Source organism: Abrus precatorius, unplaced genomic scaffold, assembly GCF_003935025.1.
Source record: "Abrus precatorius isolate BTA unplaced genomic scaffold, Abrus_2018 Scaffold8, whole genome shotgun sequence".
Taxonomy (NCBI): Eukaryota; Viridiplantae; Streptophyta; class Magnoliopsida; order Fabales; family Fabaceae; genus Abrus; species Abrus precatorius.
Window position 1 is genome coordinate 1,166,826 of NW_020874428.1, and position 144,179 is coordinate 1,311,004.

General features: G+C 28.0%; 12 protein-coding genes and 1 pseudogene across 22 annotated transcripts; 7 read left to right on the forward strand and 6 right to left on the reverse strand.

Annotated features, from left to right (window-relative positions):
* Positions 1-206: 206 nt before the first annotated feature.
* Positions 207-12,404, reverse strand: LOC113848248 (nuclear mitotic apparatus protein 1). 6 transcript variants are annotated; one of them, XM_027477683.1, is made up of 9 exons: positions 12,195-12,404; positions 11,751-11,892; positions 10,434-11,063; positions 4,319-10,249; positions 2,634-3,471; positions 1,843-2,528; positions 1,255-1,396; positions 1,070-1,151; positions 207-995 (listed from the first exon to the last, which is right to left on the reverse strand). In XM_027477683.1, the coding sequence occupies exons 2-9, from the start codon at positions 11,799-11,801 to the stop codon at positions 893-895; spliced, it is 8,463 nt and encodes a 2,820-aa protein (XP_027333484.1). In that variant the 5' UTR covers positions 11,802-11,892; positions 12,195-12,404; the 3' UTR covers positions 207-892. The 6 variants fall into 6 exon arrangements, with proteins under 6 accessions (XP_027333484.1, XP_027333481.1, XP_027333487.1 ...); XM_027477680.1 differs by having other exon boundaries at positions 4,319-10,260; positions 10,421-11,063; XM_027477681.1 differs by having other exon boundaries at positions 256-995; positions 2,634-3,468; positions 4,319-10,260; positions 10,421-11,063.
* Positions 12,405-22,743: 10,339 nt separating this feature from the next.
* On the forward strand, positions 22,744-24,894 carry LOC113845952 (probable WRKY transcription factor 17). The gene is made up of 3 exons (XM_027473704.1): positions 22,744-23,603; positions 24,490-24,615; positions 24,700-24,894. Exons 1-3 carry the CDS (start codon positions 22,960-22,962, stop codon positions 24,875-24,877), a joined length of 948 nt encoding a protein of 315 aa, XP_027329505.1. The 5' UTR covers positions 22,744-22,959; the 3' UTR covers positions 24,878-24,894.
* A 4,454-nt stretch (positions 24,895-29,348) lies between these two features.
* Positions 29,349-33,259, forward strand: LOC113845951 (exocyst complex component EXO70A1). The gene is made up of 2 exons (XM_027473703.1): positions 29,349-29,507; positions 29,642-33,259. The coding sequence occupies exon 2, from the start codon at positions 29,754-29,756 to the stop codon at positions 31,785-31,787; it is 2,034 nt and encodes a 677-aa protein (XP_027329504.1). The 5' UTR covers positions 29,349-29,507; positions 29,642-29,753; the 3' UTR covers positions 31,788-33,259.
* A 5,446-nt stretch (positions 33,260-38,705) lies between these two features.
* LOC113845953 (exosome complex component RRP43) lies at positions 38,706-43,100 on the reverse strand. 2 transcript variants are annotated; one of them, XM_027473705.1, is made up of 9 exons: positions 42,706-43,100; positions 42,349-42,523; positions 41,683-41,732; positions 41,524-41,593; positions 41,322-41,427; positions 40,720-40,786; positions 40,221-40,296; positions 39,572-39,867; positions 38,706-39,046 (listed from the first exon to the last, which is right to left on the reverse strand). In XM_027473705.1, the coding sequence occupies exons 2-9, from the start codon at positions 42,506-42,508 to the stop codon at positions 38,957-38,959; spliced, it is 915 nt and encodes a 304-aa protein (XP_027329506.1). In that variant the 5' UTR covers positions 42,509-42,523; positions 42,706-43,100; the 3' UTR covers positions 38,706-38,956. The 2 variants fall into 2 exon arrangements, with proteins under 2 accessions (XP_027329506.1, XP_027329507.1); XM_027473706.1 differs by lacking the exon at positions 42,706-43,100 and having other exon boundaries at positions 38,905-39,046; positions 42,361-42,517.
* Positions 43,101-49,002: 5,902 nt separating this feature from the next.
* Positions 49,003-50,315, forward strand: LOC113847593. Its single transcript, XM_027476791.1, has 2 exons — positions 49,003-49,471; positions 49,715-50,315. Exons 1-2 carry the CDS (start codon positions 49,020-49,022, stop codon positions 50,163-50,165), a joined length of 903 nt encoding a protein of 300 aa, XP_027332592.1. The 5' UTR covers positions 49,003-49,019; the 3' UTR covers positions 50,166-50,315.
* Positions 50,316-53,690: 3,375 nt separating this feature from the next.
* Positions 53,691-53,891, reverse strand: LOC113847735. Its single transcript, XM_027476991.1, has one exon. It carries the CDS (start codon positions 53,889-53,891, stop codon positions 53,691-53,693), a length of 201 nt encoding a protein of 66 aa, XP_027332792.1.
* A 1,536-nt stretch (positions 53,892-55,427) lies between these two features.
* On the forward strand, positions 55,428-66,775 carry LOC113847739 (pentatricopeptide repeat-containing protein At5g10690). The gene is made up of 13 exons (XM_027476996.1): positions 55,428-55,758; positions 55,873-56,055; positions 58,043-58,175; positions 58,364-58,461; positions 58,601-58,762; positions 58,854-58,922; positions 59,250-59,385; positions 60,575-60,807; positions 61,964-62,041; positions 62,422-62,490; positions 62,797-62,973; positions 63,954-64,193; positions 66,734-66,775. The coding sequence occupies exons 1-13, from the start codon at positions 55,552-55,554 to the stop codon at positions 66,773-66,775; spliced, it is 1,827 nt and encodes a 608-aa protein (XP_027332797.1). The 5' UTR covers positions 55,428-55,551.
* Positions 66,776-67,059: 284 nt separating this feature from the next.
* Positions 67,060-68,310, reverse strand: LOC113847749 (microtubule-associated protein RP/EB family member 1-like). The gene has a single exon (XM_027477012.1). It carries the CDS (start codon positions 68,308-68,310, stop codon positions 67,060-67,062), a length of 1,251 nt encoding a protein of 416 aa, XP_027332813.1.
* Positions 68,311-78,153: 9,843 nt separating this feature from the next.
* LOC113847149 (probable E3 ubiquitin-protein ligase RHG1A) lies at positions 78,154-83,647 on the forward strand. Of its 5 annotated transcripts, XM_027476054.1 has the most exons (7): positions 78,201-78,350; positions 79,421-79,528; positions 80,324-81,481; positions 81,590-81,640; positions 81,713-81,811; positions 82,138-82,302; positions 83,234-83,556. In XM_027476054.1, the coding sequence occupies exons 3-7, from the start codon at positions 80,345-80,347 to the stop codon at positions 83,384-83,386; spliced, it is 1,605 nt and encodes a 534-aa protein (XP_027331855.1). In that variant the 5' UTR covers positions 78,201-78,350; positions 79,421-79,528; positions 80,324-80,344; the 3' UTR covers positions 83,387-83,556. The 5 variants fall into 5 exon arrangements, with proteins under 5 accessions (XP_027331856.1, XP_027331857.1, XP_027331855.1 ...); XM_027476052.1 differs by lacking the exon at positions 79,421-79,528 and having other exon boundaries at positions 83,234-83,647; XM_027476053.1 differs by having other exon boundaries at positions 78,331-79,528.
* Positions 83,648-88,482: 4,835 nt separating this feature from the next.
* On the reverse strand, positions 88,483-91,273 carry LOC113847133. The gene is made up of 2 exons (XM_027476021.1): positions 91,014-91,273; positions 88,483-90,812 (listed from the first exon to the last, which is right to left on the reverse strand). The coding sequence occupies exon 2, from the start codon at positions 90,257-90,259 to the stop codon at positions 89,006-89,008; it is 1,254 nt and encodes a 417-aa protein (XP_027331822.1). The 5' UTR covers positions 90,260-90,812; positions 91,014-91,273; the 3' UTR covers positions 88,483-89,005.
* A 10,204-nt stretch (positions 91,274-101,477) lies between these two features.
* Positions 101,478-103,033, forward strand: LOC113847505 (peroxidase 45-like). Its single transcript, XM_027476659.1, has 4 exons — positions 101,478-101,690; positions 101,809-102,006; positions 102,300-102,465; positions 102,627-103,033. The coding sequence occupies exons 1-4, from the start codon at positions 101,478-101,480 to the stop codon at positions 103,031-103,033; spliced, it is 984 nt and encodes a 327-aa protein (XP_027332460.1).
* A 1,122-nt stretch (positions 103,034-104,155) lies between these two features.
* On the reverse strand, positions 104,156-113,075 carry LOC113845826 (plasma membrane ATPase 4-like). The gene is made up of 16 exons (XM_027473446.1): positions 112,694-113,075; positions 110,125-110,244; positions 109,804-110,040; positions 108,600-109,361; positions 108,363-108,485; positions 108,182-108,286; positions 107,946-108,090; positions 107,690-107,854; positions 107,007-107,245; positions 106,886-106,918; positions 106,700-106,781; positions 106,440-106,600; positions 106,169-106,342; positions 105,647-105,829; positions 105,371-105,552; positions 104,156-104,360 (listed from the first exon to the last, which is right to left on the reverse strand). The coding sequence occupies exons 1-16, from the start codon at positions 112,739-112,741 to the stop codon at positions 104,264-104,266; spliced, it is 2,856 nt and encodes a 951-aa protein (XP_027329247.1). The 5' UTR covers positions 112,742-113,075; the 3' UTR covers positions 104,156-104,263.
* Positions 113,076-122,420: 9,345 nt separating this feature from the next.
* On the forward strand, positions 122,421-123,980 carry LOC113847994 (annotated as a pseudogene).
* Positions 123,981-144,179: the final 20,199 nt, after the last annotated feature.

A 144,179-nucleotide genomic window follows, 5' to 3' on the forward strand; every position in this document is an offset into this window, starting at 1 on the left:
AGCGTTATGATGTAACATTTTATCTTTTATTTCTTTGGTCTATCAAGGTTATCGACCATCAATGCTTCTGGATCATTTATTTCGGTGCAGTAAATAGATTTTGGGTATACAGAATTTCTCTCTATAGAGATCAGTTTAATACCACTGATAAATGGTAAATTAAAAATATCAGCTAATGTCTGCACCAAAAAAAAAAAAAGCATCGGAGAAATCAATCGCCGATATACTATTTGGAAGCGATACACGCATGAATGGAAGTCAAAATCTAAATATATTGAGTTCACATGTATACATATATTTAATGCTTGACAAACTGCCAAAACAAAAATTCATAACGATGCTATGATTGATTTAAGAATACAAAGAATGGCAGCAGTGAAATTTCTTATGGCTAAACAGAAGGGGGAAAAAAAACCTTAATAAATGTTCAAAAGAATTACGTTTTCCTATACCTAATTGGTCATTTATCCTGCTCACCAGAATGTCCAACATTTTCAAAGTACAGGGACTAACCCCTCCAAAAGATAGTGTTGATCTTGTGGAAGGCATCAGGATCTTTGTAAAAACCACCATGGTGTTTGTTTATATGGCAGACTCTTCATCCATTGCTCTTCAAATATTGAGCAATCTGCTTTCTCATCTTTTCTACAATGCTGCTTGTTACTCTTTCTGGCAGCATTTTAAGTTTATTATAGTAGTAACTGCCTCACACTGCAACAAGAAGCAGCAAGCAGAAGGAAGATACTGTACAACTAAACTTAGTCCTTTTTTTCTAGTACCAGTGGAGGCAACCAAGTATCCCCGATCTATAAGGTGGCACTTCCTATGGCAAGGCTATGGATTTTATAAAGTACGCCAATAACTATACAGAGCGAAATCAGGGCCTCTCACCTCAAACAACAAAAAAGGCGAGAAGTGCATGCATTATGACCCAATAAATTATAATTCCAAGCCGCAAGACAGGTTGTCTCATTAGAGTCCGATCACAAGAAACCCTGCAAGAATATGAACGCAAGGTCAAATTACATGAAATTTAAAACCAAATAAATACAGGGAAAAATATACTCACCACAAGCCATCAATCAAGTCGGTCAAAGGTCTAGTAAATCTTGGGACAATTTTGGATGTTGTGAGTGACTTGAAACCATGGACTGCAACAAAAAGTGAGGAAACCAAAATTAAATAAAAGGAACCATCAAGCACTGCTGAAAGCAACAGAAGCCACAGTTCAAAGGTTAAGTAGTGCAGGAATACCTTTGTCATCCTCCTCATCTTCTATCCTACTAGTACTACCAGGGTCTACATCTACAGCAATGGCAACATGATCATTATTGCCTTTGCGTAAACTGCGAACTTGAGGCGTCACAAAAGCACCTGACGATGACCACTCATTCATCTATTAAAAAAAAAAAAAAACCAAATAAATTCAATCCCTTTATATTCAAATCAATCATAACTGTGTCAATGTAGTGCTGACCAAAAAGAAATACCTTTAATTTCATTTACCACAACCCATACATATAGTTTTATTCATTTATGTTTTTCAAAAGCAAGTATATCATATCTAATCAGAGTAAAAGGGTAGTGTCAGAAGAGAAAAAGTACACTCCCAAGATAAATCTTACCATGAAAACAAATTTTCAAACTGCTAGAATATATTTGTCAGTTCTATCTTAATGCGAATGTGTTGTTAATCATGACAAGGTAATGCACCATACAATATTACACGTTTTATTCCAATTGAAAATCTTGTTTGAGTAAGAATTTTATTTAAGCTGGACTTAATATAAGATTCTTGTACTAGTGCAAATCAACTATTAAATAAATAATCGATTTCCTCACCACTGGTTCTACCTCCACAATTTCTGAGCTTGTCCCAGCTCCCTTTCCAGTTTCTTCGACACCTTCAAGTAAATTCAACTGCAATTCTTTCTTGTGCAAGGACATCTCAAGAGTTTCTGTTTTGCGGTTCAACTCTTCTACCTTACTCCTTTCTACTTGCAACATTGCATCCTTGCTTTCTACAACTTCCATTAGATTCGCCAATTCTGACAATAAAGATGTCAGCTTCTTCTGAAGTATTTCTTTGCATTCATGAACCTGATTATTACTCTTCATATCAGGATGTATATCATGTATCCCATCACGAGATACAATCGTGTCAACCCACATCAAGAACTCAAAGATATCACCAGAACTTCTCTGGTTGTTCATTTGTGACGCAACAAGAACATCGTTAGTGCATCTAGTAACCTCTTGCCTCAAGAAAGAAATTTCAGTATCTCTTTCTTGCAATTGGGATTGGAGCTTTTCAACCTCAGAAAGGAGACTTGCAGAGAGATGGTGAAGCTCGTCAAACTTGCTAACAGTTATGGAAAGCTTTTTCATAACCTTACCACGAGAAGATTCAATGTTCTCAATCTCTTGATTCTTTTGTTGAACAACCTTTTCAAGATCCACAATCTTCTTTGTCAATTCTTCCATTTGCATCTCTTCCTCATCAAGTGCATGCATTAGTGCTTCAATTTCTGCAATAAACCATCAAGATCCAGAAATATTGTAAGCTTCTCATTTATAAAAGAAATATTAAAAGTTCACTTCGTAAAAGACACAAGGAATCACACAAAGCCCACCTTGGTCTTTGGCACCCAGTAAATCAGTCTGAGATCTCATTTTCTCCTCTAATTCAGCTGCAGTTTCTTGCCTATCCTGCAGTTCATTCACTCTCTGTTCCAGTATCTTCCTTTCTGCCTCAATTGCTTCCACCTGTTTCTTTAAATTATTTTCTTCAACCCTAAAAGCTTGAAGATCTTGAGAGTAACTGTTTGCAGCAGCTTCAGCATCCTTAATTTGTTTTACCAGTTCCGAGCAAATCCTATCTCTTTGGACATCCTTTTCCTGAAGCTCTCTCTGCAAATTTGCTATAGTAGTCTTCATTTCCTTTTGATTAGCATCTAAAAATTCAGTTTTTATACTAGCAAACCCTTTTGCAGCCAACAGCAGTCTATCTGTCACAATTTTAATACGTTCCTCAGATATACCATCATCAAACGAAGGTGTTTCCAAGTTAATTCCTAGATCTGAAGATTCAACGTTCTTGCCAACCAGTTCATTCTTTCCATTTTCAAGTACAATGACAGAATTAACGCATGCTTCATAAAGGTAGGCAATGTTCCCACGTAATGCAACTAGCTCCCCATCTCGTTCACTTACCTCTTTCTTCATGGCTTCACATGACTCTCTTTGGGAAGTCATTTCCATTTGCACACTTGCCATTAGTTTCGATAGAGTCTTGTCTTGCTCATGTGCCAAACTTGTGTGCATGTCTATTCTTTCCTTAAGAGAACCAACCTCCACCAAGAGCTCTTGCAGCTGATGCCCAAATACATGAAAAATTTCGACTATGGTATTATCCTCATGGTGGTCCATTGTGTCAAAATCTGACCAAGGATCTGCAGACGTAGAGCTCTTCTGGAGAACAAATATCACAAGGATTTAGGATGGAAACTAAATCATATTACACAAAATAATAAAAACAAGGAGTCCAAATAATCCTTACAAGAAAAGGCAATACAATGAGACAAACAAAGAGGAAGAGATTTTGAGTTGGAACATTCCGTATATAATAGAAAAATGTTTCACCTCTAATTACAGACTTAAATGCTCAATGCAACCAAAATTTTTCAATTACCCTTAATTTAGAATTAGAAAAACACGTTGTAATATATCTCCACTCACAGCTGCTCAATTTGTTCTAGTTTGAAAAGTCAGCATTCATTTACAAATATATATGACATTAAAATTAAACTGGGAGTTGAGGAAACTGAAACTAGAAGAAAACATAAAATAATCAGCCTAAAGATCTCAAAGATGCAATAAAGCTGTTCAATCCCTCTGTGCATCAGACAAGGAAATTCCCTAGAAATAATCATTCACAGAACATCAAATATGGGCTACAAACACAACCTTGTCCCATAACATCTGTAAGCACAAAAGAACAACCTTGAAAAAGATGCATTCTGCTGGAACCAGATACATCAGAGAACGGCAATCATCAAATATACAAAGCATATTAAAATAGCATGTAGAGCAGAAACCAAAAAGCACCCTCCCAACCCCATATTACAAAATAGTACAAGAAATTAAACAAACACATCACTGTCACATGCCAACCAACTGCATTGTCTGTTCTATTTGTCATTCTCATTATCATAACATACCTCATGAAAGACAGTTGATGTAGAATATTGAAAATGTCAAAACTTGGTGAAAAATATAATTTTAAACAACTGGTTGCATATCTGTGTGATATCAATACCTTAATAGCAGATGAACAGGGTAAAATGCCATCATGTTCTTTGGTGACAGACGAATCCACCATATTTGTGGCATTGTTTCCTTTCATACATAACTCAAGACCAGCCTCAAGTTTCCGATAGGATTCCAAATCCATTAAGAAAACATTAGCTAGTAAATTCTGAACCTCACCAAAACTTTTGCAAACTTGGTTCACACTAGATTTTAATTCCATTATGTCAGAAAAATGGCTCTTTTTTCCCTCCTCGTGCAAGGCTGATAACTTTTCAAGATGTGCAAGAGCCTCCAGTTTGGCAGCCTCAGCTGAATCCCTTTCTCTTCTGAGATCGACAAGTTCAGCAGCCACGTTTCCAAGCTCCTCCTGGAAACTATCATTCCTTTCTTGAACCTCATTCAACTCTGCCAAGAGGAGTTCTGAAGCTCTTTTTGATTTCCTGGATTCTTGTTCCAAAGAAGTCACAGCACTATTTAGATCACAGCAAAATTTCCCAATCCATTCCAACTTCTTCACTGGATCACTTGTATGACCTTCACCACCAACCTCAATCTCACCTAATTTGTTCAAAATCAGTTTCAAAGAGTATTCTTGCTCCAATGAATGGCGATCAGTTTCTTCCAAATGTTGCTTCAAAAGCAAATTCTCAGATTCAAGAGCTTCTAACCTATCTGGGTAGGTTGACAAATGTCTCAACTTCTGTTCATGCTCTGCAAGTGTCTGTTCTCGGTTGTTGATCTCAGATTTCAAATGCTCCATCTGACCACTCATCTCTTCAATGGTTTGTTTTAGACTGTCACGTTGTTGCACCAACGTCTTCCCTTTCCTGACTGCAACATTTAACTTCTCTCTAACAGAAGCTGATTTCTGCTCTTCCTGATTAAGAAGCACTTGCAACTCTTCAGTTCTCTTAGTCAGAGCTTCAACTTCACCAGATAAGGATATTTGCTTTTCCAAAGTTCGATCTCTATCCTCCTTCACATGCACCAATTCATTCAAAGACTCCTCCAGATCTCTTCTATATCTATCAATATCTACCTCCTCCATATCCTGCACATCTTTACTTCTTTCCTCATGAAGTGTAGCATCACTCTCTTGTGAAACATTTGCATGATTTTGTATAAGCTTTCTCAACAATTCTTCCAAGGAATCAATATTTTCACTATCAGAAACCAAATTTTCTGTTTCAGATTCTGACAAGGCATCACTGACTAAGTCTAGCAATTTTCTGATCTTGCCATCAATGGTGAAAAATTGTTCTTCCATTGCTGCTTTCTGCTCCAATTTATCTTTCAAACTAGTTATTTCATTATGCAGTTTTTCATTCAAAAGTTCAGCTTCCCTTGTCTGCACTGATAGTTTCTCTTCTAAGTTCAGCTTTTCTACAACCTTTCTCAGTAATTCTTCCAAGGAATCAATATTTGTACTACCAGAAACCAGGTTTTCTGATTCAGATTCTGACAAGGCATTAACAACCAAGTCTTGCAATTTTTTTATCTTGCCATCAATGGTGAAAATTTGTTCTTCAATTGCAACTTTTTCTTCCAATTTATGTTTCAAACTTGTTATTTCATTATGCAGCTTTTCATTCTCAAGTTCAGCTTCACTTGTCTGCAAGGATAGTTTCTCACATTCATGCATCAAAGCCTTCATTTTTTCAGAAAGGTGATCTCTCTCAGATGTAAGAGCTCCAAGGTCACCTTGAAGAGAAGATACTGTCCTTTGAGACTCTTCCAAATCAGCATTTAACAATCCACAATAACTATTGTATTTCTCAATCTTCATGTGCAGAGAATCTACATGATGATTAGCCTCAGCAAGTGCTCTTCCTATCCATTCAATCCTATCCTCCATCTCTGTGGATTGCAAATGTGAAGGCATATCAATTCTATTTACAAGCTCTTCCCATCTCTGAACTAAGCTGTTTCTTTCCATCAATGATTGCTCCAGCATTTCATTTTGCTCAGCCAACTCATAATACTTACTCTGCAACTCCTCAGTTTTTTTTCTAAAATCATCTCCTGAATCTGGTTGCAGCTGACTTTCATCTTTCCAGGACTCCGTGACAACATAACCAGCATCAGAGTATGAGCCTCCTCCCACAGAATCCCTCTGCTCCCAATCATTCATGGGCAATGAGTTTCCAGAAGCTGAACTAGCCAACCAATCAATCTTTTCAATTATATCTCCTGAATGAAACTGCTCTGGCAGATCTAGATCTTCCAATATCTCTTCTATCCTCTGAAGCATTGAATCTTTAAGAAGAAATGACTCTCTCAAAGCGTTAGCTGAATTACGGATATATGAAAGCTCGGACTCCAGAGCTTCCACACGCTCACCTGCCTCTGCATAGGTCTTAAGTTTTGTTTCAACCTCATTAAGTCTTGTATCTTTCAACTGTAACTCTTGCAAGCATCTCTCCAATTCACTGGATGTCTCTGCCAAGGACTGCTTGAGGCCATCCCGCTGTACAACCAACCCTTTTCCCTTGGCAACTGCTATGCTAAGTTTCTCCCGAATGGATGACACCCGCTGTTCTGAATGCTCAAGTTCATCTGCTTTCTTCTGTAATTCAGATCGAGCAGCAGTAAGGGCTTCCTCAGTCTGATGTAAGCTTTCCTTAAGAACAAGGATTTCATTTTCATTCTCAAGACGTAGTGTGTCTAGATAATGTGTCTTTCCCTTCAATTCAGCCAATTCCGTCCCCTTAGATTCATACCCTTCTTTAGTCATGTGACATTGGATTTCAGCCTCTCTAGTTTTCTGCACAAGACTAGACACTAATGAATCTAAGCAAGAGAGGGGAGATTTATTTATATCCATCTCTGAAATTTCCACATTCAGCAGGCTCGCAACATCTTCTATTAGCTTACTAACAGAATCTAAACCATTGCACTTCATCTTCAATTCTTCCAATTCAGTTTCCCTGTGCATCAATTCTGACTTCGTCTCTTTGGTAACAGACTCAAGTTCCAGCTTCTCGTTCAATATATTCACAAGATGTTTTAATATTGGCTGGTAGCTATCATAGTTCAGCAGATCAGGCAGTGCTTCAATTTGTACATCTACGTTATCGTCATCCATGGACCCACCATTACTGAGCACAAGTTTTCTTAGGTCACCATACATTGTATGCAATAGACCAACAGCCAAGTCATTTCTCCTAAGCAGATCATCACATTTTGAATTCATTTCTTTATATGACATACACATTATTTCATGTTCAGAATAAGTAGCTTCAAGCTTCTTCCGCAGATCAAAAATCGTTTCAGCAGCTGCATTAACAGAAACTTCTAACTGATTACTGATATCAAAGTTGCCATGGGAGTTAGAAGAGACAGTTGTGCACAAAGTTACACCAATTGATTCGTTCAGTTTCCCAATTAACTCAACAATCTCAGCAGTGGTCGTATTCCAGCCTTGCTCAAGTAGCATTGCCCTCTCAGTCACCACCTTATGCAAATCTTTCAGTTGACCGCCAATAATAGAAGCCATATCATTTGAACTCTGTTTCAGACCACACATTTCAGTATGCAAGTCATTAATTTTTGACTGACAATATCCAAGCCTTTCATAAAGTTCATTATTTTTGGCTTTGAGATGGATATCTTCTTGCTTTAAAGCATCACAAATTTCCTCAAGAAGACATTTTTTTTCTTGAATATTTCCCAGAATTTGCTTTGCAGTTTCACATTGAACTTGCAGTTCAATGTTGGATGCTTCCAAATCTGAACAATGTTGCTTCAATTCATCAAACTGGTCCTTGAGATCACTGTACTTTGCATCACCAGTTTTCCTACCATCGCGCTCCCCCTTGAACAATACACCAGCTATCTGAATATCCACCCTCCACTTTGAAAGCAATTTTTTCAAAGTTTCAATTTGCTCTTTGGTTAACATTATAAATGAGATTGATGATGACTGAACTTCACTAGAATCCCTTGTTTCTGCCTCATTCTCGTCTTCATGTACTTTTGATTCAAAAGCCTGTATCAATTTAGATACCCTAGGTGAAGAAACATTTTCACCCGACCTACCAGAGGATACTGAGTGAAAATGCAACAAATTAATTGCCTTTTCAAGCTTCACCAACATGTCCTCCACCTCATCCAAGCAAGCCTTCCATGAAACAAACCCAAGAGAATCATCAAAGACTTCATGTTCAAGTATATTCACCTGTGGTTCTCCAGGTGCAGCTTCATGTGGCTCTTGATCCATATGCAGCGAATCTTCAGTACTTGCAATTTCAAGGCCCTTATTTTGTTCACATGCAACATGAGTTTGATTCCCAAGGTCCCTAGGTTGAGATAGTGGTTGCCCTTGTTCCTTTCCAATTTCTTCTATCTTGGCTTTGTGCTCATCCAAAGTGCTATTGAGATACACATTTTCGTTGGAAATTTGTTCCAACCGCACCGTGGCTTCTTTAAGCTCACCTTCAAACATCATCCGTTCCCCCTTTTCTGAAGACAATTGCTCTTGTAGAGCAATGGTTTGAGAAGATAACATTTGATTCTCAAGAACAAGATGTTGATTCTCATATTCAAGATTTTTAATCTTATCAGTTGACAATGCAAGAGTCCCATTTATGTTGGAATTCTCTGCTCGTAGCCTTGCCACCAAATCTTTACTATCGACCAACTCTGATGACAACCTGTCAATTTCATGTGAGAGATGCTCAATTTCTGCTTTGATTATATTCCTCTCCTCAGTCACCTTAGAGATCCTGTCAATCAAGTTCGAATTGTCAACTTTCACTCCTTCCATTGAACTCTTGAAGTCAGATAATTCAGTTGCTAGATTCGTAATTTGACATAGATGGAATTCCCTCTCCTCCACAAGCTTATTTTTCTCAACAATCACCAAATCAATAGTTTCAATCATGCCCTTCTTTTCTACCTGTAAACTTGAGATCAAGCCTCTGCAGTCAGCCAACTCACTGGACAATTCCAATGAATCTTTTTGAGACACATTAAAACTACTCTGCAGCTCAACCACTCTGGTAGAAAGAGCTTCGACCTCTGCCCTGGCAGCATTAAACTGATTTTGAAGTTCTACATTCTTGCTAGAAATATCACGTAGTTCAACATGGCAATTAGCAAGTTCTTCAGCAAGGTGTCGATTCTCCTCATTAACTTTATTATGAGAAGCATGGAGCTGAGACATTTCATCAATTAACTGGTGATGCTTATTATCAGACTCCAGTAGTAGCTCCAGTTGTTCATCTAGTTGCATGTTGAATATATTTTTCATTAAATTTGTAATAAAAAATTCTTCTTTGAGACTCTGAAATGCTTCTGAAATGTCATGGTCTGATAGATCTGAACTACGGGCTAAAGGATTCAAATCAGGCCCTGCTCCTCTTGCCTTGAGCAGAAACTGATACTCTTCTTCCTTAAGCCCCCTCATAATTTCAGCCAGCTGCAAGAGGTTGACTGAGTTTTCATCAAAAACAGAGGAGGCATCCCATGGTCTGGCCGAATCAACCTCATGAGTTGGATCCTCAACTGCAAATCCAACAGAAGTAAATTTCTGACTAATACCCTCCTCCTGAAGCCCCCCATCCTGTCCAATAAGAACCCCTTTGCTAATCTGATCTTGATTAGACTGAAGGAGCATTTTGTCGTCAGATGAACCAGGTAATGTTTCTCTCTCCAGATTCCTCATAGAAGGCTCTGCAGTTGCAATATGATCTCCCTGGCCTTTATCAAAACCTGGAAGCTTATCTGACACAATGTCCTCAAGAGAGGAGAGTAATTCAACTGACTTGTCTAGTTGCTCAGCTTCAAGATATTCCTCCTCAATTTTAGTCTTCTCCAAAGCAATCCCCAAAGGACTCTGGTCACTCTTGCCAACATCGGACAAAGGAAGCTCCTTTTGACCATCAATCACTGCATCAATGCTTTGACAAGATTTCTTCATATCCAAACCATCAGCTTCCTGCATTGCCCCTACCCAGCAACAAATGAGAATATAAATTATAAATCAAATCCACATATCAGTTTTCCCAGCTGCCCAACTAATATCCTAGTTGCAAAACGTAACTGTATAATATATAACATTAAATTAAAGGAGTGGGGGTGGTGGGGAGAGAGAGAGAGAGAGCACAACCTAAATCTGTTACCTGATCTTCCCTTGCTTGCATCACAGATGTATTGGGAATATCCTCGGATAAAAGCAACAATTCTTCCCTCTTTTCACCCTCTCTTTCATGTGTTACAGACTCACCCACTGCAGTTGTAAGAGAAGCATGTGGGGACAAAATGGCAGCAGGTGCAGACACATGAACATGATCATATGTTGCTTCACCTTCAGGAACTGGGATGTCTGAAGTTCTCAAAGACTCATCCTCTGGCACATCAGCACCAATGTCTTGAGCAATTACCCCTTGATCTAGGGCAGATAACTCAGAATCATTCTCACGGACCCCATGAACCTGAAGTGCCAAGTTGGTGTTGGAATCCAATTCAGTTTCATCGCTTGCATCATTTGTAGTGACCAATGATGATGAATCAACAGATGGATCAATATTGTCAAAAGATAATGAGTTTTCCACAGAGTGTGACTCTGATGATTCTGTAACAACCCTATTGGAGTCACTGTCATGTCCATCATTAATTTGAGATGATTCCATTGAAATTGAAGCACTACTTGCAGCATCAGACTCAGGTAGCTGAGGTTTACCAGAATTTTTTGATGATTTTCCACGGTTACTACCACCTTTACTATCCTTCTTCTGACGAAATTGCTGAAGCTGAAAACGAAAACATGAAGAGTCAAAATTAAGAACTGCACACCCTATACATATGTCTAAACTGAATAGTAATTATATTCTTTCTGATCCTGTAAGAAACAAATCAAATCCAGTTTACAGTTTACACATAAACCTTCCAAAATGAAAACAGACAGGTGAAAGCCACAAAGTTCAGTTCTTGCACTATTTTCTTAAGTGAATTTGAATCCTCTTAAAAGTTTGGCACATTTTAAAGTGTAAAGCACACATGTTGATCATTGACAAATAAATCAAGGAGGTAGACTCTTGCATTATATAATTAAATTCTAAGCCGTTGATATTGTTGACAGACTCCTCAGTGGTTATCAAATCTGCATTTTACTCTCTCATGGAAGCTCTTTTCAGCTTATTTCAATAAGCATCTTGGTATAACTTATTAAAATAAGCTGTTTTCAGCTTATCCCAATAAGTTTCATCATTAGAGTCATCGTTTAAAAAGAGTTTTTTAAATAAGCACTTAAATAAGTTGTCATCCAAACACACCGTTCGATCCAACAACCCTAACTCTAATTAGAACCAAAACCCAGTTATGAAAAACTCACTCTCAAAACATAAGACGTATAGTTCATTCTCCTCCACACACACACACACACACACAATACACTTAGCAAAGCAAGAATTGAAATTCATTAGGCAAAAATCAGATACCTTTTTTCTGCCAGCTGCGAGTAGATCGGTACGGCTCTTGCTCCGGTCCATTCTCCGATCCACTCCGTTGTTGCTACCCACTGTAAGCGCAGCAATCACCACAAACACGCCGTGGCCATCATTCAGATCCTCCTCTTACACTGCAACCCAGATCAAACCAACAAATCGAATCAAATTCCACGCAGTTACAACAATTAACACACTCTTCACAATCAAAACAAAATAAACAAACCGAAATCAAAATTAAAATATCCATAGCTTATATCCGCCCAAAAAAAAAAAAAACACACATATCAACGTGCTGGTGTGGTGTTTGAAGGTTTTCAAAATTCATTTCCATTTCCGCATCCACCAAGCAGAGCATAACCATCTGATTCAAAAATTAGAAATAAATAAATAACAAAAAGTTCTGCGCATGGAGAGAAGAGGAACGAAAGAAGAACCTGATTGAGGGTTGGCGATAGGCGTGAAACGACGTCGTAACTTTCATTCGAGGTGAGGGCGTTGTGGCTATGAAATACAAATGGAATCGTTTTGTTCCTCTCTTTCCCTTTCTTTATCTTTTGTGTGTGTAAAGAAGGGTTGTGTTCGGTGATGGTAGCAGCGTTTCTCAGATCTAAACGCAACGCGACGCGAGCGTTATTTTCTCCGCTGGTGTAAGTGTCGAATCAAGCAACATCAATTTTTTATTTTTAAATAAATCTTTTTAACCTAAAAAAGACAAAATTAAAAAATTAAAATTAAAAATAGGTTTGTTCGGTTCTGGGTGACTCTGACGGTTATGTTTCGGTGTTTGCTTTTGCTCATTGATCACACCATCATCTGCATGTCCTTGTGGTAACTCGTCAAATTTTGAAATGTAATAATTTATCTGGATTCGCCTGCCACTTTTTTCTTTTTCTTTTTGATCTTGTATTTTATCTGAACTCATGTTTTCAAAATTATTTTATAAAATTTATTAAGTGCTATTAATTATTGAAATGAGATAACTTTGACCATCTCACAAAAATAATATAAAATAAATATTTTCTAATTAATATTAGAGTTTTATCTTAATAATTTGTAATAATATTAAATAGAATTTTTTTATTTAAAGAAAGCTATATTTTTAATTGATAAACAACACAAATAGCTTCTAGGAAATAGTGTATAAATGGTGAGAATAAATTATGATGATAGAAAGTAATTTAAGTTTATGATGATACAAATCTCAATAATTTTATTAAGTTTATTAGCTAATTTTTACTTTAGACTTCTTCCTACAATGATTAACTGCACTGTGAAAAGAATGAAAGGAAAGTGACAATGAAAAGGTGGGTAGGGTCATGGCTCTGGCCGTGGCTGCTGGTATAGACTTACCTTATAAGTAATGCAGTGGTTGAGTGGTAATGGAATCATGGAGCCATTGCTTCAATTGCATCTCCATGCCATCTCATTATTTATTTAAGCAAATTATTTAATTAAAAAATACATACGATAATTAAAATTTCTGAAAAATTTTAAAAATCAGTTTACAACCAATTTGTAAATATTTCATTATTTTTATTGTTCATCGAAAAAATTGAGCATTAATTAAAAATTTAATTTAATTTCACTTGCTTTTTAATATAAAAATGTTTTTATACTACCGACCATTAGAATATAGGACATGTATAATTATTGAAGAAATTTTTTTAATGTGATAATATATGATCAGATAATAATGAAAAATATACTAAAATATATTCTAATTAAATTCTTCAAAATTAAAGAAATTAAAAATATACAAACGAATAATTAAATAAGAAAAGTATATAATTTAATATGAAAAATTCCAAAATATATATTATAAATTGGAAAAAAAATGCAATGTGTTTATATAGGAGTAAATAAATATTGTCAAAAATATGATTTAAAATTGTATGGACAAGCCAAACTAATAGAGCTTAATCTTATATCTTATACAGTCTATTTTCTTTGTATAATGTTTTAAAAGTGACTAAAGGATATCATTTAAAAAGGAAAAAACTAAAAACTATCACTTAAGGAAATAGTGACTGAAAAAAAAAGAGAAATAATGAAACAATAATTGTAATGTTGCCTATTGTATAAAATCTTTGGAAGTCCAAGACGGATGTAAATAAGAGAAAAAGCAAAGAAAATTAAGATAAAAATAATTATCTTTTAATTATGCAGATGAATGAAAATATAAAGATGATAATAGAGAATTTTTTATTATTTAAATGTAAAAATATAATTAAATAAAAAACGAGAAAGTGGGGCTCATTTTGAAAAAAAACTAAAAACTCCACCAGAGACACGTGATTGTGGAAAATGTGAGTTTAATAATAATAAGTTTAATTTTTTTTAAGTTAAACTTAACCTTTTAATTAGTATAATTTATATATACATATATATATATATATATATATATATATATGTATACACAAATGAATGAAACAAAAAAGTTCCGCTTAATTTTTTCTATGAGTTAGTCTGTTTTTAGTTCTTTAAAATATATTTATTTTTTTTAACATTTTTAAAAATTATTATAACATGGCTAATTAGGATGTCGTCTGTGTTAACTTTTTGTCACATACAACCTTTTTGTGAAGTTACTTCGGACTAAAATAATAATTTAAAAAAAAATAAGAATTAAAAGAAAGATAATTGCATAAAATTAAAATTCAAAATATTATATAATCAATATTTGCATATTCATAAAATACATGTATTGCACTCATCATCATTATTAGAGAAGGGTTTTTTTCCAAATTTATATTACTGTCTTTTTGGGTTAAACCAATGATCCAATGTAATAAATCATTCGCTGCATGTTTAAAAATATATTAAAAAGTCACGATCGCATTAAAAAAATATGTAAATAAAATTTTAATATAAAAATACATTGTTATAATTTTTTAGACCATATATACTTAGTGACAATTTTATTCGAGTCACATAAAATTAAATTAATAAATTTAGATTAAATATAAATTCATAATCATTTGCAATATAAATCGAAACACGCACTAAAATCTAAGATAAAATTTAGTTTTTAGTTCTTAAGGCCTGATCGTATTTTAACTGAAATGAAGCTAAGGCTCAGTACCATTGAAGCTTTGGTTTTTTTATTTTTTTTTTGTTCAACAGGTAGCATTGAAGCTAGGCTGAGGATTTAAGGTGGGGCCTTTCTTTCTACACCACATGCACATTATATTTTCAAATATTTAATTTTTTTATTTTTTTTAAAAAATTAAATTTTAAATTTAATTTATATGTAAATTTTTAGTATTTAATTTTATAAATATATTATTTTTTATAAATTAAATTCCAAAAATAACTTATAATTACTTTCAAAATTTAATTTTTAAAAATAAAAGGTTAAAGGGGTACAAATGACTAATTGTCCTACCGTGACAGTAAACTGCAAACGAAAGAATACTAGTTAGTTATGCATCTCATATATGAGAAAAAGATAAAAAAAAATATATTAAAATATGATATTTTAAAAATTATTTCAAAAGTATGAAAATTTTTAAAAATTGTTAATGATAACTTTTTATTTTTTATATTTTTTAAAAAAATAATCGGTGACAATTTTTTAAATTTAGCAACTTTTTATTATTGGATAAGTATTTATATAAAAAATGGGTACTGACAATTTTAAAACTTTATATTTTTGTAATTTTTAAAAATATTACATTTTGGTATATATATTTTTCACATCTCATATTTTAAAAAAAAATATTATTTTCAATTAAGAGGTTGTTTGAGAAGGGAGATTTTAGAAGGAAAAAAAAAGGGAAGGTATAAATTTATATTTAAAATTAATATTTTTAAAAATTAAATAATATAAATTAATATATTAATAAAAATTTAATATATTTAGTATTATAAATAATATATAATTCTTTTAATTTAAAATTAAAAAATATGTTTTTTTCTCTTTTTTCTCTTTAAAAATCTCTTCACATACACATTTTATGACTTTATTTGAGAGTTTGGAGAAAATGGAAAAAAATAAGGAGAAGGAAGTTAAACTCTTTCGATATTTAGTATTGAGAGAAGAGTGTGATGAAAGATTTAATTATATAAATAATATTATATTTTATTTTACAAAAAAATTTAAAAAATTATTTCTTTAAAAATTAATATTTTTAAAATTACTTAAAAATTAAATTTTATTTTTTAAAAAAAGTTAGAATCATATTTATGAAAAGAGTAACGAATAGCAAGAAAGAAAAAATTTCCTAAAATAGAGAAACTCAAAAAATAAAGGTTAAAAGAATTAAAAAAAACTCTCAAAAAAAAATTTCTCCTAATTAAGCAACTTTCAAATAATGATTAATTACTTCCACTTTTTCCTTTTCCTCCTCTCCCTACACAACCTTCAAACATAGTCTGAAAAGGAGAAACTATTTTTTTTATCTAAAATTATAAAATTGTTGGGGTCATAAACAATTAAATAAAAAATAGGGAACTATTTAGAAAATTTAAAAAAAGATTGGAAGTGAGATCGGTTTACAAGTGTTGGAAAGTTAGAAAATCATAAAATTTGTTAGAATATGTAAGAAAATGCAAGTAAGGATATTTTAATGATTTGATTTCTTGTGGTGTGTATGCAATTAAATAACTTAAGTATGCAATTAAAAGTATAGATATGTATTAAAAATGCATTTATGTATTTATCAAAAAGCCTATAAACAGAGGCCTTAAATAAATTGTGGAATGAATTTATGAAAGAAATATAATGGAAATAAGAAAAATGAAAGTGGAAAGATAATTAAAATTTTAAAGAGAGATTTTTCTAAGATGTTATAACATAGATGACTGATAATTATTTGATAATTGTAAATACGCTGTAAACATGTATTTTAAAAATAACTGTTTAAAAATTAATAATATTCATTGATTTAATAAGCTGAATAAAAAATAATACAAGAGAATTTTATACTATTAGCATATTTGAATTAAAGGTTTTATTAATCTTAACTCTTATTTATAGATAAAAAAAATTATAAAAAAAACATAGTTATTATATTAAAGTTATAAAAATATAATAAATATTTGTTTTTTAATAAAATTTTATTATTATTAACGACTTATTTTTAACTATAAAAGTTAAAGTTAACAAAATCTTTTAATTATTTTTTTTTATATTTTTTCTTATATAGACAAAGAAAAAAATTATCGGGCATGATTCAAAGATTCTAGAAATTTAAGTGTAATATTATAAAAAAATTGTATTTTTAATTTTTTTAAATATTTATGTCAAAATTTATTGCATAAATTATTAAAAAAATTAATTAAAAATTATATTAAAATTATTTATAATACTTCCCCTGAAAAACGTGGAATCTTCATCATGGACTTGCAACTTGCAAAAGGTGCAATGCTCTTTTCTCCCTAATGCTCACCTCATAATGTTCCTCCTCAGCTAATTAAAATTCATTTGGGTCAGGTTCTTAATTAGAACAATTAATTCAAAATTATTAATTAGATAATTAACTCCAAATTATTAAATAAAACAATTAGTTCAAATTTTTTAATTAGAAAAATAATTTTTCAAAATATTCACAAGACATAACTTTTATGTTGACGGTGGAATATCCTACCAGTTGATTAAAACAATTTAAAATAACAATTAACTTAGACTTTGTGCCTAAGATTCTGATGTGATTTTTGAGAATCTTGAAAATGTAACAGGATAACTTAGAATTTGAATTAAAAAATAATGGGTCATCTTAAACACGAAAGAGAATACGATAATCATTTTTATCAACTAAATTATACGTCGTAAGTAGGAATCAAATCCTATCACCATAAAAAATTGAAATAAAATCCTCAGCCATGTCCTTTATAACGTTGGTTTTATTGTCATTAATTTACTGAATCATCAACCAAAGATCATAATCATTTTCTTTAATTTGAATTAAGCTTAAGGTGAATTTTACAGTACACTCAGTGTGCGTTTAAAGTATTGCAATTTTGATCAACATAAATTAATTTATTTATAATGATAATTTATAGTAAAAATAAATGATCAAGTTAATTATACCATATGATTAAAAACTTAAGATAATTTTAAAAAAAAGTTAAGCTCTTAACCCATAATTCGAAATTTCACTAGCTTAGTCAATGTCAAATTATCATTTAATAAATTATGGATGTAAATTAATTCAACTATTTCTGTGTCGTTTGTTTAATTAAATAAATAAATTTAAATTAAATTATATTCAATTATTTAAATATATTAAATTTAGATTGTATAAACTTGACCTTATTAGACTCACATTTACGTATATTTAGATCATTATAATTTTAATTGTTATCATCCTTTATAGTATGAAAAAGCATAATGAACCAAATCCAAAATGTCAAATTGTTAAATCAAATTTAAAGAAATCAAATTTAAATATATAAGTTTTATAAATCAAATTTAAACAGTCCTCACTGTAAATCATATCTTATATCTTGGACCATAAATTGTTAAATCAAATATTACACCCTAGGCTATTTTTCTTGTCTAATTTTGTATACAGAAAATAAAGCATAGAGAATAATCGTTCTCCAATGTCAACGTTTTAAAGCAACTACGTAAATTTCAAAATACGAAACATTGCATTGTAATAAAGAGAGGAACACAACAAAACTTTATTCCTCCCAAGAACCATTCACGGGTAGACACACTAATGTTGACTTGTGTTTGTTTATTTAGAGGATTTGAGTGCATATGATAAAGACCATAGAATATAAATATAATAAATATAAAGACTAATCCTTAAGATAATCTTCAATTATTTTATTTCCCTAAGCCCTTTAATATCGCGTGGTGTATATTTTTACACACAAAGATAATCTTGGTCGACTAATATATTGAGATTTGGAACAGGTGACACCGTTAAAATATCCCTACTTAATGATATACAGATCATCAAAGAGTTATTAGGGAGATTTGCAAGATTTGTTCTCACACCTATATATATATATATATTATTTTTTGAAACAAAAGTTTTAATTTAAATAATTAATCATAAAAATATAGTTAAAAGAATATGTTATAATATTTCTTGTATGCATGATAATAGCTCACATGTTCAAGTCAAAATGCATGTAGGTATTGTTATATATGTGCTCCTTATTTCAGGTTGACACAGTCACGGGTGGATTGGAAAATCTAAAAAAATATTACCACTTTAATTATTTTAGAAAATATTTAATTCTCAGTTTCTTCCATTTTATTAAACATTTACCCTCCACTGACTTATATATCACAGCATTTATATGTAACATTTATATAACTGTGTGATATAATTATTTATTATGGTAAATTTTGATTGGAGACTCTTTTTCAGTTGTGATTTTTTTAAAATGTATTTCGTAAAAAATTGTTGATATAAATTTGAAAGTTTGCAGTATTTTTCATTTTACTTTTTTTCATTTATTAAAGAAAGGGACACTAACATATAACATAAATATAAAAATTTATATTAAATTTTATTTTTTTACTATTTATTATTTAACGTTAATATGTGAGTAGCATTTTTTCAAGGAAAACCAAAATGTAGAAACCCCTTTTTTTTCCTAGCCTTCGGTAGATAAATTGATATTGTCCGAGAGCATTATGAAATAAAACATGATATAACATCATAATTGGATGAAATATGATACAATAATTAAATAATAAGCTTTTATTTTTTATGTAAATTAAAATAGTAAAATAGATAACGTTGTATTATTTTATTTAATATTTAAGATAAAAATTCATTAATAAAGCAAAAATATTTAGATATGGTGCATCAAGATAAAACCAGGAAAGTTTAGGTTTAGCTCCATGATTGTGGAGAGAAAGAGCTAGATAGTAGAACATATAGTTTCTAGCAAAGTTTTTAATGTATTATACTATAATAACTCCATCATTTCTCATGAAGAGAAAATATTTGAATCTTTTGACTGCAGTTATTGAGGAAGAGAAGCAACATAAGTGTTTTTTAGATTAATATCATTGTATCCATTAAGAAGACAGAAAATTTCTACCATGTTTTTCTAAATCACTTATCTTTAATGAACAACATCTCATATCAAAATATTAAATTATTTAACTTATTAAATTTTCAATAATATATATATATTATGATATTAATATTTAACATTAAATTATAATAATATTATTTTGTTGCAATTACAAAATTTGATCAAAATATAATTAAAATAAAAAATATTATTATATCTAATTTTTTTAAACTTATTAACTTCTTTAGATAACAATAGAAAAACCCATATTCAACAAAGACAAAAAATGAAATATAATATAATAAACAATTATATTCTATCATCCCGTCCTTACCACTAAACAGCCATAAAAGATTATATAATGTCAAGTTTAATAAGAATAAATTTGAACGAGATAAAGAAATTAATAATTTTTAATTATTGAATTTAATCACAAACAGCTAAACAATTGTATATTTTTAAAAATATTGTGTATACACGATTTTGCATACCACATGTTACTAAATGTTTGGTTCGTGATATACACTTTGAAAACTTAATTACCTAATCTAGAAGATACCAAAATGTATTAAAAAAACATTGCCAATTCATTTCAAACCCAAAATTCCTCTATTTTTTTTCTAGAAGAAACAAATAAGGACAGCGACACTAACTTGTTTACAACTTAATTTCTACTTTATGTTAAGTTATAATTGAATGAATGGTTTCCTTTATGACAGTGGCATCGAGAAGGCTATTAATAATTGAAATTGACTATTTATAATAACATAAAAGGCATGGTCATAAAACGTTATATATTTTATGTTTTTTAAAAGTGCACGAGGTTTCAAATAAACTCTGCAAATGTTTGAATTTTCTATCTTCATTATTTTAATTTTCAAGAAGAATAATTAAAGACATTTCAAATACGAAAAGTCAGCGTGGGAATCCCGTTCCTGCTCTAAATATTTATGATTAAATAATTTTAAATGTTTGAAAATTTAAATTTTAGTGAAATTCTGACAAATTTTTAATTGAATTTTGTTGCTTGGATAAATATATTTTTTAAAAATAATTAACGGAAACTCGTAATGGATTGAGGTAAGTCGTGCCATGGCTTTGTTAATGTGGAGATTTGCGTCATCCAAATTACTTTACTCAGCGAAGCTTTTAACCCAAATGTAACAAATGTCACGTCATGCAAAATAATAATATATTTTAATAAATTACATGTTAAATAAAAACTTATTCTTATAATTTAATTAAAAAATTGAAATTATTCATCTGTGTATTGAATAATAATAAAATTGATAAAAATATGAAAAATACAAAAAATAAATAATTTATCAAAATTACAAAAGAAAACAAGTAAAATTTCAACTAAATTTGTTTTATGCTGTTTTAAAAAATGGAACTTGTTAAATTATTACTGAAACTTTTTTATCCTATTTAAGTTTAAATTAGATTAAAGACAACATTATTCATTAAAGATTACTTATTATTGTTAAAAGTAATCAACATAAAATAAATACTGACAATATATTCTTTACCGATGGTTTAAATTTATTAAAAATTATACAAAATTTAAGTTTTTACTATTTTTTTTTCTTTTGAATTGATTTTTTCAGTTTTTAATAAATTTTAATTAATAAAAAGTGTGTTGTTAGTATTTTTTAGATAAAAAAAAATTAACGCTAACAGTAAAGACTCTGATAAAAGATGTAAAAATGTTAAAAGTAAATTAGTATAAATGAGCGAGGATCCCTCCCAAATCCATGCCTACCAAATCTCACAACATGCACATGTATTTTAGATATTAGTCCAATGCACCAATAATACATATCACCCAATATTATTTTATGTGAGATAATATATGAATTAGTAAAATTATTTGATTAAAAAGGAAGGTGTTTATAACTTTTAGAAAGAGTTTATAAATTTTAAATATTAATTTATAAAAAATGTTTAATAACACAAGTTTATCGCTTTTTTTTTCATGATATAATACGATAGTGTATAAAATTAGAAACTAAAATATAAAATTTATGAAACTAATACTGATGCTTATAATTTCAAAACCTAATTTAGAAGTTCACTATTTTTTAAAATACAAACAAAATTGACCTCAATGAGTCAATTACTAAGAAAGTTTAGAAAAACAAAGAAAAGAAAAGAAAGAATTGAAATGCCTTTTTATTTTTCAACGGTTTGCTTTAGACTTTTCAGGCGCAGTAATCCTTAGAGATAATTTTGTAATGGAAAAACCGAATATGAATCGAAGACCGATTCCATTTTCCATGTACCATTAGTAGGGTATTTGACCCACCATTACTCCACTGCTCATATATTATATAAATATATGAAATTAATTCACACATATTTTTGAGTAATTAAAAATTTACTATTTCTTAACTATTGTATTTTAAATTAACAAATATCGATACAATAATAGTTTTTTAAAAAACTTTAATAATAATAAATTAATTAAATATGATTATTTTCTTCATAAATAAATTATTTAAATAATTTGACTAACAGCCATCATAACAATTCCATTTTTTCACATCCGTTTACTTCCTTCAATCCGTTCAGCTATTTTTTTTTTTAATTCTCCAAAAAAATTTGAATTTTCCATTTTTATTTATTAAAATAATAAAATCACTATGAAAAAAATACATAATTTAAAAGTTTAAAAGCCATTACTATTATAATTTAAAATTCAATTACTAATAAATGCAGTTGTGTTAAAAACTTCAATTTTTTTTATCATTTGTAATAAACTTAAACAAATTTGCCTTAAGCAAATAATATTTAAAAAAAACATTATCATTATTATAAAATATATCACACTTACTTTTTATTTATTTTCCTGATATGAAATTATAACATTATTTATCATAAACACCTGCTACCTTAATTAAAAATACTGTATTTTTAACATAATAAACATTTGTAATATGATTATATTAGTAACAATAATAAAGTAAGAACACCAAAATCATGTTAGCCAACTCATCTCACCGCATAGACTTGAAAAACTCAGTTTGACTAAAACCAAAGAGACTCTCTCTCTCTTACAGAGTCACCATTTCTTGCATTATTGCATATATATATCCACCATCCCCAAAACCTTTCACCCTTCCAAACCCACTTCCCTTCCTTCTTCAATCTCTTATCTTTACATGGCAGTTTGAGTGTTCATTAATCTCTAAAACCCCTTATTTTCATTCACAGAATGGCAGTGGAACTCATGGGGTTCCCAAAACTTGAAGAACAGAAGGCCATACAAGAGGCTGCATCAGAAGGCCTCAAGGGCATGGAGCACCTGATCCGAACCCTCTCCAACCAACCCACCCACTTAAACACCCACCTCACCGACGTAACCGTTTCCAAGTTCAAAAAACTCATCTCCTTGCTCAACCGAACCGGCCACGCCCGTTTCAGACGCGCTCCGCTTCACGCGCCTTCCACATCCCAACCGGTTCAGCTCCCTCCCCCGCAAAACCCCACTCTTTCTTCGCCGCCGCAGTTCGCTTCTCCGGCGCCTGTCAACCACGCGCCGGCGAGCGTGACGCTCGATTTCACGAAGCCGCACAACACCGTTTTGAGCTCCCACGCAAAGTCCGTTGAGCTCGAGTTCTCCAAAGAGACCTTTAGCGTCTCCTCTAACTCATCGTTCATGTCCTCCGCCATCACCGGCGATGGTAGCGTTTCCAACGGAAAACAAGGATCGTCGATTTTTCTCACGCCCGCACCGGCACAGGCACCGCCAGCCACCTCCGCCGGAAAACCACCGCCGTTTAAGAAACGGTGCCACGATCACCGTGAACACTCCGACGACGTCTCTGGATCCAGCAAGTGCCACTGCATCAAGAGAAGGTACACAGCGTTTCACCGAGTCATAACTCCTCATGGTTGTTGACTATTGGACTATTATAATAATAAAATTTGTTTTTACGAATTTGTTAAAGGTGAATTTAAATATTTCAAAGTAATAAACATCCAGAACTACCACTCAAGATTTAATGTTTTTGATCCAAAAATTATAGTGAAATTAAAAGTTAAAGTTTTTTTTAATAATTTTTTAATGGTAAATTTTAACTAATAATTTAATTGAAATTAAAATAAGTTTATTAATTTTAATTTTTAAAGTTGAGTTTAGGAATTAAAAAAATAAAAAAACTCGTATTAAAAAGTTTTTATTATCTTAAGTAGATAAAAGTATGCTAGTAAGTATTTTTTTAATAAATATGATTATTATTAATTAATTGTTTGAACTACTACTATACGCTAAAACTCAAATTAACAAAATCAAAAGAGGAAGAGGATGAAGTGTTCTTTACTTATTCTTAACTAATAAACACGTGAGTGGGTCGCGTGGGTGGGACAAGGCCGCGTTTGGGAGTCAACGATTTCGGTAGTGGTGCAGTTAAATGCATTAAATAGGTACACCACGCGTGATAGTGACAAAACAACATAGGGTTCCTGTGGTTGTGTCTGGTACATCTTTTGTCAAGAAGCCAGATTTTAGAAATTGCTGTCTCAAGAAGAAGACAGAGAAATTCAAACCCCCCAAACTGAACCTTCCTTTTTCAATCCTCTGTCGTTTTTCACTTCTCTCCATTTAATTGGTTTGACTATTGACCCTTCCATTAATTTATGAAAAATACTTATGCAGTATTATAATTGGTTTTTCTGCTATTATTTAATCAAAATTCAATTTTAACTTTAATTAAATAATATTTTAAATTTTTTTTGTGTTCAGGAAAAATAGGGTGAAGAAGACGGTGAGAGTGCCGGCCATTAGTTCGAAGATCGCGGATATACCGCCGGACGAGTACTCGTGGCGGAAATATGGTCAAAAACCGATCAAGGGGTCACCGTACCCACGGTGAGGGATTTGTGTTCGTTGATTGTGTTGACTTTGTGGGTCAAAGACTCGTTATCTGACGATGATTTTTTTTATACATATCAGGGGTTATTATAAGTGCAGCACGGTGAGAGGGTGTCCAGCAAGAAAACACGTGGAGCGTGCACCAGACGATCCAGCGATGCTGATAGTGACGTATGAGGGGGAGCACAGGCACGCGGTTCAAGCCGCGATGCAGGAGAATGCAGCCGGGGTTGTGGGTTTGGTATTCCAGTCAACGTAAAGGGTTGAATAAAAAAAGAATAAAAAAGTGGGAAGTGGAGGACTTATTTTTTTAAAATGATTTTTTAGGGTAGGGAAGTGGTGGGGCTGCGTTGTAAATTTGTTTTTAATTATTATATTATAGAGTGGTGGAAATTCTAAATTGGAATCTGATGATAATTTCTATCTCCTCACGAAAGTCTTGGCTGTTATGATTATTTATGATTTCGTATCGGGAGGAGGTGGAATCCGAGGGAGGGTGACTTTAATATACTGATAAAGTAATAATTGGGTTAATAATTTTTATTTTATTTGTCTGACTTTATCAAGTGGTTGAAATTAAATGGCATGTTGACGTCTGGACATCTTAAATAATTTTCAAGGAATAATTGTTTGTTGATAAATTTTCTCAAGAAATCATTCAACTTTTCAATCTTCAAATAAATTTACCTAAATAGTTTGCTTTTTAAAATTACAAAATAAATAGTTTTTTTAAGCGAAGAGAAATGTAAAATAAAAATAAGACTTAATTCATCGTTAAAATATAACTATTTTTTAATTGACGATAAATACAATTTTATTTTTGTACTTTACATGCTTTCTTTTTCTTTTTCTTCTAAAACTAAATCCTTACTTTTTGACCCTACTTTTGCTTTCAACTTTTTTCCTCCTCCTTCGTAATTACGTACCTTCAAAGTTAGAACTTGCAGTTACGAGTCACCCAATTCATTAAATATAACAATTGGTAATGGGTAAAGTGAGTCACCCAAAACATGTTTGTAATCAGTGTTATTTAATATTTGAGGGAAAAAAAGTCACTTGTCACCCTCAAGACTTCTTCTTATTTCATACACAAGCTTAATCCTAGACTCTGTTTACAAGACTAAAGAAAGAATATTAAGAAATATCTCCTACGTGTTTCAGACTAGTATTTACAATATTGATTTTAAATAATTTTAATTTTATAAATTGGTTTTGATTAAATGTTAGTTTAAATTAAAAATAATCTATGTTTACTAACATTCAATATCAAATTAAGTTAATAACTAAAAGAGTCTAATCCAACGTGAAAAAAAAAAATATTTTTCCTTTTAACTTATTGTTAAATGCCCTAACCTGATTTTTGGTTTTTTTTTTTTTGTGTGTTTGGTAGTACTTTCTAGTTACTTAGAAGTTTATTTTATTAGAAAAAAGAAAAATGTTAAATTAATATAGTTAGGTTTGGTAAAATAATATATTTTAGTTGTTTGTACCTTTATTCAAATGATACTTTAAGTAACATTTTATCCTTTTAAATCTTAGATGAAAGTATTTTTTTAGATATTTTTACAAATTATTGCATACTCATTTATTTTTATAATTATCGAAATAGAAATACAAATTTATTTATATTATTTCATTTAGTTTGATAAAATATTTATAAATATTAATAGAAGTAAAATATATTATTTTAATTCTTATAATAATAAATTATTTGAAATAAATGAAAATATAAATAATTATAATTCTTCAAATTGAAATAAGATAATTATAACTAATTATCTTATTATATTTTGTTTTAAATTTATCATCTATTTTAGTTGCTAGTTTTATTAAATATACTCAATTCAACTACTTAACTTATTCACTCTTAATTTTCAATTTTTTAGTTTATTACTAATTTTTCAACTTCCATCTTTTAAATTTTAGGTTATTAATATTTTTTTTATCATTCACCTAGTTTATTTGTTTTTATCAAATACATTATTTATTGACATTGAAATTAGAGATAAAACAGGTCAAGCCGTTTAATAGAAACATATTGTCTAACCTTTTTAAACTCTGATGTGATTTAACCTATTTAATTAATAAATTTAATTTAAATTTTTTAAAAATTTAATTAATTAAATAAGTTAAACTTGACTTTAAGAAAAAAAACCTATTAAGTCTATTTAAATTTCATAAAATTTATAATAATATATTAAAAAATTTTATATAAAAATTATAATATAATAATATATTATGTTAATTAAATTTTAAAATAATAAAATCTTTAAATTAAAAACCTAATATTTTTTGTTATAATCAACAAATATCTCTAATACATATCTTCTAAGATTTAAGAGAGAGAGAAAAATATATTAAATCTTTCAATACGATATAATTATTTAAATAATTTAATAGCTTATTTATAAGAAAGCTTAATGACTTATTAAATGTCTCTCAATATAAAATAAGGTACTAAAAAGGTTAATAAATCAAATCATACTTTAAAAAAGATCAGACTTAGACTTTAAAACTTCTTTATGTAAAATTTAACTTAACCTATTTCTATCAATAATTGTAATATTTTGATTTTATAAATTTCTTGCATTATTTTCTACAAATTTAATATTTCAAAAATTATACTTTAATTTTTTTATTATTTCATATGTGTGAATATAATATAAAAAATATAAAAAAAACTATTTTTAATGATTCTCTGTATAAATGAGAGTAAATCATGTTTAATTTTTTTAAAAGTAGCATATTTTTAAAGTTACTGTATTAATTTTATATTTCTCAAATTTTAATAAATAAGGTACTTATTTTCAGTGAAGTTTTATTTTTATAAAAGACATTGATGACTTCACTGTGAACAATTATTTTCAATAAAATTTGAAGCTTGGCGCATCTCAACCAAGCAAGTAATCATGAAATCAATAATACTATCTTTTTATTTATTTATTTGTTTTAAAATATTTTTTCATTTATTCATATAAAAATTTAAAACTATTTTTAATTTGTATATATATTTTTAAAGTTAAATGAAAATAGAGATAATACTTTTGTATAAACTAACAAAAGTGGTTGACAATTCGTACGTCATCACAATATATAATCCACCGTTGAATAAATATATATCATATAGCCTTAAACTTTAAAAACGTGCATCAAACGTTATTCATTGACCTTCAAGCCTATCAGAATTTCAAATTGTTTAGTAATTTTATGCTATTTGGAACACATGCATAATGCATCCATAACAACCATATAATAAATTAATTGCCCATTTTCAGCAATAATAGCTCTTTAAACCCACTCTTCCTTCTAGATTTTCTCATCTATTGACTGTTAATTCAATTATCCTTGCATCATATGTTTACTTCATCATTTTGAGTTTTGACGAATTCAAAAGTGACTCACTGATTAGACCTTGATATTATATATTAATGCTTTGTATTTAGGAAAGTAATTTTAATGAAAAAGTAAAAAAATTAATGTTTTATGGTGATGATTTTCTGGAAAAAGCTTGCCAGAGTTTCAAAATGAAATTTGGTGAACGAAAATCAAAGCTATTTGCATTATATGCACAATGCATTAAAATCAACCTTGGATAGTTCTCCCAATAAATCCACTATTCTTAAAGTAATTTTGATGATTTTTTGACTATGGTTGTCCTTGCACCAAATTCACTCTACCTTCACAGTCAATATTTTTATATAATCCACCTTTCAAAACATTGTTATTAATACCTCAAGACTTGGACCAATTCAAAAGTCAATGATTAATTAGATCATGTTATCATACGCTGTTATTTTAAATTTGTTTTTAATTTTGCTATGCCTGACTAATATTATGAGCTTATAAAGTGACAATTTTTTGTGATGTGGATTCCAGAAGTCTATAATGGGCTTAATTTAAATATATGGGCCTTTTAGGCCTCTTCTAGTGATTATTGTGGTAATTTTTTTTATTTTTTAAATATTATTATAAAAAAAGCATATTGAAAAGTTTTTTTTTGTTTGAAATCATAATAAAAGGAATAAATATGATTATTACAGGTCATAAAATATTTTTTAAATATTTAATATAGCTGTATTTATTTATGGTTAAATTAATTTATTTTATTTTATTAAATCAACGAAAAAGTTTAACTTTTACCATCATACTTTTAAAATGATTTGTGTGTTGAATAATAATACTGTAAAAACACTTACATCATTGATACAACAAATTTAAATTCCTAGTTTAGAACAGATTGAAAAACTATATAATTTCTTCATTGAAATTGAATTGATGAATAATGTTTTGATTGCAGATTAGTGTGATTATTATTCTTCCCCACAGTGCAAGTGGAAGTTCACATTATAATGGGTTAAGAGGACCACAACTCTTCTTCTTAGACAGAAATGAATGACGAGTAGACAGAACAGTTCTTTGTACCTCGGAAATATCGAATGAATTATATAATTCATATAATTATTATTTTTATTTCAATAATTTTAAAATGAAACTCTAAGTTTAATTTAAACTAATACTTTCTTAAATTTTATTTCTATTTTTTATGTAGCTAATTCAATAAAATTATCCCATGCTCTTATTTTTCTTAACCTAGGTGATAATAGAAAAAAGAAGACTGCATAATGCTGAGAAAATTCAAACTAACCAAAAGAAGAGAGAGAAAAAAGAATAATTAATTAAACTATGATTTGAAGACACAGCAAAAGTAACAGTAACAAGCATTTTTGCATACTGTCATGCACTTCGCAATCGCAACACCCAAAAAAGGTGCCTCTCTCTCTCTTTGGCGCACACACACTTCACATTCTTCCTTAGGGTTTCTCTCTCATTGGAACACAGATTCAGATTCCCAGCTTCTCCATTTTCATTTCCCTTTTTACTCCAACTCGGTGAGTCCACTCACTCTCTTCGTGTCTTCTCCTTATTATCTCTCTCTCTCTCATACTTTGTCTCTTCAAAACCCTTTTTTCCCCTTTCTCTTAATATTCCTTAATCCTTCCATTTTCTTATTCAATCTTCGCAGTGATCTGTTCTACTTCCATGTTTTGTAAAGTTAGAAATGCAAATGTTACCACTTTTCGATGATTCCTATGTAAAACGGTTATAACAGAAAAACCGATCTTGAATCACTTCACATGGCAATGGAAGGTTCTAGAAGCGGTGATTCTAGAGTGGAGAATTTGATTTCTGCTAAAAGGTCATTGAAACTTAGTTTAGAGAAATCAAAATCGGTGGGTTTAGCGTTAGAGAAAGCAGGGCCACGGTTAGAGGAGATTAGGCTAAGGTTACCGTCGCTTGAATCGGCGGTTCGCCCTATTCGTGCCGATAAGGATGCACTTGCAGCCGTTGGCGGTCACATTAACCGTGCCGTTAGCCCTGCTGCCGCCGTGCTTAAGGTTTTTGATGCCGTTCATGGCCTTGAAAAGTCGATATTGTCGGATCCACGGAATGATCTTGCCGGTTACTTGTCGGTGTTGAAGCGCCTTGAGGAGGCGTTGAGGTTCTTGGGAGATAACTGTGGCTTGGCAATTCAGTGGTTGGAGGATATAGTTGAGTATTTGGAGGATAATTGTGTGGCGGATCAGGTGTATCTTGCAAATTTGAAGAAGGAATTGAAGAGTCTCCGGGAATTGCAGTACAGGGAGATTGATGGTGGATTGTTGGATGCTGCGTTGGATAAGTTGGAGAATGAGTTTAGGTTGTTGTTGACTGAAAACAGTGTGCCGTTGCCAATGTCATCGGCTGCGTCGCTTGGTGATCAAGCGTGCATTGCACCATCGCCTTTGCCGGTGTCTGTTGTTCACAAGTTGCAGGCGATTCTTGGGAGGTTGATTGCTAATGATAGGCTCGAGAAATGTATATCTATTTATGTTGAAGTGCGTAGTTCTAACGTGAGGGCGAGTTTGCGGGCTCTTAATTTGGATTACCTTGAGATATCTGTGTCTGAATTCAATGATGTGCAGATTATAGAGGGTTATATAGCTCAGTGGGGGAAGCATTTGGAGTTTGCGGTGAAGCATTTGTTTGAGGCTGAGTATAAGCTTTGCAATGATGTCTTTGAGAGGATTGGGTTGGATGTGTGGATGGGTTGCTTTTCAAAGATAGCTGCGCAGGCTGGTATTCTTGCATTTCTTCAATTTGGGAAGACTGTTACAGAGAGCAAGAAGGACCCAATTAAGCTTTTGAAGTTGTTGGATATTTTTGCATCTTTGAACAAGTTAAGACTGGATTTCAATAGGCTTTTTGGCGGTGCAGCGTGTGCTGAAATACAGAATTTAACAAGGGATCTTATTAAGAGAGTGATTGATGGAGCGGCAGAGATTTTCTGGGAACTTTTGGTTCAGGTAGAGTTGCAGAGGCAGAATCCACCTCCTCTGGATGGCAATGTTCCGAGACTTGTGAGCTTTATCACCGATTACTGTAACAAACTTCTAGGGGAGAACTATAAGCCAATATTGACTCAGGTTCTGATCATCCATCGAAGTTGGAAGCGCCAAAGCTTTCAGGAGAAACTTCTTGTTACTGAGATTTTGAACATAGTGAAAGCTGTGGAATTGAATGTGGAGACTTGGATCAAGGCTTATGATGATCCTATGCTGTCCAACTTTTTTGCCATGAACAATCACTGGCATCTGTGCAAACATTTGAAAGGGACAAAGCTTGGGGAGCTCTTGGGAGATTCTTGGTTAAGGGATCACGAACAGTATAGGGACTATTACTCTACAATATTCTTGAGGGACAGCTGGGGAAAGCTTCCTGGACATTTGAGTAGGGAAGGGCTGATTCTTTTCTCTGGAGGGCGTGCCACCGCTCGTGACCTGGTCAAGAAAAGGTTGAAAAAGTTCAATGAAGTTTTTGATGAGATGTTTGCAAAGCAGTCAAGCTGGATCATGCCAGAACGAGATCTGAGAGAGAAGACATGTCAGCTTATAGTGCAAGCTGTGGTGCCTGTTTACCGGAGTTACATGCAGAATTATGGTCCTTTGGTTGAGCAAGATGCTAACTCCACAAAATATGCAAAGTACACAGTACAGAAGCTGGAGGAAATGCTCTTGTGTCTTTATCGGCCAAAGCCTGTAAGGCACGGCAGCTTGAGAAGTCCACAGTTTGGTGGAAAATATGGCAATGGAGTTCCTGATCTTCGCAGAACAGCTTCTGCAGTTGTGTAATTTCCCAATTATTATAAATCTAAAGACCAAACAGCATTGAGAATCTCCCCCTCATCAGACGGATGGCAGCTGTATATAATTTTCCTCTGAGCTCTGCAGTGCATGAGATGGGCTTTGCTTAATTTCTGAGAAGGAAGCTTCTGAGCACTGCAATTCAAATAGCTGATGATGTATTTTCATGAAATGAAGTTTAGTTTCTCTTTTGAGATGAAAAAACAGATTACTATCTCCCTTGCTCAGAGGTTTCTGCAAAAGATATGCCATCTGTTAAAACAGTAAGTTATGAACTTTTGATTAATAAGAATGGACCTTGCTAATGAGGTTCATTTGGTCATACTGCCAGCTGAAGTAATTTTATTCAATCTTCATCTTCATCCATTCAGTTGTTCGTAGCAGCAGGATCATTTTAATTTGCCAATTTTATGTACAATTTTTAGTGTACATGGACTTAGAAGTTTAGAGTAACAATATTTTGTCATTAATATCTTTGGGGGTGAAGTTGTTAATTGTAAATGCAGAAACCCTTGTGAGTTCCTTGTTCCATGTACTTTTTTGAGGATGTCTTTTCCAAAATAAGACCTGTATTTTGGCAATGAATTCACGGGGAGGCTTGGGAAAATAGGCTGTTTTGAATCATTTTTCTGTTCCTCTATAAATTAAAATACTAGTTCCAATTATTATGAGTGTGTGTTGGCAGTTCCATTTTTCTACTTGATGCTTTATTTTTCATCCGTTATGGTTCTGCATTTCGTATGTTATGAAATTTGGGTTTTGGGAGCAATTTAACCATGTGAAACCAGCGGCCATAGTTACTGTTTTTTTTGTGTGTAAAAAAAATAAAAAATTTAGGTGACTTGGATCACTGAAGAGTGGTTACAGAGGGACTCATGAATCGCCTACCAACAACATCCTCATGTCAGTAGTGGGATTTGGACGAGTTTTTGTGAGTTACAAATGTAATTCTTATTAACTAGACCGACCTTCGTTGGCATATTTAAAAAACTCTTCAAGCCTAGCTAGTATAGTATGTCCTCTAGTTAGTTTGAGTTGCTGTTATGACAGTGATTATAGCATATTTTTGAGTCGTCTTATACCATTTTCCTTCTCAATTATCTCAAAGCATTAAGATTGGATACATAAAGGATCTTGTTTAACTAGTACAGATATAGTTCTTTGCATACAAATTGAAGTATCTCAAAGCAATTGGATTATGCAGGACAGATAAAGGCTAAAATACTGAATACATTATGAGTATTCTTTCTTAATATCAAATTCATATTTGGTCCACAAGAACATCGAAGCAATGCAGCATCAATCCATATCTACAACGTCAAGTTTATTTAACTGATGAAATGTACAACCTACATATTATCAAGAACGTGACAACGTTTTGGGTTTGATCATGTAAATAGCCTTTCATTCGTTCTGATGTTGGAACGGAGAAGCATTCCTTCAATTTTAAACTTACATATACCAAAAGATAATAAAATACAACTAAACTTTAATCTGAGACAAAGTAAATCCGTATGGTTAGAACTTTAATTAACAGGCTTGGACGAGACTATTTTTAAATATTATAATTTGACTGATAGCAAACAGTTGTTATATTACTATTTAGATGTGTTTGATAATTTATATTGTAATTCAAGATTCTAATATTAGCAAAGAAAATATGTTTTTATAAGAAAATTATGAAGATTATAATTAAAAGCTAATAGATTATTAAATTTTGTTTTTTCATGTTATCCCTAACAATTAATTAATTTAAATATAAAATTAACTAATACAAATAATGTATACTTTTTGTTAATCTTGTTATAAAAATATATCATTTTAGATAATTTAAATAAAAAATTATCATAACATTACTTTTCACCTAACATCTGAAAAAATATCTTATATAATTAAATGCAACAATAATTGATTATATCTACAACTGAATATTGAAATAATTTTAAAATAATCGAATGCAAAAAGGACATCAATAAAAAAATTGATTTTTTCTAAGTTTAAAATATTTTGTTTTACTTTGTCATTAAGAAATCATAGAATAGTTAAGTATTAAGTACAATTAACTTCAACTTTATTAGTTTTGTTTTGTTTAATTCAATCAAGTGATTTACTTATAAAAATACAGGGTGAATTTTATTGTACCATAAAATACGAGTGAGGTTAATCAAACATTTTCTGCTGGGTCATCAATATGCTTCCTTTTGTCTTTCTTTTATGCTATGAATGATTGCAAAATCACTATGATTTGAAGTTTCATTGTTTTCTTTGTCTTCTTTTGAACCTTTCACACATTGTGAATGTGCTATGCGCATCGCGATAGAAGATATTAGGTAAAACTTACAATTACTTGGACAAAATGGCACATCTGAATAATGAAAGATGATGATGACATTAGAGTTTATGGGGAGGAAAAAACAGTAGGGAGGGATATTATCCTTCTCGTCAACCTTAATGAGCACGAAATGAAAACCCAAGAAAAGAGATTAGGTTTCACTTGAGATAAAAGGTTAAAAGGGGAAAACAATGTATCACCTTTAACTAATCTATTATAGATGATGTATTTGATTGAAACGTACATGACCATTTATTATCATCACATGTCAATATATTAATGGTCAAACAAGGAGGGGTTGATTAACCATCTAATATTTTAGAGTACAATAGAATTCACCATATATAAAATGCGAAAACTATTACGTTATATGTTATGTTCATTGCATCACTTACACATGTTAAATATTAGACAATAATTATGATTAAGGGTATTACGTGATTAGACCGTGACGGAAGTGGGAGTTGTAAAGTCACAACAATGGTGACAATAATAAAAAGTGCTGTACAGTGAAAAAAGTTAAGTCACAGTAGAAATGAAGGTTCAGAGTGACAATATTGTTGTATGATATTAAGCAGTGATGACATTAGTGGAAATCTGACAAGAATATATAAAACTGACATTTATATGTTTTTATGCATAATTTTATATAAAATTAAAAATACCATTCATCATACGTAACACATATCATAACATTTTAATATAATTTTAATAATATATAATTATATAAATTGCGTTAAACATATGCTTATAAGAATTCATGATTCATAGTAATCTTTAAGTGAGTATGTATTACTCAACAACCTCTCACTTGAGACATAGAATGAACGAGTAATTCACACTATGAGTTCAATCACAAAATCTATATAACTGATAATAATTATACACATTTATTTTATGTCATAATTTATAATAATATATCTATAATAATTTAATAATATAAATTTATAAAATAATATAAATATTAATATTAGAAAATCTAATATTTTATAACCTTTTATTTCTCTTATTACTCACTTTTTTTTCTTTTATATTTGTCATTTTGAGACTTTACACAAAAAATGAGGAATAAGTTTAATATTCTCAATTTTTATTAAAATTACTATATAATTTGTTATCGTATCTTTTTATCTCTCTTATTAATTGATTATTAATTTATTTTAAGTTTATATATAGTTGATAAAAAAAAAACTAATGTTATCTTGAACTTTTAAAACATAAGTAAAAATAATTTGTTAAAAAAATATGATAAATAAAAAATACATAATTTATCCTAATCTGTCATCCAAATATCTTAATCTACCCTCCAACCCTAGGAATACACCTTGTCTATATTACATAGTTAAAAGTTTTATTATGAAAATATTTTGAATACACATGAATTTATGTATCGCTTTTAAATATTATTACACAATCTTTCAAAACTCACAACACAATTAATCTCTTTGAACTAAAACTCCTTAAGTTGACCATATTCTCCAAAGTGTGTAAAATAAAAGTAAGAAGACTTTATTTCTGTATGAAGATATACAATGTATGAATAATGATAAGTTTTGGATATTATTTCAATTGCACAAAGGGTAATAAAAATTAACCTAATATAACTCCCAACTTCACTGTCTCCTCTTTCATCTAGTTTAATCCTAGCTATTTTGATTCTCTAGGTGAAAGTACATAATATATGTTAGTATATGTTATGATTATGATTAACGTATGCCTATTTAGGGCAGTTGCAAGTTTTCAAATTTTTTAATTTAAATGTAATTTTTAAAACAAAATATGTTCAATAAAAATAGAGTCAAATTCATTTTGAAATAATTTTAGCTTAATTTTTAAATAAAAAAAGTAGTTCTTAGAGTCTTTTTTAGTTTTTCCTTTCCTTTTTTTATTTCTGATAATTTATTGCTTTTTTATTTATATGAAGCGAGAAAGGAAAGTTTTCTTCTAGTTGCATTTACAATTATACCTAATTGACTTTATCTTTTATAATTAACAACTATTATATTAAATTATTTAATTAGAATCAGCTGTAAGTTACATGAATCATTAAATAAATTATTAAAATAATCTAACAATCATTCTTATACTTAGCATCTATTATCATATTACTATTACTTTTGTCATAATAATTGTCATTTCTACTATTAAGAAGAGGATCAACTAAGCTTTATAAAACTATTGTGGTCATATTTATAGTTATGAGGTATATTAACACCCTTCTTCAAAAACTTAGAAGTAAACATTTGGCATATGAAATTTGCTTGATTAAACATTTGTGAGCAGCTAACATTTAAAATAGATGTAGTTTTTTATACCATATTAAAAAATTGAATGTAACTCATTTTTAAAAGTTAGCTTACAGAGAAAAATTATTATAGTCAGGTAAATAATCTTAGAAAAAAGCCTAAATATAGTAGTAAAAATTAAAAAGATATAACAATAGAAAATAATTGGTCATTAACATAATCTTAAATGAACAAAAAACTTAAGAATTAAAAATTTTGGTATATAAATTTCTGTGAGAATGTCTATATATATTACTAGATTTCTTCCGCTAAAAATGTTACATAACTTTTTTTTTACTATTTTTCTACTTTTAAACTCTTCCTGTAGAAAAAAATTATATTCCATCTTATAGTTTATTACTTTATTTAATTTTATGTTTTTTCATCTTTACGTTTCTTAACTTTTCTTTCTAACTCTTAGTTTTTCTTTTATTATTAAATATTTATATATTTTTAATAATGTATTTGATGTTAAGTATTATTAATATTATTAATAATATAATATAAATTACTAATAATATAAAATAATCTACACACGTTATTAAAAACCTGTCATTAGAAATGTTACATAACATCTTTTGTTTTTATTTTTTATTACATTACTTATTAAATTTTTATTATCTGTATTTATTTCAAATATATATTCCTTCTAACTTCTCTTTTATTATTAGATGTTTTATATTTATTTTAATGATTAAATGAATATAAGAAATAATTTAATATTTCTATTTTATTAAATTCTAATATTTTTTATTAAATATATTCTTAACATAAATAAAAATTATTACATATTGTAGATAAAATATAAATAATTAAAAATACAAAATGTTAGATATATTGTAAACTTATGGGTAAAAAAAATTAAAATTTCCCCAGAAGTTATCCCCAAAAAAAAAAAAATGCAGTGACAAAGATGGTTGCTTCAATTTATAATTTAATTTTATTTATTGACCAAAATAATTAGTGGCAAATTGACTAAAATAAAATATTAAATCAAAGACACAAATAGGTTACGATAATTTACTAAATGCTTGTTTCATAAGTGTTTCTTGTTTTAGAAAATATTTTTTTTATGGAAAAAAGTGATTTTTTTCTTTTTAAATTACCCTGAACCTGTTATATAAAGTATGGTTGATGCCCACTCGAATCTTTAGCAATGCACAAAGGAACAAATTAAAAGCTCATAATACATGGCATGGCAACTTTGGGTAGCACTCTTCCAAAGATGAAAATTTGAATTTGTTGTTTGCTGAGTTATGTGCACCAAACCTAACATCACCTTGGTGATGCCAGAATCCCACAAATTCTAGCCCTTTTTTTCCCAGAAGTTTAGTCTTTTCAGAGAGTGGAATTAACAAGGTTGGAAATAATGGATAGGTTCAGAGAGGCATATTAATCATATTCTTATAACTCTAACACTTGATTAAAAACGAATATGATAACTATTTTATCCTATTCACTTTTATTCTGACAATCAAATGATCTTTTATATATATATTTCTCTAACAATTATTTGAATGAAGTTCACGACGTTGATACCGGCTCATTTAACATGATTCTGCATAATGAGTATAAGATTCCCTTAAAATGAATTAAGTTTATGGGTATATTATTGCCTCATATTTAATACAGGTCCTCTTTTTGTTGGCTTTAGTACTTTGTAGAATTCTTGTGAATTTCATGCATGGTTGGAGATCCATTCATTTATTTTTGTCAAAGAAATCCATTGATTTGAAAACTGATATTAATTGTAGTAATGGCAACCATTTACTTGCACGTAGAAACGAATTTTGATCATGTCAACATGTGTTCTGGAATAAGCGAAACCCACTTTTCGCAAATCTATTTCTTGTTTACACACAATAGTGTATTTACCATTCAAGTGGTGTTTTTGTTTGATGGTTGTCAAAATTATTCCAAGAAATCAATAATTTATCCTAAATAGACTAATAACATTAAAATATTATATTAAAATTTATATTCTTTTTTTATATATATAAATAACTACATTAATTCACTTAAAATAAGATTACTTATTCTAAGATAAGTTGAACTCATCAATTTTGTGACACTTCGATCGAAGTTATAAGAATTAAATAATTTTACTTTTAAGCAAACTAGCCTCTCAAGGTGATTTACTTAATTTTTTAAATTGTGATTGATTAACCCAAGCATTTTTTATTTAATTTTTTTTTTAGTAAAACGACAATTCAATTTGATAAAAAAAACATTTTAAATTCATTTGTGAAGGCAAGTTAGACTCGTATAGAATTTAACACACGTCGTGTGCCATAACTATAAAAACAAGCTCTATACCAAAATAGATGAAGTAACAAATAAAAATAAGCTTCTTTATAGCTTAAAGAATACTGCAACTCGAAAACTACTAACCAAATAAATGAAATCAACCCAAAAATATCCAATAGATTGTATAAAATTCATGAAAGAATCTTTTATAACGGTGAATGCTGCAGTACCTGAAATCCAGAATGTACAAATATAAATTGTATAAACCACTCAAGACTAGAAATGAAGAATTTCTAATTCTCCTCAATCTCCATAGTAGAATTTTCTTTGTCTAAGAAACTCTTTAGTTCCTTTACTCTCTGCCTGGTTAAAGCGACACAATCCTGAAATCACAACAATTGTTACTAATTACAATCTATATAATTTCATCCATCATATGGCCCAAAATATAATTTTCACACCTTTTAGCATACGATTCATATCAGTATGATATCCAAGTTACTAACTATATGTTTTGAGATTATTAATGTACACTAACTGAATTTCCAGTATCAAATCAAACCACTTGTTATAATTTCAGTCATCATATTTAAAACTCAAATGAACATCAACAATGAATTATATAACATTTATAAATGCACACTAAATAATGAATCATTTCGGAAAAAGATTGAATCAGAAAATCCTAGACTTAGTACAAATTACAACATTGAAAGATAATTTTCAAGGACCTCAGATTTCTTATTCTTTAAATTTTGATGTACTGAAAAAGTTTTAGAAGTACTTATAGTGTTATTCACAAAATTGCTCACGATTGCATTAGCATGCCAACCCAAAATCAGTGTTAACTAATGCTAAAACTATCATATAATTCACCTTGTTAGTTCCATTGCAATGTGCCAACTAACCTGGATAGCAGAAGTGTAGGCAAGAACTGGCCCACCAGGCTTGTAAAGGGATATCAGCTGACCAGATGTATCCAAAACTATAGTCACACGAGTTTCCATAATGGATTCTTCTTCAGCAGTAGGATCTGCCATGATGTAATTCTTGTGAAGTATGCACGTTAATGAGAATGGAATGCTTCTTAAGGTAAGCTTCCTCCTCTCCTTGTTAACTGGCTCCTGTGCCTGCTTTTCTCCATCTTCATCAGACATGAGTACTATTTTGCCATCATCATTCATGGCAACAGCAGGAATTTGCACTGACAAAAAGAAAATTTACATATGAAAATATAATAATATCATAGCAATTTGAAAACAGCAATACACACCAAGAACATCATTACTCATTTGGACATAAAATCAGATAAGTCAATCATAAACTTTGAATTTAACCTTCAATGCCATGCATCTTATAAAGGTGGGATCATTTATTTTTAGTAAATTATATTATTAGAAAAATGAAACCAGATTCAGCCACAGTTATCAATAGTGAATAGTGGTACATAGCAGTCGACCAAATGTTTTAGGGTGATTGTGCATAATAGGATGGTCACTATTTAAATTTGCTATCCTAAGACCATCCTGTTCAAATACATAGAAGAACACTACTTACAATGAGATAATGCAGCAACAGCAGAAAGTAAAGCAGCATCAAAAAGAGCACCATCAGCATCCAAACAATAGACATCCTACATGGTAAAGATGGCAGCATTATGTCATTTAATAGACTGACACACCTACAAAATCAAAGCAATCAAACATATGGTACCTCAAACCAAAGTTAGAGTACTATGAATTCTTTCTATGGTTGATATGTGAAATTTGGTTAAATGCAATCTGTGAGGTAACCCCCATTAGTATTTAGTTAAAATAAGTTAGTTAGTTACCCATTAGTTGGTTAGTTAGGTGAGTTTGAATAAGGCATGTTGCCTATAAATAAGAGCAAAGATTAAAGAGGAGGGAAGGGATTTGTGAAAGGAAATTGGGGCCTTTATGGTATTGGGAGGTGCAGACCCTTGAAGTTCTGCAGTGTGTGTTTTGTAATTGAGATTCATCCCTAATTCTTCTTAATAAGATACCTAGTTCCTATCACAATCCATATAAAAGCTTACCAAGTAAGCCATCCATGCAGCTTTTCCACTGACCAAGGACAGTTCTTTCAAATCAACTATTCCAGAGCTGCAAAAATAAATAAATGAAGTAAAGGTCATAAAAAAAGAGAGGTTAATTTAATTGGAACCCAATTTAGCATATCAGAAGAGCAACCCTGATTTTGACACAGACCCTTTATGTTTGGATGAAGTTTTTGAGGGAAAGAAAGGGAGGGTAAAAGTCTTCATCTTTTATCGAGTTATATTGTATTTATAAAAATGAATAAGCAATGATTGGAAGGTTTCATGATAATCTATCATTTTATTCTTTTCACTCTAAATAATAGTATGAGAATATTCTTTCTTTTCCCTCCAAAACCTCTGTCCCAACAACCATACCAATCTATGGGCAAGAAATCACCAAAGAAAGAAATCTACAGTTAAGAGGAGAAATTTGTCCGATCCACTAACCATTTTAAATAAAAAACTTTCACCAAAAAGTTCACACACCCTAATGATCAAATTAATAATAATTATATGTACTTTCAGTAAGAATACATCAATAAATTGTGCTAACTGCCAAGAGGGTAGACATGTTCACTTAATAAAATATTGAAACTTGCCTTGAGATGGTGTCAGACAACTGCTTTGACACAACTGGTGATGCTTCAGCAGGCCTGCCAGGCCTAACAATTGGAGAACAAATTGGAGGCATGTGGAAATCAATAGCTGAAATAATAACAATTAACATGTTAAAATCTCGTGCCATATGTTGGTAGTATTAAATAACTAATATCCAAGTGGTACAAAACGGGGATAACTGACCTAAACAGCCCTCATCCGGTGACTCCAAGGAAGGAGTCATGACTTCCATTTTAATAGCAGTCAACATAGTCTAAGCAAGGATTCATAATAAAGTAAAAAGCCAAATTTCACAACATTGAACAAAATAGAGTAAATAGACACGGGAAGAGAGCAACTAACCGTGGATCCAATCTTCACAAGAGCCGACCCATTAGCCAATGCAACAGCACCTAATCAAATGAGCTAGCCACCTAAGTTTTGCTACGTTTTGATCCAAACGTACATAGTATTTGGAAGAGCTTATAGACAGATTATAAAAATAGCTCATGATTCCCATAAGCTCTTTTGAAATTATTTGCATAAGTTCCTTTGTATAACTTATAAAAAATGAACGACTTTGTAGCTTATCACAATAAATTTCATAGTTAAATTTAGAGTGCATTTAGATGCTTAGCTCATTTAAATGCTTATTCAATAAATATTTTTTAAACAATAACATATAATTAATTTAACTATGAAACTTGTTGATAATTTGATATAAGCTGAAAACACTGTAATTTTGATAAATTATACTAAGAAGTTCGTTGAAATAAGCCTTTACAATTGATAAACTGTTCATACATTATTCGCAAGCCCTTTTAAACACTTATTTAATAAGCTCTTTTTAAAAGAATAAGATCTTCATAAGTTAAATTTGAAACCAGATTAGGAGTACTCATAAGTTGTTCATAAGATATGACAAAGTCATTATTAAAAAAGAGCTTATTCAACAAGCACTTTATTAAGTAGTGTATCTAAATATTTTGCAGATTACTAGAGAGGGAAAAAAAAAAAAACGTAACTAACCGAGCAAAATACTTGTTTCTCTGGCTTTTGCAAATGGTCTACCATCCGCGCGTATAGATTCAGCAAAATGACGCTCAAAAAATCGAAGTGGAAAGAGGCGTCGAAATGCATCAACCTCCATTTCCAACGATAAGTCTTTCGAAGCATTCGGTAATGCCATTCTCTTTTGTATGTTCTATCAACAAAAATTAATCCAAGAGTGTAATGAAAAGTATCAAGAGTTAGACGTTATATGCACATATATAATACAACAACTCCAGCTGTGACCAACCTCGATTATTTCATGAACATTCTTTGAAGGGCAACATAATAACAATGTTAAAAACACACAAATACAGGTAAGTTTGGAGGTCGAACCTGTTTGTTTTTGTTCGCAGAAATTTGCTGCTGCAGGAAGCTGTTTTCACACAAACCAGTTGAAGCTTGGAGGTTCTGATCGCAGTTCGCAGAACGTCACCGGTGCCGCTGGTTGCTAGCAGTTTGCTTCGTTTGCAAAATTTGCTGCTGCAGGAGGTTCTGCTCGCAGTTCGCTCACGTTGAAGGGGATGGGATCTGTTTTCCTGTTGCGATGGAGGGTTGAATGCGAGGGAACTGTGGCTACTGGGCACCTCAAACGGAACTGTAGATTTCGGTGCTCGTGCTGCGTATTTTCCTTGGGAGTATACGGTGCTTCTGCTGCATATTTGGGAGTATTGCGAGAATTGGGATTAGGGTTTCTTTGGATAAAATTTAGGATTATTTTCAGAGTCAGGGCTTATTATTATTTTAGTTCAACGCATAATATAATTTTCAAATATAAAAAATTTAAATTTAAATAATATGTTCAAATATAATACACATAATTATAAAAATAACATAAAATAATTTATTAATTAAATTAATAAGTCTTGTCTTTTATAAAATATTATTAAATAATAAAATTTTCATATTTAATATTAATAAATTAAATTATATATAATTACATTAAAAAATATGATAAATATTTTTTTTATATAATTTTTTTATATTTTATATATTTTTCATCCTCTTCAATAATTATTATTCTTTTAGATGATGTAAACATAAAAATAATTTTTTCAAACATAAATTAAAGGAAACATAAAAATAAAATAAACAGTATTTTTTTTATTTTTAAATATAAATAATATAAATCTATTATTATTAAATATTTTCAAATGAAAATAAAAATACATAAAAAAAGTATATATTAATGAGTAAAAATATAATAAAATATTTTTTTTAATAAATAATGAGTTTTAGTATTATATCTGGTAAGATACTTTTGAATGAAGTCTAATTTTTATTTTTCAAGAATTAAAATAAATATTAACATAAATTTATTTGATAATTTATATATAAAATTGTTAATTATTGATTTTAAAATAATATATTTAAATTTGACTTATAATAAGTAATTGTATACTAATAATTAATAATTCTAATTTAAAATATTTTTTAACTTTTAAATTAGTATTAATTTTGAGAATATAATATCATAAATAATTATATCAATACAAAATTATATATTTATCTTACTTTATATTTTAAGTATAATTTAATTTACAACTAGAGAATAAATTTTAAATTCATTATATGATTGAATATTTAAAAAAAAATTGAAAGCGTTCAAAATTTAATTTTAATTTTAAAATTTTTTTAACAATCACATAATTAGAATATAAAATGTTAATAAATAAATATAGTTTGAAATGTTAATATTAAAACTATTGAAAAAATTATTTTTATAATATTTTAAAAATCAATTCATGTCTTTATTTGATTGTAAATTTTTTTCATAACTGAAAAAAAAATTTAAAATATGAAAAAAATATTAAAAAGTTGAAGAGCTTTAGTTTAATGTTAAAATAAATTATATATAAAAAATAAATATAACATTTAAACTTAAATTATATTTAAAATATTATAATTTATTTATTCATTTATTATAGTATAAAAATATTAAATATGCAAATCTAACAATTACAATAAAATTTTAATAATAAATTTATATATTACCCTTTTATTATAATCATACTTAATACTATTTAATTTATTTTAATTATTATAATTAATTATTTATAATTTATAATTTAAAATCATAACTATTAATATAATATTTAAAAACAAATAACGCTATTTTTAAATTTTAATTAATGAATAATTTTAGTTTTAGGATGAATAAGAAAAATGATAAAAAAATTTAAATTACCATATTACTATTTGATTTTGTCATAGTCAAAATTTTATGTAAGTTTTTTAAAATTTTCATACTTAAAAAAATTACAAATATTGTAATATTAATATTTTAATAATATGTACATGTTTTAAATCTCAATGTTAAAATATAATGAATAATTAAAAATTTAGTTAAAAATAAAAATAATATCAATAGTTAACATAAAAAAAATTAATATAATTTTTATACCTAATAAATCTATAAAATGAATAACATTTGATATGTCAATATTGACATAAATTTTTATTGATCTAGATATAAAAATAAAAATATATAATACATATTTAACACAAATTTAATCAAATAAAAATAAAATATAATACATGATATTACTTTAAAATGATATAATTTTATGTTTACTTAATAAATAAAAAATACCTTAATATAATTTTTATATAAAATTATATATATAAATAGCAGAGAAAGAACAAGTAGGAAGAGAAAAATAATTTATATGATACTACTTTTGTTTATTATTTATCTATTTTATAAAATTAATTAAATAAACTATAAAATTAAAAAATAATCATCTTATTAAAATTATTTATTACTTTTTAATTTATCTTTTATTAAATTTTTAAATAATTTAAATAAAATAAATATTTTATATTAAAATTAAGATGAATAAAAATAACAATTAATATTATCTTAAATTTTTATATTGATATATAAATAAAAATTAAGAAAGTTATAGTTGTTTACAAAAATTTTAAATTTTTAAATTTCACTCCTACAAAATTTCAAATAATGGATAACTATTTTATGAGAAAAATAATGCAGAATATCTAATCAAACAGTTTAGCATAAACAAGCTTCTAGCAGTTGAAATTCATTCAGCAACCAGCATCGACTTACATATTTAAAATAGGAAAACCCTATTAGACATGAAAGAAGACAAATGGTAGGATTTTAAATAGTTATGATGTAAACTGTCTTTTATCATTCTACTGAGTGAATGATCAGATTTTTTGTGATGAAAGATTGGTACCAAATATCACAGCTCTTTCAAAAATGAAGAAAAAAATGCAGCTTTTTTCTTTCTTCTTTTTGTGGTTTAACTATTCTTTCTTTTTCCATATACATAGAAAATAGAGAACTTAAATTTCTCAAATCAATGAAGGAGCAAGTTCATTCGTTATCACATTAGTATTATTGAAAATGAATATAATTAAAGTTTTTAATTCTTAATTATTCAGTTGTTAAAGAATACAAACAAAATAATTATGATGATAATTTCACTAAGACAAAAAAAAAATTAAATAAAAAAAAGATTTCAAAAATTAAAATTGATTAACTAAAATCTCTTCCTTAATTAATGCCTCATAAATTATATTAAAATTGATTTGTGATTTTTACTATTAGAGTTATACAGAAGACTTATGTCATTCTTTCTCTAGAATTATATTCAAGTCTTTTTAAATCAACAATGATCAATTCATATTAGATTTCTACTTAAAACTAGAAACATGAAAATAAAATAGGAGATAAACTCAACCAACAAGCAAAATTACTCAATTAAATTCAATAAAACAAAACTTGAAATAGTCTGAAGGAGAATTTTAAGAAAGGATTACAAAAGATTCATTATATTTAGATACTCAAAAAGAAATTAGAAATTAAACATAGTGAAACTATGATTCAAGAGTAGCGAATAAAAAGAAAGTTGTTGTCATCCCCAGTTGTAGCCATCACTATTTTCTTCCTTCAAAAACATTCCCCTTTAGGTATCATCCTCCTTTTATAGTGGCAGACTCACTGCTCATTTTCTCGCAGATGCTCAAATCTGACGCATATTAATCTACACATCCAGATATCATGTACTTGATCGTGTATATATTTGATTCCTTCATAATTCACCTATTTAAGCTTCTTTGAATTACATGCTTGGAAACACAATCATGCACTTGACCGTGTATATATCTGCTTCAGGTACTTTGCTTAATTTATGTGACCCAAGAAGTACATATGTAAATACACGGACGTGTACTTGCCCTGTGTAGATCTTTGCTTTTACGTTTGTACCAATTCATTCAGCCAAAAAAGTACACGTGCATATACATGGGCATGTACTTGCTTGTGTAAATCTCTGCTTTTGGTAAATCTTCAAAGGAAGTTGGCATTGCTTCCCTTTCTAAGCCATTATTCTTTAAAAACTCTCGTTCCTTGTTCATTCTTCCTGAAACATAAATAACAATCGGATTAATAAGAAATTTTCACAATGGCTAGTTCAAAAACTCAATCATTTTTCATGAAATGCATTAGAGAATCAAGCACAAAAAGCAATTATGACAATCCCATCATCTACCACTACACTTATTCTCTCTGTCTGCTACAAAATACCTTAGACACAAACCCACCTACCAAATCCTCTCTTTAATTCAGAAACTTCTGTTGTCTTTCGATATTGCTAAACACACCCTTCTACCACTATTTAAACTACACTAAAAGACCTCTTAGAGTGTACTCTAGAAAAATACTAAGCTCACCTCTCTCTATCTCCACCTAAAAGAAACTTCAGCTCTACATAATCAAGTTTTTCCTCCCCTCCATAATTACTATCTCTTAGAAAGAAAGGTGAGTAGTTCATAAAGTCCCAACATTCTCTAAACCTAAATGACTTATTCTCATATTTTCTTCTTCTCTTTAAGGATTCTACAACCTCTGCACAGCTAAAACCTAGAGATATATTCTGTTCTTTCCAACTGAGTTTCCTATTAACAAAGTAAAGGGGAGTCTATTTTTAGGATTTGTCTGAGTTGATTTTAAATGTTTCATCCCTTTTGTGACATATAAAATATTTTTTATTTTGTTAAACAAATTCGTCTTAGATTTAAATAAAATGCACATTGAAACTCTCACTTATCTTCTTAGAGTGAGGTAAATAAAAGTATATCATCACTTTCCCTCTCCATATCATGAATTTAAATAATAATATTAAATGAAATAATTATAAATTTTTTTTCTTAAAATTTATATTATTCTCAAACGTGGTAAGTGAATTTACGACTAAATTTTTTTTGTATACATAATAACTTAAATTTGAAACTTTGCTTAAGCAATAACAAGTTGCTTGCTATTCAAACCAACTTTCGTTAATATAATATGTGAACTTTTTAATAGTTATACCTTTTTATTAAAGTATCATATACATATTATATTTTTATCTATATATATATATTATAATTTATTTAGTTTTTATTAGTATATTCTATTTAACTTTTGATTTGTATAATTATTTTTATATTTTATATTTACATAATTTATTTTTATTATTAATATATATATATAAATAAAATACATATACATCAAACAAACTACTGAACTAATATATAAAATAATAAAAATGTTAAGAGGCAATGGCTCCTAAAACCTACATAGGTTGGTCCCTGCATGCTGAGAGACTAATATATGAAATTAAAGAAAAATTAAATAGCTATAACTTTCATAATTTTTATTTATATATCAATATAAAAATTTAAGATAATATTAATTGTTTATTTATTAATCTTAATTTTAATATAAAATATTTATTTTATTCTATCACTTTAAAAAATATTAATAAAAGATAAACTAAAAAATAATTAATAATTTGAACAATATAAATTTTTTATTTTATAATTTATTTAATTAATTTTCTAAAATAGGTAATTAATAAACGAAAGTAGTAGCTTATAAATTATTATTCTCTTCTCACTCCTTTTTTTTTCATCTATCTATATTTTTATATGTATACTTATATTTTTTTTAGAATTAGGAGAAAAAAAGAAAAAATAAATTATACATAATTTAATTCATTGATATTAAATATTTATTATTTAATAATATTTTATAAAATACAAAAAATATTAATCTAATTAATAAATTACTTTATATATATATATATATATATAATTTGAACATGTTATTTAAATTTGATTTTTTATACTTGAAAATTATATTAAGTGTCGAACTAAAATAATACAATAAAGTATTTTTATATTATTTTTGTTTAAATTTTTTTAAAATTTATCTATTAATACAAAAATTTTAAATGAACAATTAAATTAATTTCACATTTTATAAAACAATTAAATAATATAATTATATAAATTTTACATGTATAAGCATATCTCACTTTTCTTACACACACAACAACAAAAATAAAAAAAATAAAATAAATGTAATAATATAAATAATTTGATGTACCACGTGAAAAAATATTATCATGATGTCATTTATTTTTATATAAAAACAATTGTTTAAAATTTAAAATTTAAATGTTAAATTAACGAAGATAAAGTTAGATTAAAAATATAATTAATGAGACAATATATATATATATATATATATATATATTAAAAAAAAAAGTATAAAATTATAGGAGTTAATTGTTTATGATGGTATATATATATATATATTAAAAAAAAAAGTATAAAATTATAGGAGTTAATTGTTTATGATGGCGTGTGTCCGCCCATCACTTCTCTTCTTACACTCGTCTCATTATTTTCTTAAATTCGCAATTCCAAAAGGAAACCGTCGACTTAACGAGTCTCCGCGTGACCACTCTCAACCCAACACGACAACAACAACAACTCAGAGAACAACCTTAAGAGTTTCAACCTCGTATTTCTCTGTGTCTTCCTCGCTCGTTGTTTTTCTTTTCGGTTACCAGTCGCTAGTGATAATGGATGTTCTTGCGGGCCCCACTTTCACCATCGACGTTCCATCGTCTCCGCCGCCGTCGTACGCCGGAGACTCGTCGGAGAGCTCCTCGTCGATCGGCACCCCGGACGACAGCGAGGACGAAAACGACAACGTTTCGCCCCAAGAAGAAGAAGAAGAGGTTCAGAGCAAGTTGAAGGGTTTGAACTCTCTCAATTCCTTAGAAGAATCTCTCTCCATCAAGTTAGTGCTTTTCTTCACTCCTTATATATATATATAATATTTTAAATTTTAAATTTAGATTTTAGATACCCTCTTGATTCTTTATTTTCTTTTACAATTTTTTTATGTAATAATTTTAATACCCTCTTTATTACTTCAAATTTGCTGTTATTTTGAGTGCCCATAGCCATAGTTTTGTGTGTTTTTATGTTGCAATTTTTGGTTCTAATAAGGGTATGTGATAATTTATTACAAGCGATGCAGGAGGGGATTATCGAACCATTTTGTTGGGAAATCAAAGTCATTCACGGATCTATCTAAAGTGAGCACAGTGAAGGAACTTGAAAAGCAAGAGAACCCGTTTAACAAGAGAAGGAGGGTTCTGATAGCATCCAAGTGGTCAAGAAGATCCTCTTTTTATAGTTGGTCAAACCCAAAGTCAATGCCCCTTTTACCCGTTGATGAAGATGATGATTATGGATATGATGAAGCAGAGAAAGCCAAAAAAGTGACCCCGTCTTCTTCTTCTTCTTCTTCACCCGCGGAGGAAAAGAAACCGCAAGATCAAGTTTTGAACACAGTGCCTCTTTCTTATGCCGCTCACATGAGGCTTAGACTCGGTAGCTTCAAGAATAGAAGAAGCCTTTCACTTGCAGATCTGCAAGAGCATGATGAGGAGGCCCAAGATGAGGAAGAAGAAGATAAGGATAATTAGTGTTTTACATTATTATTGTATTTTCTGTGTAAATACTCTTTTTAATTTAGTTTAGTTTTTTAATCCTTTTGTAAAAAAGAAATTTTGTTTTGGGACTTATTTAGACAATCCATTTCAAATTATTATTATTATTATTATTAATTAGAAGTTGAAAATGAAGAATTGTTAATGGCTGTGATGTGGGTCCATTAATTAAAAGTAATGAAATGTCAATATAATGACATGAGAGAGCATGGCTGCCTCATTTAGCCATATCACATATGGATGTTGGAATTGTATTAATAGATAGAAAGACAAATAGCCAATTGCCCCAATAAAATTAATAACTCTACGGTTCCAAGTGAAGAACAATGATTCTTTTGTTTGTTTCGCTTTTTGTTTTTAATATTTATAAATTTATATTTTTTTAAAAATAAAAATAAAACTTATATTAATAATTAATTTTTATTTTCTTATTTTTAAAAAGAAAACACTGTTTTTTTAAATAAACAAGCTTAGATTTTCGTGTGTATTTATTGTTATTTATATTTAAAATATATTGTTTATTCTCTTGTAATTATTTTATATAAAAATTTCTTGATAGATTTTTTTTGTGGGAACTGTGGCGAGGAAAGTGTCCAATGGCAATGGAAAGGTGCTCAGTAGGTCCAATACTCGACGTATCTATGAGATATCTTATCCCTTACTCTAGTCTATTGATATATGATTGGGTGATATAAATATTATTATTATTATTATTTAAAATTATTTATTCTCTCTATATTTAATAAAAAAGAACCACTTTATTAAGAAAACTATCTGTTATATTAAAAATATAAGTCATTTAATGATTACACTTTAAAATATCTTGGCTCAATCTGGTTGAAATGAAAATGCATTCTTCGTATTTATCCATTCAATAGTAAGTCTAGATATTACTATTATTATATTTTATTTTTACCTAATTATTAAATATTTTACATATTGAGGACAAATATTAATGCAAATTATATTAAATTTTAAGAATAACTTTAAATGCAAATGATAATATTGATTTTATTTCTTAATAAATGTGATGTTTTATAAAATAGACAAATTGAGAAAATAATTGTAAAACATTAAATGAAATATTTAATATCGTTACATTATATATTTATTAACACATTATGTATGTATGTATGTATAGTCATAATACTGTAATGTTGATAAATATTTATGAGTTGTCCCAAAATTGGTATAATTGGAATAAAAAAGGAATTTGAAGTGTTGGTAGGAAAGAATAACACGAGTTGGTTCCTTCATCTTCCTACCCATTTCCTATTGGGTAAGAGAATGAATGAGATGGGTGAGCATGACTTTTCATGAATCCCATTCACATAAAACATATATTATAATAATATTATTAATAATATCCATTCATTTATTTAAGTAAATCAATTCTCTGGTGCTTATCAATTCAGAGCTGTAATCTCTAATATAATAAAATATGTATTCATACGTACTATTCATGTATGCGTCTGTTGTTATTCTTAAATATGTATTTTATTATTATTTAAATATTTTTATGAATATATCAAGAAATTAATTTTAATGCATTCTTAGTTTAGAATTTTTATATCGTCAGTTAAATAGAATACTCAGTAGTATAATTTTTATAACAATTATTATAAAAATTAATATTTGTTTACATTATGATTTATAATTAAATAATAATATACTTTTTTTTATAGTATCAGTGTATTTAATAAAAATATATATTAATAGAGAAAATATTTGTTTGTTTCTGTTTTGGTTTTTAATTTTTAAAATTTATCTTTTAAAATGATTTAAAAAACTGTTTTTTAATTAAATAAAACTTGTGTTTACAAACCCTTTTTTTTTTACTTTTAAAAGAAAATATTTTTAAAAACAAAAAATAATCGAGCTCTAATAGAAAGCTCACGGTATTTATAAAAACTAACAACTTTTTCCATGTAATAATTATAATAAAGTGCCCAACGATATTACTATTATTATATATCAATATTTTTATTTGTTAATTTTATTTTTGTGGAGGTAAAATATAAGAATATTACTTGAAGTGTATTATTTTGAATTAAAATTAAAATTCTATTTGGATAACTAATTTTAATGGAAAAATATACCGAAATATCATAAAACTATTAAGCTTAAGTTTTATCCAAAAGGCTAATATGTGTGACTGTGTTGGTAGTGTTGCTTTCTTAAGGGACTAGTCTTTTGTTTTTGTTTTTCTTTATTTCTTCGCAACAAGGAGAAAAACTTATGTTCTGTCATATTTTGAGTCTATTATCATTAATTATCAAAAAATTATTTAGTGCGTGTCGTGAAAAACAATGTTCTAATAACGATTACAAGACTGAAAACAATGTTTTTATGTTATTCTATGTTACTGATAAAGATTCTCAAGTGTTGGAGGTAAAAATGGGAACTTTGACAAGATTTTGGTGGGGAAGTTGCAGCATGACAATCATGCATGGTGCCCCCATTGCAATTAGGGACACGTTATGCCCACCCACCCAATTCAATGTGAGTGCTATTTGGATCACAAAAGCTTTTTTTTTTTTTTTTTTTCAACTGTGCTCTAAAACTACAAGTGTACTACCAAAATTGATTTTTACAAAAATTATTCAACCAACTTTAGTTTAGGAAAAAAAGTTATAGAATTGTCCTCCAAAATTTCTAAATATAATACATTTTAATCCTTCATTTTCTTCAAGTAATATTTTAGGGACCAATTTTAGTTTTTAATCATTTTTTAAGGACTAACTTGATGTATATCAAGAAACAGAAAAGAGATTACAAAATTTAAAGTATTCCATGTTTATAACCTGGATTATTATATAAATTTTTAAAAAAATTTGAGTGAAGTAATTTTTTTAAGAACCAAATTGAATGCTTACACTAATGTTATAGTTATCATATAAAAAATTAATGGCTTATATTATGATGAAATGTATTTATATATAATAAAATATTAACATTAGACTAATTTATAACTAAAAATAATATGCTTACATTTTATTTTCTAAAATACATCGTTTGCTTTAAAGAAACTAGCTTTGTTTGTGGATACCCAAAGAAAATATATCTTGAATCACTATTTAAAGAACACTAATTAAGAAAACTCAATATTTAATAAAACATTTAATTGGTTTGACTATCTCCTTGATTTAACAAATCAATTTAATTCCAAAAACTAATACCACTCCCTGTATCAGCGATGCAATTTGTCATAACAATTCCCACTTAAACCCAATGCCATTAGAATGTGTCACACAAAATACGAAAATTCAAAATCTACAGCAGTGTTTCTTAGGCTGCAAGATTCATTGTACTATTAAAAGAATTGAAATAGGATTTACAAGTATGAACTATGACTCATACAAAAGACACTTACTAATCAATCAACCTCGATATACACACAAAAAGAGAAAAATTTTGCTAGAAAAAAGGGAAAGCAAATGATAAACTTTGATTTCTTCAAAATCTTTGTATCTATGTAAGTGTTTTGGATATGATCACTTGTTACACCACCTTTAGTCGCCTTGAGCACATGGAACAGCAGTATCTACGTTTGGTCTTAAAGCAAAACGGCAGAAAACAGAACCTCCATTGGATCTCTACATCAATGGCCTGAACCATCCCTCCACAATAAGGACATGCCCCTGGTGCTTGTTGCCTCCCCAACACCCTCTCTTCCTCGTCACACACAAACACCAAACACATCACAATTTGTGTCAACTAGGTACGTACTCGTACAAATTAATACTAGGTTGTGTTTTGCTTTGAGGGTCTTTTACAGGTTGAACACTATTTATATTAGTGAGGCAAAGAGCCATTTGGGGAATGTGAGTTAGTGGTGTGTGGAAGAATGAAGATTCTTCTAGACGAGTGGAGAAGAGATGACAAACCGGTCAATCAAACGGTCAATGGGTCAACGTCGAAGCGCGTACCTAGAAAATTCTATTCTGCTCAGCTCAAAATTGACAGTAGTTTCACGGCGGTTAATGGTTGTGAATGAAATTTAGGATGGGACATGGTTAGATGAGATATAGCACAACCACATGAACTAAAATATTGTGTTTGAATATGAGATGACAGAACCGTTAACATTCTCGTTATTTCATGAAACTTCTTATATATATATATATATAATTCTTCTGATTTAACATGATTTTAAAATTTTCAATTATATGATAAAATATCTACAATAGTTAGTGAGTTTGTGTTCACGATGGTGTTCCCAGGAAGATCATATGTAGAGTGCTTCCTCTCACTATAAAGAAGGCAACAAGGTGATGAGTTCCATCCTTGTCCAAGAACTCCATATATTCGTGGGAGGAATTATAATGGTAGTTTAAAGTACATTTCACCACAAACAATTGAGCATTCCAAGTGTTGACATTGTTTAGTCTGTACAAGCTAGGGACAAAAAGATTACTTAGAGATTTCTTTGTGAGATTCACTAAAAAATGCCACACCATAAGGGATTTAGATTCTTAATTAGTCAAAATATTGCCAAATATCATGGAAGAACTTCATGAAAAACTATACTAAGGAGAGACAAAAGAGGTAGCAGCTTGAGACCCATTGAAACCACAACAAATAAGGAAAGCCAAACTTTCAAAGGAGGATATGATGAACATGGAACACCAAGCTCTCCTTCATTCGATGATTCATAAAAGAATCCATACACTAAGAGCATAATTGAAACCATTGCCAAAGGTTTTGTAGTAGAAGGAGAAACCAAAACAGCTAAAAAAAAGCATTTGAGGAAAGCACAACATTAATATCTAGAACCTATTCTAGAACATGAAGCTTGGACACATAATCACTATTCACACTTAGGCTCAAAACAAGAACTATAAAAGTTTAAGTTTGTAATTATCAAAAGCATTAGATCTAGATGAGAAACATGGAGCAACCATGGAATAGGAATGTAATTTATGAAAATTATCTTAAAAATTAAAATCACACTAAACTTAGAAATAAACAAATAATTTACCACAATAAATTTAGCACCCGTCATAGTGAATTTTTCCTTTTCTTGTTTACTTTTTTGTTTTTTGTTTTTACTTTTATATTTAAATTATAGGATAACAATTCTTATCCATGAATCTGCGTAGTGTTCCGTTACAGTAGAGGAAGGGGCCCACCGTAGTGTTGTCACTGATCATTGGGCCATATAAAGTAGGGTCCACCAAGCCTATTACAAAAGCCCAACATCGAAATGGACCCAACCCCATATCCACCACACGCCTATCTCATGTTTCCCCCTGTAAGTGATTACAGATTACACACAGACACAGTGCTTCAATATTCCATTTCCATGGCGAAAGGTTAGCGATAGCGAAGCCTTAGCCAGCGTGTTCTCGTACCATCGAGAATGCTTCGAAGTCACATTCACATTTTCTCTTCCTTCACGACCTCACTCCACTCTAAGCCTCTTCATTCCTCACATGTTCCTCTCTTTTGTTCTTCTTCCACTCCTACACGGCGTCGTTTGGTAAGGACCACCACTCCGCGTGAAACCAATCTCAAGCGCCTCACTTCGCGTATCGTTCATCTCACTCGCCGAAAACAGCTTCGCCAGGTAAGCCAAAAATTAAATGAAAATTAATAATAAAAAGGGAATGTTTGGATGTATGAAAAGATAAATGTGGAATAATTCTGAATTTGATGTTTTTGAAAATTTTGTTGGGTACAGATTTTGGATGAGATTGAGGTTGCGAAGAAGGATTTGGGGAAGCTGAACACGATAGTGATGAACGCGGTGATGGAGGCTTGTGTTCGTTGCCGTGACATTGATTCGGCGCTTAGGATATTCGAGGAGATGAGAAACCCTGATGGTTGTGGCGTCGATACTGTCACCTATGCCACGCTTGTGAAGGTATTCATGGTTTCCGCATGTCCTGTTTTAAAGATTTTCCATAATTTCCATTGTTTTTTTAATTAAGTATTATGGTTGTTTAACTGCTGAAGTAACTGAGAGTGTGTTTGATAAGTGATTTCAGTTAGTTTATACTTAATTTGACTAACTAATAAGTTAAAGAAGTGTTTCGTAAGTAAGTTTATTCTATTAGTTAGTAATATTTTTTTGGAGGCCACTTGAAGAAGGATTTGAACTTATAGATTTTATAACTTTTTCAAAAAATTTATCTCCAATTTTTTAATAAAATTTCTCATTTACCATCTTCTTTAGTATTACACTATTTATTATTTTTTTTAATTTTAATTAAACATTACCTATAGTAGTCGAACACAACTTGAACATGATTGCCTCTGGTGGAGGATATGTGTAATTTATATTGGAATCAAGTGTGAATTGAGTCTAAGAGGAAATAGGATATGGGCAAGTTAATGGATCCATATATCCATTGCTTCAAGGTTTTGGGGTTGTAATGTGTTGTCCAACTAATTGTGAGATTCCTTACTCCCTTATCCAAAAGTCATATCAGAGCTAGGTCAATCCAGGTAATCGACTCAGACGAGTAGATGAGCTGCGGTAAAGAGAGGTGATAGTGTGTCTCCCATGGTCAATGTGAGAGTACATTGTAGAAAAAATGGTGACACTAGATGAGCCCTAGCAAAGAGCTTGTGACACCCACATGCAGAGGGTGTGAAGCTCAAAAAGTGTCATTGAATGGACGACAGCCCACGTGAAAGAGATCAAGGGTTGATCTGGTGTAAACCATGATGGATACTCGTGATGGAGAAAACTTCCATTGTAGAGGGAGCCAATATGAAATAGATAAGTTCACACTTGAAGGAGAGTGTTGGAATCAAGTGTAAATTGAGTCTCATATGGAATGAGATATGGGCAAGTTAGGAGTTTATAAGGAGATGCACCCATTGCCTTAAGGTTTTGGAGTTATATTATGGTGTCCTATTCATTGTGAGGCTCCCTGTTGAAAACTCTCCTATGCAACAGTTTAGACAAAAAATAAAAACATTTGATCTTTAGACAAAAGCAGTAAGTGTTCAAACTTAATTAAAAACCTAAAACTATAGTGACCCAAATATATATTTTTATCTTCATGGCAAATAAATTGTACAAATGTCTTTTTTATGTCATTTTACATTTATTAGCTAGTTCAATTGTTATTTTCTAACACTTTTAATTTAATAAGCTATCTTAACAACTTTTCACTAAAAATTAGCTTTTCAGCTATTTTTGCAAAATATAGTCTGAATGATACCATGTTAACTAAGGTATGTTTGGATGAAGTGAAGGTAACTCAACATTTTCATTTCAAGAAAAATCTTTCATTTTTATTGTATATATTCTCATACTTGAGGATATTTTAAAATAAAAGTATCCTCCCGTTTTTCCTTATTAAGGTTTACAATCATTTTATGACATTCATTTACAAAATGAAAAAGTAAGGTAAGTGCTGCCCCTTTCCTTTTCCTCTAAACTTCTCAATCCAAACGTACCTTAACATATTGTATTTGGATTTTATAATCTTTTTTATGTTTGGTTTTATATCTTGGAAGGAATATGAGGGGAGAAGAGGGGGCCAAAATACCCCCTCAATCAATTTTAGCTCCCCTTTGGGAAGATTTGGAGGGTAGATAAATTGTTTAACTAATTCGACAAAATTATCCTTAATTTAATATGTATATTAGTAAACTCATTTATTTCATCTCTCCTCCCCACCCCTTGTGAACCAAACAAGGTATCTCTTCCTTCCATTAAAATCCCTCCTGTTCCCTCCATTAAATTCCATCCCCTCTCTTCCCTTCATTTGAACCAAACTGTGTAATAGTCTCACAAACAGTTTCGCTTTTATTATCTGATGATTCAATGCTATATGCTCTTTAATTATCTGTTCTTTCTGAGCTTGATTGGAATTTTACTTGACATATTATATAAGGGGTTAGGTGAGGCAGGAAGGGTCAATGAAGCTTTTGAATTGCTTGAATCTGTGGAAAATGGTACTGCAACGGGAAGTCCAAAGTTGTCTGCTCCATTGATCTTTGGTCTGCTAAATGCCTTAATCGAAGCAGGTGAGTCAGACAGTCAGGTTTTGCATGTAATTCAGTAATTCAACTGACCAACCATGGATAAATTTAGCATATGGATAATTTTTCATTTTTTAAGGTGCTAGTTGTTGTTCTGGTTTGATTCTATCGAGACATTTTATAGCTTCATGTTGACCAGTGATGTTTTACTTGCAATGCTATATATAGTGCAGGAAACTTGCGTCGTGCAGCTGGCCTCCTTGCTCGATATGGTTTTGTGCTCCGCGAAGGTGGCAATTTTTCAGTTTCAGTATACAACATACTAATGAAGGTTTTGCTCTGATCCATGATCTTGTAAGGAAAAAAGCTTCACTGTAAATGGCATGTTGAAGTAGTAGGGATTGCCCATATTAGTCATAGTGGAATTTAATCTTGATGCTTTTTTTTATTTTATTTTTTCCAACATTTAGGGATACATAAACTCAGGCTATCCACTCACTGCAATAGACATGCTCAATGAAATTTTACGTCAAGGCATAATGCCTGACAGGCTCACGTATAACACACTAATTTTAGCATGTGTCCAGAGTGAAAAGTTGGATACTGCAATGCAATTTTTTGAGGAAATGAAGGTAATGCGGATGTATTTGAAATTTAAGTTCAATCTTTCTTTGGTGGGGAAATATGAAAATGTTTTGTAATTTCAATCCTTGATATTTACAGGACAAAGCACAGAAATTCATCTGTGATGATCTGTTTCCAGATATTGTTACATATACGACAATGCTTAAGGTCAGATTTCTCAAATTTGTTCGCTTGCAATTTTTTATAGTATAAAACTATGAATTGATCAGTTCAAATTCTGCTTTATGCTGAAGAAATTTGTGATGGGTAGTTTCCAGAGTTGTTTTCACCGTTTTCTGTTACTTCTAGTTGTTTTTATTTGATGGATATTTATGTTTATTTATGATTTAAATAGTCATTTAACCAATGTTCTTTTAACATTTGATTTAAAGAAAATTTATTTTGGTCTATTATACATGCTGGTTTGGGTGTTGGAGGGTTCTCTGGCATCTCTCTCTCTCTCTCCCTCCCTCAGTTTTTCTTTCTTTAATGCAGGGTTTTGGGCAAGCAAAGGATCTTGCTTCAGTTCTGAAGATAGTGCTGGAAATGAAATCTTGTCATGAATTATACATTGATAGAACTGCTTACACTGCAATAATTGACGCTTTACTAAATTGTGGCTCAGTTAAGGGTATGTTTTCATTTGACAATTGATACATAGTTTCTTTAGTTGCATAGAGATAGTTTGAGGAATAACAAAAATTTATTGTTTATGGTAGTTCCTTTTCTATTGACAAGTTGAATAAGATGTTGCTAAATGATGCTAATAATTGAAATTATGCCTGTGGAATTATTGAATTCAGGGGTAAAATATTATTCAATTGCTGTTGTTCTTCTAGGTTAACATTGTGAGAAAAAAAAATGTAATTGATGGTCATGTTTGCTGGAGTCATATTCCCTCACAAGGATAACTCAAACTTCTAGGCAACTGAATTGCTAAGCTATCTAAAAATTTAAGCTCTCTCCTTTGTGAGTATGTATCTGGACGAAGAAAGAATAGTGAAACAAAAAGAAGAAAGAAAAAAGCTGCAGTTTTTCTTCATTTTTGAAAGAGCGGTGATATTTGGTACCAATCTTTCATCACAAAAAGTCTGACCATTCACTCAGTAGAATGATAAAAGGCAGTTTACATTGTAACTGCTTAAAAACCTACCATTTCTCTTTCTTTTTTTCGTGTAAAATATTTGTACTATATAGGATTTTCCTATTTTAAATATGTCAGCTGATGGTGCTTGCTGACCGAATTTCAACTGCTAGACGCTTGTTTGTGCTGTACTGTCTGAGTAGATATTCTGCATTATTTTCCTCATAAAATAGTTATCCATTATTTGGAATTTTGTATGGGGTGAAATAGAGTAGAGAGAGAGAGTAAAAGGTGATAGGGTGGAAATATGACTTTTATTGTTTGGGTGGGGACAAAAATGTAGGAGAGAAATTTTTGGGCTATGTATCTCTCTTCACATGGAGAGATTTCTTCCATTTCTTTCCTTTTTGCATGGAGGCCTCAGCTGTGTACATTTTTATCCTCTATTTCTCCCATTCTTCTTTCTTCCCTACATAAGGGCAAGGATGTCTTTACACATTCTTTATTTCCTTCTACTAACTCTTTCCCTAAACCAAAGTAAGAGACAATTTTCCATTTCTTTCTTTTTTCATTTCTATCCATCTAAAAAGTACACCTTTTCAACTATATTTCTCTTATTTCTTTCCCCCATGATGTAGATACTCATTGTGCTTGTTGTTCATCCTTTTGTTTCATTTAGTAATTGATGAATTTGTGTTTTGTTCCTTTTCTAATTAAATCATCTTTGGGCATTTAGGTGCTCTCTGTATTTTTGGAGAAATGCTGAAGCAGGTTGGTCGGAATCCAGAGTTGAGGCCAAAACCTCACCTCTATCTTTCCATGATGCGTGCATTTGCTCTGCAAGGAGATTATGATTTAGTTAAAAATTTGCATAAACGGATTTGGCCTGATTCAGCAGGAACCATATTACTAGTTGCCCAAGAAGAAGCTGATCACCTTCTCATGGAAGCAGCACTGAATGCTGGCTGGGTACTATTTTTTCTTCTTCTGTTTTTCACAATTGGCCATTGATGTTAAGATGGGAAAGTTTTTGGTTTTCCCTTGTTGGTTGTGTTTTTAAAATGTATAAAGAAAGCACAGAGAGAGAGAGAACCTTTATTTTGCTTGATATATAATTGTCTAGCACCTTAGATTTATGTATTATTAATATCTAGAGAGGAAGCTGTGTTCAGCACTACAGCTTGTAGTACAAGTTTATAATGAGTAATAGAGTACAATTCGTAAGGCCATGTTAAGTAAACAGTGTCAGAAATAATGTATGGCGATGAGCCAAAATTCTGCTATAGATAACTGTGGGTGGCATGGCATGGAATGGTGGAAGCATGGTGGTAATATTATGAAACACAAAATATATAAAAAAAAAATGCTAAAAATAATCTGCTGAATATAAACAATGAAGCTAATAACTTACATCGAGGACAATAAATTATAGAAATATATTCTAGGAAGTAAAAATTCACCAAAAAATATTGCAATTTGGAGATTATAAAGCAGAGGCAAAGAATAAAAAAATCTACTATATGTATGAAAATGGTGGGTAAAAATTATAGTTTGAGCATTGTTATTATCTTAGTATTTGATTCTTTTAAAATATTTTCTTTTTTATTCTTTATCTCTTCCATTTTAATATGAATTTTTTTATTAAAATATTATAAATATAACTTAACTAATAAAATTTAGTTAAAACTAAAAGTGATTTATTATATTCTGCTGTTTAAAATGTCGAACAAAAATCAACGGGCTTTGCTTCAGTCTAGTAACATTAAAGATCAAATAAAGCCTCACTTTTGTAGGATAATCCTTAATAATCTATTATGCAATCTTGTGTGATGATAATCCATAATTCATATTATTGGTTTTCTTCTTTGTGAAATTAATTGTTATATGTATAATGCTTGTGCATTTGACTTCATGCAGTAGAAGTTGGTTACTATTACTAACTTGCTTTTTCTAAGGCAAGTTGGTTACTTACTTTAATCTTCACTTATCACTTTCTGTTTTTGTTTTAAGACAATTATTTCACTTAATTTCCTGTTGTTTCTATTTTTCAACATTTTCGTTGGCCTTGGGGATGTTAATAATTCTCAACTTTTTTATGTTTTTGGCATCTGTGTTTCTTTGCCAGGTTGATGTTGCTATTAAAACTCTTACTGAGATTGTTTCAAGATGGAAGGGCATATCCTGGACAAGTCGTGGGGGCATGGTGTGTAATGTAGCGGTCTATAAATTGTGGTTTTGATCAGATCCCATTATTAAATTTTAAAAGTGTTAACCTTGATTTGCATATCTATTATCTAGTGTATTCCCTATCATATTAATTTTTGGACAACTGCTCCTAGAACTGAAATTGTGGTGTCCTTTATTTAAGAATGCAAAGAAAGTTCCTTTTGCACAGCTGTAGCTCTTCGAAAGCTTTTGGTGTATCTTCATGTTTCTTTTATAAATATTACTATGGATCACATGTAGTTCAGCTGTCAAATTTTGTCAGGAAGTAAATTTTTCTTGAATATTTTTCTTTCCTAATATGTCAACGCTGTCAATAATTTGGATTTTTAACCAGATGCCCATGCTTTTGTAATTTAGGTTGCTTATCGTATTGAGGCCATGTTGGGATTCTCAAAGTCATTATTCAGTCCTCACTTACTGCCTCAGGTACTTACCATAAGTTTCATTGACATCCTTTGCACAAGGTGTCATTGATCTGATATTGATTAACAAATATGCTTCACTTGTTTGTACGGGCATATAAAGATGTGTGGTTAAAGGAACAGGTTTGCCTAAAAGCTTAAAATATTGCAGGCTTTCATGCATGTTTATCTTTATGTATATTCACAATTTCTCATGTTTGTCATGCCTTTGGTCTTCAAGTGACTTTTTGATTTTCATTGCATTGTATTTTAGATAGTTTATGCAAGAAGAGCTTGTATTTTGGCTAATTGTGGACCCTCTTTGGTTTAGGTTTCACCTTCTGAGCCAATTGAGAATTATATGATACCATTTGAAGCAACAAGGCCACTACTAGGTTCATTAAAGCTGGAAAAAGTGGTTATGCGTTTCTTTGGTGAAACGGTAGTTCCTATTGTAGATGAGTGGGGCAGTTGTACAGGGCTGTTGCACCGTGAAGACTGCAACCAGGTACCCATTATATGTTGGCTTGGGATCTCTGCTTTGTGAGATTACCATGTCACCAAATACTGTTATAATACATGCATGCAAAAGTCTACTAGTTTTAATTGATGAACTTATTCCTTAAGTCATTGATGTGGAGAGAAGCTAATAGGATTGTGTAAAAGCTGTCTACTTTCTATCTTGGGCCATTGAATGTACCCCTTGAATTATAACATATAACTAAATTATTATGTGTGTATATGAAAGGACACGGTAGTTTTCATTAGTTTCTTTAACAACGATTTGGGGTACTTCAACAATACTACTGAATTCTTTCCGCTAGTGAGAATTGGCAAGATTAGGTTGTATGTGTGAAATTTTAAACAGGAAACTTACACACAGTACAATGCCATAGCTTCTTGAGGTATAGTGTATAAACTAGTGTGGAATTTTAACATGTTGAGAACCAAGTGTATTATGCACATGGTTAATGTGTGGAGGGTGTCTCCTCTGAACTATATTATACAGCACAATGTCATAGTGCTGTGTTGAAGTGTTGCTGTATTATGCCATAGCATAGCATTTTCGTATGGCTCGAATAGTGGCTAAATAACAGTTGAAGAGCATCCAAATTGTGTTTGCACCTCCGCCCCTGTATTTGCTGGCCAAACTCTGATACTCGGCACATTTTTTGTGTATTTATGATTGATTATATATGGCCATAATAATTATTTTAATATGTTTATAAAATATATAATTATAATGTCATCCATTTCAACTATTGATTTAACCTGTTGCCCAAATTTACTCTTGACAACTTATTTTGATGATTTAACGTTCGGTGGTCTAGAAGATTGATGCACCTGCTCCCCGTTTGTGTGCTTGTGTTGTATATATGCACGTCTAAGTTGACATGAACACAACTTGAATCATAATTATTCATTTAATCGAAATTTACTTTCTGAATGGCTCTAACTATTTGATTGTGGGATGAATTTACAATGCAGTTGGATGCTTCACTTGCAACAATGATGAGAAGTCCACCTCCATGTGTTACGACATCAACACCTGTTGGTCGTGTAGTTGATTTAATTTTAGAGAAGCGATATACGATGGTTATTATTGTAAATTACAGAAACTCATATGCTACTACCTTACACAGATCTAGAGCAGTTGGAGTTTTTACATCAGAACAACTGAGTAGGCTTATCACACCTGTATCTGAAGTAACCGGGGAAGACCTTCCGGTATGCAAAAGATAGTATAACGTTTACTTTACCAAATCGTAAGTTTCAATATTTTAGTCATTGACCCTATAAAATCTCATTTTGATATTTAATTTTACAAAATGACATTAATTTTTGTCATTTATGTATAAAATCTCAATGAAAAATGAAATAGAAAAGGACTAAAATGAAAAAAGTCAATGGAAACAATTCGATTTTATTTTTATTTATTGAACGGAGAGATCCATGAATCAAGATCTTAATGCATATAGATACAAATGGTATAATAGGAGCAAGAATTTCTAGGAACATTTGGACCATTTCTTTTTTGAGTAGAATAGTCATTATCAAGTAGCGTTTCAAACAAGGGTTTTTTTTTTTTTTTTTTTTTTAAATTGAGGATTAAAATGAATTATATATGAAGTTAAAGTGATATGATCAACACTTATAATATTAAGATTAAATGGGTATTATTTATTTTTTAGTCAGATAAAAAATACTTTGGTGTCTTTCGTAGAGGAAAATGAGTTTTTATTAGCACACTGCATATAAATTGACACTGCAATGTTTTACTCTGCATGGCTGCATATAACCATGATAAGTGATTTTCTATATATAGATTTATGCTAAAATATAGCTAAACATCAAGTAAATTACAAATTAACTTGTTTTTAAATATAAGCTAGAAAACAAGTTGAAACAAGAAATCAACTTACTGTATTTAAATATAACAATTTTATTTTTGCGATTTCACGTTGCTAAATAAATATATATATTTTGTTACTATTTTATTAATATTGTTATTTGAATAATTTAGTGAGATTATTAGTATTGTTCATTTATTTAAGAAATAAAAAAAGTACTTTTTCGTTAATCATTCCACATTTAATTTAACTGTTAATTTATATTATTATTGTATTTTAATAGATATTATAAATACAAAGTAGATCTTGCACTTCTCCAACTTCTTTCTGATTAAAAAACTTAATTTCTTATAAGTTTTGTATATCAATAAATTAGCTCATTCAAATTTTTTTTTTACTCTCTTACTAAATAGTTTAAAATAATTTTACAGTCTTACTAAAATATTTTTAAAAGGATGAAAAATCATACTTCAATAAGATTTCCCCCAAAAACGTGTTTATTTTATTTTTTAATAAGATTAATACAAGTATAAAAAATAATACAGTTTTTGAACGTGTACTTTGGTTTCGACAAAATGTCTACGTTATTTTGTGTATAGAGATCTATGCTAAAATTTGGCTAAACGTTAAGTAAATTATAAATTAACTTGTTAGAAAATAAGTTGAAACAAGAAATCAGGGTACTGTATATAAATATAATACAAAATTTTATTTTTGTGATTTCACATATTTCATGTTACAAAATGAAAATTAAATTTTGTTGCTATTTACTAAATTTAAGCTCTGTATATTACTATTTTGATTATTTAAATATTTTAATGATATTTTTATTATTTTTCATTTATATAAGAAGCAATAAAACAGTTTTTTACTTATCATTCAACTTTTAATTTAACTATTATTTTTTTTTATTATAAAAATATTTTATGAATGCAAAGTAAATTTTCTTTTTCCTTTGTTAATAAACCAGTTTATTCATAATTTTATTTTTATTTTTTATTATTTTACTAAATATTTAAAATAATTTCACGTTCATGAATTTTTTCAAAAGAAACGAAATTTATAATTTGATAAGATTTGTACAAATTAGAATATTTATTTTATTTTTCAATTAAATGATGTCCTAATAAACTTAAGATTAATAGGTGTAAAACACAATAAACGTCTTCATTTATTTCTATATAAAAATCTGTGATAAAATTTGACTAAAAATCAAGTATATTATAAATTAACTTACTTTTGTTTATAAGCGGGAAAAAAATTGAAACAACAAATCAATATATCCTACATGAATATAACATAAAATTTTATTTTTATGATTTTAAAGATTACATGTTACAAAATAAAAATTATATTTTGTAACTATTTTATTAAATTTAAACAAATTAAATATTATTATTTTTGTTATGAAAATATAACATATAAGTTTCAATTAAATGCTAGACTTCTTAATAAAAATAAAATTAACACAAGTGTGAAAGAACAGTACAATTTGAAACGTAAACTTTGGATTTTAGACAAAATGTTTAGGTTATTTTTTATTTAAAAATCTATGCTAAACATTCACTAATATAAATTAACTTGTTTTTATTTATAAGAAAAAAAAAAGTTGAAACAAGAAATCAACCGTACATAAATATAACATAAAATTTTATTTTTGTGATTTAAATGATTTCATATTACAAATTAAAGTTTGATGAGTTATAGCCGTAAGAACAAAAAGCAGAGTTTCTACCATTCATAAATTAACTGTACATAAATAGAAATTTTATTTTTGTGATTTCATAATTTCATATTACATGTTATAGTACCAATAAGATCAAAGAGCAGAGTTTCACTAGCTTGAGAACATAGTGGAACAATAGTTTAAGCTTTTTATGTTGCTTTGTAAGTGTTCAATTTCACTCTTGAATGTAGTTGTCAGGTTGTGTTGAAATGGAGGTGCAGAAGAACCTATGAATTCAACTTCAATTTTCCTAAAGCTTTGTTTGGCAATTAAGAGAAAGGGAAGTAAAGAGAAGCTTTATGTGATAATAACTCTTTTTTGAGAGTTTTTAAATGTTAATCTTTTTTTATAAACCCTCCAAAGTTTGAAGGAAGAGAAATCTAGGCATGCACCAGAGTAACTTCTTTACCCCTTTGTTCTGATTTTGGTTACTTTTTCTTCTATTGTTGTTTCCTTTAAATCCATAATATGTGTCAACAAAGCAAATGAATCTCACATGAAATATATGTAACATACTTCATTTGGATGTGGTTTGATAATCAATAACAGTTTGAAATGCCCCAGCCAATGCCCTCACCTTGTTCTTCCTTGCCTCCAAAAGCTTGCTTGCAGTTTCCTCAATCACATCATTAGATACTTGAGACTCCTTCTTGCTCCCTTGTCTACTTGCTCCTAATTGTTGCCTTAATTGTGTTGGTTCCACCTTAGCCTCTTCAACACTTTCAACATCTTCCTTTTTTTCCTCTATTGCTTCCTCATTATTTTTGTTTTCACTTTTATGATCTTCTATTATAATCATTCCACCTTCACCTTCATCTTCATTTTCGTTTCCATTAACATTAATTTCTCCTTCAGTTGAAGAATGGACTTCTTGTTGATCACTCTCATTATTGTTGCCTTCATCTTGTTTTATATTCTCTTCTTCTAATTCATGTTGTTCCAAATCATTTTCTCTCACTTCTTGTGGCTCCTTTTCTGCTTCATCAGCTTCTGACACCGTTGAAATGACCCTTTCTTCATCATCAACTTGATCATGAGTTGGATGAAAGTTGTCAATCCCATGAACATGTCCAAGCTCATGTTCAGAATCAACATCAAGTAAAATATCAGTTACATGTTCAATCTCACGTATGTGCTCTTCATTCTCCACCTTTATTACTTCAAATTCTTGACTTGTAACTTCTTTAACTTGCTCACTTTCAACAGTTGAAGTTTCTATAGAAGTTCTCTTTGATGAGATAGCAGAAGCATTCTCATTATTATTAGCTACTTTCTTAGTGCTAGGGGTGCTTTTCTTTGTGCTCTTAGCAACTAGTGGCTTAGCTTTAACTTCACTTGGGGTATTTGAGGTCCTACCTGAAATGGGTTTGGAGGAGTATGTACTTCTATTAATTGGGCCAATGGATGATCCAAGTGATAAGGACCTCTCTCGTGGGCATTGTAGTCTTGAAGAAGAGGGCTGTGTTTGTTTGGTTAACTTTGAAGAGGGAAGTGGCTTGTCTAAAGAATTTCTTCTATTTGGAGAAGGCTTATTGGGAGTGTCACTCTTGGGGTGTTTGAGGGATGGGGATTCAAGGCGTGAGCTTAATGTGGGCTTTAGATAGTTGGGGGTGTTTTTCTCTATTGGGATTGAGTTTGCCTTCTTAGTTGAGTTATTTGTTGTTGTGGATGGTTTAGTGGTCCTTTTGGTGGTTGTAATGTGAGAATTTGATGATGGGGCCTTCTTCTCCTTCCCAATGGCAGTAGTTTCTTTAGCTTTTGTTGCCATATATAATTTATTTAGGTGTTTCTCAGCTTATAAATCCTTGAAAGAACCTGCACATTGTCAAAAATGAAAAAGTAAGCTAGTTAGTTGGCTAAATAATATCTTATTTTAGTCCTCATATAATCACTTATTTCCTATCTTTACAAGGTCAAAAGATTAAAGAGAACCACATTTTGTAATAACTGATTGATTAAAGTGATTAATACTTTTATTTCAAAGAAAATTATTGAAATAACACGTTTTACAGTGAAACTCATTTTACGAAAGAGAAATCATATCTCAATATTTAAAGACTTAAATTGTGCATTAGAGAATAAGATAACTTTAGTTGCATTATAAAGTTGCACTCTACTTTATCAAGTAAGTTCTTGTAACGAAATTGGGATGAATATATACAAAAAATGAAAAAGAAATTGTGATGAATTCGTTGAATTGTCTGTTTAAAGGAGAAGATATACCAACTCCCTAGTCATTTTTTTAACAAAATGGCTCCCTGAAAATAAGAAAGGACATTATGGGCATCTGATCCAATAATATGTAGCCCTCCTTTATTCTCAAATCATCCTTATTAATTATTCTTGACACATAGGATGACATCCAAATTGGTCATAAATTTATGTTTAAATGAGTTGTAAGGAAAAAAGAAGAAAAAGGTATATACCTAAATAAAGCTCAAAAACAGATAAAAAGAAGCAGCAATAGACACCTAAAGCACTAGTCAAATGATTATGATCATCACCTATAAAATCTTTTAAAACAAAAAAAACAGAGTTCCTTTGTTATGCAGAAGAAATAGAATAATAATAATAATAAAAAGCAACCAAAAGACAAATGACACAATGATATGTACTTGCACTCCTTTAAAGGTCCAGGAGAAAGCGATTCCTGAACTTGATACAAAGATAAGAATCACGTTTAGATAACGTACCAGTTCATGGAAGAGTGGATTTGTGGGCACAAAGGAAATGAAATTGCTTTGGAAGGAGATGAAGAAAAGAAAAGAAAAAACAGATAATAAGATTATAAAAAAAGCGCAAATTACGCACAACTCAAAGAAGCTGTATTTTGTTTTATATTTTTATCCAACACCGATACACAAGGGATGATCCACCTCAAGTTGACCTTTTCTTTTCCATTTCTACACATTAAAAATATTATAATTATATTCACAATTATTAACTTATTAGACAAACGCATGATATTAAATAAATTGTTTTTATTTATAATTTTATAATAAAATTTATAATATAATAAAAAATATTAAATAAAATTTAATTAGATTGATAGTGGACATAGACAATTTGTCCATTATCATATTGTTTGATTCAGTATGTGTTGGATGCATAGGTGGTAGCACCCATTCGTTTCCTTCTATTGCTCAGGTTTCGTTTTTAATCAACTAATAATAATCACGTTAAACGGTATTTTTGGTAAAATAAGTTTATTGTTATATAAATAATTTATAAAATTAAAATTGTTTGGTAGATTAACTGTAAAAATATTTTATTTATGTGATATATAATATTATATCAATGTAATATTTAAATTAATTATCATTATTTTTATTTATTTATGATCAGTTAATTAAATAATTATATAAAAAAATAAAATTTATCTTTATATATATATATTTGAATAGAAGAAACAAAGAAATACATAAAAAAAAGAAGAAAAAGAATAAAATTATTGACGATAAATTAATTAGAAACTCCTAAATAAGTTGTAAGTTACTTTTATTAAACATAACTTAAATTCTTAGACTATCTCTGAATTTTATTATTGTTAATTACTTTTACTTAAACTCTATTCTAAATTAAAGTTAAATTACCATCAAGCACATGATCAACTAACATAATATTGTTTTATTTAATTTGTGATCTCCAGATTAAATCTCATGAATATAATTATGTTAAATAATTTTAAGAAAAGTTTTATTGTTAATAATGGTCTTAGTCCTATCCAGATATAATTGTTTTTGATAAAAGATACATGTAGTGTTAAAAAAATGAAAATGAAAATTATTTATTTAATTAACTAGAATAGAAAGAACACTTAATAGTGTTAAACTTCACCTTACAAGTTAAAATTAATAATTTAAAAAAAAAAATACTAAACATGATTTTTTATGAAGAATATTATGAATGTATTTTATTATAATTTTTAGTTAGGTGAAAGTTGTTATTTCTTTCAATGAATTTTAAAATATGACAAAATGAGAAGAACATTGTTTTAGTATGGTATGACAAAGGAGAATAATTTTGACACCTTAAAGTTCAAATTTAAAAAAGATTCAACAAGATTCTGACATATATTTTACTTTTAATATTACATTAATTTAAGGTGACAAATTTATTTTTTCTTAAGCTATCACTTAGGTTATACTAAACTAGTATTTTTACAATTTAATATTATGATTTTATGTGTGGACTGATGATCAAGTCTCATGAAGAATATATATCAAAGTTCACATAGATATACATTAGGAGTAAAAATGTATTAAATTAATTTGCTATGATAATATTGCATTAATGATTCTATACAATAATATATACAGGATCTTTTGAATTAAAGTTATTAGTATTTATATAATCTCAATACAAATGTATGTATATAGTGCTTTTCTCTCTCACACTTCTTATTGTGTTGTGTTAGAATCAAATGACACATCCGATAACTTTTTATGTAAAAAAATTATCAATGTAATTGTTAATTATTGTAATATTATCATAAAGGTCAAGCATGAAAAATAATTTGTATACCATTTAAAAATGTATAAATATGTAATTTAATAATGACTATTTAGTTATATTTTAAATATATATAATTTTATAACTCTAGTTTACATTTGTTCTTCATATATGAAGTGGACCAAATCAACCTTATAGAATAAGTGATAGCTTATGTTGTTCTTTGTAAGAATAATGAGAAGAAGATTGCCATGTAACGAAATAATTTCTAATTTGATCAGAAATAGAATGATTAGCTTTATGTCATGATCCAAATGAGGTATGCAAGTGCTTAGTCATTTTCTATTCATTGTGGTGCTTCTTCTAACATCGAAATCGAATCAAATATAGAAACTTTCTAACTATACCATTGGTTTGCCAGAGACTAACACAAGCTTATTTCTAAAGCTTGCTTCACAGACTTGAATTACAAGCAGTTCATCAATTGAGATTTTGAATGATTTTAGATAGATTTATAAAAAGTCACGATTTTGCTTCTAATCCCTTAATTAATTATTTGTGCCAATCATTCAGATTATTGAAATCCATTCAATTCAAGCACTTAATCGTGACTTAGGTGGCCAAATGCATGTTTTTTAATAGGAAAAAAATTGTAAAAAGAAGAATTTTATGAACAAAAACCAGAGTTTATAAAGTCTAATGCAAAATCGATTTTTTTCTTGGAAATTATAGTTGTATTGTGACAACGTAAGCACTTAGGTTCTCCACTGATTCTTCAGATAAGCTTATGTATTAAACAAATTAGATTAAAATCATTTACTTATATAAGTCAGTTTTGGTAATTCAAAAAAGTTTTTTAAATTTAATGATCTGACTTATTTTATAACAACAACAATAATTATAATAATAATACCAAATAATTTTTTATTATAATGTCTCAAAACTATATTTATTAATTTATTCGATACTTTTTGGAAACTGGGGCTTTGAATTGAATTTCATGTCAAGAGTAAATTTTTTAAAAACAAAGACTTATGTCTAAATGGGTCGAATTCAAGTAGGAAAGAAAATATGTTAGCTTATTATTAAGCATTTATGGGTTAGTTTATATCAGAAAGTTAATCCAAAATTATTCATCAATTAGGTCAAGTCAATGTTTTATTAAATAATTATTTGGTTAAAAAAAGATAGGAAAACCTATTTTTAAGCTCAAAGGGTTAGCCTATCTATTTAAATAACAATATTATAGAGGTCTGTATTGTTGTGGGTAAATTTTTAGGGTGACGATTTGTGATTATATACCTATTATTTTATTTAATGATACTTAAGTTTGTTAAGTAAAGTTTAGGTTTGAGAACTTATTCTAAGGTCAATTTTTTTATTTTTCTAAAATATATTTATTACAGAAGTAGTTTTTTTATTCGATGGGTAGGATTAGAAAAGGATACAATAAATATAAATAATTCATTTACCTGCATAAAAATAAATAATTTAAAAATACCAAAAAATGTATATTGAGTTAGCTTAGGCCATTAATAGTAGCCTACATATTAATCTTTCTCAAAAATAAAATTATTTAACCATAGACTTAAGTGAACTGATCCGTGGATATCTGTTTTCATAGTAGCTATTAAGTTTAATTAATTTTTTATTCTTTTATTTTAACTAAATGTAATTTTTTTATTAATATTTTTTTAATATTTTAATTTTTAAAATTTTACAATCTAGTCTTTTTTTTTTTCTATGAAATAAGAATAGGCAGGCTATCCTCCGATTATTTTAGAAAACGAATCAGGAGACGCTAAGGATTAGATCGAATGGAAATAAGAATATGAGTATGCAAAGTAATCTGTCTTTTTTCTATTTTTTTTTTACTTAATGAAATACGGGGGATAAAATCCAGGTCTTATTATTCCTACCTGTTAATAACATTCATTCTCTTAAAACTTCCAAGGATGTTTCTAGATATTTTGTTTATACTTAATGTTTTCCGATTTTACTAAAAATCATATAAGAATTTGTTAGATATTTTAATAGAATTTTTCGTCAATGGTGTTAGCCCAGAATCCTTTTTTGACTTTGTACCAGCAATTTCACTATTATTATAGTATTCTTATTCTATATTAGAATAGTATTATTATAATTTTCATTTTATCGTTCGTTATTAATGTTAACGACGAGATCTATTATCATTTTTTTATGTCTTCGGAAGTTTAGAGTAGGTGAAAATTCTCCCAATTTATGACCTATTATAAGATCTGTTATATAAATAGGTAAATGTTCTTTTCCATTATGGATAGCAATGGTATGGCCAATCATTGTGGGTATAATGGTAGATGTTCTGTTTAAAAAAATTAATTTTAAAAAAAATTAAAAATTTTAAAATTATATTTCTTTCATTTTTAAAATATTTTTTTTAATTTATTTTACTTAAAATATTTTTATATGGATATAGATTTAAAATTTTATTCATTCTCAATTTATTTTATTCTAAATAAATTTGTTTGGATGATGTAATTAAATTTTATTTATTCAAAATTATTTATTTTAAAAAATATCTGTATAGAGTAAATATATTACTTACATTCTAAAAAAATTACCAATATTTGAAAAATTTATAAAAATGTGAAATTTAAAATTATTAATTTAACCAAATAATTTAATAAATTTACATGAATTCATAAAAAATTATTTATTAAACTCATAAATATTAATTTGACTAGTCAAACATATAACATATTTTTTTTATTATAATAAAATTATTTTAATCGTACATGTCAATAATAAAATTATTTTACTTGTAGATGTAGATCAATATTTTTTTACTGGAATGATTAAATTATTAATATATATTTGAAATAAATATTAATTTACAAATTTCAAAATTTCAATTAAACTTAACGTATTTTATAAGATGTTAAATTAAAACTTGAAAGAAGTTAAAATTTATGATTTTGTATTTTCTTAAAAATTGATGTGTGTTGAGATAATAATAATAATTAATAAATTCAATTCATGGAGATTTGATAAAAAAAAATTACCATTAAAAAATTATAAGTATAAAAAATAATGGGATAAGACTTAACTATAATGAAGTAGAAGTTAAAAAATTTAAAAGGAGTTAAATAGAGTTTTCATCAAGTTTTATAAATCAAGGTTAAATTTTTTTTATAATAGAATTTTAAATTAGAAATAAGTTAAGTTAAAATTCAAAAACTCATTTTTAACTTTTAAAGATATTGAAGCATAAAAAAAAAGAATAACACTAAAATTTATACTAATTCACTCTAAAACGTTAGAGTAGTATATAGTATTTAATTCATTGTCAAGCTTTTTAGTATTCAATTAGGATTTACAAACTAAAAATTTCTAGTATTTTGTAAAAGCTTCTCTAAATTAAAAAAAATTCAAGTATTTTACAACCATCTTTTCAAGTTATTACATTCTCCAATATTACTTTGAATGTTTTTTTAGGCTCTTAACACTCTAAAAATAAGACTGAAATTTAGTATTTAAAGGAAACTCTAATAAAAACTTTTTGAATGATAGAGTGTGTTTATTTAATTTTCTTATTTTTTTCATGATTGTACACTCTTTATATAGTTTTTATATGTTTGTTATTATTAGAATCATCTATATATTCACTAGATATGCCAAACCTTTTCTAAAAAAATTCTTTTGATAAAGTATAAATCTTTTACTTTGTCAAAAGTGCTTTATGAGTTCCTCTTTTTGTTCATATGTTGATTTAGTGTTTGGCTTGAAGAATCAAGAAAATGGTAATTTTTCTTTACCCAAAGGGTATGATTTTAATTTCTTTGAAAATAGATATATTTCTTTGGTTAACACTTACTTTTGCTATAACTTGACAAACTGTGAATCGATTACTTCTCATTATTATTTTTTACATATCATTGTTTAATTCTTTGAATAATTATTTATATTGAAACACTCAACATACTTATTAAATAATAATATAAAATTCATTCAAGATTTAGTAATTTTGATACATCAAATATAAGACTTCATTTTAAGGAGATTGCCTTAGTTTTAACGGTCTCCCCTTTTGATGATGACAACATAATAGTTTGATAAATTCTTTAACTAAAAATAAGCATATCATAATTCAATCATACATTAAATACAAACTTATACATTATCAAGAAAAGAGCAAGTATAATAAAGCAAATAAAAGATTGATTAAAAATTATTTATTCATTCAACTTATTTTCTTACATCTATTATCTTGGTCTTTGTGATAATTAAAATAAAACTCCTTAAAAATGTGCTTCCCATATCTAATTATGAAAACAATTATGAGATCAATAATGATATATTGCTAAGCAATAGTGAGTTAATTAAGTTTCTCAATGGAAACTTCTAAAGTAAATGATTGATTGATCGTTGGAGGTCAAAGAAAGAAAAGAAGAAGAAGAACAAAAAAATTTGACTTTGTGATATTTATTAAACATAAATCAATGAAGAAGAATAATAACCCAAAAAGAAGATAAAATATTTATTTAGATCGACCATAAAAATTAATTGAATAAAAGCACTTGGTAGGTTTGAAAAGGGGCAAAGATTTAAAAGAATAAAGTAGAGAAGAAATCATGTAAGAAATGTAAAAGGATAAAATGGTCTCCATTGTATTATTTGTGTCATGATTTGCAATAATTTGTTATGCATTTGCAATGGCATTAGCTTTAGATGATAGTTGAGTTCATTGATTATCACTCATCATTCTCTTTTATATTGAAAATATATGAAATTGGTCAGATTTGTGTTTCAACTCTTTTCTTTTATTAGTTTTGGCTCGAGAAATCATTAACAGCAACTTAGCAAAAGCAATTAATTTAAGAGCATTAAGCTTTACAATGCATCTCCCAAGTGTTTGCTAAGGAGCATGTTCTACCTTTGAAGTTTATTTAACTACCCTTTACTCCTTGAGTAATTGATTGATCAACCATTTATCTTGTGCACTAATCGACCACAAGCATTGAAGAACTTCCTCAATTTTAATTTTAGTATAGCTAATTAGTCTATGCTCAATAATTAGTAACTTTTCATTTATAGACAAAGATTGACATCTAGTCATCTTAGTTTGTGAAACTCTTTCAAAATGATCTTTCTTTTTAGTTTCTTATACTCGAATTTGATGAATCATCTTTTGTATAGTGCTAGGTGTTGTCAAGAGCAATGATACAATAAGTTTGTAAAAACTAACAATAAAAGTTTTTGATGTGGAGCAATTCATCCTCTAAGATTTCATAGGGTATTTTTTATTTTTTTCTCAAATAAAAAAGAAAAGTAAGAAAGAGAAAAAGAGAAGGCTTAAAGTATCTTTGTTTCTCTTTTTAAAAATTATTTTCTGTTTTTAAAAATAAAACATAATACAAAAAATTATTTTTAAAAAGAAAAACAAACATTCTCTTATTCTTACAAGTGTGATCATGTAAAAGATATAAACTTTGATCAACTTTATACTAATGTCTTTTATACTCTTTCCTAGTATTAAATTGTGAAAAAATATGGACTAAATTATTTTAACAAGTGATCCATTTTTATTAATTTTATTTTCTTAAGGTTCCTTGTGTTAAAGATAACTTGAGAGAGTTTATTAATTTGCTTTTTCAATGTGTGAATTTCTTTCCAATGTGTTCATAACTTAGCGAATTTTAATTCTTTAACTATTTTGTATTTTTTATGTTAGTGTAATTTTTATGCAGAGATTAAACACAATTGATATATCACAGAAATAATGCAGACTAATTTTTATGTTTTTTTTCATATAAAAGATATCATCTATTTTTTTATATAAAAAATGAAAACAAAAGCAAATCATATATAAATACTAAAATTATTTTTTATTTAACCAGTAATCAATCAATGACTTGAGAAGTTAGAATGAGGGCTTCTTCTGTTAGCATGTTCCGTCCAAGAGATAGATGCACCTAACTAGTACAAATGTTGGCATGGATTTTTGGATATAGCAAAACATTGATAGATTGAAAAACAAATGCTGATTTTTTCATGTTTCAAAATTGTACATATTTTTATAATTTTTATTGTATTTTTTGTTATATTTATTCTTTTCTTTTATGATTTTTAAACCTTTTCATGTTTTGTGTCTATAGATTATAAATATATATAATTCACAAAAGATATTTTTATTTGAATAAAGTAAAAAATATATTATATATAAGAAATATTGTTCACAAAACACAATCTACCAAGAAATATTTACCTAATTACATATGTAATATATATAATATTAGTATAATTATTATTATTATTATTTAAAAAATAAATACTTATCTGGAGTCATTTTAATTTCTTTTCTCCTTAATATAACATTATTAGAATCATAAGCCGAACCCTCCCATCCACTAAGAATGTACATGAACTCCAAATCAAAATTACAAGTGGCTAATACATTTTGTAATATCTTTCTATGATGATTACGATAACTGCTTACATCTCATCCCCTCACTATTACTAGAATATATGTCTTGTCAATAGCTTCAATGCAATTCTAAAAGTACTAGTTAACTATTTGAAGATTTACGGTTGATTGTAGAGATCATGATATTAATTTTAACTTTCAACTTTCTCTTTTTTTACACATGTTATAAAAAAAACTACTACTTAAAAAGTTAAAATTTTAAGCATTTTTGTGTTATACATTTGAGGAACAAACTTAACTAAACAGAGCAAGTCAATGACACTGTCATTTATGTTTTCACCAAATAAGTGAATGGAATAAAAAAAATAGTATAATATTATATATAAACAGTAATGCAATATTATTAGCAGAAAAAAAAATGAAGAAGATAGAAGCATAGAAAAAAAAAAGATAAAAAACCCACCTAAATTTTTTTAAAGTATTTCAAAAGTCATTTCAAACAATTCTCCAAAATATGATGAGTTTGGTATTTATAAATACAACTAAAAAGTCCTTCAAAATCACACAATATCAATAGGTGATATATTACATATATTTTTAAAATAATAAATCTGCATATTTTTATTTAATATTTACTTTATAAAACAATAAAAAATTATTACAAAGATAAAAAAGGAAATATATTTAAAAAATCCGTTTTATAAATATTTGGTTTAAATTTAATTGCTGTTTTTTTTTTTTTTTTATGTTGTTGATCTTGGGTAAAGATAATAAATAAAGAGATGTTGGCTCAGCATTGGATCATTCACACACGTTTTGCACTTTTCCCTCTCTCTCTCTCTCTGTGTTTCTCTCTCTACAAATTTCTTTTCTTTTCTTTCTCTTTCAGACTCTGCAACTGCTTTTCTATTCCTAAAGGCAAAGAACACCAACAACGCCAACAACACTAAAAGGTAGCCACCCTAGGCCAGTTCCTCCATAAACCCAGGCTATCATATTCACTCCAAAATCCACACGCTTTTTTTCCCCTCCTTTTCTATGGTGTTTCCTCTTCCTTAATCCTTCTTTTTAAACGAAGAAAACTGGGTAATCATCATAGACACGAATTGAAACCGCAAATAATATACACTTGCTTTTGATGGCGGTGATCATCGTGATACCCAGAATTGAAAACGCTGGTTATTGAAAGCTTTAATCAATATTTATATTTTTTTGTATTTTTGTTTTCATAGTTGTAGTTCGAAGTCATGGGAACTTTTTTTTTTTTTTGTTCTTGTTTCGAGCTAATAATTTTAATTGAAAAAGTTTATTTAATTCATGTTTTTTCTGAGTCACTTTTAAGTGTTGCGTGGAGCTTGTTTTGAGAGCTGAAATAAAGCGAACGGAATTTTTTAAATTATTTTATTTTATTTTTTGTTATTTTAGACACCCTCTTTTTTGTAGTCAAATCACGGGCCGTGTAATTTTTACAACACTTATTTACTTATTTATTTTTATTGAAGATTTTAATCTCATAACTGAGTTTCTTAGTTGATTCTTACGATGAATTAGTACATGTGCCTTAGAGTTTGCTTAATGTTATATGTTGATCATCATCTAATCATGTATTTGTTTGATTTTTTATGTTTTGAATTGTTCCTTGAGAGAACTTTTAATGATAATAATGGGTGTAAATGTGGCCATGGTTGGATTATATAATCAAGCCGTGTTTTACTTATTGGCAACGTTTGTTGTGTGAACCAATTGGAATAGAACAGTTTGTTGACTTTGTTCTATTCTTATTTCTACCCTTTTAGGAGAAGCAAAATGTACTGTGATTTTAATCTTATGTCATGTTTTGCTATCAGTTTAAAGTCCAGCAACATTAGAACAAAACTCCCATTTTGTGTTCTGTTTCATGCTGACATGATGATCTAACACTACCATTTTGAGATCGAATTGTGCTTCTTTGTTTAGAAGAGTTAATGAAGGAGCTCTTTTGATAGACTTCAGTAACCTGTTGTTCTATTTATATTATATATAGATATAGATTAAAGTCTTGGTTGTTTATCCCCGGAGATGAGAAAAACTGAAGATATGTAAGCAGGGCCATGGTTGTAGCTACCAGGAAGCAATTGGAGTAAATCTTCTGGTATTCACACTAGGCATGATTTTGTAGATTTATGCTTGAAAGATTAGAGAAGTAAATTTGGGTTCATACCAGAAAGGATTGACTGTTTAATGAATACTTGTTACTGATTTTTTGAAAACTTTGATAGTCTAAGTTTAGTATGTTTTATTTATTATATGGAATTGTGGATTAAGGATTATTTATTCTCTGGTACTTACATTTCTCCTTTTCCTATAACAGTGAAAACTTTGGAACTTGACTGTTTTCTAACTTTGTTATAATAATTATTTATTGAAAGTGCTTTGATATAGCTCAAATTCCCTAACAATTTGTCTGATCAAGGATGCAAAATCTTATATAATTGACTCAGTTTGCCAAAGCAATATGCTTTATGAATGAACCCCCCCCCCCCTCTCTCTCTCTCTAGGGTGAAGAAATTTAGTTATCACGCATGGCTAGTTTGGAATGATTTCAAGATATGCCATTTAATTTATGAAGTTTATTCGAAAGTATAACAGTGGAAAAGTTCCTACTTCCTTCATTATATCCAAACTTCAAATTTATGCACTCCCAATGGAGCAGCTAGTCTGGCCAGTCTTTTAACTTGCAATTTGATTTATGCATATAAATCATTATTATGATTCTATGAAGCATTTATAAATATTTTCTTAAACAAACTATCTTTTTCGTAAAGATCATATGTTATTTAGGCTTGCCAATTATTTCTATTCCCATCCTCACTATTTTCTTTATTATGATGGCCCTGTGTGATTTATGATTATCTGATTACTACTACATTATATGAATGTGTTGCAGATTTGAAGGTAAAAACTATTGATGGATGGATATTCCGGTAAAAGAGGCATAGATGGGGTGGTAGTTCCAAGAAAGGGGATGGGCCATGTGCTTAGAGATACTGCTAATAGTAGAGATCAAAAGGGTCAAATTTGCAGCCGATTGGGTTGCAGTGGTAGTGCCAATCTTCCTAAAGTTGCTCAAGTCAAATCTTCTGACAAAGGTAAATCTATGAGGTCCTATTCCGGTAGCAAGGAAGCAATTGGAAGTTCCTCCAGAACTACTAGTAAGTCAGGAAAACTGCTTATAGAGTCTCGGAAAACATTATCTTCTCAGTTTGAGATAGATTCATCTGAAACTAGTAGCGTGCAAGATGAACCAGAAATTTCAGAGCTGATACCTCTGCCAGAAGAAAGTCAGAGAAGGCTTCAAGATGAAGGGGAAAGTACAGAGTCTAGTGAAGTGATATCTGTGGAAGTAGGAAGCTCTAATGCAGTATCAAATACAAGATCTCAAAGGAGTTTTAATCGAAGACCTGGATTGCGTGAGCAAGAAAATAAAAGCAGTGTTCCAGTGAGACGTTCTGGTACCTGTAGGTATGAGTTGAGGAGCTTCAGATGCAACTCTATATCTGATGTCATCCCAGCTGGTAGTTCATCATCAGATTCAACCCTTAATAGAAAGAAGGATTCAATGAAAAAGAGAAACTGTGAAGGGGAAAGTAGTTCCACTGTTAAGGGCAAGAAAATTATTGGATCTTCTCAGATAGGACGGAATTCTGGCTCCCGGATTGGGCTATCTATCTCTGATTCAAGAAGATCTAGAAATTTGCCTTCTCACAGTGACATCAGCACAGCATCAGTTAGAACTCAAAAATCAAATAGTGGTCATGCAAGGGGAAGGTTTACTAGCCAAGGAAATGGAAATCCTGTGGCAACCTGTGAATCCTCTGTTATCGTACCCCTTTCACCTCATTCTGATGATCTTGATGCTTCTGGCATTTCATATCATTCTTCTTCAGAGACTCCTTTCAGTTGTTCAAGCTCTTATGGTAGACCAGGCACTAGCAGTGAGCAGTTATGTGATGCTATGCCTGTGTCTCCTGCAGAATATGACATCACTCATTCTCTAATAAACTGGGATGGCTTTCAACACTACAATATGGATGGTATGGCCGAGGTAATTTTTTCTGTTAAGTGTAAACCAGGGAGCACAATTTAGTAATTAGTATCATGGCCTTTGATGAGAGAGCTTAAAACTAAAGTACTATTTTATAATTGTATGAAGGTTTTGTTGGCACTTGAGAGGATCGAACAAGATGAAGAGCTAACTGACGAGGTAATTCTTGACTAAAAGTTGATTCAACTTAGTTGGCCAGTTATTTGACACTTCCATTTTGTGTCTTTGCAGCAAATTATTTTATTGGAAAACAGTTTGCTCCTTAATGGACTAAACTTTTATGATCACCACAGAGACATGCGGATGGATATTGATAACATGTCCTATGAGGTATTTTAATGTCATAAGGCTCTACAAATCAGTTCCTTATTTCCTTTTTGCACATCAAGTTTATTATGATACCAGACTTTTGGTTAAAAATATTCTTAAAATTAATGTTTCTGATAGCAATATTGGCAATTATTACCTAAATTTAATTGATGTTTATTGATAGAAGTATTAAGGGAGAGAGATTGTAAATGTAAAAGTGTTGAGGGAGGTGGCTTTGAGAAGGGAACTATCCTTGAGGAATGAGGATTATATATATGATTAAAAATCTGTAAGTTTTCATTTTATATTTATCTATTCATATCTCTGAAAGTTTCCATTAATGACAGGAACTTTTAGCTCTAGAAGAAAGGATGGGTACTGTGAGCACAGCTCTAACAGAGGAAGCACTTTCAGAATGTCTGAAAACAAGTACATATCAGTCTGCACCTTCAGATGATGTGGCCGAGAATTGTGAGGAGGATAAGGATGATATCAAATGCTGCATCTGCCAGGTACTTTGATAAAATATATTCAATTTTTTGCAAGTATGTTGCTCATTTTTACTTTCATATGGCAATGGGGTATCATCATAATTCAAATGTAACTGCTTGTGTTACTAAGGTCAGCCATGTTCAGTCTTAAAACTTTATGAACCAGTATGCATAGCATTGGAAAGGCTCCATCAGTGTCTAGCAATTCTAAAATATTCTGAACTAGCACCATTTATTTTAGTTATTTCGTGAATAATAAATATCGAACATTTCCACTACTAGAAGGAATCTAAGACTAGTCACTAAAGCTTTCAAACTTGTATAAACCTTAAAATTATCAAATGCTATTCCTAGCTGCATCTAATTTCTCTATCAATTCTATTATTTGAACATAAAAAAATTGATACCGTATATAGGCATCTCAAAAATATTCTCTTAAATCAAATCTGTTGTACCAAAAGCATTTTCCTTTCTTTCTATTACTTATTTCTACACTTATATTGGGAAGTGTGTTTCCCCTTTTTCTTTCCTCAAAAGAGGAATGTGTGAAGTTTAGATTTAAGTGTAGAAAATAACAAACAATTTTTCTAATGTGCGTCTAAAAACACGTAAAAGAACTCATGTATATCAAATTGTTATTGAAAATTATAAGATATCATAAAATGTAATTCATCAATAACATTAAATGCCACAATTTTCAATAAAATCATTATTTATTTATTTCTTATTGTATTTCAAAGGCTCATATTAAGAATCTATTTATAATAAATTTTTAATGAAAGTCACAAGATTATAGAATTCAATGTATTAATATCTTAATGCTACAAATTTCAATAAAAGATATTATTTTTTAATTCTTATTGTGTGTCTTTAGCCACTTTATAAATACCAAATGACAAAACTTTGAACTCCTTTATTACAAGATTCTTGGATACATGTACTTAATATGCAGGAGGAATATGTCATTGGAGATGAAGTTGGAAGTCTGCAATGTAAGCATAGATTCCACGTGATTTGCATTCAGGAGTGGCTGCGGCTGAAGAATTGGTGCCCTATTTGTAAAGTATCAGCAGCACTGTCCAATTCTTCATCTTTGCCTCATTGATTGTGTTGTCCCTTTCACATTTGATTTGATATAAAATGCAGATATTCCTCACTTCTGAATGATCTTGTTCTTCTGTACATACCCAATATTTTCATCCCGTGAGCCCATAATATAAGCCACTGGTTTGATGGACTCTGGAACTTCTTGTTAAAAAATAGTACTATTTATGCATCATTTTCTTTCTCAACCCCCTTTTTTTTTAACTACCGGAATAGAAGGGATTCAAGACGAATAAACCAGCATTTGATACTATGCGGTTATATACTTGAATGTTTTTCAATTATCAAATTGTTTGTTTTTATAAGGCTCCAGCAAATAATGCCCTGCGTTGGGGAAGTTACTATGATGTTTAGATGAATGTTTCTAAAATTGATTTTGTTAAATTAGTTTTAATTAAAAATTGAGTTTAAAGTGAAGTAAATTATTTATAAAAATTTTCATCTTACAAGTAAATTAATAATAAAATTTACTATAAAATTTTTAACCAAGTAAAAAAATTATTTATTTGTTTATTTTATCATAGTCAAGTATATTTTTAAAGATAAATTAGTTTTATATGTATACGCACACTCTAATTATTAATTTTGGTTTAAATCTTTATATTTGAAGAGTTTGATTTTTGTCTCTACTTTACAAATATAAGAACCAAGACTAAAATTGAGGTAAATTATAGAGAGAAAATGTTTTTAAACAAAATAAATTTAATATTTTGCCAAAAGAAGTTTGTAAGCCTACACATTTAATTGAAAATAAGAGAGAAGTAAAAGTTTTATTATTTAAATCACCAAGAATTGTCAACGTATATAATTGTTCCTATCCCTTCTTACTTTTTATTTTGGTTTGATACACTTTTAGTTCTATACTTCAACTTATCAATAATTTTAGTTTTTTTTTATTGTTTATATTTAGTCTTATATTTTTTTAATTATTTAAATGAAGTCTGTCATCTCAAAATTTTATCTAATAATTAATAAACATATAAAATATATAATTAATTTATAAAAGCTAACAATAATTTTAAAATAATTAAATGAAAATAAAAGGTTTTTATTATTTTATACATTTTCTTTACTATTTTTGTTTAATGTTGATAATTGTTTTTGCTAATTTATACAAACCAATAACATGTGATGTCTTCATTATAATTTTGTTAATTATTTATGAAATTTTGAAAGTGAAAGACTTAATTTAAATAATTAAAATATGAAGATGATTAAATATAAAAAAAAAAAATGCCAGCAACACATTTTCTGTTACATTCTTTTTTATACATAATTTATTGTTAGTTAAAATTTATGAATAATTACAAATTTATGTAGGTCCTAATCTTATCTAATGAGCCATGTTCATAATTTTTAATAAATTTAAAAATAAATAAAGAAAATGTTGAAAAAATGTATTTCTTAGAGCATTACAATCGTAAATAGATTAAAATAAAATGACTATTAGACCTTTTATTTTTTGTGTACAACATCCTGAAAATACATTCCAAAAATCAAAATGTAAAAGCATCATTTTCTTAAATGTAATGAATGATAAAAGGTGAGACTAAAAATAATATGAAAAATATGAAATGAGTGATAGCTTTATCGGGTATTTATAACTCAATTGTTTTCAAAACCATTTTTTTTTCAGTGTTTTAAACTTGCATGAGTTGTTTGGGGGAAGAAAACGTGCATATGAAGATCTTCTCTGTTCCTCTTTTGTGTTTTTCTATCAAAACCTCATTGTTCTTCTAAACATATACTGAATCCGATAATGTTGATCAGTCATGCTGTCCCAACTTTAGCAATTCAAGCTAAAAGTTTATTTTTACATCGAATTACTCTAAAAAAAAAAAACTCTAAAATCAATTTTACTATAAATAAAAGTAAGACCTACATCATTAAACAGCTAAAAGTTTTACTTCATAAGATTGAGTTACTCTATATATAAATTTCAATTAAACAGCTAAATTGTAATTTAGACTAAGTTATTGTTTATAACGTAATTTAATATTTTATAGTTACTATATATTTATTTATTTTATTTAATAAGTATTATCTTTTTAAAAAATGTGCTACTAAAAACACTGTGTAATTGAAACTCTATTCATATTCTAATTAATAAAATTTTACTTATTTATTAACTAAAAAATTAAAGTGGCGTCTCTTCAAAAATAAAAAATAACAAAATTGAAAAATCTATCTAATCCAAATCACAAAAGTATCAACTCAGATTGGTTTGATTATTCTCAAACCGATGTAAATTGAACAATAAGTTTTTCTTTAATCAGTTTGAATCGATTCTGAAAATAAAATGATTCTTTTTTGTCTCAAAATCGGTTCAAACCAAACTACAAGCATCCCTAATTATTTTGTTCTTTAAGTGATTTTTGTATAATTTGCAAAAATGGTGATGCAACGACCTATGTTGTTCATCAAGTTCTTTGTTGGCAATTGCACTAGAATTGTTATATAGTTCATGTAGAGTTCTTTTCATTCATAAAGATATTCAGTTTTTTCAGAAAAGGCTGTCTAGCTTTTCTACAATTATGAAATGACAGTTTACAAAATTTCATTTGATATTACTCACTTTTGACATTACTGTGTTTTCTTGATTTATATAATGGCATAAAAAATCGGAGGTAACTTACATAATCAATAAATGTATGAGATATTATATTATATGATTACCATAATTTACACAATCACTTGCAAGGATTCAACTTCATCTGAACAGTGTTCTATCTAGAAGGAGTTCAACCCAACAACAAACACATTTCAATTTATTCAAGCAATAAATACAACCCAACAAGCACCAAATATACAACACTTTGGTCTTTGAGGAAAATCTCATATATCATACTTTGCCCGAACTTTATAGATATGTGCATAAATATGAAGATTAAAAAACGAAATTATAGATCTTGACAGAGATAAAGAAAAACAAATGAATTTCAAAATTTTTCTTTAAATTATAAATTAAAAGAATTAGTTTGTATAAATCGTTATTAGTTTAATACCCATAATAGAAGTCATTTATGTATCTATTGAAACTTTGTTAATCGAAATTTGTCTTCTAATCACGTGCTCGCCAAAACTACTTCTGGAACATGTTATATGCAACTTTTTCCCTCAAGATTATTGTAATCTCACCATGAATAAGCCTCCAAAGCTTCTACTCGCAACCTTCGAGATCCTCCAAACCGTTGATGTGCCAGCACAGTAGAATGCAAGCATCATGCAAAGCACAAAAAGCCACTCAGATGCAGGCATGGCCCAAGGACAAGCAATACAAACAGAATCAATATTCTAAAGAATACATATTAAATGAGTCAGTATATATAGATAAAATAAATACAAATCTTCAATGTTTGGTTCAGATGGTAGTGGTACTGCGTAAATGAGGAATCTTAAGTGTAAAAAGATAGAATAACAGTCTAGCCTTTCTTATTTTTCTCATTGGTAATACAAATTAAACTCGACGTATATATAATGATGGTCAAAGCCATGAAATATAAAACCCAACTAAGATAAGCAATTGGCCACCCATTTATATCACGTGGGTTTCAATGCAAGAATAAACAGAACAGAACATTAGTTAAAAGTTGACCAGCAATGATCACCAGTTCACTACCTGATGCAAGACCAAAAGAAAAGAAATTAATGAGGGGATGTTTGATTTTCATTTTTTTATTTTCATTAATTTTTTTCTATCTGTTTAATTGTAGGCACCTTACTTTTCTTTTACTTTCTACTTTTAAAATTCTTTAGTAGTGAATGATGAAAATACAACCATGAAAAATAGGTGGCATTTATGAAATTATATTGAAACATACAAACTAAAAATGAAAACCTGAAAATAAACCAAACACCCTTTAGTTTTCAATATTATTGGAATATGAGATCTTACTAAAAGCACACAATGCTGCCAAAAGCAAATGTGTCAGGCAAAACCTTTTAGTGATCAGTTGCAGATAAACAATTCTTAATCGTTTGTGTCGAATCCATTGTCAATATTCATATCGAGACACCATTTTAAATTCAGTAGCTGTTGTATACTGCAGCTCAAACACGTTGAGATTTTATTTTTCACCAATCAGTAAACCAGTAAACATATTACGACAATACTTAATTCTCTCCGCATTTCTCAGTAAATTGCAGTTACTTGTAGTAACCACTGTGAAAAACCAAGACAACTATCAAAATCAAGGTTAAAATGTCAAAACAGACATTTACATTTTGTCTCATGAATCATGATTGGTTGCCTGATAATTTTTCTGCATAATGAATCTAAGCAACAAATGCAAATAGGTGAATCAAATTATATGGTTACTGCATTGCAGAACCCTCGTCCATCCATAAGCAACATACAAGTCATTTGCAAGTAACTTTTACCAATCTTCCTGACTTTGAACAAATAACTTCCTAGTTCAACATATTCTATGGAATCCTGTTGTTTACTGTCTTCAAATATATGGGAGCCAGTTACACACACACACACCCACTGTGCACAGAGTACAGGATTACTCCCATGAATTGGATAATGGCATTTGGTTAGATAAAATATTTTTTATTTTCACTTTTAATTACAAAGATGTTAGTTAGTTTTCATTTTGTTTCCTGTTTTTAATTTGTGTATGAGAAACAGTAAAAATAATAATAAATTATTTTCACTGTTTCATATGTAAATCTTTAGAACAAGGAATAAAATGAAAACAAGATAACATTTTTGTAATTAAAAGTGAAAATATTTTCTCAAACCAAACAACCCCTTGTTCCCTTCAAGTTGTTCTATAAAGTTTTCATGCACACTTACTCTGCTTTTAATTCCTAAAATAGAAACAGAATTTCAGATAACAGATGCATGTAGTTATAAAACTAATGAAATCTCAACTACATAAGATATCATAATTTACAAAAAAGAAAGACTGTGTATACTAAATTGATGAAAATGATGTCAGTCTAACATACGATCAGAAATTTATTTATTTTCAACAAAATTTAATAGAACTGAAAGACTATTAGATCTACATGATGAATAAAATAAAAAGAAAAAACTACTAAAGGTAATGGCCAAATTTGGTGGAGCTCAAACCAAAAAATTGAAATCAAGAAGGAAATTTCAATAGATGTCGACGTGTTATTAATATTGAATTTCAATCAATCCTCATTATATAAAAATACATACAGAGCAACCCTTCAGCTACACATGTCATAGTTCCTTGACCCCAGCTACATAACAGTATCCCTGCAAAACTTTCTGAGTCTTGTTTCTCATTGGCTGTAAAGCAAACAATAGCCTCGAGAGATTTAGCAATGGCAAATACAGCCAACACCAATGCTAAACATACAACAGTGCAACCAATCCTGGGCCCATTTGATGGTACCCTTGATTGCAGATTAATAAATATCTGATCGATCCTAGCCCTGCAAATAGCAGAGATAAGACATTTTGAAGCTCAAAAACAGTATTTGATCCTGGAAGGACTGGAAGTTCTCCATTTGGGGGCCATCTGGTTCATCCTGGCAATAAGAACAGAGCTAAGTGCACCAAATACCACCAACAATTTCAGAGCCATCAGAACCAGATGAAACAGACTCAACCTTTTCCTTAAAAAAAATCATCAAAGAGGTGTTATTCTTCAAATGATCGCATAGAAATTTTCTCCAACTGCAGTGGCCAGTCTTCCCCAAGTTGCTTTGGATTTAGCTCCATAGCAACTTTAAAATCATGTAAAGAGACTGATAACGGTGGTCTGTGTTCAGGCTCAGGTTCTGCCAGCCCACCAGCACCCTGTGCTTGTAAATGATTATTTGGCCACATGCCATTAATGACCTTGCCCTGACTCTGCTGTTTCGAGACAGGGAGCTTCCTCTGCTCATTTGCAGACCTAGCCCCTACTAAATCAACACAAGACCTGATCAGCCGTTTCAAGTACACATCTAAGACATTATTCAACACATTTGCACATTCCATAGAAACACCTCCAAGACCCTGTATTGTGGCAATCTGCTCCATGCGCCTTCTCAATGTATCAGTATCAGATAACCTACCACTGTCACTACAACTAACAAAATCACTAGTGCTATTCACTGGCAATGCTTTGCGGGCCCCACCAACACTTGCAGGGCAGTAAGGAATCCCAAGTGGTGCTATCAGGGGGCTTCTAGAAAAGCTTAGCCAGTTTAATTGCTCTACCTCTTCCCCATCCTCAACAACTGATATTTCAGTTGGCCCTTTGCCAAGTATTCTTGGTTTTTCTGGTCTCTGAATAACATCCCTCATACCATTCTCAGGTAGTTCAGCAACTGCTTGAAGATGCTGGATTGGTCTCTGATAATCACACGGTGTAAGAGTTCCATTTTCAATATCAACCTTACTACCACTGTCTTCAGTAGCCGTGGATTGATGAACAACAGAATCAACTTTCCCATTTGGTCCAAGAGGGCTTGGTCTATCTTTAAGCTTCCGATCACGCACTCCAGACCTTAACTTACGTGGGGACACTGGCAAAACTCCATTGGACCAAATGGAAGCATTTTGATTTTGGGAGTTAGCAACACTCTGCTCATGTCCATCATCTTCACCAGGAGATACATGATTGACAAATGCTCCTGATTTCGGAGGACCCGTCGGCTGGATTGGCGGTGGTGTCTTGGCTTGGCACGCATTCTTCAAAATTGACTTTATAAAGTGATTGTGTAATGTAAGATTCTCCCTCCCGAGTACCCGACAACATAACTTATCAAATTCATTCTTTCTCAGCTTCTGACTCAGAAACCTGTTTAAGTAATGAAAGTACTGCTTCGACTTATCTGCTCCAATCCTCTTCACAATTTGTGCTTTCAATTCAACCAAATCAATTCTCGAGCTCAGCTGGGGTTGCATTTCTCAATAGACAGAATCATACACAACCCAACAAATCAGAAAACAACACACCCACACGTAACCTGAATTCAAGCCAAATTGCAGTTACTTCTGCTTCCAAATAACCCAAAACTTCTCCTCTTCCATATCATCAAACTCAAATCAACTACAACAACCCCTGCAAAACACCACAAGCAGATGCAGCCTAAACCATTCTAACATCTTTACCCCCAACAAAAAGCAACAATTTTGAAACCAAATTCGGTTACTCTTTTGCCCGAATTTCACACCCCAAGACACCAAACAATGCAAAGCCAAATCTCAACTTTCGAACCCCCAAAACCCTAGGGATCAAACCGCAACAAAACACACTAACCCCAAGCGCGAAACCAAACACAATTCAACGAATTGAATGGCAAATCAAAACCCTAAGTTTGATGCACCAAACCCGAGGGTCCGAAACACCACGCTCGCGTCGAAACGAACGTTACAACATCACTTGCACCAATCTAAAAACCCTCATTGCTTCGCCAAATTCCCAACGCCACACGAACTTTGAGTCCCGAAGAGATCACTGAGCAGAACAAAATTGAGCAACATGAGATACAATTTTTTTTTAAAAAAAAAAACATTATTATTAATTATTATTAAATAAATAAATAAAAAGGGTGAAAATTTTGAAATTGCAATGAAAGAAGAAACAGCAAAAAGTTAAGGGTTGGAAGTTTGTTAGAAAATAAAAAAAGGGAATTTTATGCATTGATTAAGCTCTGACCTCAGCGTAGTTCACGAATTTGCATAGAAATCTCGAACCTCACTTGCTGCTTTCGAATCTTCGAAAGTTCGATTATGGCTATGTCTCTCACTATTTTTTCTTCTTTTTTTTTTTTTTTTTTTATTTGTTGCTGATTTATGTATTGAACTTTGCTTTCTCTCTGTGTTTAAGCTCGATCGCTGCTAACAGTGTCTCTCTTCTTCTTCTCTTTTGTTTCTTCTTTTTTATTTTTATTTCTATTTTCTACTTCTAATTTTTATTTTATTTCTCTCTCTCTCTCTCTCAAGTCTCACTTCTCATCAGGTCTTCTCTTTCTAATTATTAAAATAAAATTTCTTATTTTGTTTCTCTGTTTCTATGTAATTTGGGTAATTGGATTCGATAATTGTATCAAATAATTTTTGTGTCATTTTAAATTTAGTTTACTGAAGATTTTTATTTGCCCTGCTAACTGTACGATTTGTTTTTGATTGTTGGCGATTTTTGTTGTGTATTCAATTAAACTGAAAGATTTACATTTTGATACGTGATTAAGATGATTTAAAATCATTTAATGATATAAAATAAACAATAAGATAACATTTTTTTTGTAACAATTGAAATTAAATGAGAATGTAAAATGTTAAATAAGTTAATCTTAACGATATTGTTGACATGGGTTTGAGAGTATATAATAATAAATAATATTTTGTTAAAAATTATAATCTTTAATATTATTAATGTGTTAAATTTTGTGATATTTTATAATTATAATAAAAATTTATTATTATATATTTTTTGAGCAATTGTAATCTTAATTATACAATCACATATAAATAGTTAAATTCTTAAGTTTAATACACAAATATTACTTGACTTTCTTGCTAAAGTAAATTATTTTGAGGATCAATTCACATTTTTTCAGTCATAGGAATTGTCAAATTGACAAATTAGTAAATGCTAAATTTGATAACCTTCTGGTGCTTATGATGCTACGTTTTAACACAGTGAGTGTGTGTTGTACATTTGACAAATTTCATATCATAAAGTTCATCTGCTTTGAGAAAATATAATTAAAATAATTCATTTACAATGCATATACAATCAAGTTAAATGATAAGGTATGTGCATATAACCAACAGAAATATAAATAAACAAAATCAGAATCTGAATTTATTTTAATAGAATTAATTTTCAACCGTAAATATGTGTGTTTAAATTAATCAGACATAAATTTATATTAAAGTATATAATTTTTATTAAAAATATAAATTTATTTTTTTAATATCAAGTAAACAGGGGCTAAAGGCGCTGGTCACTTTGTAAGTGATAAATTATGAAAAGCTACATAAAAAAAAAAAGAAGAAAAATTAATACTTTGGTCTCCTTTTTTATTTTTATTTAATTTAGCCTTCTAAATTTATTTTTTATTTTAATTTGATTATTTAATTTTTATATTTTATTTTTAGCTTGATCTTTTAACTTTATTTAAAAACTTAGACTGAAACAAATAGTAATGTTAATTAGTGGTAATGGTGATTAAAGTAAGAAACTATGAGAATAGAAGCAAGAAAATAAAGAATTTTTAGACTAGAAAAAAAGTAAAATTATAAGAAATACAGACATAATTATACTAAATGATTGAATAAGAAATGTTAGATTATTGAATCTTATCAAAATTTTACCCAATTTATTTGTAGTTACGCTATAGATATTGATTATTAAGTATTTATGTTTCTATGCCTCAAATGATCATAGCTACATCTTGAAATGTCCATGCATGTAAATAGACTTTTTTTTAACATTTTTGTAGGTGAAGAACTTATAAAAAAAATATTTTGTATCAGTGGAATCAATTTTTGTGATTTTTTTTTCTATCTTCTTTTCTACACTAGGCATGAATTGCTAAACTTATGTGATTAAAGGATGAGGAATCCTAATTTTAAATATTTGTAACCATTGAATTTTCTTCTTAATTCAAGTATTATTGTTTTCATTAATTGTTTATCTTTTACTTTTTAAGGCTTATAAAGGTTAGCACTTATACGGTCTTAATAAATCTTTAATATGATGCTAATCTTAATTAGAATTGAATTATCAAGGATTTGGTTATGATTTGGTCTATATTTTATGTGTTTTTTATGATTTGATCTATATATTCTAACATAGTAGTATACATTACTTTACATCTTTCAAATATAGAAACTACCTCAAGTTAACAATTAATCATAACTTTCAAGAGTTTAACAAAAAGTAAAGCTCAAGACAACAATCAACCAAGATATAAAAAATCAAAATTTGTGAGAAAAAGTCAAAAGAAAAAGGGCTCAAAGTTTCAAACATAAAAAAATTTAAAATTACTTTTAACTAATACTTAATTAAACTTTATAAGAGTTTTAACGAAATCAAAGCCTCAAATAATAATTATTAACAATGTCACAAATCAAAACTAGAAAAGGAACTTAAAAATAACATCAAACACAATAAAAAATTTCAATAACAAGTAAGAAGAATCATTCATGCATTTGAGATAAGTTATAGTAAATACAAAGATAAAAAATGACGTTTCACGTATGAGTTCATATTTACATATGTTATTTATCACTAGCAAATTTAGATGTTGCATGCATAAAGAATAGATTCAGACACAAGTTAATGTTTGTTAAAGAGATTGGAATACAATAGTGCAAAGAGACAAAGGTTATAAAGAATTAAGATATTATGATTCAAGTAATGAATATGAAGGTTGGATTATTAAAGGACAAAAATTAAAGCACTATTTTGATTATTATAAATCATAAGACTACGAGTTGTTTTGTTTAAGGGTTGTGACATTTATATAGGGCACACCAAACTACATTATATTTTGAATCATATATCGAACGAATATTGAATAGTCCCACTTACAACTTAGGATATATTTCAAAAAAATTTAATAGTTTAAAAACAATTATTTATTTATTTTTAAATCTTAAACAATCTTAAGAAGGGTTTTTTCTTTTTTCTTTTTAAGAAGATTTATTTCTATTAATTAAGTTTTTGTACTTTTTAACATAAACATAAGTATTTTATTAGAATATCAATTTTTAGAATATTTAAAAAAATTTATAAATGTTTTTAAATGATTTTAGCTTAAAAATCATCAAGGATTAGCTTAAGATATGTAAAGACATTCAATCTAAAATATGTATAGTTAAAAAGCAACAAATATTTTATTATCAAAAATATTTATTTAATTTATTTTAATATTTTAAGTAAAACTTTTTGTATAAAAAATTCTTTTAAGCCATATTGGTCATATTATTCTTCAGAAGATCATTTTAAAGATATATAGACATAAAAATGTGATATTATAATGAGTAATCTTCTAATAATAAGATAGTCTTATTCATTGTTTTACATTATTTTAGAACGTAAAATATCTAGATCTTCAAGTAGTTTTTTTGAACTCTTTGAACAAAATTTTAAAGAACTTTTCTTTATTCTTCAAAAGGATTTTTTTTAAAAATTTAACAAGCTCTTATGTTTTCTAATTCAGAAGATTTCTCAGTATTAAATTATTAACTAAATGACTCTCACAATTATTTTTAAAAATGTTACATTACTTTCTCTTAACAACATTGTACACTAAAAAATGATTTTATGCATTTTGCATAGTAAAGGAAACTATTGTTTTGAGCACAAATTTTGCAAACTTGACTTTCCCATCCGTAAAAAGATAATTTAGTTTTCTACATTTTATATTAGCTTCAACTTTATCAATAATATGCTTAAATATTCTTTTTGACTTTTTCTACAATGAAATAGAAATATGATAATGTCCTATATTATTATTGCAAGAGACATCAAAAACCCTTTAAATAAAGTCTCTTACCTCATAATTAATGTATTTGGAAAAATACATTGTCATTTTTTTAAATATAAAAGACATGAAAATGATTTAGTCAATCAATGATGATTTAGATATGGAATCTATATGCCTTTACTAAAAGAAAGGAATCAACAGCAAATAATAAATGTGATATTGGCGAAATATCTTTTTTCAATACTTTTTAGAGTTTATTATTAATTTTCTATAAAGTTATTAATAATATAAGATAATTTTTTTCATTTAAATAATGAATAAAATGTGGATAAATTAAAATCCTACATTTTAACAAACTCAAGGTCCATTAATCATTTGCTATTGTGGTCCCTAAAAAATTTCTGTTTGGGCTTCTAAATATTATCTAATATTTTTATCTCCATCTCAGATCCAAACTTTCTTTAATTTTTTTATATCACAATATCTTCTCGTGACCCAAAAATAATAATAATAAGTTTATATTATTTTTTACTCTGTGTTGATTTCAAGTTATCAATAAGAGCAATATCTTCTTTTTATAGTCATAGTAATAAGGTTCTTTAAATCTTTATGTATCATCGGAGAAGCAATTAAGTGTAAAGGTCAAGAACCTCTAATTTGGATATTGAGCTCTAAGTTAATGTTGATTGACGTTAAAATGTTTGGTACTATGTCCTACAACACACGTTGTATAAAACAAGGTCAAGACTTTTAAAAACTCATATTTACTAGGTCATTTACATCCCTTTTAAGTGAAATGAAATTCATTAATTTCTATTTCAATTAAGTTGAATATGTTAATCTAGTTTTAGAATCTTTTACATTTGTTAGTATGTATCAGTGTGTCTTCTTTCTTATCTCACATTCATAATCTTGTTAAAGACTCTTAGTCATAGTCAACCATTGGAGATAAACTTTACTAGTTTCTTAAGATCTATCCATAAGTTTTGTCTCTCTTTTTCCTATGAACTTATATGCATAGTAATAAAAAAATAAAGTTTTTGTTACCGAAACTGCGCATTTGAAAGAAATATTAATATAAAAGAAAGAGTTGAATTATGTACTTTAGAACAACATATATAAAATAAAATATATACAATGGCACAGTAGGACCCTCGTATGAAACCCCACCGAACTTCCTTGCACTATGTGGAACGGACTATTTTTAGATTGGACACGTCTATAGCTAAAGGAACGTACAGTGAACTGTAGCGGGAGAGAGGCCAATGTCCCGTCAGATACCACGGCCCACAGGCAAGCTAGCCACCTGCATCTCCCGCAAGTCCCTTCGGTCTCCTTTAGCTCTGGTGGGCATGGTTCTGTAGTTCTTCTGGCCTTCCTTCATGTCGTAGCCTTAGCTTATCGACGGGTCTTGCAATACATACAATACAGCATTTTCTTTGACTCATGCCTTGGAGAAGAACGTTCTTTGTTTGAGTTTGAAGTCGTTACCTTGCGGGAGCCACCTGGGCGAGACCCTTCTCTCCTTTTTTATTTCCATCCATATATATGGTATGTTGAATCACTTGTGAAGTCGACTTTACTTGACCGTGTCTGCTTCAACTTCACCTTAGACTCATGTCGTGTAGCAAGACTAACAAATAGTCGAGTGAATTTATGAACAAACAAGCTACTATTATAATATAAAAAAAGCAATACCTTTCTTATTTTTTTGATTCCTCGTTTTATATTTTCTTGAATTAAATCTTGTATGACCATTGGAGATGTTAGTTTAAAGAAATGAATATCAATATTGCATCACTATTGAGTATTAATAGTAATTGTATGAATAATTGGTAATCACAAGAAAATCGAACTTAGAATTAAATAAAAAAATAACATAAATGATTGAATGAAAAAACTCATATGTCCTAGGTTTCTCTCCGATAAGTTCAATCAAGACGTGCATTGTATTTCTTACTCTTACTTTTATAATTGATTTTATAAATTCTTGTTTCAAATTAATTTCATATCTTTAAAGCTCAAACAATTGAATTAGAAAATTCTTAGTAATTGAAAAACAATCGGATAATAATTTAGAAACTTAATTTAAAAACTCTTTATTACTTCTCAACAGTTACACTTGCCTACCAAACATCTATCATAAAGTTCTTTATATCACTAATCACATAATTCTTAAACCTTAATTTCTTCATAGTTTTTTAGGATGGTATATATTGTACATGAGCTATTAAATTTCTAAATCCTTTGCTAAAGGAGGGATTAAGGGCTCATATAACCTTCTAATATTATAATCATTGATAAAATAATAAAGAAAAGAGTAGTAGATCCTAAGAGAGCCTTAGACATCACAAAATCATATCTTCTAAGTAGTAACTTCACCATTTCTCCCTCATTCTAAGGCAACCTCACCCTTTCACGTCATTGTTGGAGAACTTTTTTATCATAATATTTTAGAGCTAATCTTGGTAGATGAATCTATGTCATAACCTTGTTTAATCTGTGATGCATAAAGCTTAAAATTAGCCTTCTATCTTCTTACTGAAAGGTATTGATTAAAGAATATATAACACTCATCAACAAGCTCACAATCATAATATTCTTACCAAAATTTCACAAAAGAAAAAAGCATTGCCAACTTCAGTCATTTGAACATTTTTATTTATCGTCTAAAGTTTTTAATCTTTCTTTAAGTATGTGAACCTTTATTTCTATCTTCAATATTTCATAATTATCATTGTTGATGATATTAAGGATAGTTTTTTTCTTACAATGTCTAAAGCAAACTCACTCAATCAACTTTTTTTAACTTTACTTACTAACACCTCTAACACTAATCGTTATTAAAATTTAAGTACGTTGCTATTGTTGAGTTCACAAAAACCTATTAAAATTTATATGCATATTAATGATAATAAAATTACAAAAGTTTCTAAATGTTGATGTGATTATCATAGTCAAAGCATATATATACACAAATTTAATTTTAAAAATTATCTTTATTCACAAAAAAAACAACAATACATTGAGATATATTGTATTAAATACTAATGTATAGTCAATTTTATGTATATAATAAAATTATATTTATATGCATTCAAATTTTTTTACTTTAAAATGTTTTCTATTTTAAATAATTTATATACAAATGGTAATAGTTAAAAATATTCATAATTATTTATTCATGATAATTAGAAATTAAAATAATATTTATTATACATATATATACACTAAATATTTGTATTTAATTTATAAACATAGTTCTGAATTTTTTATTTAAAGTGATATTCATAAACTTATTTTATTCTAAATAAAAAATTTTCTTTTTTTAACATATTTTGATGTGTGAGTATTTTGAAAAAAATTATAACAACTTTCATTTTTAAAATATATTTTTTAATAATTTAATTAATACGAAAGTTCATTCATATTATAATATATTAGACTTAATTGATATGATAACATTCATATATAATATTAACATGTTTTTATTAAAGTATTTATGTATCATATTTAAATATAACATTAGATATTATAGTGTAATATAACAGTTTCATTAAATTAATTACAAATTATCCTTAATTAATAAAGAATAAATATTAATGAAAATAAGTTTTACAAAACAGTTATTGTATAAAAAAATAAGTTAATAAATATGGAATTTTATAATAACCTGCAATAATTTATATACATTTTTAATTAAACCTAAAAACGATAAATTAATTACTGTAATAAACTTTATTGAGAAGTTTGTGTGATGATATTAGAATGTTTGAATCGATATTTTTCAACTTTTAAGAAATTTGAAATAACACAAATTTAAATTCACACATTCTAAATTTTGTCATTTATAAAAATAATTGTTTAGATGATTATTTAGAAAAATAAAACTTATTTCACATGTAAGAAATTAACCTAACCTAATGTAATTTATTTTTTGAATCTTGGTATTGTAATATTATTATTCAGTTTTGTGAAATTGCCATTCATAGGAGAATCTCTTTCAACTCTCACTATGCTTTGGCTTCTTTGAAATGATTGAAGGTTGTTAGAGCATACTAAATGAGAATCATCATTTTAGTTAGAAGAAAAAAATAATTATTTGATAGTTTTGTAATAAAAATATATTTATTAACTAATCTAAGTAATGTTTAAATTATTTTCATTATATTTTCGAGTATAATTTTTACTCTATTAAGTTTTATATCAGCATATTTTTATTTAAAACTTTCATTCTCATGAGATATGTATAAATTTATCCATATTTTAAACAGTAGTGAATTTTTTATCTTTTATTTTATTTTTGGTATGCCCACATAAAAAATATACTCAAAAAATAAAAATAAAAAAATGAAAATTGTTCAAAAAATATTTTTGCTTAATTATATGTGTTAAGCATTATCATGAACATTAATATTTAGTTTATGTCAATAACTACTATAAGGAGATGATCAAACTCTAATATCAAAACATAAGAGCATGTTTAAGAGTTAGATTTTGAACAGAAAAGGATAGCATGATTTTTTTTCTTTTAGACTAAAAAATATAATAAAAAAGTATTATAAAATTAATATGTTAATTCATTTTATATTATATAAACTTATAGTATTTTTCTCTTCTAAATCTAACTTTCAAATATGGCCTAAGAAAAATAAAAGAAGATAAGCTATAAACCACACTTTGTGATAATATAAGGAAACCATAATTCTTCTATTGTGCATCTAAACATCCCTCTAACACCCTCTCCAAAAACAAATTGAAAGAAAAATAGTAATTATAACTGGTAATTACGCAACATTCTTTTAAGTATGCAGATTAAGAACATTTTTAAAACATTTTTTCTGATTAAAATTTTAAAACTATAGTGATAAAAGCAACCACCTTTAATACATCGTTGGCCCAACATAAAATCAAGGCCCAATAACTATTGTATCCTTCTCTTTCCAGAAACTTAGGAATGGGCCAAAGAAAAAAAATACACAAAGGAAACTCAGGAAATTGTAAAATTATATCAACATATACTAGCCTAGTGATTTCTTTTAGCATATGACATTTTTTTATGTAACATAAAATTGTAAAACATTGAATGAGTATAGATTTTTTTATATTAATAATGTAAAGAAGTTAAACTCTTGAAATATATTAATAAATTTAAATGCTTAAATTTTATATTAACTTAAATTATTTTGTAAGTTCTGAATTTTATAGAAAATTATAATTAAATTTCTATATTTTAAAAATTTGTAGTTATGTCTTGTAATTTTTATATTATTTTAATTAAGTTTTTTCTATATAATTTTTTAAGATTCCATTATAATTTTATTAAATGCTTATATTTAATTATAAAATTTAAAATAATTTAAGAATTTATTGAATAATTAAATGTTTGACCTAGTATCAAAACTATTTAAGTATTTATTATTAAGCTTTCACATTTAGTGGAGTCTAATAAAAATGTGACCAAGAATATAATTAAAAATGATTATTAATTTTTAAAGTATAAAAATGTATTTATAACTTTTCAAAAAAACTAGGAATTCACAGACTAATTTAACCATTATATTATTGATTTATTATACAGGATTTACTAGCAGCTAGCACTCTGTGCTGTGAATACCCAAATAAAGTAGTAATCAAAGTGGCTATCATATGGTCTATTCAGGACAAATAAACAACATTAAGCTAACGTAAAACATTTGCCAAATTGCTGCATTTGTGATGTTTGGTGAGATTTGTGCGTATACAGCTACTATCTCATGTCTTGCAGGATCCAACTACATCAAGTAAAATATAGAAAAAAGCACCATACACTATGTGAGGGACCAGACTATTATTTTGATATAAATTCAAAGTGCACGTTTAATAAACAAGTTGTTTCACCACTCCTTGAGCTTCCACTTAAACCTCTTCACACAAATTAATGCAAGCATTATAGTGAGTGCTTCGTCAGATATTCCAAAAATACTCAACACTTTTTCCAAAAGCATTTCTTCTTGGTCTGCAGCTCTTGTTATTTTGCTTCAAATTTACTGCATTCACCCCTTGTTATATTCCTCTATCTATCTATTTTAGTTTATCTCATAATGTTTATCACTTTAAAATGTTTGAAAAAAGTTCATTATTATTTTTTCAATAACACCCACATTTGTTGGTATCTTACTTAAACATATTTATAATACTTCTTTGATGAAAGTTATTTAGTCAAAGAAAGCTATTTTATTGTAATAACTTATATAATTTATATTTTTCTTAAAATTATGTTCATTAACTTTTGTGTCACCTGTTAATTCTTGTGCCACCTATCACTTTTTTGTGAAATCATGTCATTAAGAGAGATCAAAATTAATAATTTTAAAAAAATATAGAGATTAAAACAAAAAAAAATTATAAAAATTAAAATCAAAATATATCATGATAGAATAATAAATGAACATTTTCATTTAATATTTATTTTATAAAATTGTAAAAAGATTATTAGGAGGATATATAACAAAGCTCATCATCATATATGATTTATTTCATGAATCAATAACATATTTAAGCTGAAATTAAATAAAATGAGATGGAGACAATACTTCACAAAATCAAGAGATAATTTTCATTAGTTCTTAGGCTATTTAAGGATGCAATCACTAAACCAAATGTAATGCTAGAGATACTAGAAACAGCACAACCTGAAAATGAGTTCTCAGAGCCTCGTAATTTTCCTAGCTAACTTGTTTCTTCTGCTTCTCATAGCTAGTTCTCATGCTGAACTTCGTGTTGACTATTACAGAAACACATGTCCAAATGTTGAATCCATTGTACGCAGTACAGTTGAGAAGAAATATCATCAGACACCAGTGACAGCTCCTGCTACACTTAGGCTCTTTTTCCATGATTGTTTTGTTAGGGTCAGCATAGTTATAAATTTATATACTCTTTTTTTCTCCTTTGAGGCAACCCTTTGAAAAGTGGCAATTGTGGCAGCTACTAAATTTTAGTAACGTGTTTTGTGTGTGGTGTTGACAGGGGTGTGATGCTTCTGTGATGTTAGCTTCAAGAAACAACTCAGCAGAGAAGGATAATCCCATCAATCTTTCACTAGCTGGTGATGGGTTTGACACTGTGATCAAAGCCAAGAATGCAGTTGACAGTGTACCTGGCTGCCAAAATAAGGTTTCATGTGCTGACATATTGGCAATGGCAACTAGGGATGTCATAGCGTTGGTAAATAAGCAATGATCTTTGCTATAAAGAGAGTTTCAAATAGAAATTCATAAAAAAAATTTACCCTTTATAAAAAGAAGTTCAATCTTAGTAGAGTAGTGGTCTAAGCATCTATTTCTAGCAAATACAGCATATTTATATAATAAGTAAAAGATGGGTATAGTTTCATATTTCTTTTGATTTGTCTTTATAAGAATGATTTATTTTGGTTATGAAGAGAATTATTATATGTGACATTGTATTTTTCTTGTACATTTTAGCTGAATACAAATTGAACATTCACTTGGTTTCAGACAGGAGGGCCATCTTATGCAGTGGAGTTGGGAAGGCTAGATGGAAGAATCTCTACAAAAGCTAGTGTTAGGCACCATCTTCCTCGTCCTGAATTCAAACTGAAACAGCTGAATCAAATGTTTGCTTCGCATGGCCTCACCCTTATGGATCTTGTTGCTCTATCAGGTATTTCATTCTTAGAAGTCTAAGCTTAAGCTTATGTTCGGATATAAGACTATTATTATTATTTTCTTAATAAGAACTTATCTACAAGAATTGTTATGTGTTATATATTTTTTGCTTCCCTATCCCAAAATTCTAATATAAATTGAAATGATTGGTGACAGGAGGACATACACTTGGGTTCTCTCATTGCAGCCAATTCTCGAAACGAATTTACAGCTTCAGAAGTGGTAAAAGAATTGATCCAGCACTCAATACTGCATATGCAAAACAGCTCCAGCAAGAGTGTCCAGAAAATGTGGACCCCAGAATTGCCATTAACATGGACCCAACTACTCCAAACACATTTGATAACCAATACTACAAGAATCTTCAGCTTGGAAAAGGACTCCTTTCTTCTGATCAAGTTTTGTTTACTCATAAAAAAACAAAAGACCTTGTCAACTTGTTTGCATCCAACAACACAGCCTTTGAAACCTCTTTTGTAATTGCTATCACTAGGCTTGGAAGGATAGGGGTCAAAACAGGAAACCAAGGTGAAATTAGGCGTGATTGCTCAATGGTTAATTGACTCATTGTTAATCCCTTGTTTATCTTTTCAAATCATTGTCAAATACATCTTTCAATTTCTTCTTCTTCTTTTATGCTAAAGGAAGTGAATAAATACTCTCTCCAATATTTTTTTACAAGAAATAAATAATTAATTCATTAAAACTAATAAAAAGTTGTTGGATGTTATAAATTTATATTATATTATAAAAATATCTATAGTATTAAATGAATGAATATATTCACTTATATAGGTAATAAGTGGATGTTTTATTTAGGCAAATTTGAAAATAAATGAGGATATGAGAAGAACTTAACAATTAATATATCTTAAAAATCAATCTTTAGTTTTTATTATTAAGAAAAATAAACACATATACCTATTTTTTAATTTACAAAAAAAATAGGAGGGAGAATGCTCCAAGTGCATATTTCGTTGAGCTTATCTTAAAGAAACATTTTTTTTTAAACTTTTTGAGAAAAGTTTTATAAATAAACAATTTTAAAAATAAGCAGTTTCAAACATTCACTAAGACCAGTGCATGAATGGGGATAATGATAAAATACAATACAGGCGAATCCACTATAGTAGAATTGGATTTTAGAACAGTTTCTACTTTCTAGAGAGACTAGGCATGACTTCAGTTTTAGGCCTTTTCAGTTCAATTCAAGCAGTGAAGCATTTATTTATTATTTTTATGTGCTGCAACCACATCAATTAGTGATTGTAGACCACATTGGCTGCATTAGGCCACATTGCAAACGGAATTTAAAATACTTAAAGATGACATGTAAAAAAAACTTTGTGAAAAAAAATTGGATCTTCTGTAGTAACTACGCCCTACAGTTAGTGTATTTTTCACTTAGCAAAAATGCAAAAAAAATACACTTTCTTTAGCTTGAGGTAAACAGATTAAGTTCAATATTGAGAAAGTGTTAATACCATGGGCTTTAATGTGATATTAATAACACTAGCATACTACCAGAAAAGGGAAAAAAAAAGAAAGAAAGAAAAGATGATATTAAACCCTATCATTATCAATTATGTTATATGTTAAGTAAAGAGCATAGTATCTCCTCCTAGAATAGATGGGAACACCGAGAGACCATTCAAATTTTCACAAGACTGTCATTTTATATATATTATATTTATCTTAAAAGATGGGTTGAAAAAGCTCTTTCTTCGTCATTATATATGATTTTGTTCAAAAAAAGCACTGAACTGGTTCTTCTTGAAGGTTTTCCAAGCTTCTTAAACTGTATAGTGCTGCTGAATTGTATCAATGTCAAGTCCCTTCAGCTTCACCACTGACTCAACGTGTCCCTTCAAAGTATGAAGCTCCCTAAGCCTGTAGCACATTTCAAAATTTGTTAACATGAATTTCACACACACACACACACACACATATATATATAACTCATTCATCATCCCTCAGTATCATATAGTAATATAATTTCTTGATGCACTTTTTATTACTAGATGAAATTCATGTAGGTTCACCAAATAATGGAGTCTCACTACTTATTCAGTGGATTTCACCCAATAACAAAGAATATGTGACTGCTTTGCAAAGAATTCCCATGTTATAGTGAGGAGTGCTACTTGGTAGCAAGTTACTCTCTGTTATAAGCTGAAATTTATTAAATATCACAATATTATGGATGAGACTCGTTAACCAGGGGACAAGAACCACATCATTTTGTAATTCTAATTAAATAAATTTCAATCAATGATATAGATTTATGTGAAAAAGTATGTTTAATAGAATGCATTAAATAGTGCATGGTTAATATTTTCTATAATACTCCCTCCTATCATTATTCATAAAAAAATAATGATCAATCATTTTTTATTCTAATTATAAGGAAAGATAATTTTCAGAAGCATTAATTATTAATTTTTTATATTTTTATTTATTATAAAATTTATTTTTTCAAGACACTCGTTCATTTATATTCATTTATTTAATATATAAGTCATTAATTTAACAATTTAATATTATAAGTATTTTTAAAATATAATACAAATTATATAATTACTTTTTAGTAGTCTTGATAAATTAATTAAAAAAAAGCTAATAATATTTTCTAACACATTTTTTCAGCATACTCTTAATTATTAGTTAAAATTTATTAAAAATTATAAAAATTGTGTAGATATTATTATTCCTAATTTAATATTTTGTTTTTATATTTTTATAGTTTTAATAAATTTTAGTTAATAATTACGAGGGTATTAGAGAATATATTGTTAGCATTCTTCTTTAGTTTTTTATTTTTATAAAAAGTAACAGAAGTGATTGCTGCTTCATGAAGCTTGTGAGGCACTAACTTGATCTGAGACAAGTTAATGGCTTACCTAGCAACTTCGGCACGTCTCTTGGCTTGCTCTGCAATCTCTGAAAGCTCCCTATAGCTATTCTTCTCATTGAAAAGGTTGGAGGTTTCAGGAGGTTGAAGACCATGAAGTGTCCTTTGTGCAGCTGCCCATTGAGCTTCCCTCTCTTCTTTGCCATAGTCTTTCTTTGTAGTGAAGGCAGTCTGTGATGGGAGAGCATCAACATGTTATGAATCTTTATACCTCTGAATTAGATCAATAATGCAACAACATATACTATATATATAAAGAACCTACCTTGTTCTCCAAAAGATTATCCCAAGCTTTCCCACTTAGAATATAACGGATTGCAAATTTGAGTAAATCAAGAGGGATATAGGTTACCACACTGTACACCCAGATTACACCAGCCCAACCCCATCCCATTCCCTTTATTCTTGCAAAGCCCCAATTAGCATATACTGCTATAAATGTTGCAACCTGCAAGTTACACAACAAATTATTGTTACTGCCAATGAAAGCCAAGAACACTAAACACTCATTTGCCTTGATAACTAAGGGGCCATTTGGTTTGAGAATTTCTTTTGTTTTTATTTTCTGCTACCACTTTTATTTACGAAAATGTCATATTCTTTTCATTTTGTTTTCTGTTTTGAAAGATTTGTATAAAAACAATAAAAAATTGCTTTCACTGTTTCCTACACAAATCTTTGAAGCAGGAAACAAAATGAAAATAAGATGACATTTTTGTAATTATAAGTGAAAACGGAAAATATTTCCTACATACTGCATTGCTGAGAATAGGAGGTTCAATCTTACCAACTGAGCAATCATAAAAGCTCCTAGTAGGAGAAGACCAGGTCTTTCAACAAAAGACCAGCTTCGGGACCTAGTGACAAAGATTAGTGCCTGACTTATTATACTGACTTGTAGGTACAATGCTGCCATCATCTCTTCAGGGCTATTTCTCAGTGACCTCACACCAAACTTGTTCTGCAAAAGTAAAAGTTGCGCTCACAGAACTTAGGATTTTGAATAGTTGGTGATGATGATGTTAAGGGGTAATAAACAATAAGTAAATATTATGTACCGAGAAGAAGTTGGTATCTTTCATTGCCCAGAAAAATATTACTGTCATTAGTGCCAAGTAACTTCCCAGCACAACACCAGTAGCAAATATCTCCCTCAGTTTCCAGCTATCAGGCAGTGGAGATGGTTTCACTCTATCCTTGGAAATTGTCATAATGGTACCTTAATGTATGGTAGAGTAAGGAAATCAGTTTAAACATTATAGCAGAACTGAAAACTGTAAAAGTAAATAACATGAAGTTCAAGTATATATGGTCTTACCATCATTTAGTATGGCAATGATCAAAACCATGAAGGGCGCAAAGTCAAACTTCCAGATCAACGCAATGAACAAGAAGCCAAACTACCAAAATAAAAGAAAAAAAAGATCAGAGTGTATGATTATGTAGTATAAGTATGTAGAAAAAAAATTGGCATCTTATGAATCAGCCTAATTTCAGCACTTACCACAATACGAATGGTGATTGACACAGCATAGATCTGTTCCACAATCAAACCTTCTGGATTAGACAAATAAAAACATTCAAATAAAATCAAGAAATTAAATTAGGAAATCAAGGAAGCTAACAGTATAGTTCTTCATTCTTTGGAAAATTGCCCTGCTGGTGAGCACTGCACTAATAATGACACTCAGACCAGGTTCAGTGAGGACAATATCAGAAGCACTTCTAGCAGCATCTGTGGCATCAGCAACAGCAATTCCAATATCTGCTTTCTTTAATGCAGGGGCATCGTTTACACCATCTCCTGTCATTCCACAGATATGCTTCCTCTCTTGCAGCCTCTTAACAATTTCATATTTGTGTTCTATCATATATCATACAAAGAGAAAAGGAATTAAAATGGTAGAAGTGTAGCTAAATTTTGAAACATAATCACACTGTTGATAAAAATAGCAGTTTCTTTTTCCATACTTGAAAAGATGCCATGGCAAGTAAAGGGTATTTGAAAATAGTTGAAGGCAAAGATAATGGATGATTGCTCATCATTATTATAAGGAAAATGCTAACATCATCCCTTAAAAGTGATAAACTTTTATTGGAAGAGAAAATAATCATCACCTTGAGAATAAAAAAGTATAATAAATATTACGTTTTTTGATAAAAGAAATTACTATTTAGATGCTTAAACTTAACCATAAGGGTTTAGGTCAACAAAGCTGTTATTATTATCTTATAAACATTGAAGTAAAGATGTAACTCCTTATCAAGTAAAATATGGTATACAATTATACAAATCTCAAGGACCTACCAGGAAATACTCCTGCAAATCCATCGGCCTTCTCAATCAACTCATCAACTGGAAGAGCTGAAATAGAAGCATCCTTGTCTTGGCCAAGCAAAGAAGATGAAGGGTACATGTTTGTTCCCATTCCAAGCCTTCGGCCAGTTTCCTTTCCAATGGCAAGCTGATCCCCTACAGAATGACACAGCCACAAGTAATTTCAAAGAGACATACTTTCAGTTTTACGGTAAAAGGTACAAGAAATCATGATTTGAAATCTCACCAGTAATCATCTTAACATTCACACCAAGATTAAGAGCTCTTCTAATTGTTTCAGCACTATCATGCCTAGGAGGATCAAACAATGGTAGCAGACCAAAAAATTGCCATGGTCCACCAGGACTATCTCTTGTTTTTTCAGGTACTTCCTGTAGCATAGATCATACAAGCTTTCAATTAAAGAAGTGCACTCATTTCAATCAAGTAGAAAAAAGACACGATGTTTTCATCTTTGTGTACCTGTCTTGCAACACCTAAAGACCGAAGTCCACGCTCAGCAAACTTATCAATTACTGCATGAACCTTTTTCCTAACATCCTCTTTGCAGTTGCAAAGATTCAGGATCTAAAGCAGGAGAAAAACATGGTTTAATCATCTTCATAAAACATCATAAGATGGTGTCAGTGAAACACATATGTACCTGCTCGGGGGCCCCTTTGCTAGCTCGATGCCAATGTCCATCAGAATCAATGTAGGTTAGAGCAGTCCTCTTGTCTACCGGATTGAAAGGAAGAAAATGTACCTCCCTAATGCCGGCTCGTGCCTGATCAATAAAAACATTAAAATTAAATTTTATGCATATCCAAATTCAAGTTTTCTTTGTTTTTTCTTCCCTTTATGATTCTTGTCCTAAAGAGTAAGGTTTTGACAAATATACCTCCTTTGGGTCAGCAAGCATCCCAACAATTGCAGCATCTATAGCATCTTGATTTTCAGTCCTGGAAGCTCTGGCTGCTAGAAGGATAACATACTCCTTCTCAACACCTTTAGCAAACACCTCAATCAAGCTTCTATCAACACTCAACTTGTTCAAGGTGAGAGTTCCAGTTTTGTCACTGCATAGAACATCCATCCCTGCCATTTCCTCAATGGCTGTCATTCTTTTTGTAATGGCACCTTGCTGAGAAAGCCTGTGAGAACCAATAGCCATAGTGACAGACAACACAGTTGGCATGGCAATGGGAATTCCTCCAATCAAGAGAACCAACAGATTGTCAATTCCATCCCGGTACTTGCGGTGTTGTATCGGGTACATAACTATGAGCTCAATAGCAATTCCAACAGCAATTGAGCAAATGCAGAAATTACCAATTGCTGTAAGCACTTTCTGGAAGTGTCCAACTTGATTAGTGCTGTCCACAAGATGAGCTGCTTTGCCAAAAAAGGTGTGCACACCAGTTGCAATCACAACTGCTTCTATCTCGCCCTTCTTAACAGTTGATCCTGAAAACACTTCATCTGAGGGATTCTTTGTCACAGGAAGAGATTCTCCAGTTAAAGCAGACTGATCAACACTCAAAGGGTCGCCGTCAAGAAGACGGGCATCAGCTGGAATGATATCTCCTAACTTAATGCTGATTATGTCTCCAGGTACTAAAATTGCAGCATCTTGTTCACTCCAATGGCCATCCCTTAGTACCTAAAATTTGATGCCACAAATATTTAACAAACATTGATAAAAAAGATGGCGCATAAATAAGGAGTTAATAGATAATTTGGTCCCTGAAAGTGGCAACTTTTATTGCTTTGGTCCTTGTTTTCATCTATCCAAATTAGTCCTTTGAATTATGAAATTATTTACAAGTTGACTATTTAGTGCATGTTTGAATCTGATTATTTTTAAGACATAACCTCAAATTTTTCCAAAGTTGTCTCAAGGAGCTGACAAAAATGAGCATTATTTCTTCAAAACAAGCTGAACCAAACACACTTGGTTGTAAAAATTTATAAGCAAGTTGTTTCTTTGGTGGACTAATTCATATAGACATGCACTTAAAGGATGGCAGTAACACAAGTTTGTCACTTTTAAGGACCAAATTGTATAATAAACTCGACAAAAAAGTTAGTGGATAAAATAGGACCTTGGTCTTGGGAGCTAAACCGGCCATAAGAGCAGCAGCAGCATTGCCAGCATTGTTTTCCTCAATAAAACTGATTGTGGAGTTGATCACAAGAAGAGCAATAATTCCGACAAAATCTTGCCAATCTGGTGGCCTTCCTCCTCCATTTGCTAAAGCAATGGCCATTATAGCAGCAGCTTCCATGACCCAAGACAAGGGGTTCCACATAAAACCCAAGAACTTCAAAACTTTGCTCTCCTGTTTCATCACATAAGACATCACCTATGTGCATCAAATGAAGCAAAAACTTAAAAGTGCAATATTGAGTTTGTGAAAAAATACTTTTTTCTCTTCCAATTTGTTTGGTCCAAAGACTTGAAGCCTGTTGGCCCCTTCGTCTGATGTTAGACCTGCTCTTGAACATTTCAGTTGCTCAAACACCTCCTCTATTGGAATCCGTTCCTGGGGACAAAGGGTGATTTGAATTATCGTTATTTCTCAAAATGTTTAATCAGCATCTACCAAAATGTGTCTAATAAATTTCATGTAGCTCATTTATTTTGCTCCCTATATATATTATGCAAAGTTGCATAGGTTAATAATAATAATAATAATATTTAAACTGATATTTTTTATGGTATATTTAAATACACAATTTAATTAAATATTTATTTAATAATTTTTTAAATACGATAAAATATATTAAACAATAAAATTTATTAAAATAATTTATAAAAATCTTAAACTATTGTAAACTATTTCTGCCTTGAAAAACATAAATATATATATATATATATATATATATATATATATTAAAAAAACCTAATTTATGCCAGCATTTTAAAAAGCCTGCACATGGAGTTTTATTGATAAAATGAAATACACAAAATTTTATCCGTGTAACTTTACTCAAATTATTTTATTTTTTCTTAAATTAAATGTGAAAAATTTTGGAAATATAAAATAACCATTTTTTAAACACATTAGCTTGAGATTGTACAGATAATGAACGGGCTAAATTTAATTGCAAAATTATCTAAAGTAAAAATGAAGTATTAATTATAAACCTAATTATATCTATTACCTCTTCACACAAAAATTGCTAATAACACATTTTTTTTAACATAAGTTTGGTTATAAACTAAAATTTATTAATACCAGAATCCATCGATAGAATATTAAATTTCAAAATCTATTGAATACGCATCTTGTGACTTAGATCCAAGATGAATTAAGAAATTCACGTGCAAAAAGTGCAAGGTCCCTATTCACCTTGAACTCTTGTAAAATAAAATAAAACAAACATACAATTAAATAAAGGGCACACAAACATTCATCTTAATGCTCTATAATTGCATCCAATTTAAATTTTCGTTCTTATAGATCAGTGAAAACAACAAGAACATACAGATAGGCAAAAAAAATTCAAAAAAGTAAAAATGATTCTACCTGAATATTAAAAATTAAAATTAAAATTAAAAAAACAATGTATAAAAATAAAAAAAATTATAAGAATTAGAATCGAGATCTAGTAAAAATAATTATTTAATTCAACCAAAACTTTAAAACTGATTATTAAAATTCAATTTAAATCTAATCTTCTTACTATTTTAAATTTAATTTAACAACATAGATAATCATATTTTATACAAGCTACAAACAATTTTAGGGTTGGATTGCCACAACCAGAAGATACAACTCCTAGTGATAAAGTAAAAAAAATGTATAAATAAAAAAATAAAAATAAAGATATCATAACTCTTGATTTCATTTAACCTAAAACTTTAAATTAAAGTTGAACATATCTTTATTTTTATCATTATTCATATTTGATTTGTCAATTTTAAATGCTTGAAAAATGATAGTGGCACACTTTTCAACCTTAGAAGAAGAAACCCATGAAATTTTCAATAGCCATAGTATTAAGGCGCTTGAGTATAGAGAGAAGCGTGCCGTGCGTGAAGAAAGAGCTATTTCTAGTCTTTCTTCAGCTGCCACTAATCGTACGGTGTGGATTTCTTGGAATCTACCCAAAACATATTTTTTTTTTCATAATATATATATATATATATATATATATATATATATAATTTTTATTTATATTACTATTATATGAATATATACTTAAAAAATAACTTTTATATTTATTTTCCTCTATTATTATTAAATTATAAGTAATTTTTTATCCTTAAAGATAGACGATAAAAATTAATAAATAATAAATATGGACAGGAATAAATAAGCATGTAAGAGTGGAATAATTAAATGGGAATCAATAATAATTAATAAGATATGAAAAATATTAACATAAAGAAAATTGAAGATAAAAATAAGCTAACAACCCAGAAAAACAGGATTTTAGTTGACACGGCAAAAAATGATCAAACGATGACGTATAGTAGTAGTAATCATTTTATGCTAGTTAGCCATATACGTATATCCTAAGAAATTTCAATACATACCTTTTATGTATTTATTAAAGTAAAATAAATGTTAAATGTATTGATTGTGGAATTAAAAATAGTTTCTTTAAAATATTATTGTAAATGTTTTTTAAAAAAAATTGTTTTTAATTTTGTAATTAATGCATTTATCACATTAATTAACGAGAGTATTACAATAATTTTTATTGAGAGTCTTTACCCCAAATGAAAAAACTTCTTGCAGCACACTGTTAGAGTATCCAGCTCATCAAAATCAGTGTCTTTCCAATCGAGTTTTTAGAGAAAAGAAGAAGGGTTGGGGACAGCAAATTAAATTAAAAGAATAAAATTTTCATATGCTTAAAATCAGTTTAAGAGGTGATGTTGAAAAAATTGATGGGTTAGGAAGCAGAAAGAGGAATGATGAAGGTAAAGGAGAAGGGTAGATAGAAAAATAGAAAAAGGGGAAGAAGAAGCATGACAGGTACCAGATCGACGTTCTCGTTTTTGATCTCTTCGAGGCTGATGCCACCCATGATGATGGTGAGGAGGAAGAAGAAGAAGAGTATGTGAATTATGGGAGAGATGGAAGGCAAAGAGAAAGGAAGGGTTAAATAGAGAGGATAGAAGGGTGCATGAGTGGAAAAGTCCAAAAGAAAATAAATGCAAGGAAGGGAAAAAGTAGTAGAAAAGAAAGAGATTGAAGATTGGAATTTGTTTGAGGTGAAAGTGAAGCCGTGAACTTCTCTTTGTGCCCCCTCTTCGCCTCTTTATGGCTACAAAGAGGGTTGAGAGCACTAAAACACACAATGAATCGGGTTAGGCCTGGGTGGCTCTTGTTTCTGCTTGTGCCTCGTGGGTTCCACTCTCTCTTCTCCCCAATCTTTTCATTACTTATTATCGATTATAGAAACAGTTAACTTTTTCTTTTCATTACTGTGGAGAGGTTAAGTTAAAAATAGATCAAATGGGTTATATAATATATTTTAGAATGATAAAAATATATTTAATTTTTTGTGCTTGTTTAATTAATAAAAAACCATAAATGTATTTTATGATAATAAAATAAGATGAACTTATTTTTTATTTTATTTTAATTAAGCTTATTTTATCAATATTTTCAATTTTAATTTTATCTTCTAAAAATATTAAATTAAAATTAAATTAAATAAATTACTGCATACAATATAATATTGTTTATATATATATATATATATATATTAATTATTGGTCCTGGTAAGGAAATAGGATAAATATATTTTATAACTTATATTATTAATATTTTAATATAAATTTTTAATTTAATTACACTTTTCCCCTCTACTTTTGACTATGTATGACTTTTAATTTTTCAAAAAATAATTAACTAATTAAATTTTTATATTTTAGAATTATATACATTTAGTCTCTTCGTCGATTTTTTTTTTTATCTAAAACTCCTAAATGCTATTTTTTTCAAAAATTTTATAAATTAAATTGATAAAAGTGTCTATTATTACAAATTAACTGATCACAATATAAAAAATTTCACCTAAAAGTTATATAAACTTTGAATGATTATTTCTTTAAAAGAATACTCCTTTTTCTTAATGCATGTTTAACTTAATTTAATAGGTTTTATAGAAAATAATTAAAATTTTCTTTATAAAAACCACCCATTAGAAAATTTTCTCAAACATTTATTTTCTTTTATTTTCTGCGTACACAACAAATAAAATGTAGTTACGTAATGTTTAGTTTTTCAAAAGATAGATTACATGCTCTTGTTAATCAATTTATTAAAAACAATTAAAAAAAGTACAATGTTTTATTTTTTTCAATAAAACAATAACAAAATTGTCCTTAATTTTTTTTTCTACATGATTGAATTATGAATTATATTGACTTACAGCTTGTATTTGTATTTCTTATTATTAAATGGTGCTAATTAGTTGTAATTCAATCAAATATGGTTGTATTATGAATCATAGATGGCCTGAAGTTCTTGTTATTAAAGGGGTGGTGAACTTTTCCTCTAAGTGGTTTCAAGGTTAAGTTTTTTAATCTTTTGAACATGAACTTGATTTTCACAATTAGCTCAAGAAGGCCAAATTTTACACCTTTCAAACATGAGAGTAATTTTAAGATTTTGATTCTTTGAAATCTTTCCACTTATGACATTCTCCTGTTTTAAAAACAATTCATCCTAAAATTTGCAAAGATTTATAAAATTAAAACTTTTACCACATTACATAGGTGAGAGATTATTCCATTCTCATTGTTTACTTAGTGATCATGAGATTCATAGTATTTATTAGAACTGGTATCTTTATATTCCTCTCAAATACTTGACGTTTGTTTATTAAGATTAGAAAATCTCTTAATTATCTCCAGATACCTCATTTCCTAATTCAGCTCAAGCCAAATTATAGTTTAAAACATCACACATTTCCTTCGTTGATCCAACCTTATTGAAAGGTCAAATACACAATTATTAAAATTTAAGCTACATATTAACCTCATAATCTTCTTGTAGTTGAAATAATTCAATTTTTTTTTTATCTTCCTTAAGTTTGTATAACAACAATTTAAGTGTATTTACTTTTGATTTCTAAAGTTAAAGACAAAAAATTTATTGACAATTTATTCACTCATTTACTATATTTTTTCCCATTAAGAGACAAGTACTTTGATAGTTCATTTATCTTTTTATAATCTTATTCATTGTGTTTGATTTTTTTATTTTTCTAATAATATATGAAAAGGGACTTGTTTTCTTTTTAAGAACCATTATCTTTTTTTATTATTATCCTTTCCTTTCATTATCATCCATTTATTTAGTGCCACCAATTATGAAATTTTACCATATTTGACCTTCAGTGCACAAGATCAAGCGGGTTATTGTGTTAATCTTGAGAAGTAATATTGACTATTGGATTGTATTAGAAATATGCCAAAATTTTGTTTTCAAGACAATGATAAATATTTTATTATCACAGTGTAATTGTGGAGAAAAAACCTTAAATTGTATTACAATGACAATGAGTAATGAGTTTTTTTTTTTTTTGGTTTAATTAATAAGTTAATTGTGATTGTATGAGTTATAATACACCTATGTCAATAGAACCACAATTACAATGTAGGTAAATTGAAAGATTCAATACAAGATTTGACTTTAATAGATTTAAAAACTTTTAAACTTGTGGACTAGAAAAGAGATATTTATCAATTTTTAACTTTTTACAAAAAAGGCATATAAAATAATGATTATGTGTGTATAAATATTAAACAAAAAAATTCTAAATTTATTTTCTTTAATTCATTTGAAAGCTCTTTCAAATGTGTAGAATATTTCTATAAAATATTATATTTAAATGAATTATGAATCAGAGTAGTTTTTTTTAGCTTGGAAAGTGTTTGTGTCTGTGTGGAGAGATGAAATTCTCTTTATGAGACACTATAAAATGATATAAGATATGTGAAGTTGTATAATATATGCATGAATATTAATCAATAAGAATGGAAGACACATTTTTTACTGTGATTACGTTATTGTTATTGCTACAATTAAATTGATATAGTCAAGCGAATTTGAACTTCTATACAAATTATCTTATTTGTTGTTTTCAATTGTAAGCTAAATCATAGTGATGAAAACTAAAAAGTATATTATAGTTGCAGATTACCATTTAGATGTTTGCATTACTATATGGATGAAATATTGTTGCTAATTTATTTTGTATATCTATTTGAGTGATAATAAATTTTAATTTATTTATGATATGTGAAAAATTATAAGTGTATTTTTGATGGATCTCATCAAAATTTAATAAATTTATGTGAATTAAGTATTATAAAATATTTAAAATTATTCAATACTCATCTTAAGTGTCTGGTATTTTCTTAGCAATTGTTGCTGAATGTACTTTCTTGTAAGGGTTTGCTAATTGATCGAGGTGTTCAAATTGATGATATAACTTGTTGCTTTTATCATAGTTTTGAGGAACTTCCAACTTATTTATTTTTAACGTGTTTAGTTTCATATCAAATCTGGTACTTTACTGCGCGTTGGCTTAGATTCTCACTGGTTTTGCCTTTAGATATATCGACTCACTTGCTTTCTTGAATTGATGTTAGCTGTAGTAAAAGAAAAGGGATATGTTTATTAATTGTTTGGGTAAGTACAATGTGGTCTTTGTAGTTACATAGAAATAAAATTGTATTTTCCAATAGTGTTTTGGATGAGAGGGAAGTTCTAGATTCTATTATTCTGAGGTCTTGGAAATGACTATTACTTGTTAGTAAGGGAGAAGCTATTTTGTTAGCTGATTGATATTTGAACACACGAAATTGCATCTGTCTTAGTTTTGTATAAGTATATTTTTACTTTTTATTTCTCTGAGTTAGTAATTTTTTTTGTGTATATGAGTTTTGAATTTCCCTTGAACTCTCTCTAATAATATATGTTTTGCCTATAAAAAAATATGAAATAATAATAATATGTTATTTAAGAATTCTTTTTGGATACTTGTAATGAAGAAAATTTTAATTTTATTTTTATGAAAAAAATGGTAATTTTGTTTATATTTTTATACTTAACTTTTTAAAACTCATGAACATTTCGTACCTCGTAGAACCCTCTAAAAATCACACAAATACATTCTACATATACATATAGTAATAAATTTGTGTTAGAAATAGTAAAGAACATACATATACTAAAACATATCATGATAGTCATATTCTTACAAGAATTAAAGAATCATAAAAGATAAACATACTCAATCAAGGAAAAAGCATCATAATGCTAAAATAAAAGCATATTTAAAAAAGGTAAAAACAATTTTTATAATCATACTTTAATATCACTATTAAGAATTATGTGTACAATAATAACAATGAAATACAATGACCTATAATGCTCATGCGAGATCTTTATTTTAAAGTATACACATTGTCACTGAAGTCACATAATGACAACATAAAAAAAAATTTATAACCAATTTTAAAAAAATTACTAACAAAAAGTTGCTATCAAAATTTATTTAAAAAAACTTAAATTTTTTTTAAAACGATGTTAATATTTCATGAATATGTTATTAACAGGCAATTATCACTTTGAATAGAAAAAATAAATAACGATACACTTATTTAAATTATATCTTTGATAAATATTATATAAGTTTTATTATATTATTTGGATTCATTTTTATGTGATACTCTAATATTTTATCTATTCATTTTAAAAACTACACATAAAGTAATTAAAAATAAAAATATATTCATTTAATTTAAAATTACCTTTAACTTCTTAATATCATTTACGATAATGTTTGTTTGTTAGTTGTGATAAATGTGTAAATTAAGTGGTTGAGAATTAGATAAAAATAAAGTTATAATTAAAAATTATAATATTAAAGTTTAAAATAGATAAATAAAAAATATATTTATAAAAATTAAATAAATAAAAATATTTATACTTAAAAATTTCTATTTAAATTAAATTATAATATTTGTACGTAATTTTGTCATATAAATATTGAATCAGAGAAAGTATTTATTTTTACTTTTAGTTTTATCTTTTTTAAAGCGCAAGAACATTACACTTCCTTTTAAATACTAATTTATTTAAATTTACAAGTTGTTCTGAGTTCTACTTTATATTTTATAAAAAAATTATAATTAATTTCATAAATATTAATTAATAACAAGGTTTAAATAATTTTATTTTCTTATAAAAATCATGTATTTAAAATTATTCTTTTCAAAATTTTATTAGAATTTAGTTTTTAATAAATCAAACAAGTAAAATCAGTCTTCATTGTCAATTTTTGTATATTAAGTAAAAATTAAGGATTTAGTTTGAGCCAATAGAATTATATGAATTTTTTAAATATTTAATATAATTGTGTTGACTAAACCTTAATTCTATTATAAATTAATTTTAAAACCTTTTTTTTTGCAAATTGATCCGTAATTTCTATCTATTAAGCTGAAGTTAACTACCAAAACTTTAACTTATTTAAATACATTTTTTACACCTATAAAAGTTGAAAATTTTAAATTAACTTATAAATAAAATTTATTAAGAGGTAGTTTCTAATGAATTAAGAAAAAAATATAATGAATATTTGAAAGAATCTGATAAGGGTATATTACGTATTTAATATGTGATAATATTGAGTTAAAATCATGTTAACTAGCTTAATACTTAATCAACAAAGGTCAAAATTATTTTAAATCTCTATTTTATTTTTAAAAAAAATATTGCACTGACTAAGATAAATATGTCATATGTTTAATATTGGGTTAAAATTTTGTTAGTTAACTCAACTCTGAATGACAATGACAAGAATTATAATTTTTTATTCGCTTAATTTGTCATAAATAAAATTTGAATAATTTTTTAGTGTCTAATTTTAAATATAATAATTTTATAAGGAGCAATATTTTATTTAAATTAATAAAAAGCAATTCAAAATAAATTAATAAAATTCCTCTGCTCCATGAACATCAATATCAAAGAAAAAGTTGTAGCAAAGTAACTCCTAATTATTGGAGGATATGTGGCATTTTCCATTCTCTGCCCCCACTCTCCTACGCACGGAGCCCCCTTTGATTTGATTCCCAATACACATGTTTTTGCTTCAGATTAAGTTTTATATCGAATATTTTATATTTAAAAAAATATTATATTAAATAAGACAATATTCAGTCGTTATATTAAAACGAAAAATTCAAATACATCTTCATTCCAACATAAATAATAGATATTCTTTCGATCATAATAAATAAATAAGATAATTAAAAGCTAAATAAATATCTATTAAGTAAAAAGATTAATTATCCAAATAATCAAAGAACTAAAAATAGAACTGATTCATAAAGTCTATTAACTCAATATTTTATTTATAAAAGAAAAATAAAAAATACGGGTAGAAGGTTAGTTTTTAAATATAAAACAATATTTATTAACCTATATCAACTCTTAATTTTATTATCTGAATACATTTGCAAGTACTCTTCTCCCACGTCACAATATTGAAGAGTCTAGAATATTCTACAATAATACTAAAATTAAAAGATAGAAAGAGATATTATAAAAGATTAGTGTTTCTTTAATAGAAATAAGTATGTTTAATAATAAATTATAAGCTAAATAATGCCAACATTAATTATTAATGTATATTTTTTATTTGATCATGGATAGGTACATGGATTTGTATGATTAAATGTGAACAGTGTATTTTATAAATTAAAGTGTTGATTTGATAAAACATAAGTATCAAGGAAGTGGATGATTCATCAATTCACTTGGAAGAAACCCATTTACGGCATTGAAATTTCTTATTTCTAAAGCAATTGTTATAATAATTAATTAAAGTTGCATATACACATCATTTAAAAATACTATAACTGATAAATACAAATTAAAGTCAATAAATTAAGACATGTGCTTTAAGGGGTTATATTTTTATTAAATTTTTATATATTTTAAGAATTTAATTTAAATATACTAATACAATTATAAACTATTATATAAAAATTATTATTTTATATAATAACTAATATATAATTATATTTATATATTCTCTAATTGATTAGTAGTATAAAATTATTCACAGCTATAATGACTAAAATTAATCTCATATTTTAACACTATTTTTTAATAAAAAATTATTGATTGATTAATTAATTACTACTTGCATCTATTCTTCTCGTTACAGAGCAGACGTACAGGAATCGTACTGTTTATTTACTTTGGGGTGTGCGATAGAAAGTACAGAACGTACTTCCCTATTATTATATTATACAATTACGATGACGTAGAATAGACCAGGAAAAGTGAATATTTTAAGATATTTTATATACATTTTTAAATAATAATATAATGTCAATTTAATTAATTTAAACAAATATTCTATAAAATATTATATTTAATAAAAGAAATAATGAAAAGATATTTACAGACGGAAAAAGGTTGTGTGAAAGAGAGAAGATAAATAATTGTGACATTTAATGGTTGTGGAGAAGAGTATAGGTTGGGAATAAAAGAAAGAAAGAGAAAAAAATGTGATATAATAAAAGAAATAAAATTATATAAGAAACTGAATAAATATAAGTGATTTTTTAAAAATTTACTTAGAAATATATTAAATTATAATTTAATATTAAATTATTATATAACTAAATTTATTAATTTTTATAATAATCATTTGAAATTTTATATGTAAAATAGTTTTTAATTACGAAATGTAATAAATTAAAATTAAACTGTATAATAATATTTTATTATATAAATATCATTCATAAAATTAATAGTCATGTTAATTTTTTTACTTTAATTTTAAAGAAATAAAAATTAAATAAATTTCCTTAAATTAAATTTTAAAACTGTGAGCATAGAATAATTTTTAAAATTATTTTTTCATGACGATGTTAACCTTTGTCAAAGTGTGAAGTTAAGTGACATAAAATTGCTAATATTGTTAAAATAGTGTCATTTTATACTTATTAATTTGTTATATGTAACATTGACATAAAATAGTGATTTAAAGTTTGTTTTATCTTTTTTATTTTTTTATTTTTTTATTTTTTTTCTTTTTTCACTATCCAACTTCATGTTTTTAATAGATTTATAATGTTGTTAGTGCATATAAGAATTTGAGTATTTTAGAAGTTAATTCTGCTATTGGAAATGTACTTTCTAAAGATAAAGATTAAAAGAGAAATACGATGAACAAGATGTTGAAGTTAGGATTAGAAAGTTTAATTTAGCTATAATATTTCAATGTATTTTAACATTTTATTTGATATTTTTTTTCTAGGAGTCGTTTGTTTCAAAAGTTGAAAATCTAAGTACCACTAGTATGGTACTGTATAGTGTAAAGTTATGAGTGTCTAAATTACAAATTAATATGACTTGATTTTATTAATGAAAAAAAGTTAGTGGTTGAAATTTTAAATTTATTTATATTTGTTTTATTTCAGTTCAAAAGTAAATAAAACAAGTATAGATCTTAGACATAAAATGAGAAATATAATATATTAACTACTATTCAATAAAATGAGGGTCACTTTAATTGTTCTAAAATAAGTGCATGCTATCCAAATTGTCTAAGTGAATCGTTAACATGTTTAACTTAATATCAAGTTAAAAAAAGTATATTATCTATAGTCTAACACTAAAAACTTATAATCACAACTATCACTAAAGATAATCTTAATATAGCAAAAGTCTAAAGGTGGACGTAAATCTTATAACTTCGAGTATATGGGTTGTTAATATTTCTATGTGGTGAGATTGAATGTAAACTTTGAATAGTACTTTGAGTGGGCTTTATAGCATTTTTCTTTGTCTTTTATATACAACTTAAACTTTAATTTCAAGTGGAGTTAGTTGAGACATCTTGATCAAGCTATGAACATATTTCATCTTATATGGGTTAGGACTAAAAGATGTTAATCTCTTCTTAAGTTGGAGTTTGGCCAATTGGATTAGAACGACAATGCTCAGCTAGGCCATTTTCATTGTTTCCTTCGTCCTTAGATGAATAATTATATGTGTTTGTGTTAATAGTAGTATGTTGTACTTGAAATTCTTTAAGTCTTTATTTTTTCATAATTGAACAATCCTCTTTATTATGAATCAATTCTCCACAAACTCGGCATTTGAACTAAGTCAATCTCTTCTTCAATTTATTTAGGTTGACATGATTTTCTATTTCTTTTCTATCTGTTCTATTTTGTTTCTTTTGTACATCACTAAATTTTTTAGTTTTAGGTAAGATTGGTAGAATTTAGTCCCTATGCTCCTAAAATTCTTGTCTTTAAAGGGTTTGAATATGTAGCTTTATATGAAGTCAATGTCAAATACAGTAGAAACTCTTTAAATTAATAATGTCAGGATCGGAGAAATTTATTAATTTAAAGAGTTATTAATTTATCGATAAATTAATAATTATTAATTTAAAGAGTTTTTAAGTAATTATACTGTACATACCAAACAAAAAGGCAAATTAATCTATGCCTCTTAGAATTACGTTGCAGCGAACCTTGGGACTCAACGTACAGTAAATTAGTAACCACACTACATATGCATTAGAAATCAATAATGACTTTTGAAGTAGAGTAAATGTAAACAAGAGGAACAAATGTGTTCAATGTATTCTTAAGCAAGTTTGGCATATATAAATTACATGAATGTGTTAGAGTATTCAAACCATATCTCACAAGATGACTTCTCATCTAAAAGGTGTTGCAAAATCAACTATGTCAGATCAAATACGTAAGGAGTTGTGTGAGTATAAGAGAGATGCAAGCACACAAAAAGACTTGCAGAGATGGCTTGAGGAAAAATTTCAGTTGAAAGTTAGTCAAGGAACAATATCAAACACACTTAAGCGGTCAGATGACTATCTCTCTGCTAAAATAGAAAAGGGAAGAGCAGAGATCAAAAGACACAAACCAGCAAAATATCCTGACATGGAGAAGGTTGTTTATGAGTGGTTTCTCTAGCATCAAGAATGTGTGAATATCACAGGAGAATTAATTTTGCAGAAGGCATGAGATACAATAAAACTCGTGTACCCTCATGATGATTCAGATTTTAACTTCTCTATAGGATGGCTTGGGAAATTCAAGCACCGACATGGCATAAAGTCATTTCGTCGTTTTGGCGAGAGTGGGTCTGTTGATATACAAGACATGGAGCAAAAATTGGTATCAATTCGAGAGAAAATTGATCAGTTCCCTATGAAAGATGTTTTCAATATGGATGAAACTAGGTTGTTTTATAGGCTACAAGCTGATCATTCACTGGCAACAAAACAACTTGAAGAAAGAAAATAAGATAAAGAAAGGTTGACGGTAGTTATTTGTTGCAATGAAGATGGCTCTGAAAAAATCCCTCTATGGATTATTGGGAAATATGCAAAGCCTCGTTGCTTCAAGAATGTCAACATGAATAGCTTGAATTGTCAGTATCGAGCTAACAAAAAAGCATGGATGATTAGTGTGCTTTTTGATGAATATGTTCGTTCATTTGATCAAATGATGCATGGTAGAAGAGTTCTACTTGTGGTGGATAATTGTCCAGCACATCCAAGAAATATTGAAGGGCTAAGAAATGTTGAGTTGTTCTTCTTGCCACCCAACATGACATCAAAGATTCAACCTTGCGATGCTGGGATAATAAGAGCTTTCAAGATGCATTACCGTAGAAGGTTTTACCGCAAAATATTGGAAGGTTATGAGGTGGGACAATCTGATCTAGGGAAGATAAATGTCCTTGATGCTATCAATTTGGCAATCTCAGCTTGGACGATAGATGTTTGAAAAGAAACAATAGCGAATTGCTTCCGACACTGTAAAATTTGTTCAGATAGTGACGTTGCAAGAAATTTGGATGAATCCACTTTTGATGAAGAAACTCAAGACCTCAAGACTATGATCAATCAATGTGGCTATTGTAATAAGATGGATATCAACAATCTAATGAATTACCCAAGTGAAAATGAAGCATGTTCGGAGGTTCAGAGTTTAGAAGATATTGTGGGTACTATCATTGAGAACAATGCAGAAGATGACGACGAAGATGATACAGTGTCTTTGGAGCCTGTTACGCGAAAGGAGACACTTATGGCGTCAAACACTCTTCACAACTTTATGATACAATACAAAAATACAACACCTGAGCTATTGGATGCAATAAGAAAAGTTAGAGATGAGCTCCAAATAGACTTAAACTTTAAAGAAAAACAGACAACTATTGAATCATATTTCAATAGAGTGTAATATTTTTTTTTTAGTTTCTATGAATTATTAATTTATGATTTTCTTGGGACCGAAAATTATAAAGGGATCTCCCAAAAAATTATTATCTTATTATTTTATCGAGTTTTTTAATTGTTTATATTGGCCCAAGTTGGGACCGGATAAATTTATTATTTTAGAGAGTTTATTAATTTATCAAGTATTAATTTAAAGAGTTTCTACTGTATCTATAACAAAATATCCTAACTCCTAGAAATCGTTGCTTTTTTCCAAGTAGAAAAAGAGTTTATACAGTCTTCTAATTTTTCATTATTGTAAGAAATAACAGCAATAGTTTGGATGCAATGTATCTCAACAAAATTTAGAAAGAAAAATTAGAATTAGGTAGAATTCACAAGATTTTACCAAACAAAGAAAATAATAAAAAGGACTTTGGTTGACCAACATTAGACCTCAAATTTATTTTCATCATTATCACTTGTAACGTCGTATAATATGAGACAAAAAATAAATGATAGAATATAATGAAATGTAAAATACAAGTTAAAATAATTTCTCACATGACCATACGACTATCCACTTTTTATTTTTAATTATTTTCTTTTTTAATTTATTTTATTATATTGGGGCAAATAATCTATATGACCAATGAACTTTAACTTGTTGGTACATATGGTGGTTACAATGTAAGAGTATCTCACTTTCTCCAATATTGTGATGACAATTTTGCACCTTGTAAACACAATTTTGACATAGTTATAATTACAAATATTGTCTAGATTTGTAAGGTCAATGTGAAATAATTACATTATGCTAGTGTTTAATTAATATAAATTAGTTGTATTTATTAAAAGATTTTTATTGAATTTGAATTATCAAAATATTTTAGTTTTTACATCTCTAAATTATGTGATTGTTTTAACAGTATGTTAAGTTATAAGTCCAATTTTAAAGGTATTTTTATTTTATTGAAAAGTTTTTACACTCCCTACATAATGTAACAGGTAATTTTGCAGGAAAAATAATTTCAAAAGTAAAAGATATTGCATGTACAGGTTAAATCACTGTTAATACACACAAAAATTATTAAATTAGAATTTTATTAGACCTATTTTAATCTATTAGGGATCTATTATGATTTGTATTTATATTAATCAAAGAAGACCTACCTAAGATTACTATAAATAGATTAAGGTGGAAAATAGTTTGTAAAAATGAATGAGAGTCAAATTGTCAAAGTTTGAAAGGGAAAAAAAATAAAAATTGTGAAGGTGTAGATGAAAGGTAAGAAGAGAGAAAAAAAATAACAAAAAATTTTATCAAATTATATTGTGTTTTTACTAAAATTTTAGAAAAAAAAAATATAAAATTTTTTTTAAAAAATTTTTTTTACATCTTAAAAGTTAAAAGAAAAAACAAAAATAAAATCATAAGTTGAGAACCAATATAATAATTTAACCTAAATAAAACAATCAAGTTAAATACATCATTCACACTACATATACCAAATATCTTTTTTGTAATTTAATTCTAAAATGACCCAATGCCTAACAATTTGCGTCAAAGAGTCTAAGTACCCAATTCAATAGTGTATAAAACTGTGGGATACACCATTTATTTATTTAAACAGGCTACATATTTACTTAAAAACATCAACCAAAAGCATCAACTCCATTATTTTACTTATCTATATTAAGTAAGTGACTCATCATCATTTTCTTCATCAATACAAAACAGTGAAATATAACAAAACGTCAAGTGGCGCACGCATACATGAATCAACATGTATAGATAAATGATACTCTTACAAAACAACAATGAAATTTTTTATAGTTTAAGAAAAAACAAAGACAAAACTAAACAAATTACAAAGAAATGTAGAGAAAAATAGTTATGTTAACGTTATTTGAGTACTTAAAAAAAATGATGTTTTAATGTACACATTTAATAAAAAATGAATAAGACAACTTTAGTTATCCCATAAAATTGTATATAGATGAAACATTTCTAATATGGAAAAGGTAATTGCATCATCTCCATACATATAAGTTATTCTCTTGTGTAATTTTCGTAATCTAACACGTGAGACCATCACATAAAAATTCTAAATTCAGTATGAGACATGTGTTCTTTTCTTTAGCACCTTATGATGACACAAACATGGCTACTTGCCTACTAGGGATTCTTAGGTATTTTCCATGCATGTTCCAACGTTGTTGAAGTCTAGGTTTTAGGTACAATAGGAAGATGAATTGAATGTCATCAAGTTTATATCTATCAACAAGTAGCTTTCATGGCATGCCCTGGTGTTAGGTTAATGTTAAGAAATCAACCATTTTAATGTGTGGAAGTTTGTGTTTCAAACTTTATGCCACTAAATGTAATTTGAATTGTATTTGGATACAATATTAAATAGTCAAAAACATCTCTATCTCTCTTTATATCCATATGAATTGTCATAATCTCTCTACGAAAGTTCATCATATAACTTTTCAATAAAACTAACATTCTACGTACGTCCGTACATACTTTACAACTACTACTTTATTAATGTGAGATATATACTTAATAAAGTAACACACATTTTTTTTCTTTTTATGTCTTTTTAACGTGTATTTAAAGACATAATAAAAAATTATATATAGTTTATTACTAAAATAATAATTTAAATTCATTAATAAAATTAAATATTATAAATTTTAGTAAATTATTATTATTTATTTTATATTTTATATCCTTTAAATATATATTAAAAAATCATTTTCTTATATGCATACTTTACTGATTATTGTTATTAGAATAAAAGTTAAGAAACTTAAGTAAATATTATTAATAATACTTTATATGGGATAGAATTATTTGTATATGATAATATTATTTAATAAGTTGCATGGAAGAATTTTATTTTTCTTTTTTCATTCAGTGAAATTTGAATTCAATGCGGATCGTGTATTTGAATGTAATAAATAAGTCTATCATTAAAGATTTTTTATATATCTAAAATTTTATTTAAATAATATTAAATCATTTGGCTTTGAATAAATTTTTTGTAGTCATGAAAGGGTGTTATTGACTATTATTTATATAATTTCAATTATTAACGTACGATTGTACTTGTCAAAAGCACAAAAGTCAATTTCATATCAATTTTAGTCAATTTAAAATAAAAATATATCACTAATTTCAATAAAAAAATAGTGATGCTAATAATAAAGTATTTATTTTAAGATATGTAAAACTATGTTTGGTGTTTCCTTAAAAATAATCAAGAAAAATTTGTTGGTAGATAACAGCTTTTAATTAATTTGTTGGTAGATAGTTTTACTTTTTTATTTTTCTTCAATTATGAAATAATTAAAATATAAAATCAATTCTTACAAATAATTTCAAACTATTTTTAATATTGTTATAATTTTTAAATGATTAAAGTCAAATATATTATCTTAAAATCTTTTATTTTTCTCAACATATATAAATATAAATTTTATTTTATATAATCAATCTTAACAATAGTTAACTATTAAAATAAGCCTTTTACAATTATTTTAAACACATACTTAATAGTTAATAAAAAATATCAATACTTGTATAAAATCTATAAATTACATGATATATGTTGCTTATGAGCGCGCGTGCGTGTATTTTTGTAAAAATTATCTAAAAATACTGTTAATGGGTTTTTCATGGAATGAAATTAATATAATTAAGAAATTACTTTTAATTGGAAAAATCGTTATCTAAATACTTCCTTCAATTTTTATATAAAATATTTATTATGTTTTATTTTATATATAAAAATAAATATTTAATTTTTAAATATATCAATACTCAAATCTTTTAATATATTTATTAAATATACTAATTGTTAAATTATTTTAATATTTTATTTATTATGAAATTTATGTTATAGAAACCTACATACATTACATACTGATTTTTTCTCATGCCCTGCACGTAGAAATTTAATAAATTTCTTGAAAAAGTAAATATTATAATTATTTATAATAATTTTTTATTATGTTAAATACAATTTTAAAATAAAATCATAAAATTTAAAATTTAAATTAATATTGTATTTAAAAAATAAGTACATAATATAGAAAATTATTAAATCTAATGAGAAATAAAATTAGTTTCTAAAAATATTTTTGTTTGAAATTTTTCTAAATTTGCTTTCGTTTAATATATATATATATATATATATATATATATATCTGTTGTTAATTTAAATATTTAATAAATAAGTATTTTTAAAATGTAGAAAAATTTGTGACGTATAATTAATTTTTTGCAGAATAACTTTGAATTTTAATTTTTTGATATATATTTTATTAAAAATTTTAAAATATAATAAATTTTAATACATTAATAATAAAAAATTATTACGTATGTATTTGCCCTAACGGGACCATTTCACAGTGACAGTGATACGAACTACGATGAGATCCGAAAGTCAAAGTGTGTGACGGTCCACACAATATCATAGCATCTCAGATTCCTTTGGGTCCACACCGACACGTCACACCCACCATATAATCATTCCACAAATGCCTTTATTATATCAAGAAATTTCTTTTAAATTCATCAAATATGTAACCATCAGCATTAAAAATTTCTACAATAATTGAAGTAAAATTTAAAGTACAAAAAATTATTACCGATATTAGATAAAAATTAAGAAGTAAAATATTTTATTAAAATCATGATAAAAATATATTTAAATTATCATAAAACATCTTTATAAATTTTTTATTTATAATTATTTAATTATTATTTATCATAAAAATAATAATGCATGATATTTTTTATGCCACAAATTTTATGGCACACAATTCAAATTTTTATTATTATTCTCAGAAAAATTTAGTCATCATTGTTATCATTTTTTTAGTAACTAATAACTAATAAGAGATTATAAATTTTTTAAATATTAGTATAATATAATAAAATATATATAAAATTTTTTAATTAAGTATTTAATCTCTACAAAAGTTACATTATTTGGACTTAGTTTTTATAAAAAAATTTGAAGATATAATCTCTAAAATAACGATTTGAATCCATAAAAATTATATCATTAACTAAACTTTTGTAAGTAATGACATGAATACAAAAATTCAATTTATCATTACACGTGATATTTCAAAAAGACTTACTATTAAAAAAAATTGCTAAATAATAACAAAGTCTATTTAGTTATGTTTACTTCTTTATTTCAATTCTCAATTCCTTTCTTTTTATTGCACTGTTTTAAATGGAATTTGTGGGGGAAAGTGTTAAAGAAGTGAAAAGGATTGATGTTATCTCGATAACATTGAAGCTATACCATCATTTTTTAAAATTTTCTATAAAAAAATGGTGATTATGAGGAATTAGAAGACTCTTATAATACTTCCTTCTTACGATTTCAAACGGCTAGGGAAAGGAGTGATTTTATCTGAAGAACAGTGAAATCCTATACCCTTAATAAAATTCTAATATCTAACTTATCATTTAATTAAATTTAGTTAATTGTAGAGACTAAATTTTTATAGATTCAAAATATTAGGTATTATATCAATAAATTTTTATAAATATTAAATTCAAATGGTGTAACTTTTGTAAGGATCAAATGCTTAATAAAATTCAATAAAAATACAAAATATTAAATTTGTAATATTTAATAGAATTAATGTATTAAATGTTTAATATTTCATATATTTTAATACAAATTTACTATACAAATTTTTCTAAAATATTTTTAACAACTTATTTTCTATACTATTTTTATATTAGTAAATATAGATTTTTTATTTGGCTTCTTTTAGAGTTTAATTTTCAAAAAATATTTTAAAATTAAATATAAATTAATTTGACAATATAATTTATAAAAAAACCTTAAAAATTAATATGTAAAATTTGAAATTATTTAATTATTTAAATTTTAAATTAATAAAATATATTAAAATATTTCTATATATTTTAAAAAAAATGATAGTGTAATACCAATAAAAAAGATATAAAGATCAATTTCTTGATTATCAATACTTTTCTATTAAACTTTTTTTTGGTCGATGCTCTTAAGAGTTTAGTTTCTGAAAATATTTTTTTATTCTGTTTTTTGTCATTAAAAAATTATACAAAAAAGACTAAAAATTCATTATTTTCTATACAAATCTTAGAAAACAAAAAATAAAATAAAAATAATGTGACATTAAAAATAAAAAGAAAAAAAAGTTTCAAGAAGGCCCTAAAACTCAATACACAGGATGGTATGTCTTTGCCTCCTACAAGTGCGTTTTTGGGTTTTAGGTGTTTAGATTTATATAAACACTTGATGAATGAATCAACAATACAGTATTACCTTAATAAAGCTAACTATTTTGGCATAGAAGAACAATATGAATAGAATGTTCAATGGTATATGATTGATTCTAAGCTTTAGCTAGTTTGTTTGGGGTTTAGCTCCACCTCTTCTTTTTACTTTTAGGAATATATTTTATTATATTCAATATGATTATTGAAAGCAAGCTATGGTAAGTGCTGTAACTTTTGTGTGTGTGTGTGCATTTTGGTACTTCTCTTGGGTTAAAAAAAGTTATCAACTTTATGTTTACTTTACTCTCTCATGATCTTGCTAATGAGAACTTGTAGATGAATACTTGCTCATAGATCTTGCTTATGTGTACTTGTACTTAATTGCAGGTTATGTGTATATCAGATCTTGCACATGTATTTTGTCTAACTTATCTTACTTGTAGAACTAGTTGAGGTTGGCTTGACATAAAACTTCAAGGTCTAAATTTTGTGTTTTGTGAAAGCTTCTATTAGCTTAACTTTGTTTAGGCATGTAGTAGTCTTATTTATGTGGAAAATCTTTTTTCCTTGAAATGGATGTAATCCATAGAGGTTTAGGTAATGAATGTGAACTTACTACAACATAATCCTTATGACAATGTATTTTTGAATTTTGACTTATTTGTATTCAACTTAATGACTAACTACAAACATTCTTCTTTTAAACTTTAATAAATTAACAATTTATCAAATCTTCAATTTTTGTTTTTTTTAAATTTTTTTTATTAAGCTAGGTTAAGTTCGACCATCGTAGTTTGTTTTAGTCTCACTTTACTTCATATGTGAAAATATATTAAACTAATGATTTATAGTCATGAACTTACTAATCAAGAAACTTTATGAACTTTTTGCTACAATTCAATATTTTTAAAAATTTATATATATATTTTTATTTTGTTAGAGTTTATTATTGTTAAAATTCATCATACTTAGATGGATTTGTTTCAACTTAATTTTCGTCTAAATTCAACTTTCAACAATCTTAATTATAAAGGTCACATTAACCTTTTTAAAGTGCATAAGGTCCAAACCACCTAAGGGCTTAGGGAAACAAACTTTGCCCACTTCATCATAGAAATTTTCCTGTGAAGAGTTTGTATCTCTTATAGAAACTTTCTGTAATACTTATCTAATTAATTACAAATTGTAATTAGGAGTTGAATAGTTTCATAGAATATACTAATAAAACTTAAAAACCAATTGCAATAAGTTCAATCTTTGTATGAAGGAAAGCATATTGATATTTCAAGAGTCATTTACTTTTTCTTTTTTTTTTTTGGACTACACTAGTAACTTTAGATATATGAAATATATATGTTATCATCAAAAGATGATAAAGGTCATCTAAAATCTAAAGACTATCCTCCAAGAAACAAAAAGGTACATGTATCTAAAAACGTGTATTTTTCAATGGAACCTAAATTATGATTCCTTATAACATGATAGTCTTAGACCATCATTATATTGATGATGATTACGTTATCTTTGGATGCAATTAAGGTAAAATTATAGATATAAATAAAGTTGGCAAGTATACTATTGATAAGTTTATTTTAGTTGAATAATTTAAACATAATTTGCTTAACATTGAACAATAAATTTATGCCACAAATGCAATATTTCTTTAACAAAGATCAAGGTATAGTAAAAATAGTTAATGACTTATATCAACCAAATGATCAACATTTAAAGGATTGATTTCCTTATGTTTCTTTTAGATATAATTTTATTAGTAAGCATAATAGAAAAAGGAAATTCAGTGAAAGTCTTTTTATTAATCTAAAAATAATATTTTTAGACCACTTAAATTGTATTAAATTAAAGTCCTTTCTTTAATTTAAAATTAATGTTTTTACTTCTAAACCACTTAAAAGTACTTTATAAATGATTACAGAATAGAGTTCTAATTTCAAATAATTTTGTGAACAAAATATAAATTTTTAGCATCTAAAACTCTATAGAAACAATGAGTAACAAAAGAAAAACATAAGAAATTACTAGAATCGTTATATATAAAATATCTTTGTCCTAAAACATTTCTAGACAGAGAAAACAATATTGCTTATACATAGAATAAAATACTTGCACAAAATTTTAAAAAAAAAGTGTTAGATATATGAAAAAAAAAATTTAACTTAATTTTAAAATATATCTTTAAAACGGTTTCTTTATTTAAATTTAATTTTTAATTTATGGAATAAATTAATAAATTTATGATATTGAATTCATTCCTAATTCTTTTATTACATTATAAATTATTTTATGCTTAATATACTCCCAATCTTCATATTTCTAATTCGTCTAGTGTGTGTGTATGTTTTTTTTTTTATATATAAATTTGATTATTTTATAAATTTAATTAATTTATAAATATAATTAATTTATTTCTTAAATAATGATATTTTAAATTTATTTATAAATATGCTATTGCCTTTAAATTTAAATCAGCTCTTATTCGATTTTGAGGATTTGGAGTTTGACAATTTTTATGTTGAGATAAATTAAAATATTATTGTTATAATTATGATATTTTCTTCAAATCACACTTTATTTTAAATTAGGAAAGATATTATTTAAATTATAACTAAATAATAGTAAAAGTGAAATGTTTATCCATGCATTACACAAGCTTAAATAGTAGTTATTCTAAATTTGAGTTATGATTCTTAAAAATAAAATAATTACTATACTCATTATTCTTCTTATACTATCACGTCTTTCTCATTTTGTAGCACATCGGTAAGAGTTCTTTTATCAAATCAAAATAATATTACTTTTTAATTTTTTATCTAACAGAAAATATTCTTAGTTTTTTAAAAATTGTTTTAATTAATAAATATTTAAACTTCTTTAATTAACATTAAGGTAGCGGATAAAATATCTTTTGTTTTGTTCATTTTGGTTCCGCTCTTTTAGTGAAATCAAAACATATCATTGATTACTTTTATTTTTTCTATTCTATTTCACTCTAATATGTCTATCAAATACTACCTAAATATAATGAGGTATTTATAAATTATGGTTAAAAGAATATTTCACTAATTTTTTTTTTTAAATTAAAGTTCCTTTCTACATAAAATTAAAAATTTCAGAACTTTATAATAAATATAAATAAAATACTTTCAGTAAATTTTAATTTTTTTGGCTTTTATAGTTATATATTTATAAATACTCTCGTTCAGCGCATTAAATAGCTAATGATTTTTAATTAAAGTATATTTGTAATATAGATATACTTTATATTATCATTCAATTATAAATTATTACATTAATAAAAAATATTAATGTCTATGATAATTAATTTAAAAATTATATCTTTTATGTATTTTTATTAATTAATAAAATAAATTTTTATATTTATAATACATCAAAATTAAACTAATAGGTAGGTAGTAATGATTCTTTAATCAAATATAGTTGCATTTTTCAATAGTTGCGGCTATTTATGTTGTTTGTTTAAGATGTTGACTTGCACTAATCGTTTGACAAATGTGACATTTTTCTATTAAAACTGCGTTGAAAAACGTAATAGATATGTCTACAGACTACAGTAGAAAAATATATTTAATTGTGTTTTTTTAATAATTATTTAATTACCATAAACACTAATTGTATATTTTATTTTTTAAAATAAGCCATTATTCTAACATTAAGCTTAAACAAATATATTATATATAATTTGAAATGAAAGAGATAGGGATTTTTAAAATGTAAAATAATTTGTTTATGCCTTAAAAATTTGTGATGCGTATCCAAAACACTTAAATAAATTTAATTATATACTTTAAATTATCATAAAATATATATTATTTTTATAAATTTTAAATAATACATATTTATAGTTAATTTTTTTCACAATTGATTTTAGATATTTAAAAACAATATTTTTCATTCAAAACATAATATTTCTTAAAGTGACAAATACTTTTTTTATGAGAAGAATATTACTTTTAATTATTTATATTTTTAATAAAAAATTACTATTTGAAATTATTTATCTTGAATTGATTTGTGTTGTTTTCAGCGGGGACATGTTTTATGTTTGTGAGTGCTCTTAAATCAAATTAAAGCAATTGTACGGTTAGGGAATAGTCAACAAGAAGCTTTAAATTTTCTTAGACTTGAGTCAATGTTGTTTTATATGCCGCACGCGAAGACATGTAAGTACTTTTGACCATTCATGCTTCAATAGAAAAAGGATGCGATGCTTGTAATAATAGAATAAAATTGTGCATCTACAATTCCCCCAAATACCCTAAATAGTGGTTGAGGTTTAACTAAAATGAATAATCCTATTGTTGAAAAAGAAAAATTGTGATATACTCACTCATCACATTCAGGTATGTGACTCGATTAAATTATTATATTTAGATATATAATTTAAATTAAATTAAATAAAAAAAATTATTTTGCAATTGTAACCTAATTTTTTTACTTTAAAGAATATACAATTAAAAATATATATTTATGAACATAAATATAATTTTTTTAAAAAGGGTATAAAATATTTTTTTGAATTTATGAACATGGAAGCAGGCACTTAATTTTTTATTATTTATATTTAGACACACATAAAAAGAAAGCATAGAAATTATAATATTTAATATAATATTACACAAATTAAGAAATTCATTCATATGTTGTATACCTAGAAGGCTAAAAAGGAAGTGAGTATTGTATTACTCACCATAAATGTTCTTTCATGGTTTCTCTTTCAACCACTTAAATCGAATATGCAATGGCTTACTCAAAAGTTGAGTTGAATGAGATATAGATGTTCTATGAGTTTATATAAATGCCTAAACAATAGTAGCCCAAGGATCATATCAAACACTTTAATTATAAACATGTGAAGACGGATACGGTGCACTTGTTTTTTCTTTTCAATTATACCAACTGTATTTGGTGTAGTTATCATTCAATGCTTTGGAACTTTTGTAGCACTTTTAATACTTTAGTCAAAGGATGAGCAATTTAAAGTAAATATAAGTAAAGAAGTTTTATGTGTTTTTATTGAAATTTTTAATATCTTTTTATTATAGTTTTCAATAAAGTTCTTTATTTATTACCTTTTTATGTCTAAAGATAAATTTAAGGGAGGCAATGTTTATATTAATAATTTTACTTTAGCAAAATTGATATTTTTGTATTTTACATTTAAAGAAAATTTTAATTTCATTTTTTAAATTTAAGAAAGAAGTGAATGAGAAAGGATTAGAGATATAAATCAAGTTTCTATGCAGTATTTTCTTTTTCTATTTAATTTTTTCAATTCTAACTTTCTACTTAAATTTTTTACAATTAAATCTAATAAATTGTCTTGAACCTTCTGTCATTCAAAACACATAAACCAAAATTTCAAATTTTATTCAAAATACAATTAATTCAAAATTTTCTCATCTTATCATAAATCACAAACTAGTTTTAATAAAACATGATTTTGAGATTTTGGATAGAAAAAAATTGTAAAGGACCATATTTATTTGATTCTAGAAATAGTGAGACCTGATTTGCTCAAATAAATCTTGATAGATCAAAATCACACAATCTACATTAAAGGGCAAAAAGAAAAATGCAATATAGCCCTTTCTTTTGATATAAATTAAAAATATTGAAGAGTGAATTATTTTATTTTTTTTAATATTTTTCATCTCTAAACTGCAATAATAAGATTATGATGACAGGGCATAAATTGAGTTAGCAATTCCGTACGCATGCTGGGAAGCACACATGCGACATGAAATATAAATGCAATGTGACATGAATATATATAAGAATATTAAAAAAAATAAGATCACTATACAAAAAAAAAAAGAAAAAGATACAATGTAATTTTGACATAACATATAAAAATTTAAAGTTATCATAGATTAAAAAAATTTAAATTATAAGGAAGAATTCATGTTTTGAAACAAGCATGCATCATTGTAAATATAATAAACACTACAATTATCTAATTATCGTGGCATTTCTATTTGAATCGGTAATAAAAGCTTAAAAGCTAAAAACAATATATTTTAAAAAATGAACAAATTTCAACACACGTAATTGTATTAACTGATAAAATAAAAAAATATGTTAAAATTTGTAAAATTAGATATTTTAGCAAATATTTATAAAAAATAATATTGATTAATTTAATTATTAAATATAAAATTCCAATAAAGATATCAAATTTTAAAATTTATATATTTAAAATATTGTATAGTGTTCTGTTTAAAAAACAATTAATTATCTATTATTAAATTATAAATTTACAGATATTTAAATTATTTAAATTTGAATATAGATTATTATTAGGATATCAGATAAATTTTAACATTCATATTAATATAAAATTATATTCTATAAATATATCACTTAATATATATATACTAATTAATAGAGCTAGTCATCCATGGCCCGCTTAGATCCGTGAAGATAGATCATGGAATTAATAGAGAAAAAGCCCTAACTCTCACACACAAATGTCCATCTCAACTTAGGCAAGTGTCCCTGTTTTAGGCACTTGATTAACAGTACTTTCGGAATCACCACTTGGTTTGCTAAAGACTTTTAAGTATATTTTGAAACACATGAGATAGTGGATAATTGGATATTGATAACAACCCATCACTTTTGATGGGATTGCAGAAACTTCTAAGCCAACCCTCTCTAAGTTCTTTTCTCTTTTTGCCTCCACCATAGCCATTGTGCCACTGTTGGGTTATACTTCTATCACAACTCAAAATAGACTAAGCCTAACATTTTGTTTATCTTAGACTAAGCCTAATTTATTTATCTCATCTGAGTTTACTTTGCTTTATTATTGGATATAATTTGTGGGTCTATGTAAGTATCTCGCCGCCCTTTCTAAAATTGAAATTGCAATGAAACTTTGAATTTGTCATTGTATATTTTTGTTAAGAAAATCTTTTAATATTCTATGCATATATTGCTTTTTAAAAACCTTAGTCATTAACCTATTCATTCAAATGTTTAAATTATTATCATATTAGTTTCCAAAATATCTTGCCACTAAACTAGTCATCAAATATTTAATATGATACTAATTAAAATTAATTCTTTAAAATTTATAATGTCATCATATTGATATTTAAATTTAGAGAAAGTGGGAAAAATAATTTTGAGGGTCTAACTTAGTCATAGATCAAATTTGAAAGGCTAATGTGATTAAGTTGATTTTATTTTTATTTTTATTCATCTGCTATATATCATGAAAAGAAAATTATTAACAATGTTTTAAAGAAATTGGTTAAAAATTTAAATATAAATTAGTAAATAGCCAATGGAAATATTCAATATTTTAAAAATCTAAAAAGTATATAATTCAATAAAAGACATTAAGTGCCTCGTTACAAACATATTTACAACATTGGTTAACATATCGTTTCGAGGGAAATTGAAATCACCTTTGTCCCTCCAATTGAAAATTAACAGATCACTGTTTTTCTCTCTTTATAAAAAAGGATCATTCTATAAACTGTTTATTTCTTGGGTTTTATGGTGAGCTTAGCCAATTGCTGTGATTAGAAACAAGATATGAGCTCAACCCTTTGACAGCGAGAGTTAGATTAATCACGAGAAGAGTAAGAGTGTCTCCATCATGAAAGGCCAAAAAGACAACATGGGTGGTGAAGTTCGTGAGTGATTAGTCACAAGATGGAATAGCACAAGACACGAGACAAATAACAATTTTGACAAAGTGAAACACATTTGATGGTGTGCATTGCTAGGACCAGATCGATGTTGTTGCATTATGAAAGTTGCCCTTCAAATTAGCCATGCCTTTATCTCTAACAACATAACCTTCCATGATATATGATGCACAGTTACTTGAAAGAGAAATGATATGAGACTCATGGATGTGTGGACTATGCCCCATGTGAGGCTGTCACATAAACCATTAGGGTTACGTAGAAACAGGTCCAGCACCATTAAGATGTGGACCGTTTTGCTTGTGAAAACGTCCCTTTTTATACCATACAAGAATCTATATCTTAGGCATGTTGGTTTTTCTTGGTGTCAATGTGAGTGTTTGTGTGTGAAGGTGAAATTATTGTATAGTCTAAGACTATTAGTATGTGTTCTTTATTTCAGCTAATTCACAAATGGCATGTAATTGATTATTTTTTTGTTTTAAAACAAAGGGTTAACAAAAGTTGATCATGTATTGGTTCTAAAATATGTTTATGCGAATTATAAGCCAGCAAACAATTATGGGTTTTCTTCATATTCATTTCTAGAGTTAAGTCTAAACATTTTTAAAAAATAAATTTTTATTGAAAATAAACACAATCATTGCATCAAAGTTATAAAAATAATATATTTATATACAAACAAGCTTTAACTAAGGCTATAAGCACTTGATAATTCCGAATTATTCAAGAAGTTTTTATGTGAAAGAGAGAGAAAGAGTCATGAGAGTCATAATTTCTATGACAATCCACAAAAGCCCACTAAAGCCTAAGATCCCACTAAAGCTATAAAGTGTGGTGATGATTTGGCAAGTCCTGTTTCACTTGGCCTTTTGCTCTCTCTTAGTGGGAAATGATGGTGAAGAAAAATATGTAACCTACCTGTTTTCAAAGGCATTCCCTATTGGAATCTAAATGATTATAATCTGAATTATCATGCAAAAGATAAAGACTTAGAGACATTTATATATGTTCTATGAACATGCATATGTGAAGACCACAAGATCGAAGAGAAGTTGAAATCCAAAATTTTCCTTCCCTAAAAGTCCTAAGGGTCTTCTAAATTTTCTTGTTTCTCTATCAACCACACAACCTCACATACCAAGACAAGAGATTATAGATACGTATCAAAATTCATCATTGATGTGTGGAGAGTTTCATACTATGGTTTCATGGGCACGCAAAGGTCAAATGGTAACCATCCTATACATGTTTTTTCTTATACCATATTTATATATATATATATTCTGGTGCCATTTTCATAGTCTCCTCGGACTTTTTCCCCTATTGAGTTTTCCTTCTTTTTTTTTTTTTTTATTTAATAAAAGAAATTACATGGTGACATGAAACTTGTTATTTGTAAACCAATTTGTCAGTGCCATTTTCACGTGTTGATAGCACGTATTGATTGCGACTGCTTCACCAAGAACTCACTTTTTCTTCATTTTGTTTTACTTAAAGTATCCCTTTAGTAATATTCTAATCTCCCTAAAGTTAAAAAATATATATACAATTTCTTAAAAATATACACTAAATGGGGTATTTCTTTTTTACTGAAATATTTGGTTTTTTTATTCTTAATTTACCAAACTTGCAATTTTTTTAAAAATATGTTGATTTTTAAGCCCTTTGAGAAACAAGTTCTGTTGTTATCGAAATTCCAACACGTAACTCTAATTTTGTTTTTAAGTATTAAGAAACTGATTTCTCAAAACAGTGAGATAATCTCTTTTTTAATTGAAAAAATTATCATTGTGTTAAGAAATTAGGTTTTCCAAACCGATTTCTTATTACTTTAAAAAATTATTGTAACTTGTTAAAATTTTGATAATATTGGAACTGATTTCTCAAAATGCTTACAAATTAAGCATTTTAAAAAAATAAATTTATAAGTGAGGTGGTAAAGTGAGAATTAAAAAAAAAATTATAGAAAAAGGCTATTAAACGCATGCCTTTTAGACTTTCAGTCTAGTCTTTTTTCCTTAAATACTTTATAGGATTATGAGACCGACGTTAAACAGTAGCCAATTGATAACTTTTGGATAAAGAAAATTAGATATACAAAAAAAATGACATTGAGAGAAGTAAAAAGAATTAACTTTTTACGTATATATGAGTTATTTTTACAATTTTTTTAAAGTGTGCCTAAAAATATAAAATAAATAAATATTTTCTATTACAAATTATAACATTTTATTATCTTAATGTATTGAATCTTATGATATTCTAATTTTTTTAATAAAAAATTATTATACATAATTTATTGTATGTCATTAAAGCCACATTAGAAAAACCGTCAATCTTAAATACAAAGTCATAAAAAAATCCAAAACATTTCAACATTTACATTTTAAAAAAGTACTTTATCTTTAAATAAAATTAATTTTTGTAAATTCACTTTTAAAATTATTTGTGAACGTAAATTATCGCCTTTATCAGTTTTTAATGAAAAAAAAAAAAACTTGCATCTGAATTTATATATTGACGCAAGTAACAACTTCAATGCTTATATCTTTACTAACTAAATACTTAATATCCGTATCTAAAATTTATTATGTATATTTTTATCATTCATTTGTTTGGCAAATTAACAAAACATAAATACTATTATAATAATAATATTATTAAAAAAATCAATAAAAAGAGCATTGATTAAAAGTAAAATATGTAGATTAAATGAACAAAATATTCAAAAATACCAATTGGGACAATTCACTATACTTAAAAATAAAGTGAATTAGAATGCAAGTTCATAACTGTAACTAGAGGAGTAGCAGAAAGCGTGCTAGTTCTATATTAACTTTTGGTTTGACCAAAGGTTGATGGAACTAACCCCTGGTGTCAAGAAGGTTCTTGAGAAAGAAAACAATGTTATGCATTTACCACCAATCTGGTTTTTGTTTGTGTTTTTTTTTTTCCCACAAGAAAAAAGAACCCATCAATCTGTGTAATGTTTATGTAGCCCAATCTGTAGCATTGCCCATAAATGGGTTCAAATGTTTCTTGAATTTGAGACCACAAAGAAAATTTCATTGAACTGAAAAGGATGTCCTTTTGACCAAAAAAGAAAACAAGAAAAGGATGTCCTTTTGTTAGATATCTGAAGGATGCACAGTGGTTAAGAAATCAAAAGTAAAAAGTTTTAATTAAAAATCAAGTTGAATTGATTAAAAAATATGAAAATAAAGTGCATTAATAGCATTTTTTTAATATATTTTATTCCTTAATTACTCTCAACATTTCTCATTTTAAAAAATAAATTGATCTTAAATTTAAGCTGGTACAGTATAGCCAAAAAAACAAAAAAAATGGGTAGCATTGCATGTCACCTCAGACATAAGACCGTGCACTTGCTCCAGAGTTATTTTTGCACTATCCTAAGTAATCTTAGCAAGTACATAGGTTGCTGCAATTCATATCAGTATTTGATGTGCTGAAAGCAGGAAAACATGTGAGGGAAATGAAAAAGTCAGCATTCAGTGGTATCAGTGGCTCACAATCACAAAATTGAAAAGCAACAAATGATTGGCAGATCTTATTATGCTTTAGTAGCACAGCAAGATTCTAAATTGGTTTCATGTGGAAAACACTATCCATTGTCATGAAAGAACAAGAGCCATTGAAATTTTAATCACATTGCATGAAACTCCTCTCATAAGCACAATATTTTCTTCAATCAGAATTGGATTTTCACCTTAGAAATGTTACATAATAATGATAGTCATTAAAAATCAATTCATCAGTATTAAAGGTTGACACATGTTATTGAAATGAAACTCCAATTTTATTTAGAGAACAACACCAACACTATTTATGGTACCAATCATGCATATTTTGTGTGCACTTGCATGAAAGCATGAGTACAACTTCCTTCCTTTTGATGAAACTTATTCTTTTCTTTTTCATGAAACTTTTCCAAGAGAAAATGATATGGGATGATTGAGGGCAATTTAATTGGCAGGGAATGAAAGTAGCCACATGTATACTTGTACAAGTTTAAATTGACCATAAAGCACAATAGCTACTCCAATCACTCATGATTGAGTCATGACTCAGAAAAGACTTGCAGTAAATGTAACTTTTAGAAATGCATTTAAATTTCATCTATATCCTTATAATTTAAGCAATGAAGATTCACCATCCATATGATAAACTAACAGCACATTTAAGGAAAAAAAAATGAAAACTTGTATAGTATTCAATATTAAATATTATACAAGAAATATTAATAAAATAATCTTTAAGTACTTTTAAAGATAATCTTTAATGTTGTCTAAAATTTATTGAAAATCATAAAATTACATAAATTAAAATCCTAATTTAATCAGTTTAACTAAACTTATAATTTTTAATAAATTTTAATTAACAATAAAAAATATTTCAATTAATCAAAATCATCAACTCTACTAGAATGAACAGAAATATTTAATCTTATTCTTTCATATCTTAATTTATACTCTTGGAGTGTAATTGCCTTATTTTATCATTTAAAAGGGAGGAAATGTACAAGAGAGAATAAGGTATCCTCCAAAAGAGACAAAAACAAAGCTGAAAGAAAACACAAACAAAAGAAATTCCATACAAGAAAATCAACCAAAAGACAAAGTACAAAAGGAAACCACCATAGGAAGCTCAAAACACTAATAGAACAATCCCTCCATAAAACATCTACTAATATGGTGTTCACTTTTCCAGCAAGTCCTGGTCATAACTCATAAGCATATATCTACTGATATATTGACATATAGCTATGAACTCATATGCATACAAATCTTTTCAGACTATCTCTGGGTTCAAACAAGAGTAAACACTTGAATAATCCAAAGGAAACCATCAATCAATGCAACGATCCCAATAACTAAGAAGAAAATGGATTTAGCTTTATATAGGAGTTGTTGCCTTTTGTTTTTTCTTGAAAGGGGCATCACTACTAGTGGCCCAAAATGTGAGGTGCCCTGATTCTCTGTTTGTTCTAGCTTTCAGGCTACAAAAAGGAATTTTGAAATTGAGATAACCATACTTTTCAAAGTAGAACAAATTTTCAATTTGATTCGGTAATGATTAAAGGTTTTATTTTTTAAAAGTTTAATGAAATAAATTTGATAAAATTAATTATAGACCGATGAATGTAATTGGCATTTGTCAAAATTGATCTTACCTATAAATTTTTATTAAAACATCTTTTTTTTTTCTTAAAAATTATGATAATTAGTTTTCATAAAACCAACAGACATTAAGGTAATTTAACATTAGTCCTTCAAAGATTTTCAATAAATTAGCCTCCAAATTTGTTTATATGGGAAGATGAAAGTAGTGATATAAAAAAACACTTTAATCTTTAAGACATTACTTTAATGACAAAAATATTGAAAATTTAATCAAACGACAACCTAATCCTCAGAATTGAGGATTTGCTCTAAAAATAATGACAGTACTTTCTAGAATCATGACAATCTTAAAGGAAAAAAGAATTGCTTAGAGTGGACACCAAAATCTCCAATATTATTAAGGGGAATGGTTTGATACTGAGAAATAGGTTCATGGGATGGAGAGGCTTATAATGCTCCAATCTCAAGTTTTCCTTTGCCAGCAGAAATTAACTGTTGTGTTAGTGTCAATGTATATAACAAGAGCTAGAAAAGGATCCTGAAACTGCATTTCAATATTTTAAAATTCGACATTCAAATATTTTTATGATTGTGTTATATTTTTTATCATAAAAAATATTTTAAAAATAATTTCTAGTTAATATTTATTTTTAATTAATGATTAAAACATTATCTTTCAAATATATTAATAATAATAATAATAATTAAAATTCATGAGATAGACATCTAGTATTTAGAGCACCACAAGATGTAGTTACAATTGCTTTAGTTTTTAATAAAATAAAATAATTATTAACTAAAAATATAAAAATTCAACTGATTCACATGACTTTTCAAATCAATTGTTTATCATGTGTTCAAAATGACAAACCAAAAGCAAATATTTTAAAAAATTTACACTTCAAAATTATAGATCAAATCAAAATTTAATCACTAATATATTAAAATTCTTAAATTAAAAGAGCAATGTTTAAGTGTAAAACTAAATAACCAAAAATATAGCAAAAAATAATTCTCTCACAGGTTTTAGTTTTACTAATGAATAAAATAATTAATACTAATAAAAATAAATAAATTAA

What these genes read in the sequence shown, in the direction of transcription:
- LOC113847735 (XM_027476991.1), bottom strand. Translation starts at nt 53,891, where the DNA reads ATGTGTTTGGTGTTTGTGTGTGACGAGGAAGAGAGGGTGTTGGGGAGG.
- LOC113848248 (XM_027477680.1), bottom strand. Translation starts at nt 11,801, where the DNA reads ATGGACCGGAGCAAGAGCCGTACCGATCTACTCGCAGCTGGCAGAAAA. An exon ending in ACTGGGTGCCAAAGACCAAG is followed by an intron (nt 2,529 to 2,633) that starts GTGGGCTTTGTG and finishes GGTTTATTGCAG; the next exon opens with AAATTGAAGCACTAATGCAT. An exon ending in TTGTGGAGGTAGAACCAGTG is followed by an intron (nt 1,397 to 1,842) that starts GTGAGGAAATCG and finishes TTTTTTTAATAG; the next exon opens with ATGAATGAGTGGTCATCGTC.
- LOC113847505 (XM_027476659.1), top strand. Translation starts at nt 101,478, where the DNA reads ATGAGTTCTCAGAGCCTCGTAATTTTCCTAGCTAACTTGTTTCTTCTG. An exon ending in TCCATGATTGTTTTGTTAGG is followed by an intron (nt 101,691 to 101,808) that starts GTCAGCATAGTT and finishes TGGTGTTGACAG; the next exon opens with GGGTGTGATGCTTCTGTGAT. An exon ending in GGATCTTGTTGCTCTATCAG is followed by an intron (nt 102,466 to 102,626) that starts GTATTTCATTCT and finishes GATTGGTGACAG; the next exon opens with GAGGACATACACTTGGGTTC.
- LOC113847133 (XM_027476021.1), bottom strand. Translation starts at nt 90,259, where the DNA reads ATGCAACCCCAGCTGAGCTCGAGAATTGATTTGGTTGAATTGAAAGCA.
- LOC113847149 (XM_027476052.1), top strand. Translation starts at nt 80,345, where the DNA reads ATGGATGGATATTCCGGTAAAAGAGGCATAGATGGGGTGGTAGTTCCA. An exon ending in ATATGGATGGTATGGCCGAG is followed by an intron (nt 81,482 to 81,589) that starts GTAATTTTTTCT and finishes AATTGTATGAAG; the next exon opens with GTTTTGTTGGCACTTGAGAG. An exon ending in TCAAATGCTGCATCTGCCAG is followed by an intron (nt 82,303 to 83,233) that starts GTACTTTGATAA and finishes CTTAATATGCAG; the next exon opens with GAGGAATATGTCATTGGAGA.
- LOC113847739 (XM_027476996.1), top strand. Translation starts at nt 55,552, where the DNA reads ATGCTTCGAAGTCACATTCACATTTTCTCTTCCTTCACGACCTCACTC. An exon ending in AAATTGTGGCTCAGTTAAGG is followed by an intron (nt 59,386 to 60,574) that starts GTATGTTTTCAT and finishes TTGGGCATTTAG; the next exon opens with GTGCTCTCTGTATTTTTGGA. An exon ending in GGACAAGTCGTGGGGGCATG is followed by an intron (nt 62,042 to 62,421) that starts GTGTGTAATGTA and finishes TTTGTAATTTAG; the next exon opens with GTTGCTTATCGTATTGAGGC.
- LOC113845952 (XM_027473704.1), top strand. Translation starts at nt 22,960, where the DNA reads ATGGCAGTGGAACTCATGGGGTTCCCAAAACTTGAAGAACAGAAGGCC. An exon ending in TGCCACTGCATCAAGAGAAG is followed by an intron (nt 23,604 to 24,489) that starts GTACACAGCGTT and finishes TTTTGTGTTCAG; the next exon opens with GAAAAATAGGGTGAAGAAGA. An exon ending in AAGGGGTCACCGTACCCACG is followed by an intron (nt 24,616 to 24,699) that starts GTGAGGGATTTG and finishes TATACATATCAG; the next exon opens with GGGTTATTATAAGTGCAGCA.
- LOC113847749 (XM_027477012.1), bottom strand. Translation starts at nt 68,310, where the DNA reads ATGGCAACAAAAGCTAAAGAAACTACTGCCATTGGGAAGGAGAAGAAG.
- LOC113845826 (XM_027473446.1), bottom strand. Translation starts at nt 112,741, where the DNA reads ATGGGTGGCATCAGCCTCGAAGAGATCAAAAACGAGAACGTCGATCTG. An exon ending in ACAAATTGGAAGAGAAAAAA is followed by an intron (nt 110,041 to 110,124) that starts GTATTTTTTCAC and finishes GTGATGAAACAG; the next exon opens with GAGAGCAAAGTTTTGAAGTT. An exon ending in AAAGAATGAAGAACTATACT is followed by an intron (nt 106,919 to 107,006) that starts GTTAGCTTCCTT and finishes ATTGTGGAACAG; the next exon opens with ATCTATGCTGTGTCAATCAC.
- LOC113845953 (XM_027473705.1), bottom strand. Translation starts at nt 42,508, where the DNA reads ATGGCATTACCGAATGCTTCGAAAGACTTATCGTTGGAAATGGAGGTT. An exon ending in AGAAACAAGTATTTTGCTCG is followed by an intron (nt 41,733 to 42,348) that starts GTTAGTTACGTT and finishes TCATTTGATTAG; the next exon opens with GTGCTGTTGCATTGGCTAAT. An exon ending in TTGTGAAGATTGGATCCACG is followed by an intron (nt 41,594 to 41,682) that starts GTTAGTTGCTCT and finishes ATCCTTGCTTAG; the next exon opens with ACTATGTTGACTGCTATTAA.
- LOC113845951 (XM_027473703.1), top strand. Translation starts at nt 29,754, where the DNA reads ATGGCAATGGAAGGTTCTAGAAGCGGTGATTCTAGAGTGGAGAATTTG.
- LOC113847593 (XM_027476791.1), top strand. Translation starts at nt 49,020, where the DNA reads ATGATGGCGTGTGTCCGCCCATCACTTCTCTTCTTACACTCGTCTCAT. An exon ending in GAAGAATCTCTCTCCATCAA is followed by an intron (nt 49,472 to 49,714) that starts GTTAGTGCTTTT and finishes CAAGCGATGCAG; the next exon opens with GAGGGGATTATCGAACCATT.